The sequence below is a fragment of the Ranitomeya imitator genome, chromosome 5, assembly GCF_032444005.1.
Source record: "Ranitomeya imitator isolate aRanImi1 chromosome 5, aRanImi1.pri, whole genome shotgun sequence".
NCBI lineage: Eukaryota > Metazoa > Chordata > Amphibia > Anura > Dendrobatidae > Ranitomeya > Ranitomeya imitator.
Genome location: NC_091286.1, coordinates 12,717,145 through 12,841,811, shown reverse-complemented (window position 1 = coordinate 12,841,811; position 124,667 = coordinate 12,717,145). Strand labels below are relative to the sequence as shown.

At 47.0% G+C, this 124,667-nt stretch overlaps 1 protein-coding gene across 5 annotated transcripts; it reads left to right on the top strand.

The window, feature by feature from the left end:
* Positions 1-23,898: 23,898 nt before the first annotated feature.
* KCNK17 (potassium two pore domain channel subfamily K member 17) lies at positions 23,899-90,935 on the top strand. Of its 5 annotated transcripts, XR_011321884.1 has the most exons (8): positions 23,917-24,103; positions 26,334-26,612; positions 75,947-76,061; positions 78,545-78,711; positions 80,888-81,056; positions 81,567-81,871; positions 84,362-84,487; positions 89,635-90,935. XR_011321884.1 is itself a non-coding variant. In XM_069768314.1 (6 exons), exons 2-6 carry the CDS (start codon positions 26,397-26,399, stop codon positions 81,857-81,859), a joined length of 960 nt encoding a protein of 319 aa, XP_069624415.1. In that variant the 5' UTR covers positions 23,899-24,103; positions 26,334-26,396; the 3' UTR covers positions 81,860-86,542. The 5 variants fall into 5 exon arrangements, 1 of the variants encoding a protein (XP_069624415.1); XR_011321882.1 differs by having other exon boundaries at positions 23,899-24,103; positions 81,567-84,487; positions 90,677-90,935; XR_011321881.1 differs by having other exon boundaries at positions 23,899-24,103; positions 81,567-84,487.
* Positions 90,936-124,667: the final 33,732 nt, after the last annotated feature.

The window sequence follows — 124,667 nt, the reverse complement described above, 5'->3', positions numbered from 1 at the left end:
CGGGGGTCTCGCTCCTTCTCTATAGGTCTGTAGAGACCCATTAACTCATATAAACCTCGCGCCACCTGTGCGGGGCGGGTGGGAAGGGGTTAAACAGGAGCAGCCCCAGCTAAATGGAAAGGTAAAGCAATCTGCTGCCAGATAAGAGGGAGGCAAATATTCCTGCACGCCTGCCAATCCATCATGTCCGCAGCGCAATATTTGTCTCCTCGCACATTCACTGCAAGTATACTTCCTGCACCCAACGCCCCCGCACCATTAATAAGGTGACCCTAAGAGGGGGTGACGCCGGGCTACTCAGGTTCCCCGAAAAGAGGCAATGCCGGGGACTCAGGTACCCCAAGAGGAGACGACGCCGGGGGACTCAGGTACCCTGAAAGGAGGCAATGCCAAGGGATTCAGGTACCCCGAAAGGAGGCAATGCCGGGGGACTCAGGTACCCAGAGAGGAGGTGACGCCTGGTGACTCAGGTACCAGAGGAGGTGACGACAGGGGACTCAGGTACCCCAAGAGGAGGTGACGCCAGGGGACTCAGGTACCCCCAAAGGAGGCAATACCAGGGGACTCAGGTACCCAGAGAGGAGGTGATGCCAGGGGACTCAGGTACCCCGAGAGGAGGCGACGCCAGGGGACTCAGGTACCCAGAGAGGAGGCAACGCCTGGTGACTCAGGTACCCTGAAAGGAGGCAATGCCAAGTGACTCCAGTACCCCGAAAGGAGGCAATACCAGGGGACTCAGGTACCCAGAGAGGAGGTGACGCCTGGTGACTCAGGTACCCCAAGAGGAGGTGACGCCGGGCGACTCAAGTACCCTGAGAGGAGGCAACGCCTGGTGACTCCGGTACCCCCAAAGGAGGCAATGCCAGAGGACTCAGGTACCCAGAGAGGAGGTGATGCCAGGGGACTCAGGTACCCCAAGAGGAGGCGACGCCAGGGGACTCAGGTACCCAGAGAGGAGGCAACGCCTGGTGACTCAGGTACCCCAAGAGGAGGTGACGCCGGGCGACTCAGGCACCCTGAGAGGAGGCAACGCCTTGTGACTCAGGTACCCCAAGAGGAGGCGACGCCGAGTGACTCAGGTACCCAGAGAGGAGGCAACGCCTGGTGACTCAGGTACCCCAAGAGGAGGTGACGCCGGGCGACTCAGGCACCCTGAGAGGAGGCAACGCCTGGTGACTCAGGTACCCCAAGAGGAGGCGACGCCGAGTGACTCAGGTACCCTGAGAGGAGGCAACGCCTGGTGACTCAGGTACCCCAAGAGGAGGTGACGCCGGGCAACTCAGGTACCCCGAAAGGAGGCAATGGCAGGGGACATAGGTACCCCAAGGGGAGGTGACGCTGGGCGACTCAGGCACCACAAGAGGAGGCAACGCCATGTGACTCAGGTACCCTGAGAGGAGGCAATGCTTGGTGACTCATGTACCCCAAAAGGAGGCAATGCCGGGGGACTCAGGTACTCCGAGGGGAGGTGACGCCGGGCTACTCAGGCACCCCGAAAGGAGGCAACCTCGGGGGACTCAGGTACCACGAGAGGAGGCGATGCCATGTGACTCAGTTACCCTGAGAGGAGGCGATACTGTGCGACTCAGGTACCCCAACAGGAGGCGACACCTGGCTACTCAGGTACCCCGAGAGGAGACAACACCGGGCAACTCAGGTACTCGAGTGGAAGCGATGCCAGTGACTCAGGTAACCCAGAGGAAGTGACGCCGGATGACTCAGGTACCCCAAGAAGAGGCAACGCAGGGTGACTCAGGTACCCCGAAAGGAGGCAACCTTGGGGGGACTCAGGTACCACGAGAGGAGGCAATGCCATGTGACTCAGGTACCCCGAAAGGAGGCAACCTCGGGGGACTCAGGTACCACGAGAGGAGGCGACGCAGTGTGACTCAGGTACCCCAAAAGGAGGCAATGCCGGGGGACTCAGGTACCCCGAGAGGAGACGACACCGGGCAACTCAGGTCCTCGAGAGGAAGCGACGCCGGTGACTCAGGTACCCCAGAGGAGGTGACGCCAGATGACTCAGGTACCCCAAGAGGAGGCAACCTCGGGGGGACTCAGGTACCACGAGAGGAGGCGATGCCATGTGACTCAGGTACCCTGATAGGAGGCGATACTGTCCAACTCAGGTACCCCAACAGGAGGCGCCACCTGGCTACTCAGGTACTCCGAGAGGAAGCGACGCCTAGCGACTCAGGTACTCCGAGAGGAGGCGATGCCGGGCTACCTGGGTACCCGGACTGGAGGCGATGCCGGGCTACTAAGGTACCCCAAGAGGAGGCAACGCAGGGTGACTCAGGTACCCTGAGAGGAGGCGACCCTGGACGACTCAGGTACTCCGAGAGGAGGCGACGCTGGGCTACTCAGGTACCCCGACTGGAGGTGACGCGGGGCAACTCAGGTATCCCGACTGGAGGCTACGCCGTGCAACTCAGGAACCCCGAGAGGAGGCGCCACCGGGCGACTCCCTAAGAGAATGTAACGGCAGGCAACTCAGGTACCCCGAGAGGAGGCAACGCTGGGCAAGTCAGGTACCTCAAGAGGAGGTGATGTTGGGAGACTTAGGTACCCCACGAGGAGGCGACGCCAGCAGACTCAGATACCCCGAGAGGAAGCGACGACTAGACAAGACCTTCAGCTCACACATAGATCATCGAGAGCATCTGCAGAGCGGTGACATCACTGAGATGAGGAGCAGAACAGCGCTGGACACCGGAGAAGACAGCTTGGCAGTGTATTAATACCCTCACACTACATTACATGCACATATACACTGGGGCTTGTAGTGCAGCAGGGTTTACACAGTGTAACAGATAGGCAGGGACCACATAAAGTTTAACATAATATGTATTTATTCCAGAAAACATACATAAACAGGAAAATTATATCCTGCGGTTCGCAGCTGGGTTCTCCAAGAAGGCCGTGACCAACCGGTTGCCGTGGGTGACTGCTCCGCCGCATCTCTTGGAAGTCCCCGGCTCTGGCTTCACACAGGCCTGGGTGCACAGAACCTCCTGCTCTGCAGCTTGCAAAAGAAAACTGACCCACCCAAGACAACACTGAAAGAATAAATGGGAATCGTGGACATAGAGCCACTCCCAAAACCTGGAGTGGAGGGAGAGATTCGCCCCACTACCAAACCTGAAAATCCCTCCAAAAAAAGCCCATGTTGGATTTTCCTAAAATCTGACTTGGTCAACTACTTCGACCAATACCACACTCACTTTTACTCTGCCTTGTAATCACAGGTGATTTGCTGTAGTCACAATGCACTCCAGCGGGTTCCGTATGGAATCTGCATTTACTTGCACCTTCTTCGCTCGATGTTCCACCGTGAAACTAAAGTTTTGCAGCGACAGGAACCATCTGGTGACCCGAGCATTCTTCTTCTTGGCATTCCTCATCTAGACCAAGGGTGAATGATCTGTCACCAAACGAAACGGTCGACCAAGCAAATGATAGCGCAGGGACTCCAAGGCCCACTTAATGGCCATGCTCCCCACATCTCCACTACACTTTAATTTTTCTCGGCAGGGGTGAGTTTCCTACTCAAGTAGGTGACTGGATGTTCTTCTCTGCTCACCTCCTGTGACAGGACCACTCTTAGACCTACCTCCAAGGTGTCAGTTTGTATGATAAAGTCTTTCTTGAAATTGCGGCTGGTGAGTACAGGCTGTCGGCACAACACCAACTTCATAGATTGGAACGCTTACCCCAAGGGGGTTCCACGAACCATGACCAACTTCTTTTCCTTTAAGAGATCGGTCATTGGTACCGATCTCCCGGCAAAACTAGGTATGAACCGTCGGTAATACCCAATGATGCTGAGGAACGCTCTCACCTATTTAGTAGTAAGAGGCTGAGGCCAGTTCTGAATGGCCTTGATCTTGTTTATTTTGGGTTTCATAACCCCAAGGCCGATCACGTACCCCAAGCAGAGGCGTATCTAGGGTTTCTGGCACCCGGGGCAAGAATACATTTTGGCGCTCCCCCCCACCCCCCAGGACATATGCAATTTGCACACTCAGTCATGTACCGACGAGCTCCTCTCCCTAATGCTCTCAATAGTCAGTGAAAAACTGAGAGAAGCAGAAGAGAAGCTCGTTGTCACAGGACCAAAAGTATGAAAATTGCATATGAGTGAAGTGTCCATGTGACGACTACTGGAACCTGCAGAGCTGAATCCTGACATCGCAGCTTCTGAATTCTCACAACGCATGCACTGCACACTTTTAGGATTCTCCCTTGCCGGTGGACAGTCATGTCAGCACAAGCATGTGATTTGTATACTTCTGACCACATTACAACTAGACTCTCTCAGTTCATTTTCATTGACTGAGACCACACATATCTAGTCAGCACGTGACCGCACGTATGTTAATCGCCAGCACGAGAGAATCCTGACAGTGTGCAGGGCGCACTGTGAGAAGTCAGAAGTCTGCAGTCACAAAGAATGACTGCAGACTCATTACAAACCTGGACATCCCCTTTAATGCTCCTAACATAAATAAAAACATGAAAATTAGTCAGTATCACAAATAACATTTACATCCAGGTACCTTATAGATGACGTCGCCTCTGGAGTCATTCTCACTCCCCGTACTCTGTCCACATACATTTTTCACATCGCTACTCATACTGTGTCCACATACATTCCCCCGTCGCTCCTCATACTGTCTGCACCCATGCCCCATACTATTTCCTCAGATATGCCCCCCATTCCCCAGTACTGTTTCCTCATACATGCCCCTAATTCCCCAGTACTGTTTCCTCATATATGCCCACTATTTTCCTCTACCCCACCCCATCATTGCTCTCTTCAACACCTCGATCTTTGCATTCTCCACCACCACTATTATTGCTTTCTCCCCCACCACCTCATAATTTCCCATTTCACAACCTCCATCATTTCCTCCTTCCCCAGCACTCCCATCATTGCCCATTCCACCACCTCCATCATTTCGTCCTTTGCCTTTTTCACCATATCCATCATTTTCTCTTCCCCCACCATTGCCTTTTCCACCACCATCATCATTGTCCTTTCCGCCGCCATCACCATACTTGCCCATTCCACCACCTCCATCATTTTCTCCCACTCCAAATTCATCAGTGTGCTTTCCACCACCACTATCCTTGTCCATTCTAACATCTCCATCATTTCTTCCTCCTCATTATTGCCCTTTCCACCACCTCCATGATTTCCTCCTCCCCCACCATCCCCCACCATCATTGCATTCTCTCCCCACCACCATCTTTGCCCATTCCAATTTCCACCTCCATCATTGCCTCCCCTGTTATGGACCTGGTGGTTAGGAGCACCCGGAACGACCTGATGGTTAAACTCACACAGGACAAGCTCTGGGAAGTGGGAGCTCTGCTGACCGCAACCCCTAATCCTATCACACAACTAGAAATAGCCGTGGAGCGTACCTAACACGACCTAGACGCCTCTTCACAGCCTAAGAGCTAACTAGCCCTAAAGATAGAAAATAAAGCCTACCTTGCCTCAGAGAAATTCCCCAAAGGAAAAGGCAGCCCCCCACATATATTGACTGTGAGTTAAGATGAAGTCACAAACACAGAAATGAAACAGGTTTTTAGCAAAGGGAGGCCAGACTTACTAAACAGACTGAGGATAGGAAAGGTATCATGCGGTCAGCACAAAACCCTACAAAAAGACCACGCAGAGTGTGCAAAAAGACCTCCGCACCGACTCACGGTGCGGAGGTGCCACTCTGCATCCCAGAGCTTCCAGCTAGCAGGGCAAGATCATGATAGCCAGCTGGACAAGGAAACAATGAACAAATAAATAACTAGCAGGGACTTAGCTTCTGCTGGAGTAGACAGGTCACCAGAAAGATCCAAGAGCGAACTGAACCAGTACAAGAACATTGACAGCTGGCATGGAGTAACGATCTGAGTGGAGTTAAATAGAACAGCCAGCCAAAGGATAAACCACGTCACCTGTGTAAGGAACCTCAGAAGCAGCAGCTTCACTCACAGCCACCATAGGGAGTCCATGTACAGAACTCGCCGAAGTACCATTCATGACCACAGGAGGGAGTTCGATAACAGAATTCACAACACTCCCTCCACCCCCATCATTGCCCATTCCACCACCTCCATCATTTCCTTCCCCCCACCCCCATCATTGCCCATTCCACCTCCATCATTGCCACCTCCAACATTGCCCATTCCACCACATCCATCATTTCCTCCTCCCCCTCATCCCAAATATTGCCCTCTCCCCGTCAGCCCCATCATTGCCCTCACCTCTCCTCCCCGTACACACACACAAAACCATTTACGTCTCTGCACATTCACCCGCAGCGCTACGCATGCACGCACACACAACACACACACACACACACACAGCACCTCTCACCTATATACACACACGCACAACACACACACAGCACCTCTCACCTCTCTTTACACACACACAATTTACTACTGACCGTTACCCCTGGCCCCTCCCTATCCTGGCTGCAGGTTCCATATAGCCGATGGACCCCCCAATCAGCCCACTAAATATTAAACATTATCTGATTCTAAGTTGGGTAGGTGTCTTCAGCTCCATTACCCGGCCGGTCCCCGCGGTCTGGAGCTGGAGCACACTTACCACCGTCCAGCAACACCGCAACGCAGCAGCCTGTGCTACACTTGCCCTGCTGTGTCTGTGAAGAGTGACGTCACTGCAGCTGGCGCTTCACTGATGCGGAAGTGCCAGCGGCAGTCAGCGGCGCCTCAGCGGTCGTCAGGGCTGAAGGGATCACAGATTCACAACAGGCAAGCCAAGGGTACTAGCGACAGCGTCGGCATAGCCGCGGCGTCGCTGTACACTTTGGAATTCGACGACGATGACACGCAGCACTTTGATAGCCGGTTCAGAGAACGGGATTATCTCAGGCTGTGGGGGCGGCAGAATGCCGCCGACTAGGAGCCTCCTTGGACCGCCGCATCATCAGGCGGCCTGCTGGCGCCCCCCTGTCGGCTGCACTCGGGGCACATGTCCTGGCTGCCTTCCCTCCTTGGATACACCTCTGACACAAAGTGGGTAGAAAAAAAAGAACAAAAACAGACTTCAAAAAAAGGCGCAAAGAAATTATTACTTTATTGGGTGCAAGCAAAGAAAGGTACAAAACACACAAAAACCAGATACAAAGACAAGGCTGACTCGGGGCCAATGCTTTCATTTCAGTTTATGTTTGTTTGATAGTGGCCAGAGCAAATACAGTGGGGCAAAAAAGTATTTAGTCAGTCAGCAATAGTGCAAGTTCCACCACTTAAAAAGATGAGAGGCGTCTGTAATTTACATCATAGGTAGACCTCAACTATGGGAGACAAACTGAGAAAAAAAAATCCAGAAAATCACATTGTCTGTTTTTTTATCATTTTATTTGCATATTATGGTGGAAAATAAGTATTTGGTCAGAAACAAAATTTCATCTCAATACTTTGTAATATATCCTTTGTTGGCAATGACAGAGGTCAAACGTTTTCTGTAAGTCTTCACAAGGTTGCCACACACTGTTGTTGGTATGTTGGCCCATTCCTCCATGCAGATCTCCTCTAGAGCAGTGATGTTTTTGGCTTTTCGCTTGGCAACACGGACTTTCAACTCCCTCCAAAGGTTTTCTATAGGGTTGAGATCTGGAGACTGGCTAGGCCACTCCAGGACCTTGAAATGCTTCTTACGAAGCCACTCCTTTGTTGCCCTGGCGGTGTGCTTTGGATCATTGTCACGTTGAAAGACCCAGCCACGTTTCATCTTCAATGCCCTTGCTGATGGAAGGAGGTTTGCACTCAAAATCTCACGATACATGGCCCCATTCATTCTTTCATGTACCCGGATCAGTCGTCCTGGCCCCTTTGCAGAGAAACAGCCCCAAAGCATGATGTTTCCACCACCATGCTTTACAGTAGGTATGGTGTTTGATGGATGCAACTCAGTATTCTTTTTCCTCCAAACACGACAAGTTGTGTTTCTACCAAACAGTTCCAGTTTGGTTTCATCAGACCATAGGACATTCTCCCAAAACTCCTCTGGATCATCCAAATGCTCTCTAGCAAACTTCAGACGGGCCCGGACATGTACTGGCTTAAGCAGTGGGACACGTCTGGCACTGCAGGATCTGAGTCCATGGTGGCGTAGTGTGTTACTTATGGTAGGCCTTGTTACATTGGTCTCAGCTCTCTGCAGTTCATTCACTAGGTCCCCCCGCGTGGTTCTGGGATTTTTGCTCACCGTTCTTGTGATCATTCTGACCCCACGGGGTGGGATTTTGCGTGGAGCCCCAGATCGAGGGAGATTATCAGTGGTCTTTTATGTCTTCCATTTTCTAATTATTGCTCCCACTGTTGATTTATTCACTCCAAGCTGGTTGGCTATTGCAGATTCAGTCTTCCCAGCCTGGTGCAGGGCTACAATTTTGTTTCTGGTGTCCTTTGACAGCTCTTTGGTCTTCACCATAGTGGAGTTTGGAGTCAGACTGTTTGAGGGTGTGCACAGGTGTATTTTTATACTGATAACAAGTTTAAACAGGTGCCATTACTACAGGTAATGAGTGGAGGAAAGAGGAGACTCTTAAAGAAGAAGTTACAGGTCTGTGAGAGCCAGAAATCTTGATTGTTTGTTTCTGACCAAATACTTATTTTCCACCATAATATGCAAATAAAATGATAAAAAAACAGACAATGTGATTTTCTGAATTTTTTTTTCTCAGTTTGTCTCCCATAGTTGAGGTCTACCTATGATGTAAATTACAGACGCCTCTCATCTTTTTAAGTGGTGGAACTTGCACTATTGCTGACTGACTAAATACTTATTTGCCCCACTGTATGTAAACCTGCACATTACATGTATCCTGGCAGGTGTGCTGGCCTTATTGTTATAGTATTTCTCATACACATCAAAGCTTCATTGCCAGAAAATAGCATGAAAATATTGTGGCTGCCATATGTTCGCACAAGGGGTAACTCACATAATACATATTTATTCAGCTAGTAGATCATTTATTGTGAACGTATACAGCTCTGGCAAAAATTAAGAGCCCACCACATCAAAACCCTGTCATGGCCGCCCAATCTCCAGACCTGAACCCCACTGAAAACCTCTGGAATGTAATCAGGAGGACGATGGATAGTCACAGGATAGTCACAAGCCATCAGACAAAGAACGGCTGACATTATTGTACCACGAGTGGCATAAGGTCATCCAGGAGCCGCGTGAGAGACTGGAGGAAAGCTGCCAAGACGCAGGAAAGCTGGGATTAACAATCATGGTTATTCCATAAAATATTGATTTCTGAACTCTTCTGGAGGTAAAACATCAGTATTGTTGTTTCTGAATGATTATGAACTTGTTTTCTTTGCATTATTTGAGGTCTGAAAGCACTGTTTTTTTTTTTATTTTAACCACTTCTCCTTTTCATTAAAAAAATACAAAATTTGTTGTTTGGAAATTCGGAGACGTCAGTAGTTTATAGAATAAAATAACAATTTACATTTTACTCAAAAATATACATATAAAGAGAAAAATCAGACAAACTGAACATTTTGCAGTGGTCTCTTAATTTTTGCCAGAGCTGTCTATTAGGATATCTAATATGCAGGTTACTCCCCCTAGTGGTGGCTGCAGACAGGATGTTATCATGTATCTCTGTATACAGGGAGCTCCCCCTAGTGGTGGCTGCAGACAGGATCTTATCATGTATCTCTGTATACAGGGAGCTCCCCCTAGTGGTGACTGCAGACAGGATCTTATCATGTATCTCTGTATACAGGGAGCTCCCCCTAGTGGTGACTGCAGACAGGATCTTATCATGTATCTCTGTATACAGGGAGCTCCCCCTAGTGGTGACTGCAGACAGGATCTTATCATGTATCTCTGTATACAGGGAGCTCCCCCTAGTGGTGACTGCAGACAGGATCTTATCATGTATCTCTGTATACAGGGAGCTCCCCCTAGTGGTGACTGCAGACAGGATCTTATCATGTATCTCTGTATACAGGGAGCTCCCCCTAGTGGTGACTGCAGACAGGATCTTATCATGTATCTCTGTATACAGGGAGCTCCCCCTAGTGGTGACTGCAGACAGGATCTTATCATGTATCTCTGTATACAGGGAGCTCCCCCTAGTGGTGACTGCAGACAGGATCTTATCATGTATCTCTGTATACAGGGAGCTCCCCCTAGTGGTGACTGCAGACCGGATCTTATCATGTATCTCTGTATACAGGGAGCTCCCCCTAGTGGTGGCTGGAGTCAGGATCTTATCATGTATCTCTGTATACAGGGAGCTCCCCCTAGTGGTGACTGCAGACAGGATCTTATCATGTATCTCTGTATACAGGGAGCTCCCCCTAGTGGTGACTGCAGACAGGATCTTATCATGTATCTCTGTATACAGGAGCTCCCCCTAGTGGTGGCTGCAGATAGGATCTTATCATGTATCTCTGTATACAGGGAGCTCCCACTAGTGGTGGCTGCAGACAGGATCTTATCATGTATCTCTGTATACAGGGAGCTCCCCCTAGTGGTGGCTGCAGACAGGATCTTATCATGTATCTCTATATACAGGGAGCTCCTCCTAGTGGTGGCTGCAGACAGGATCTTATCATTTATCTCTGCATACAGGGAGCTCCCACTAGTGGTGGCTGCAGACAGAATCTTATCATGTATCTCTGTATACAGGGAGCTCCCCCTAGGGGTGGCTGCAGACAGGATCTTATCATGTATCTCTGTATACAGGGAGCTCCCCCTAGTGGTGGCTGCAGACAGGATATTATCATGTATCTCTATATACAGGTAGCTCCCCCTAGTGGTGGCTGAAGACAGAATCTTATCATGTATCTCTGTATACAGGAGCTCCCCCTAGTGGTGGCTGCAGATAGGATCTTATCATGTATCTCTGTATACAGGGAGCTCCCCCTAGTGGTGGCTGCAGACAGAATCTTATCATGTATCTCTGTATACAGGAGCTCCCCCTAGTGGTGACTGCAGACAGGATCTTATCATGTATCTCTGTATACAGGGAGCTCCCCCTAGTGGTGGCTGTAGACAGGATCTTATCATGTATCTCTGTATACAGGGAGCTCCCCCTAGTGGTGACAGCAGACAGGATCTTATCATGTATCTCTGTATACAGGGATCTCCCCCTAGTGGTGGATGCAGGCAGAATCTTATCATGTATCTCTGTATACAGGGAGCTCCCCCTAGTGATAGCTGCAGACAGGATCTTATCATGTATCTCTGTATACAGGGAGCTCCCCCTAGTGGTGACTGCAGACAGGATCTTATCATGTATCTCTGTATACAGGGAGCTCCCCCTAGTGGTGCCTGCAGACAGGATCTTATCATGTATCTCTGTATACAGGGAGCTCCCCCTAGTGGTGACTGCAGACAGAATCTTATCATGTATCTCTGTATACAGGGAGCTCCCCCTAGTGGTGGCTGCAGACAGGATCTTATCATGTATCTCTGTATACAGGGAGCTCTCCCTAGTGGTGACTGCAGACAGGATCTTATCATGTATCTCTGTGTACAGGGAGCTCCCCCTAGTGGTGGCTGCAGACAGAATCTTATCATGTATCTCTGTGTACAGGGAGCTCTCCCTAGTGGTGACTGCAGACAGGATCTTATCATGTATCTCTGTGTACAGGGAGCTCCCCCTAGTGGTGGCTGCAGACAGGATCTTATCATGTATCTCTGTATACAGGGAGCTCTCCCTAGTGGTGACTGCAGACAGGATCTTATCATGTATCTCTGTATACAGGGACCTCCCCCTAGTGGTGACTGCAGACAGGATCTTATCATGTATCTCTGTATACAGGGAGCTCCCCCTAGTGGTGGCTGCAGACAGGATCCTATTATGTATCTCTGTATACAGGGAGCTCCCCCTAGTGGTGACTGCAGACAGAATCTTATCATGTATCTCTGTATACAGGGAGCTCCCCCTAGTGGTGACTGCAGACAGAATCTTATCATGTTTCTCTGTATACAGGGAGCTCCCCCTAGTGGTGGCTGCAGACAGGATCTTATCATGTATCTCTGTATACAGGGAGCTCTCCCTAGTGGTGACTGCAGACAGGATCTTATCATGTATCTCTGTATACAGGGAGCTCCCCCTAGTGGTGGCTGCAGACAGGATCTTATTATGTATCTCTGTATACAGGGAGCTCCCCCTAGTGGTGACTGCAGACAGAATCTTATCATGTATCTCTGTATACAGGGAGCTCCCCCTAGTGGTGACTGCAGACAGGATCTTATCATGTATCTCTGTGTACAGGGAGCTCCCCCTAGTGGTGGCTGCAGACAGAATCTTATCATGTATCTCCGTATACAGGGAGCTCCCCCTAGTGGTGGCTGCAGACAGGATCTTATCATGTATCTCTGTATACAGGGAGCTCCCCCTAGTGGTGGCTGCAGACAGGATCTTATCATGTATCTCTGTATACAGGGAGCTCCCCCTAGTGGTGGCTGAAGACAGAATCTTATCATGTATCTCTGTATACAGGGAGCTCCCCCTAGTGGTGGCTGCAGACAGGATCTTATCATGTATCTCTGTATACAGGGAGCTCCCCCTAGTGGTGGCTGCAGACAGAATCTTATCATGTATCTCTGTATACAGGGAGCTCCCCCTAGTGGTGACTGCAGACAGGATCTTATCATGTATCTCTGTATACAGGGAGCTCCCCCTAGTGGTGGCTGAAGACAGAATCTTATCATGTATCTCTGTATACAGGAGCTCCCCCTAGTGGTGACTGCAGACAGGATCTTATCATGTATCTCTGTATACAGGGAGCTCCCCCTAGTGGTGACTGCAGACAGGATCTTATCATGTATCTCTGTATACAGGGAGCTCCCCTAGTGGTGGCTGCAGACAGGATCTTATCATGTATCTCTGTATACAGGGAGCTCCCCCTAGTGGTGGCTGAAGACAGAATCTTATCATGTATCTCTGTATACAGGAGCTCCCCCTAGTGTAGTGTAGGTGAGTGTAATGTTTTTTTTTTTAAATCTTTCCTGATGGGTCTATGCATACCAGGATCGGAATGGGGTCAATTATAAAAGAAATAGGATGGGACAAATCATACCAGGAACAGGATTGGGCCATTTACACCAGAAAAAGGATGGGGCCAATCATACCAGGATAGGGATGTGGGAGCTATGTGTATCAGAATGGGGATTAGGGGACCATATATACCAGGATAGGGGATAGTACAGTACAGAAATGACCATAATTTTGCTTCAATTTTTTTTCCTAATTTCCTCCTCTAAAACCTAGGTGCGTCTTATGGTTCGAAAAATACGTTATGTATGTCTGTATGGTGACTAGTAGCCTAAGAGAATGAAGCAATTGTCAACAGCTGCAAGATTCTGTGATTAACATATACGAATCAAAGGATACGGCTGCCCATTGCACGTGCTAAGATATATGGGAAAACTGAATATGTGAATTTTTAGCATCATTACTGACATATAAAATAAACTGGTAAAATGAAGGTTTAGCATATAAATTCACCAATCTGTGTGCGCCCACTAGAAATGAGCAAACCAAATAGATGGAAATCAAGTTTGAGACATTAAAGGGAACCTGTCACCCCCCAAAAATCGAAGATGAGCTAAGCCCACCGGCATCAGGGGCTTATGTACAGTATTCTGTAATGCAATCTGTAATGCTGTAGATAAGCCCCCGATGGATCCTGAAAGATGAGAAATAAAGGTTATATTATACTCACCCACGGGAGGACCCGGTTCGGTTCTGGTCCTATGGGCATCACGGTCCAGTCCGGGGCCTCCCGTCTTCTTATGATGACGTCCTCTTCTTGTCTTCACGCCACGGGTCCTGCGCAGGTGTCCTTTATCTCCCTGTTGAGGGTGCCGGAGCCGCGTGCAAGATTACAAGAAGAGGACGTCATCGTAAGAAGATGGGAGGCCCCGGACCGCACCGCGACGCCCATCGGATCGGACCGCCCCTGGGTGAGTATAATCTAACCTCTTTTTCTCATCTTTCATGATACATCGGGGGCTTATCTACAGCATTACAGAATGGATTACAGAATGCTGGAGATAAGCCCCTGATGCCGGTGGCCTTAGCTCACCTTCGATTTTGGGGGTGACAGGTTCCCTTTAATGAATTTGAAAAATTTGTGATTCAGTTTGTATGAATTGTCAAAAAAAGTCTGATGCCTTTGTACACATTGCAGAATGTGGAACATCTCCTGAAAAAATGAATCAAGTGAAACAGGTTTTTTGAATCGAGCACTCGTAATAAATACAAAAGAGCAAATGATAAACAAGAATTTAAAACAAAAAACAATGGAAGGGAAAACAGAAAAACCTATTTCTCCCTGTGACCCTGGTATTGGACCCTTTACGTTACATTAGTGGAAACACATTGCGACTCCTGTGGTAAAGCACAAATGAGAATCACCTGTGATTAATTGTCGGTGCCCATGTGACATAAATTTGCCAAGCATAGAACTGTCAAGAACCTCCCTGGACGTGGTAGAAAGAGGAAAATTGACAAGAGATGTCTTCAAAGGTTGATGCGAATGGTGCAAAAAAACACCACATCAAACATCCAAAGACCTGAAGGCCAACCGGGAATAATCTGGGGTTATGGTTTTCAACAAGTACCATATGCCACACACTAAACCAAGCAGAGCTTTATGGGCAAAGGCCAAGGAAGAAACCATTGCTGAAGAAAATACATAAAAAGTAACAAGTGATCTTTGCCATAGAGTATCTTGACAAGCCACAATACCTCTGGGAAAATGTTCTGTGGACAGATGAAACAAAAATGGAGCTTTTTGACAATGCAACGCAACAGTTTGCTTAAAGATGGCGCAATGAAGCTTCTAAGGAAAAGAACACCCTACCAACAGTGAAGCATGGTGGAGGATCCATAATGTTGTGGGGTTGTTTTGCTGTGTCTCATACTGTAGGCCTTGAAGGTATCACAGGAATTATGGAATCAGAGAATTGTTAAGAGATTTTAGAGCGAAATGTCCTACCCAGTGTAAGAAAACTTGGTTTAGGTTGAAGATCATGGTTCTTCAAAAAAGACAATGACCCAAGCACACATCCAAAAGTACACAGGAATGGTTAAAAAAGAAAAAAATAGGCTGTTAAAATGGCCACCACGAGTCCTGATCTCAATCCCAGGGAAAATCTTTGGGGTGAACTGAAATCTGCTATTGGGAAAAAAAAAGCCTGCAAAAATTCACTGAACAAACTGCAAAGGACGAGTGGGAGAAAATACCAGCGGAGTAGTGCAAGAAACTTACAGGGGCGTACAAGAAACGTCTGGAGGTTGTTATCAACGCCAAAGGGTGTGCACCCAAGTATTAATTAGCGGCGCCTTTATTGCTGCACATGCTTTTTATCCTGTTTTTTCTTTGAAATTGCAACATGTAAGTTTAAAAACAATGCAAACTGTATCTTCAGAGAGGAAGAGGACTAGAACTCTAGTGCCACCTATAGGAAGCAGCACTCATAAAAGTCAATGTCGACCCTTTAACGAGCCTTGTCACATGACTTAGGATAAAAGCTAAACCAGAATCTCAATTTGCAGACACTGATTCGGGGTACTGCCCCTCGTCAGTGCAAAGTGTGAGATCTGGTTTGGCTGTGTGAGAGGTGTCAAGGGTTAACGTTTCTGTGTGCGGAGAGTGAGATGTTAAGCATGCCGAGATGAGGAGACTTTTAAGCCGCAATGCTCCTCTGGGAAATATGCAAATTGTATCTTCAGAGAGGAAGAGGACTAGAACTCTAGTGCCACCGATTGGAAGTAGCAATCCTAACAGTCAATGTCGACCCTTTAACGAGCCTTGTCACATGACTAGAGTTCTAATCCTCTTCCTCTCTGAAGAGACAATTCGCATATTTCCCAGAGGAGCATTGCGGCTTAAAAGTCTCCTCATCTCAGCACGCTTAACATGTCACTCTCCACAAGGAGAAACGTTACTCTTTGGATCCTTGAAAAGCATTGTTTTATTGTATTACTTTGGACCACTAATTAAAATGCTGAGGATATAACTCTGGTGCATTTCCATTTATTTCTGATGATATTGTACAGTCTATGAACAAAATGAAGAGCTGCCAATAACGATGAGCAGGACTGTGTGTGTTTCTCCGGTTCACATTGACATTACTGTGGCTGTGGTTGTGTTGAGGGGGGTTGGATACAGATTTAGGGAACCTGAGGGGGTTACGTGTTTTTTCAGGGCAATTTGAGATTTTGCAGTAATGTGATCTGTGGCAAATCGAATTTTAGCTAAAAACTGTTTGAACCTGGTAAATTTGAACTTCAAAAGTTTCAATCATCTGTAGTTGTTACAATTTGATGGAATCTTCAAAAAACCATATACACGAACGTAGGACAAGAGGCTATATCAGTGAGTACAGGAGAGGAGACGGCTCCTTGGGTTACACGTCAGCTCTTTGTGGTTTTACTTCCGCTGCAAAAACTTAAATATCGCTCAACTGAAAACCGACATCTTGCAGATCCCACGCTGCCACTTCTCCATCAGCGAGCACAAATCTACTGCGGAACCCAGACCTCAATTCAAGAATGAAACCTTCTGCAGAGACAGAAAAAATACGTAAGAGACAACATACAGTATATTGTATATATTCTATTACATTCATTCACTTTGCATTTTTATAACTGATAAAAACACACCATATATACTCGCGTATAAGCCGACCCCAGTATAAGCCGAGGCACCAAATTTTGCCACGAAAAACTGGGTAAACGTATTGACTCGAGTATAAGCCGGGTATGCATTGTCCCCTCATCCCTGTGCTTGTATGCATGGCTCCCCATCCCTGTCCTTGCATGCATGGCTCCCAGTCCCTGTCCTTGTATGCATGGCTCCCCATCCCTGTCCTTGTATGCATTGTCCCCTCATCCCTGTCCTTGTATGCATGGCTCCCCATTCCTGCATGCATGGCTCCCAGTCCCCGTCCTTGTATGCATGGCTCCCTATCCCTGTATGCATGGCTCCCCATTCCTGTATGCATGGCTCCCTATTCCTGTATGCATGGCTCCCCATTCCTGTATGCATGGCTCCCAGTCCCTGTCCTTGTGTGCATGGCTCTCCATCCCTGTCCTTGTATGCATGGCTCCCCATTCCTGTATTCATGGCTCCCTATTCCTGTATGCATGGCTCCCCATTCCTGTATGCATGGCTCCCCATCCCTGTCCTTGTATGCATGGCTCCCTATCCCTGTATGCATGGCTCCCCATTCCTGTATGAATGGCTCCCCATTCCTGTATGCATGGCTCCCAGTCCCTGTCCTTGTGTGCATGGCTCCCCATCCCTGTCCTTGTATGCATGGCTCCCCATTCCTGTATGCATTGCTCCCAGTTCCTGTCCTTGTATGCATGGCTCCCCATTCCTGTTTGCATGGCTCCCAGTCCCTGTCCTTGTATGCATGGCTCCCCATTCCTGTTTGCATGGCTCCCAGTCCCGGTCCTTGTATGCATGGCTCCCCATTCCTGTCCTTGTATGCATGGCTCCCAGTCCCTGTCCTTGTATGCATGGCTCCCCATTCCTGTATGCATGGCTCCCAGTCCCTGTCCTTGTATGCATGGCTCCCCATCCCTGTATGCATGGCTCCCAGTCCCTGTCCTTGTGTGCATGGCTCCCCATCCCTGTCCTTGTATGCATGGCTCCCCATTCCTGTATGCATTGCTCCCAGTTCCTGTCCTTGTATGCATGGCTCCCCATTCCTGTTTGCATGGCTCCCAGTCCCTGTCCTTGTATGCATGGCTCCCCATTCCTGTTTGCATGGCTCCCAGTCCCGGTCCTTGTATGCATGGCTCCCCATTCCTGTCCTTGTATGCATGGCTCCCAGTCCCTGTCCTTGTATGCATGGCTCCCCATTCCTGTATGCATGGCTCCCCATCCCTGTCCTTGTATGCATGGCTCCCCATTCCTGTATGCATGGCTCCCCATTCCTGTATGCATGGCTCCCAGTCCCTGTCCTTGTATGCATGGCTCCCCATTCCTGTATGCATGGCTCCCAGTCCCTGTCCTTGTATGCATGGCTCCCCATTCCTGTATGCATGGCTCCCCATTCCTGTATGCATGGCTCCCCATTCCTGTCCTTATATGCATGGCTCCCTATCCCTGTCCTTGTATGCACGGCTCCCCATTCCTGTATGCATGACTCCCGGTCCCCATCCTTGCATGCATGGCTCCTTACCCCTGATCCTTGCATGCATGGCTCCTATTAAAAAAAAAATTTAAAAATCCTACTTACCTCCCCTGCGCGCGCTTGCTGCATCTCGTTCCGGTGCCAGCAGCTCCTGCGGTTGAGCGATCATGTGTCCTCGCTCATTAAGGTAATGAATATTCACTTCTCTCCATGAATATGGACGTGGAGAGGGGTGAATATTCATTACCTTAATGAGTGGGGACACATACCAGCCCGCCAGCTGCTGGAAGCCGGTGGCTTTGGCTGTAATGTGTGCGCTATAAGAGAAATGAATATTGACTGTCTGCCAGTGCAGTTTATATTCATTTCTTTTTAGCAGCAGGCACAGGCTTTAGCTGCAGCCGCCGGCTCCTACCTCTGTAGCCGCTGCTCCAACGCTCCCCCGCCGTCTTTCTGGGACAATGACTCGTGTATAAGCTGAGGGGGGCGTTTTCAGCACAAACAAATGTGATGAAAAACTCAGCTTATACATGAATATATACCAGGCTCGGACTGGCCCACCGGAGAACCGGAGGATTCTCCGGTGGGCCCAGGCACTGACACCTGCTGTGTGGGCCCCCACTGCTCCAGGGCCCTCCCACCCTCCCTCGTTGAAGACGATACTCACCCTGCTCCAGCGATGGCTGGTCTCGGCGTCTGCAGCTCAGCTCCTCCTGCTTGAGCGGTCACGTGGTACCGCTCATTAAGGTCATGAATATGCGCATATTCATGACCTTAATTAGCGGTATCACATGACCGCTCAAGCAGGAAGAAGGTGCTGCGCCAGAAGTCGGGACAGAGCCTGGAGCCATGTCGACGCGGCCGCGCGATGTATGGGGCTAGAACAGGTGAGTCTGAGGGACAGGGGCGGGGCGTCCTCCAGTGCAGCGCTGATAGCAGCAGGAGACCTCCTGTGCTGTGGAGAGAGGCTGAGGAGCGGCGCAATGGTGGGGGCTCTGTACACAGGAGTACTCCATGGGGCTGATCTGAGGGTTGTGGGGGCACAGATAAGCGGATGTTCCTACATGGGGGCTGTACAGAGAGCAGGGTGACTTTTGAATGTGGGGGAGGGGGTGCTGTCACATGGGGGTCTGTGGGGAAGGAGGGGGTGCTCTCACGTGGGGGTCTTTGGGGAAGGAGGGGGTGCTGTCACGTGGGGGTCTGTGGGGACGGAGGGGGTGCTGTCACGTGGGGGTCTGTGGGGAGGGAGGGGGTGCTGTCATGTGGGGGTCTTTGGGGAAAGAGGGGGTGCTGTCACGTGGGGGTCAGTGGGGAAGGAGGGGGTGCTGTCACACACATGGGGGGTCTGTGGGGAAGGAGGGGGTGCTGTCACACACATGGGGGAAGGAGGACATAAGCCGGCGCGCCATGCAAGATGGGAGTGGGGGGGGTGAAGAGATAAGCCATGCATACAGGGGGGGATAAGATCCATGCATCCAGGGGGGGGGGGAATTACGAGCCATGCATTCAGGGGGGGAATATGAGCCAAGCATAGAGGGGGGAATATGAGCCATGCATTCAGGGGGGGGGAATATGAGCCATGCATTCTGGGGGGGGGGGATATGAGTCATGCATACAGGAGGGGGATATGAGCCATGCATACAGGACGGGGGGTCATTATACAGTATTGAGCATCATGTGGGATCATTATACAGTATGGAGAACTGTGTGTGGCCGTTATACAGTATTGAGCATCATGTGTGGCCATTATACAGTATTGAGCATCATGTGTGGCCATTATAAAGTATTGAGCATCATGTGTGGCCGCTATACAGTATGGAGCATCATGTGTGGCCAATGGACATTATACAGTATGGAGCATCATGTGTGGCCGTTATACAGTATGGAGCATCATGTGTGGCCGTTATACAGTATGGAGCATCATGTGTGGCCGTTATACAGTATGGAGCGCTATGTGTGGCCATTACACAGTATGGAGCATCATGTGCCGTGATTATACAGAATGGAGTATCATGTGTGGCCGTTATACAGTATGGAGCATCATGTGCGGTCATTATACAGAATGGAGCATCATTTGTGGCCATTATACAGTATTGAGCATCATGTGTGGCCATTATAAAGTATTGAGCATCATGTGTGGCCGCTATACAGTATGGAGCATCATGTGGGGTCATTATACAGTATTGAGCATCATGTGTGGCCATTATACAGTATTGAGCATCATGTGTGGCCATTATAAAGTATTGAGCATCATGTGTGGCCGCTATACAGTATGGAGCATCATGTGTGGCCAATGGACATTATACAGTATGGAGCATCATGTGTGGCCGTTATACAGTATGGAGCATCATGTGTGGCCGTTATACAGTATGGAGCACTATGTGTGGCCATTATACAGTATGGAGCGCTATGTGTGGCCATTACACAGTATGGAGCATCATGTGCCGTGATTATACAGAATGGAGTATCATGTGTGGCCGTTATACAGTATGGAGCATCATGTGCGGTCATTATACAGTATGGAGCATCATTTGTGGCCATTATACAGTATTGAGCATCATGTGGGATCATTATACAATATGGAGAACTGTGTGTGGCCGTTATACAGTATAGAGCACTATGTGTGGCCATTATACAGTATGGAGCACTATGTGTGGCCATTATACAGTACATTATGGAGCATGATGTGTGGCTATTATTCAGTATTGAGCATCATGTGTGGCCATTATACAGTATTGAGCATTATGTGTGGCTATTATGTGTGGCCATATTTTTTTTTGTTTATAATTATTGTATATAAAACAGTGTGATCAGCAGTGCTAAATGGCTGTGGTTGGGACGTGGATATGGGTGTGACTAGTTGTGAAATGGGTGTGGTCAGAGGCGTGGCCTAAAATTTGCCGCGACGCACTACGCGCACCGCAAACTTTATACCTCCTTCCCTTCTTCAACAGTTGGGAGGTATGGTACCACATTTGCCAGATCACGGCAAGTGCCGCAAATCCCATAGGGAATGAATGAGGTTGAACGCAGTGGTGCTGTAAGTGATCCGGTACGCGGCAGATGCAGAAAAACTGCCCGATCTACTGCAAAAGGCGACTTTCACATCAGCGATTCTTGCCAAAGTCACTGCCGATAGTGTCATACTCACCAAAGGGGGAGGCAGCACTAAAAGTGCCTAGGGCAGCAGAAACTCTAAATACAGCCCTTGGGGGCTACATTATATTCTGTGGGGGGACTGCATTATACTCAAGGTACTACATTATATTATGGGGGGCTACATCATACTATATGAGGGGTTACAGTATACTCTATGGGGGGCTGCATTATATACTGTTGTGGGGCTGCATTATTCTCTCGGGACTACATTATATTATGGGGGGCTACATCATACTATATGAGGGGGCTACAGTATACTCTATGGGGGGCTGCATTATATTCTGTGGTGGAACTGCATTCTCTCAGGGGACTACATTATATTCTGTGGTGGGTGGCATTATACTATATGAGGGGGGCTGCATTATACCATATGGGGGTGCTACATTATATTCTATGGTGGGGACTGTGTCATACCTGAAGGGGTTGTATTATATTTTGTGGGGTGCTGCATTATATTCTATGAGAGGGGACCGCATTATATTTTATGAGGGGGCTACATTATATTCTGTGAGGGGGCTACCACAACCCTTGCTACATTATTAAGACGTGAACTACCTTATATTATACCCTGATATTGGCGCTTTTTACCACACAATTGGTGGTCTTGTATCTATTTCTATGTAGCTACATAGTGGGCCCCAAGAATGATTTTCTCTGGTGGGCCCAAGGTGCTCCAGTCCGACGCTGATATATACGGTAATACAAGCACTTGTATTTTTTAAAGCGTCTTACTTTTCTGCATGTTTTCCGAAGGGGACACATTAGTGTCTTGTGCTCAGTGCAGACCCTGACTTATAATTGATCTTATGAGCTGGACCGCGGCTGGTAAATGAGCTAATCAGACTTTTATCAAGACACCATTTTACCTTCTAAGAACAAAAAAGAGACACATAATGAAAATAATTAGATCAGTCAACAAAAACTTTTATGCTATGTTGATGGTTTCCAGACAGCAACTGAAGAGTTTTCTTTACCTTTTACACCTGCCTTAAAAATGTACACTTTAATCTACAGAATGGGAGGAATAGAACTAAGCAACAGCACGTGTGAAAAATACTTGGAAATACTATTACATCACAGACTGCCTCATCTGGAATACTGTGTCCAGTTCTGAGCATCAAATTTAAAAAAAGACATTGAAAAAACTGGAGCAAGTTCAGAGAAGAGCTACCAGGGGTGTGAGCGGACTGCAAAGTATGTCCTACGAGGAACGGTTAAAGGATCTGGGAATATTTAGCTTGAAAAAAAGAAGACTGAGAGGAGACTTAATAGCTGTCTACAAATATCTGAGGGGCTGTCACAGTGTAGAAGGATCATCATTATTCTCATTTGCACATGAAAACACGAGAAGCAATGGGAGGAAACTGAAAGGGAGAAGATACAGATTAGAGATTAGAGAAACCTTTTTGACAGTGAGGAAGATCAATGAGTGGAACAGGCGGCCACGAGAGGTGGCTGGTGAGTTCTCCTTCAATGGAAGCCTTCACACAGAGGCTGGACAGACATCTGTCTGAGATGGTTTAGTGACTCTCTTCCTACTCCAACATTTTAGGATTTGAAAACCAATTATAACAAATATTAATGAATATTGCAGATTAGGAGCAGACACAGACAGAAGAAGCTCCTGTGCAAAAACAGAACATGGAACCTTTGCATTCCTTTGGTTCATCACAATACACAATTCCACCTGATTAGGAGATGATTGTGGCCCCATTACCTCTTGGGCCCCTATTCGGATGCCCAGGTTGCCCCATGCAATGTCCGCCCCTGTGGATGTGAGCACCAAATGTCAGCTGCTGAAAAAAGTCAATGTGAGGAAAATGGGAGGAAAACACTGTGCTGGGACACAATATGGGGGTGTCTGGGGTAGGTAATGTATGGGGTAGGATACCTGGCGGGGTATTGGTGTTTTCTGGCCACAGGAGCTTACACTCCTTTTTGGCGTGAAGGAATCCAATGCAGCAATAGGAGGTAACGTGAGAATAACTGCACAATATGAGGACACTCACCCTACACAATCCCACAAAGATCGGCCATTACTCATCAGCGGAGATTTGCCGAAAACTCCGGGTCATGAAGTTGTACAACACAAAGAAGAATTCCTGACTTTACTGATAAATATCACCGAAACCACAACTCCCATCTACAGCAACATCACTAATGGCTATACAAGAAAATAACTACAGGCATCACTTTCTGTTCAGATACTACTGCGCCCATCATTGTGTCATTACCATTTTGTAACTACTGCACCCATCGTCTTCTACAAAGGGAATACTTTACCCCTTATTCTTCATAACTACAACACTATCTCAGCCATCCTCTATACATAATACTACAACACCTATCATTCTGCACATTTAACACATTCTGTGTCATACTACTACACCCATCATTCTATACGGGGCCACCATTGCTGATGGACACAAACCTCATCACTGTCTATAAATCTATTACTACCCCCAGTACAGTGCTACTTCTGCACAGATACTACTACACCCATCATCTGACCGCCTGGAGAGCTGCCATCAGACTCAGGGCGGAGGAGTCTCACACTGATACATTGTAGCAGAACGGAGTCTCAATATTTACAGAAAGCCGGAAACCATGTTAACCCCTGGGCTCCTGGTGCCAGTCCTGGACTAGGACCGGTTCTGGGCACTTTCCCCTCAGACTCCTCCCTTTTCCTTCCTCTGTGAGATCCTGATCCCCCACCCTCAGCCCTGGACTCGGAGCTGGAGGACGCAGGAGAAACGCAACGGCCGCGGCTCGGTGTGTATGCGGCGCAGGCTCCGGTACCGGTGGCGGGCTGTGTATTGGGGGGGTTCGGTATATACGGGGAAGCTTCTATTGTAGGCTGTATGTTGGAAGCAGTCACCTGTAGATTGGTCAGTCTGTGTGTTAGGGGCAGTCTCTCTATTAGGAGCAGTCTCTCTATTAGGAGCAGTCTCTCTATACCAGGAGTAGTCTCTATTAGGAGCAGTCTCTCTATACCAGGAGCAGTCTCTATTAGGAGCAGTCTCTCTATACCAGGAGCAGTCTCTCTATTAGGAGCAGTCTCTCTATACCAGGAGTAGTCTCTATTAGGAGCAGTCTCTCTATACCAGGAGCAGTCTCTCTATTAGGAGCAGTCTCTCTATACCAGGAGTAGTCTCTATTAGGAGCAGTCTCTCTATTAGGAGCAGTCTCTCTATTAGGAGCAGTCTCTCTATTAGGAGCAGTCTCTCTATACCAGGAGCAGTCTCTCTATTAGGAGCAGTCTCTCTATTAGGAGCAGTCTCTCTATTAGGAGCAGTCTCTATTAGGAGCAGTCTCTCTATTAGGAGCAGTCTCTCTATTAGGAGCAGTCTCTCTATACCAGGAGCAGTCTCTCTATTAGGAGCAGTCTCTCTATTAGGAGCAGTCTCTCCATTAGGAGCAGTCTCTGTATACAAGGAGCAGTCTCTCTATACCAGGAGCAGTCTCTCTATTAGGAGCAGTCTCTCTATTAGGAGCAGTCTCTCTATTAGGAGCAGTCTCTATTAGGAGCAGTCTCTCCATTAGGAGCAGTCTTTCTATTAGGAGCAGTCTCTCTATTAGGAGCAGTCTCTCTATACCAGGAGCAGTCTCTCTATTAGGAGCAGTCTCTCTATTAGGAGCAGTCTCTCCATTAGGAGCAGTCTCTCTATTAGGAGCAGTCTCTCTATTAGGAGCAGTCTCTCCATTAGGAGCAGTCTCTCTATTAGGAGCAGTCTCTCCATTAGGAGCAGTCTCTCTATTAGGAGCAGTCTCTCTATTAGGAGCAGTCTTTCTATTAGGAGCAGTCTCTCTATTAGGAGCAGTCTCTCTATTAGGAGCAGTCTCTCCATTAGGAGCAGTCTCTCCATTAGGAGCAGTCTCTCTATTAGGAGCAGTCTCTCCATTAGGAGCAGTCTCTCTATTAGGAGCAGTCTTTCTATTAGGAGCAGTCTCTCTATTAGGAGCAGTCTCTCTATTAGGAGCACTCATTTATAGTAGAAGCCTCTCTATATTAGGACCAATGTCTACATGAGTAGCAGTTTATAAAGTTTATTCTCTATGTTGGTTCATTGTATATTATGGTCATTCTCTGTATTAGGAACAATGTCTGAAAATTAGGATTAGTCTGTCTATACTAGAAGCAAGCTCTGTATATTAGGACTAGTTTCTGTATATTAGGACTAGTCTCTGTATATTAGGACTAGTCTCTGTATATTAGGACTAGTCTCTGTATATTAGGACTAGTTTCTGTATATTAGGACCAGTCTATGTATATTAGGACTAGTTTCTGTATATTAGGACTAGTCTCTGTATATTAGGTCTAGTCTCTGTATATTAGGACTAGTTTCTGTATATTAGGACCAGTCTATGTATATTAGGACTAGTCTCTGTATATTAGGACTAGTCTCTGTATATTAGGACTAGTCTCTGTATATTACAACTAGTGTCTGTATATTAGTACTAGTGTCTGTATATTGGGACTAGTTTCTGTATATTACAACTAGTGTCTGTATATTAGTACTAGTGTCTGTATATTGGGACTAGTTTCTGTATATTAGGACTAGTGCCTGTATATTAGGACTACTGTGTGTATATTAGGACTAGTGTCTGTATGTTAAGACTAGTCTCTATATTAGGACTAGATTCTGTATATTAGGACTAGTGTATGTATATTAGGACTAGTGTCTGTATATTAGGACTAGTGCCTGTATATTAGGACTAGTGTCTGTATATTAGGACTAGTGCCTGTATATTAGGACTAGTGTCTGTATATTAGGACTAGTGCCTGTATATTAGGACTAGTGCCTGTATATTAGGACTAGTGCCTGTATATTAGAACTAGTGTCTGTATATTAGTGTCAGTCTATATATTAGGAGCAGTTTCTGTATCTTGGGGTCAGTCTCTATGTTACGGTCAGTCTCTGTATATTAGAGCGAGTCTCTTCATTAGGGTCCGTGTATAATTGGAGAGGTCTCTCTAAATTTGGAGCTTTCTCTGTATTAGGAGCAGTCTCTTTATTAGGCGGAGACCATGGAGTTTCTGCCCATGCAGTGACCTAGGACAATCATGTCTTGCCGCAATGAGCCGAGCCGCTGCCAGGTGCCCGTCACCCTGTTCCTGCTGGTGGTCTACGTCTGTTACCTGCTGCTGGGGGCCACCATCTTCTGGGCCCTGGAGAGTGAAGCTGAGAAGGACCTGACCCACAACTTCCAGCTGGAGAAGTGGGAGCTGCTGAAGAACCACACGTGTATGGACGACCGGACCCTGGAGATGTTCAGCGCAGTAAGTGTGACCCGGCCAGGGGGGAGATGTCAGCTGTATACAGGGGTCACATGTCAGCTGTATACAAGGGTCGCATGTCAGCTGTATACAAGGGTCGCATGTCAGCTGTATACAGGGGTCACATGTCAGCTGTATACAAGGGTCGCATGTCAGCTGTATACAAGGGTTGCATGTCAGCTGTATACAGGGGTCACATGTCAGCTGTATACAAGGGGGTCACATGTCAGCTGTATACAGGGGTCACATGTCAGCTGTATACAAGGGTCACATGTCAGCTGTATACAGGGGTCACATGTCATCTGTATACACGTTTAGTTATATACAGAAGTCAAATACCAGCTTATACACGGGTCAGACATCAGCTGTATACGGGGGTCAGACATAAGCTGCATACAAAGGTCAGACATCAGCTGTATACAGAGGTCAGACATAAGCTGTATTCAGAGGTCAGACATCAGCTGTATACAGAGGTCAGACATCAGCTGTATAGAGAGGCCAGAAATCAGCTGTATACAGAGGTCAGACATCAGCTGTATACAGAGGTTAAGCAATGGACATTATAACTATCATTTCTTGCCCTGCAGAATGTACACAGCTCCACTGCTGGTGGATGGATGGTGGTGCTCCTGTGCACTGCTTGTCCTCTTTACTTCTATGATCTGTGTTAAGTGACAGATGCAGTGAGATCAGAGGAAAGTCATCATAAGACATAGTAACGACAGCTGCAGCTCCACCACAAACACACACCGTTCTCCCTGGAAGACACAAGGCGCTCGTACTGCTGCTCTGCACCACCACATCTTCTGCCCGAGGTCTTCTTACTCCTTGGACTTAGATTCTTTCTACTGTTTCCCCTCCATGGTTGTAGCCCCAGTAGTCTTTACTCCCAGATGTATCGTACACATTGTCTCCACCACCTGTAGCTCCAGCATTGGTCATCATTGGTCTTTCCATTTCTACATCACTAATTTCCTTCATCTTCACTCTTGAGTCAGTCACAATCTTAAGATGCACATGCTCCTTATATCGCTGCTATAATACTCCAGCTACGCATACAAGTGAGTACTCTGAATGGCAGAGCGTTCTTGTGTTTCCAGAGATAAGAGAGAGTCTATTCCAGACCTCTGTCTTCTCCAAACATAACTGGTTTCTCCAGACTCCTCTGTTTTCCTCCAGACTCTTCTGTTCTCCTCCAGACTCCCGTGTTCTCCTCCAGACTCCCCTGTTCTCCTCCAGACTCATCAGTTCTCCTCCAGACTACTCTGTTCTCCTCCAGACTCCCCTGTTCTCCAGACTCGTCTGTTCTCCTCCAGACTCCTCAGTTCTCCTCCAGACTCCTCAGTTCTCCTCCAGACTCCTCAGTTCTCCTCTAGACTCCTCAGTTCTCCTCCAGACTCCCCTGTTCTCCTCTAGACTCCTCAGATCTCCTCCAGACTTCTCAGTTCTCCTCCAGACTCTTCTGTTCTCGTCCAGACTCCTCAGTTCTCCTCCAGACTCCTCAGTTCTCCTCCAGACTACTCTGTTCTCCTCCAGGCTCTCCTGTTCTCCTTTAGACTCCTCAGTTCTCCTCCAGACTCCTCAGTTCTCCTCCAGACTCCCTGTTCTCCTCCAGACTCCTCAGTTCTCCTCCAGACTCCCTTGTTCTCCTCCAGACTCCCCTGTTCTCCTCCAGACTCCTCAGTTCTCCTCCAGACTCTTCAGTTCTCCTCCAGACTCCCCTGTTCTCCTCCAGACTCCCCTGTTCTCCTCCAGACTCCTCAGTTCTCCTCCAGACTCCCCTGTTCTCCTCCAGACTCCTCAGTTCTCCTCCAGACTCCCCTGTTCTCCTCCAGACTCCTCAGTTCTCCTCCAGACTCCCCTGTTCTCCTCCAGACTCCTCTGTTTTCCTCCAGACTCTTCTGTTCTCCTCCAGACTCCCATGTTCTCCTCCAGACTCCCCTGTTCTCCTCCAGACTCATCAGTTCTCCTCCAGACTCCCCTGTTCTCCTCCAGACTCATCAGTTCTCCTCCAGACTACTCTGTTCTCCTCCAGACTCCCCTGTTCTCCTCCAGACTCGTCTGTTCTCCTCCAGACTCCTCAGTTCTCCTCTAGACTCCTCAGTTCTCCTCCAGACTCACCTGTTCTCCTCTAGACTCCTCAGATCTCCTCCAGACTTCTCAGTTCTCCTCCAGACTCTTCTGTTCTCGTCCAGACTCCTCAGTTCTCCTCCAGACTCCTCAGTTCTCCTCCAGACTACTCTGTTCTCCTCCAGACTCTCCTGTTCTCCTTTAGACTCCTCAGTTCTCCTCCAGACTCCTCAGTTCTCCTCCAGACTCCCTGTTCTCCTCCAGACTCCTCAGTTCTCCTCCAGACTCCTCAGTTCTCCTCCAGACTCCCCTGTTCTCTTCCACACTCCCCTGTTCTCCTCCAGACTCCCCTGTTCTCCTCCAGACTCCTCAGTTCTCCTCCAGACTCCCCTGTTCTCCTCCAGACTCCTCAGTTCTCATCCAGACTCCTCAGTTCTCTTCCAGACTCCTCAGTTCTCCTCCAGACTCCCCTGTTCTCCTCCAGACTCATCAGTTCTCCTCCAGACTCCTCTGTTCTCCTCCAGACTCCCCTGTTCTCCAGAATCCTCTGTCCTCCTCCAGACTCCCCTGTTCTCCTCCAGACTCCTCAGTTATCCTCCAAACTCCCCTGTTCTCCTCCAGACTCCCCTGTTCTCCTTCAGACTCCTCTGTTCTCCTCCAGACTCCCCTGTTCTCCTCCAGACTCCTCAGTTCTCCTCTACACTCCTCAGTTCTCCTCCAGACTCCTCAGTTCTCATCCAGACTCCTCAGTTCTCCTCCAGACTCCTCAGTTCTCCTCCAGACTCCCCTGTTCTCCTCCAGACTCCCCTGTTCTCCTCCAGACTCCTCAGTTCTCCTCCAGACTCCTCAGTTCTCCTCCAGACTCCCCTGTTCTCCTCCAGACTACTCTGTTCTCCTCCAGACTCCCCTGTTCTCCTCCAGATTCCCCTGTTCTCCTCCAGATTCCCCTGTTCTCCTCCAGACTCGTCTGTTCTCCTCCAGACTCCTCAGTTCTCCTCCAGACTCCCCTGTTCTCCTCCAGACTCCCCTGTTCTCCTCCAGACTCCTCAGTTCTCCTCCAGACTCATCAGTTCTCCTCCAGAGTCTCCTGTTCTCCTCCAGACTCCTCAGTTCTCCTCCAGACTCCCCTGTTCTCCTCCAGACTCCTCAGTACTCCTCCAGACTCTTCAGTTCTCCTCCAGACTCCCCTGTTCTCCTCCAGACTCCTCAGTTCTCCTCCAGACTCCCCTGTTCTCCTCCAGACTCCTCTGTCCTCCTCCAGACTCCTCAGTTCTCCTCCAGACTCCTCAGTTCTTCTCCAGACTCCCCTGTTCTCCTCCAGACTCCCCTGTTCTCCTCCAGATTCCTCAGTTCTCCTCCAGACTCCCCTGTTCTCCTCCAGACTCCTCAGTTCTCCTCCAGACTCCTCAGTTTTCCTCCAGAATCCCCTGTTCTCCTCCAGACTCCTCAGTTCTCCTCCAGACTCCCCTGTTCTCCTCCAGACTCCTCAGTTCTCCTCCAGACTCCTCTGTCCTCCTCCAGACTCCCCTGTTCTCCTCCAGACTCCTCAGTTCTCCTCCAGACTCCCCTGTTCTCCTCCAGACTCCTCAGTTCTCCTCCAGACTCCTCAGTTCTCCTCCAGACTCCCCTATTCTCCTCCAGACTCATCAGTTCTCCTCCAGACTCCCCTGTTCTCCTCCAGACTCCTCAGTTCTCCTCCAGACTCCTCAGTTCTCCTCCAGACTCCTCAGTTCTCCTCCAGACTCCCCTGTTCTCCTCCAGACTCCTCAGTTCTCCTCCAGACTCCTCAGTTCTCCTCCAGACTCCTCAGTTCTCCTCCAGACTCCCCTGTTCTCCTCCAGACTCCTCAGTTCTCCTCCAGACTCCTCAGTTCTCCTCCAGACTCCCCTGTTCTCCTTCAGACTCCTCAGTTCTCCTCCAGACTCGTCAGTTCTCCTCCAGACTCCCCTGTTCTCCTCCAGACTCCCCTGTTCTCCTCCAGACTCCTCAGTTCTCCTCCAGACTCCCCTGTTCTCCTCCAGACTCCTCAGTTCTCCTCCAGACTCCTCAGTTCTCCTCCAGACTCCTCAGTTCTCCTCCAGACTCCCCTGTTCTCCTACAGACTCCTCAGTTCTCCTCCAGACTCCTCAGTTCTCCTCCAGACTCCCCTGTTCTCCTCCAGACTCCTCAGTTCTCCTCCAGACTCCTCAGTTCTCCTCCAGACTCCCCTGTTCTCCTCCAGACTCCTCAGTTCTCCTCCAGAATCTTCAGATCTCCTCCAGACTCCCCTGTTCTCCTCCAGACTCCTCAGTTCTCCTCCAGACTCCTCTGTTCTCCTCCAGACTCCTCTGTCCTCCTCCAGACTCCTCAGTTCTCCTCCAGACTCCCCTGTTCTCCTCCAGACTCCTCAGTTCTCCTCCAGACTCTTCAGTTCTCCTCCAGACTCCCTTGTTCTCCTCCAGACTCCCCTGTTCTCCTCCAGACTCCTCAGTTCTCCTCCAGACTCCCCTGTTCTCCTCCAGACTCCTCAGTTCTCCTCCAGACTCCTCAGTTCTCCTCTAGACTCCTCAGTTCTCCTCCAGACTCCCCTGTTCTCCTACAGACTCCTCAGTTCTCCTCCAGACTCCTCAGTTCTCCTCCAGACTCCCCTGTTCTCCTCCAGACTCCTCAGTTCTCCTCCAGACTCCTCAGTTCTCCTCCAGACTCCCCTGTTCTCCTCCAGACTCCTCAGTTCTCCTCCAGACTCTTCAGTTCTCCTCCAGACTCCCCTGTTCTCCTCCAGACTCCTCAGTTCTCCTCCAGACTCCCCTGTTCTCCTTCAGACTCCTCTGTCCTCCTCCAGACTCCTCAGTTCTCCTCCAGACTCCCCTGTTCTCCTCCAGACTCCTCAGTTCTCCTCCAGACTCTTCAGTTCTCCTCCAGACTCCCCTGTTCTCCTCCAGACTCCCCTGTTCTCCTCCAGACTCCTCAGTTCTCCTCCAGACTCCCCTGTTCTCCTCCAGACTCCTCAGTTCTCCTCCAGACTCCTCAGTTCTCCTCCAGACTCCTCAGTTCTCCTCCAGACTCCCCTGTTCTCCTACAGACTCCTCAGTTCTCCTCCAGACCCCTCAGTTCTCCTCCAGACTCCCCTGTTCTCCTCCAGACTCCTCAGTTCTCCTCCAGACTCCTCAGTTCTCCTCCAGACTCCCCTGTCCTCCAGACTCCTCAGTTCTCCTCCAGACTCTTCAGTTCTCCTCCAGACTCCCCTGTTCTCCTCCAGACTCCTCAGTTCTCCTCCAGACTCCCCTGTTCTCCTCCAGACTCCTCTGTCCTTCTACAGACTCCTCAGTTCTCCTCCAGACTCTTCAGTTCTCCTCCAGACTCCTCAGTTCTCCTCCAGACTCCCCTGTTCTCCTCCAGACTCCTCAGTTCTCCTCCAGACTCTTCAGTTCTCCTCCAGACTCCCCTGTTCTCCTCCAGACTCCCCTGTTCTCCAGACTCCTTAGTTCTCCTCCAGACTCCCCTGTTCTCCTCCAGACTCCTCAGTTCTCCTCCAGATTCCTCAGTTCTCCTCCAGACTCCTCAGTTCTCCTCCAGACTCCCCTGTTCTCCTCCAGACTCCTCAGTTCTCCTCCAGACTCCTCAGTTCTCCTCCAGACTCCCCTGTTCTCCTCCAGACTCCTCAGTTCTCCTCCAGACTCTTCAGTTCTCCTCCAGACTCCCCTATTCTCCTCCAGACTCCTCAGTTCTCCTCCAGACTTCCCTGTTCTCCTCCAGACTCCTCTGTCCTCCTCCAGACTCCTCAGTTCTCCTCCAGACTCTTCAGTTCTCCTCCAGACTCCTCAGTTCTCCTCCAGACTCCCCTGTTCTCCTCCAGACTCCCCTGTTCTCCTCCAGACTCCTCTGTCCTCCTCCAGACTCCTCAGTTCTCTTCCAGACTCCTCAGTTCTCCTCCAGACTCCCCTGTTCTCCTCCAGACTCCTCAGTTCTCCTCCAGACTTCCCTGTTCTCCTCCAGACTCCTCAGTTCTCCTCCAGACTCCCCTGTTCCCCTCCAGACCCCTCAGTTTTCCTCCAGAATCCCCTGTTCTCCGCCAGACTCCTCAGTTCTCCTCCAGACTCCCCTGTTCTCCTCCAGACTCCTCAGTTCTCCTCCAGACTCCTCTGTCCTCCTCCAGACTCCCCTGTTCTCCTCCAGACTCCTCAGTTCTCCTCCAGACTCCCCTGTTCTCCTCCAGACTCCTCAGTTCTCCTCCAGACTCCCATGTTCTCCTCCAGACTCCTCAGTTCTCCTCCAGGTTCCCCTGTTCTCCTCCAGACTCCTCAGTTCTCCTCCAGACTCCTCAGTTCTTCTCCAGACTCCTCAGTTCTCCTCCAGACTCCCCTGTTCTCCTCCAGACTCCCCTGTTCTCCTCCAGACTCTCCTGTTCTTCTCCAGACTCCCCTGTTCTCCTCCAGACTTCTTCGTTCTCCTCCAGACTCCCCTGTTCTCCTCCAGACTCCCCTGTTCTCCTCCAGACTCCTCAGTTCTTCTCCAGACTCCTCAGTTCTCCTCCAGACTCCCCTGTTCTCCTCCAGACTCCTCTGTCCTCCTCCAGACTCCTCAGTTCTCCTCCAGACTCTTCAGTTCTCCTCCAGACTCCTCAGTTCTCCTCCAGACTCCCCTGTTCTCCTCCAGACTCCCCTGTTCTCCTCCAGACTCCTCTGTCCTCCTCCAGACTCCTCAGTTCTCTTCCAGACTCCTCAGTTCTCCTCCAGACTCCCCTGTTCTCCTCCAGACTCCTCAGTTCTCCTCCAGACTTCCCTGTTCTCCTCCAGACTCCTCAGTTCTCCTCCAGACTCCCCTGTTCCCCTCCAGACCCCTCAGTTTTCCTCCAGAATCCCCTCTTCTCCGCCAGACTCCTCAGTTCTCCTCCAGACTCCCCTGTTCTCCTCCAGACTCCTCAGTTCTCCTCCAGACTCCTCTGTCCTCCTCCAGACTCCCCTGTTCTCCTCCAGACTCCCCTGTTCTCCTCCAGACTCCTCAGTTCTCCTCCAGACTCCCCTGTTCTCCTCCAGACTCCTCAGTTCTCCTCCAGACTCCCATGTTCTCCTCCAGACTCCTCAGTTCTCCTCCCGGTTCCCCTGTTCTCCTCCAGACTCCTCAGTTCTCCTCCAGACTCCTCAGTTCTTCTCCAGTCTCCTCAGTTCTCCTCCAGACTGCCCTGTTCTCCTCCAGACTCTCTTGTTCTCCTCCAGACTCCCCTGTTCTCCTCCAGACTCTCCTGTTCTTCTCCAGACTCCCCTGTTCTCCTCCAGACTTCTCAGTTCTTCTCCAGACTCCTCCGTTCTCCTCCAGACTTCCCTGTTCTCCTCCAGACTCTCCTGTTCTCCTCCAGACTCCCCTGTTCTCCTCCAGACTCCCCTGTTCTCCTCCAGACTCCTCAGTTCTTCTCCAGACTCCTCAGTTCTCCTCCAGACTCCCCTGTTCTCCTCCAGACTCCCCTGTTCTCCTCCAGACTCCTCAGTCCTCCAGACTCCCCTGTTCTCCTCCAGACACCCCTGTTCTTCTCCAGACTCCCCTGTTCTCCTCCAGACTCCTCAGTTCTCCTCCAGACTTCCCTGTTCTCCTCCAGACTCCTCAGTTCTCCTCCAGACTCCCCTGTTCCCCTCCAGACCCCTCAGTTTTCCTCCAGAATCCCCTGTTCTCCGCCAGACTCCTCAGTTCTCCTCCAGACTCCCCTGTTCTCCTCCAGACTCCTCAGTTCTCCGCCAGACTCCTCTGTCCTCCTCCAGACTCCCCTGTTCTCCTCCAGACTCCTCAGTTCTCCGCCAGACTCCTCTGTCCTCCTCCAGACTCCTCTGTCCTCCTCCAGACTCCTCAGTTCTCCTCCAGACTCCCCTGTTCCCCTCCAGACCCCTCAGTTTTCCTCCAGAATCCCCTGTTCTCCGCCAGACTCCTCAGTTCTCCTCCAGACTCCCCTGTTCTCCTCCAGACTCCTCAGTTCTCCTCCAGACTCCTCTGTCCTCCTCCAGACTCCCCTGTTCTCCTCCAGACTCCTCAGTTCTCCTCCAGACTCCCCTGTTCTCCTCCAGACTCCTCAGTTCTCCTCCAGACTCCCATGTTCTCCTCCAGACTCCTCAGTTCTCCTCCAGGTTCCCCTGTTCTCCTCCAGACTCCTCAGTTCTCCTCCAGACTCCTCAGTTCTTCTCCAGACTCCTCAGTTCTCCTCCAGACTCCCCTGTTCTCCTCCAGACTCCCCTGTTCTCCTCCAGACTCTCCTGTTCTTCTCCAGACTCCCCTGTTCTCCTCCAGACTTCTTCGTTCTCCTCCAGACTCCCCTGTTCTCCTCCAGACTCCCCTGTTCTCCTCCAGACTCCTCAGTTCTTCTCCAGACTCCTCAGTTCTCCTCCAGACTCCCCTGTTCTCCTCCAGACTCCTCTGTCCTCCTCCAGACTCCTCAGTTCTCCTCCAGACTCTTCAGTTCTCCTCCAGACTCCTCAGTTCTCCTCCAGACTCCCCTGTTCTCCTCCAGACTCCCCTGTTCTCCTCCAGACTCCTCTGTCCTCCTCCAGACTCCTCAGTTCTCTTCCAGACTCCTCAGTTCTCCTCCAGACTCCCCTGTTCTCCTCCAGACTCCTCAGTTCTCCTCCAGACTTCCCTGTTCTCCTCCAGACTCCTCAGTTCTCCTCCAGACTCCCCTGTTCCCCTCCAGACCCCTCAGTTTTCCTCCAGAATCCCCTCTTCTCCGCCAGACTCCTCAGTTCTCCTCCAGACTCCCCTGTTCTCCTCCAGACTCCTCTGTCCTCCTCCAGACTCCTCAGTTCTCCTCCAGACTCTTCAGTTCTCCTCCAGACTCCTCAGTTCTCCTCCAGACTCCCCTGTTCTCCTCCAGACTCCCCTGTTCTCCTCCAGACTCCTCTGTCCTCCTCCAGACTCCTCAGTTCTCTTCCAGACTCCTCAGTTCTCCTCCAGACTCCCCTGTTCTCCTCCAGACTCCTCAGTTCTCCTCCAGACTTCCCTGTTCTCCTCCAGACTCCTCAGTTCTCCTCCAGACTCCCCTGTTCCCCTCCAGACCCCTCAGTTTTCCTCCAGAATCCCCTCTTCTCCGCCAGACTCCTCAGTTCTCCTCCAGACTCCCCTGTTCTCCTCCAGACTCCTCAGTTCTCCTCCAGACTCCTCTGTCCTCCTCCAGACTCCCCTGTTCTCCTCCAGACTCCCCTGTTCTCCTCCAGACTCCTCAGTTCTCCTCCAGACTCCCCTGTTCTCCTCCAGACTCCTCAGTTCTCCTCCAGACTCCCATGTTCTCCTCCAGACTCCTCAGTTCTCCTCCCGGTTCCCCTGTTCTCCTCCAGACTCCTCAGTTCTCCTCCAGACTCCTCAGTTCTTCTCCAGTCTCCTCAGTTCTCCTCCAGACTGCCCTGTTCTCCTCCAGACTCTCTTGTTCTCCTCCAGACTCCCCTGTTCTCCTCCAGACTCTCCTGTTCTTCTCCAGACTCCCCTGTTCTCCTCCAGACTTCTCAGTTCTTCTCCAGACTCCTCCGTTCTCCTCCAGACTTCCCTGTTCTCCTCCAGACTCTCCTGTTCTCCTCCAGACTCCCCTGTTCTCCTCCAGACTCCCCTGTTCTCCTCCAGACTCCTCAGTTCTTCTCCAGACTCCTCAGTTCTCCTCCAGACTCCCCTGTTCTCCTCCAGACTCCCCTGTTCTCCTCCAGACTCCTCAGTCCTCCAGACTCCCCTGTTCTCCTCCAGACACCCCTGTTCTTCTCCAGACTCCCCTGTTCTCCTCCAGACTCCTCAGTTCTCCTCCAGACTTCCCTGTTCTCCTCCAGACTCCTCAGTTCTCCTCCAGACTCCCCTGTTCCCCTCCAGACCCCTCAGTTTTCCTCCAGAATCCCCTGTTCTCCGCCAGACTCCTCAGTTCTCCTCCAGACTCCCCTGTTCTCCTCCAGACTCCTCAGTTCTCCGCCAGACTCCTCTGTCCTCCTCCAGACTCCCCTGTTCTCCTCCAGACTCCTCAGTTCTCCGCCAGACTCCTCTGTCCTCCTCCAGACTCCTCTGTCCTCCTCCAGACTCCTCAGTTCTCCTCCAGACTCCCCTGTTCCCCTCCAGACCCCTCAGTTTTCCTCCAGAATCCCCTGTTCTCCGCCAGACTCCTCAGTTCTCCTCCAGACTCCCCTGTTCTCCTCCAGACTCCTCAGTTCTCCTCCAGACTCCTCTGTCCTCCTCCAGACTCCCCTGTTCTCCTCCAGACTCCTCAGTTCTCCTCCAGACTCCCCTGTTCTCCTCCAGACTCCTCAGTTCTCCTCCAGACTCCCATGTTCTCCTCCAGACTCCTCAGTTCTCCTCCAGGTTCCCCTGTTCTCCTCCAGACTCCTCAGTTCTCCTCCAGACTCCTCAGTTCTTCTCCAGACTCCTCAGTTCTCCTCCAGACTCCCCTGTTCTCCTCCAGACTCCCCTGTTCTCCTCCAGACTCTCCTGTTCTTCTCCAGACTCCCCTGTTCTCCTCCAGACTTCTTCGTTCTCCTCCAGACTCCCCTGTTCTCCTCCAGACTCCCCTGTTCTCCTCCAGACTCCTCAGTTCTTCTCCAGACTCCTCAGTTCTCCTCCAGACTCCCCTGTTCTCCTCCAGACTCCTCTGTCCTCCTCCAGACTCCTCAGTTCTCCTCCAGACTCTTCAGTTCTCCTCCAGACTCCTCAGTTCTCCTCCAGACTCCCCTGTTCTCCTCCAGACTCCCCTGTTCTCCTCCAGACTCCTCTGTCCTCCTCCAGACTCCTCAGTTCTCTTCCAGACTCCTCAGTTCTCCTCCAGACTCCCCTGTTCTCCTCCAGACTCCTCAGTTCTCCTCCAGACTTCCCTGTTCTCCTCCAGACTCCTCAGTTCTCCTCCAGACTCCCCTGTTCCCCTCCAGACCCCTCAGTTTTCCTCCAGAATCCCCTCTTCTCCGCCAGACTCCTCAGTTCTCCTCCAGACTCCCCTGTTCTCCTCCAGACTCCTCAGTTCTCCTCCAGACTACTCTGTCCTCCTCCAGACTCCCCTGTTCTCCTCCAGACTCCCCTGTTCTCCTCCAGACTCCTCAGTTCTCCTCCAGACTCCCCTGTTCTCCTCCAGACTCCTCAGTTCTCCTCCAGACTCCCATGTTCTCCTCCAGACTCCTCAGTTCTCCTCCCGGTTCCCCTGTTCTCCTCCAGACTCCTCAGTTCTCCTCCAGACTCCTCAGTTCTTCTCCAGTCTCCTCAGTTCTCCTCCAGACTGCCCTGTTCTCCTCCAGACTCTCTTGTTCTCCTCCAGACTCCCCTGTTCTCCTCCAGACTCTCCTGTTCTTCTCCAGACTCCCCTGTTCTCCTCCAGACTTCTCAGTTCTTCTCCAGACTCCTCCGTTCTCCTCCAGACTTCCCTGTTCTCCTCCAGACTCTCCTGTTCTCCTCCAGACTCCCCTGTTCTCCTCCAGACTCCCATGTTCTCCTCCAGACTCCTCAGTTCTTCTCCAGACTCCTCAGTTCTCCTCCAGACTTCCCTGTTCTCCTCCAGACTCTCCTGTTCTCCTCCAGACTCCCCTGTTCTCCTCCAGACTCCCATGTTCTCCTCTAGACTCCTCAGTTCTCCTCCAGGTTCCCCTGTTCTCCTCCAGACTCCTCAGTTCTCCTCCAGACTCCTCAGTTCTTCTCCAGACTCCTCAGTTCTCCTCCAGACTCCCCTGTTCTCCTCCAGACTCTCCTGTTCTCCTCCAGACTCCCCAGTTCTCCTCCAGACTCTCCTGTTCTTCTCCAGACTCCCCTGTTCTCCTCCAGACTTCTTAGTTCTCCTCCAGACTCCCCTGTTCTCCTGCAGACTCCCCTGTTCTCCTCCAGACTCCTCAGTTCTTCTCCAGACTCCTCAGCTCTCCTCCAGACTCCCCTGTTCTCCTCCAGACTCCCCTGTTCTCCTCCAGACTCCTCAGTCCTCCAGACTCCCCTGTTCTCCTCCAGACACCCCTGTTCTTCTCCAGACTCCCCTGTTCTCCTCCAGACTCCTCAGTTCTCCTCCAGACTTCCCTGTTCTCCTCCAGACTCCTCAGTTCTCCTCCAGACTCCCCTGTTCCCCTCCAGACCCCTCAGTTTTCCTCCAGAATCCCCTGTTCTCCGCCAGACTCCTCAGTTCTCCTCCAGACTCCCCTGTTCTCCTCCAGACTCCTCAGTTCTCCGCCAGACTCCTCTGTCCTCCTCCAGACTCCCCTGTTCTCCTCCAGACTCCTCAGTTCTCCTCCAGACTCCCCTGTTCTCCTCCAGACTCCTCAGTTCTCCTCCAGACTCCCATGTTCTCCTCCAGACTCCTCAGTTCTCCTCCAGGTTCCCCTGTTCTCCTCCAGACTCCTCAGTTCTCCTCCAGACTCTTCAGTTCTCCTCCAGACTTCTCAGTTCTCCTCCAGACTCCCCTGTTCTCCTCCAGACTCCCCTGTTCTCCTCCAGACTCCCCTGTTCTCCTCCAGACTCCTCTGTCCTCCTCCAGACTCCTCAGTTCTCTTCCAGACTCCTCAGTTCTCCTCCAGACTCCCCTGTTCTCCTCCAGACTCCTCAGTTCTCCTCCAGACTTCCCTGTTCTCCTCCAGACTCCTCAGTTCTCCTCCAGACTCCCCTGTTCCCCTCCAGACCCCTCAGTTTTCCTCCAGAATCCCCTGTTCTCCGCCAGACTCCTCAGTTCTCCTCCAGACTCCTCTGTCCTCCTCCAGACTCCCCTGTTCTCCTCCAGACTCCTCAATTCTCCTCCAGACTCCCCTGTTCTCCTCCAGACTCCTCAGTTCTCATCCAGACTCCCATGTTCTCCTCCAGACTCCTCAGTTCTCCTCCAGGTTCCCCTGTTCTCCTCCAGACTCCTCAGTTCTCCTCCAGACTCCTCAGTTCTTCTCCAGACTCCTCAGTTCTCCTCCAGACTCCCCTGTTCTCCTCCAGACTCCCCTGTTCTCCTCCAGACTCTCCTGTTCTTCTCCAGACTCCCCTGTTCTCCTCCAGACTTCTTCGTTCTCCTCCAGACTCCCCTGTTCTCCTCCAGACTCCCCTGTTCTCCTCCAGACTCCTCAGTTCTTCTCCAGACTCCTCAGTTCTCCTCCAGACTCCCCTGTTCTCCTCCAGACTCCTCTGTCCTCCTCCAGACTCCTCAGTTCTCCTCCAGACTCTTCAGTTCTCCTCCAGACTCCTCAGTTCTCCTCCAGACTCCCCTGTTCTCCTCCAGACTCCCCTGTTCTCCTCCAGACTCCTCTGTCCTCCTCCAGACTCCTCAGTTCTCTTCCAGACTCCTCAGTTCTCCTCCAGACTCCCCTGTTCTCATCCAGACTCCTCAGTTCTCCTCCAGACTTCCCTGTTCTCCTCCAGACTCCTCAGTTCTCCTCCAGACTCCCCTGTTCCCCTCCAGACCCCTCAGTTTTCCTCCAGAATCCCCTGTTCTCCGCCAGACTCCTCAGTTCTCCTCCAGACTCCCCTGTTCTCCTCCAGACTCCTCAGTTCTCCTCCAGACTCCTCTGTCCTCCTCCAGACTCCCCTGTTCTCCTCCAGACTCCCCTGTTCTCCTCCAGACTCCTCAGTTCTCCTCCAGACTCCCCTGTTCTCCTCCAGACTCCTCAGTTCTCCTCCAGACTCCCATGTTCTCCTCCAGACTCCTCAGTTCTCCTCCAGGTTCCCCTGTTCTTCTCCAGACTCCTCAGTTCTCCTCCAGACTCCTCAGTTCTTCTCCAGACTCCTCAGTTCTCCTCCAGACTGCCCTGTTCTCCTCCAGACTCTCTTGTTCTCCTCCAGACGCCCCTGTTCTCCTCCAGACTCTCCTGTTCTTCTCCAGACTCCCCTGTTCTCCTCCAGACTTCTCAGTTCTTCTCCAGACTCCTCAGTTCTCCTCCAGACTTCCCTGTTCTCCTCCAGACTCTCCTGTTCTCCTCCAGACTCCCCTATTCTCCTCCAGACTCCCATGTTCTCCTCCAGACTCCTCAGTTCTTCTCCAGACTCCTCAGTTCTCCTCCAGACTTCCCTGTTCTCCTCCAGACTCTCCTGTTCTCCTCCAGACTCCCCTGTTCTCCTCCAGACTCCCATGTTCTCCTCCAGACTCCTCAGTTCTCCTCCAGGTTCCCCTGTTCTCCTCCAGACTCCTCAGTTCTCCTCCAGACTCCTCAGTTCTTCTCCAGACTCCTCAGTTCTCCTCCAGACTCCCCTGTTCTCCTCCAGACTCTCCTGTTCTCCTCCAGACTCCCCTGTTCTCCTCCAGACTCTCCTGTTCTTCTCCAGACTCCCCTGTTCTCCTCCAGACTTCTTAGTTCTCCTCCAGACTCCCCTGTTCTCCTCCAGACTCCCCTGTTCTCCTCCAGACTCCTCAGTTCTTCTCCAGACTCCTCAGTTCTCCTCCAGACTCCCCTGTTCTCCTCCAGACTCCCCTGTTCTCCTCCAGACTCCTCAGTCCTCCAGACTCCCCTGATCTTCTCCAGACACCCCTGTTCTTCTCCAGACTCCCCTGTTCTCCTCCAGACTCCTCAGTTCTCCTCCAGACTCCCCTGTTCTCCTCCAGACTCCTCAGTTATCCTCCAGACTCCTCTGTCCTCCTCCAGACTCCCCTGTTCTCCTCCAGACTCCCCTGTTCTCCTCCAGACTCCTCAGTTCTCCTCCAGACTCCTCAGTTCTCCTCCAGACTCCCATGTTCTCCTCCAGATTTCTCAGTTCTCCTCCACGTTCCCCTGTTCTCCTCCAGACTCCTCAGTTCTCCTCCAGACTCCTCAGTTCTTCTCCAGACTCCTCAGTTCTCCTCCAGACTCCCCTGTTCTCCTCCAGACTCTTCTGTTCTCCTCCAGACTCCCCTGTTCTCCTCCAGTCTCTCCTGTTCTTCTCCAGACTCCCCTGTTCTCCTCCAGACTTCTCAGTTCTCCTCCAGACTCCCCTGTTCTCCTCCAGACTCCCCTGTTCTTCTCCAGACTCCTCAGTTCTCCTCCAGACTCCCCTGTTCTCCTCCAGACTCTCCTGTTCTTCTCCAGACTCCCCTGTTCTCCTCAAGACTCCTCAGTCCTCCAGACTCCCCTGTTCTCCTCCAGACTCCCCTGTTCTTATCCAGACTCCCCTGTTCTCCTCCAGACTCCTCTGTTCTCCTCCAGACTCCCCTATTCTCCTCCAGACTCCTCAGTTCTCCTCCAGACTCCTCAGTCCTCCAGACTCCCCTGTTCTCCGCCAGACTCCTCAGTTCTCCTCCAGACTCCCCTGTTCTCCTCCAGACTCCTCAGTTCTCCTCCAGACTCCTCTGTCCTCCTCCAGACTCCTCAGTTCTCCTCCAGACTCCCCTGTTCTCCTCCAGACTCCTCAGTTCTCCTCCAGACTCCCATGTTCTCCTCCAGACTCCTCAGTTCTCCTCCAGGTTCCCCAATTCTCCTCCAGACTCCTCAGTTCTCCTCCAGACTCCTCAGTTCTTCTCCAGACTCCTCAGTTCTCCTCCAGACTCCCCTGTTCTCCTCCAGACTCTCTTGTTCTCCTCCAGACTCCCTTGTTCTCCTCCAGACTCTCCTGTTCTTCTCCAGACTCCCCTGTTCTCCTCCAGACTTCTTAGTTCTCCTCCAGACTCCCCTGTTCTCCTCCAGACTCCCCTGTTCTCCTCCAGACTCCTCAGTTCTTCTCCAGACTCCTCAGTTCTCCTCCAGACTCTCCTGTTCTCCTCCAGACTCTCCTGTTCTCCTCCAGACTCCCCTGTTCTCCTCCAGACTCCCATGTTCTCCTCCAGACTCCTCAGTTCTCCTCCAGGTTCCCCTCTTCTCCTCCAGACTCCTCAGTTCTCCTCCAGACTCCTCAGTTCTCCTCCAGACTCCTCAGTTCTCCTCCAGACTCCTCAGTTCTTCTCCAGACTCCTCAGTTCTCCTCCAGACTCCCCTGTTCTCCTCCAGACTCTCCTATTCTCCTCCAGACTCCCCTGTTCTCCTCCAGACTCTCCTGTTCTTCTCCAGACTCCCCTGTTCTCCTCCAGACTTCTTAGTTCTCCTCCATACTCCCCTGTTCTCCTCCAGACTCCTCAGTTCTTCTCCAGACACCTCAGTTCTCCTCCAGACTCCCCTGTTCTCCTCCAGACTCCCCTGTTCTCCTCCAGACTCCTCAGTCCTCCAGACTCCCCTGTTCTCCTCCAGACACCCCTGTTCTTCTCCAGACTCCCCTGTTCTCCTCCAGACTCCTCAGTTCTCCTCCAGACTCCCCTGTTCTCCTCCAGACTCCTCAGTTCTCCTCCAGACTCCTCTGTCCTCCTCCAGACTCCCCTGTTCTCCTCCAGACTCCCCTGTTCTCCTCCAGACTTCTTAGTTCTCCTCCAGACTCCCCTGTTCTCCTCCAGACTCCTCAGTTCTTCTCCAGACTCCTCAGTTCTCCTCCAGACTCCCCTGTTCTCCTCCAGACTCCCCTGTTCTCCTCCAGACTCCTCAGTCCTCCAGACTCCCCTGTTCTCCTCCAGACACCCCTGTTCTTCTCCAGACTCCCCTGTTCTCCTCCAGACTCCTCAGTTCTCCTCCAGACTCCCCTGTTCTCCTCCAGACTCCTCAGTTCTCCTCCAGACTCCTCTGTCCTCCTCCAGACTCCCCTGTTCTCCTCCAGACTCCCCTGTTCTCCTCCAGACTCCTCAGTTCTCCTCCAGACTCCTCAGTTCTCCTCCAGACTCCTCAGTTCTCCTCCAGACTCCCATGTTCTCCTTCAGACTCCTCAGTTCTCCTCCAGGTTCCCCTGTTCTCCTCCAGACTCCTCAGTTCTCCTCCAGACTCCCCAGTTCTTCTCCAGACTCCTCAGTTCTCCTCCAGACTCCCCTGTTCTCCTCCAGACTCTCCTGTTCTCCTCCAGACTCCCCTGTTCTCCTCCAGACTCTCCTGTTCTTCTCCAGACTCCCCTGTTCTCCTCCAGACTTCTCAGTTCTCCTCCAGACTCCCCTGTTCTCCTCCAGACTCCCCTGTTCTTCTCCAGACTCCTCAGTTCTCCTCCAGACTCCCCTGTTCTCCTCCAGACTCTCCTGTTCTTCTCCAGACTCCCCTGTTCTCCTCCAGACTCCCCTGTTCTCCTCCAGACTCCTCAATTCTCCTCCAGACTCCTCAGTTCTCCTCCAGACTCCCCGGTTCTCCTCCAGACTCCTCAGTTCTCCTCCAGACTCTTCAGTTCTCCTCCAGACTCCCTTGTTCTCCTCCAGACTCCTCAGTTCTCCTCCAGACTCCCCTGTTCTCCTCCAGACTCCTCTGTCCTCCTCCAGACTCCTCAGTTCTCCTCCAGACTCTTCAGTTCTCCTCCAGACTCCTCAGTTCTCCTCCAGACTCCCCTGTTCTCCTCCAGACTCCCCTGTTCTCCTCCAGACTCCTCTGTCCTCCTCCAGACTCCTCAGTTCTCCTCCAGACTCCTCTGTCTTCCTCCAGACTCCCCTGTTCTCCTCCAGACTCCCCTGTTCTCCTCCAGACTCCTCAGTTCTCCTCCAGATTCCCCTGTTCTCCTCCAGACTCCCCAGTTCTTCTCCAGACTCCTCAGTACTCCTCCAGACTCCCATGTTCTCCTCCAGACTCCTCAGTTCTCCTCCAGGTTCCCCTGTTCTCCTCCAGACTCCTCAGTTCTCCTCCAGACTCCCCAGTTCTTCTCCAGACTCCTCAGTTCTCCTCCAGACTCCCCTGTTCTCCTCCAGACTCTCCTGTTCTCCTCCAGACTCCCCTGTTCTCCTCCAGACTCTCCTGTTCTTCTCCAGACTCCCCTGTTCTCCTCCAGACTTCTCAGTTCTCCTCCAGACTCCCCTGTTCTCCTCCAGACTCCCCTGTTCTTCTCCAGACTCCTCAGTTCTCCTCCAGACTCCCCTGTTCTCCTCCAGACTCCTCAGTTCTCCTCCAGACTCCTCAGTCCTCAAAACTCCCCTGTTCTCATCCAGACTCCCCTGTTCTCCTCCAGACTCCTCTGTTCTCCTCCAGACTCCCCTGTTCTCCTCCAGACTCCTCAGTTCTCCTCCAGACTCCTCAGTCCTCCAGACTCCCCTGTTCTCCTCCAGACTCCTCTGTCCTCCTCCTCCAGATTCCTCTCCACATATCCACATCATCCTTGTCATTATCTATCTGGTCCCACGGCTTCACTGACTTTAATCTGATGTGAATACTTTAAATGGAGGCTGCTGCCCCACCAAAGCTAATGTGCCCCCTATATAGGTGTATGGGGGCTCAGCCCCCATGATGCCTGTCATGTAGATTTTAGTTGTTTAGTTGACAGAAAAAAAAATATCTGATATGCAAATGTGAAGTCTTTCTGTCCACAGTTACTTCCCCTCAATTTGCATACGGAGCTCTTTGTCATTTGATGACAGCGCACACTGACACTGCAGGAGCCCAGGCGCTTGTCTCTTACGCAGTGTCAGTGTGCGCTCATTGGCTTCTGTCTGTAGCTCTCGGTACTGTGCTGCAGACAGGAGCCGGTGATCTCTGACATTGCGCTCAGTCTGTGGTATCGCTGAGGAGGTGCGGAGCCGCCCACTAGATCAGGCAGCCGCTCACCCCAGAAATGTCTGCCAAGATATGACAAAGTGCTCAGTATGTAACTGAGGGGGCACTGAGCTCCTGGCCCCTCCACAGGCGCACCAAAGCCCCCTCACAGATCATTTTCTGTGACAATTAACCACTAAAAGCAACACAAGCAGGACATTTATAGGGGCCGAGTCCCCCACATAATTGTTTAAGTGGTTTAATTAGCATTGTGGAGTGACAGCCCCCCGATAAGCAGCAATGATGTCTGTGATGTGAAGGAATCATAACTTGTCAGTGACTGTTGTGGAGTCTAAAGCAATAGGCTGAAATTATTTCAGCTCAACGTTAATATTAACATAAGAATCATAATTATATTATTATTTTATCACTTAATATTGAGCAGAATGAAGCATGTTAACATCCCCCTATATACCACACTAGCTGAAGAGCCCAGCGTTGCCTGGGCATAGTAAATATCTGTGGTTAGTTATAGCACTTCACGTCTCTTATTTTCCCATCACGCCTCTCATTTTCCCAATCACATCTTTCATTTTCTCCCTCACTCCTCTCATTTTCCCCTCACGCCTCTCATTTTCCCCGTCACTCCTCTCATTTTCTCCCTCACTCCTCTCATTCCCCCATAACACTTGTCATTTCGACCTCACATCTGTCATTTTCCGATCACTCCACTATTTTCCCTCACTCCTCTCATTTTGCACTCACACCTTTTCATTTTCACCTCACACCCCTCATTTTCACCTCAGTATATACATGTTTGTCATCTCCCTAATATATAGTATACACCTGTATGTCATCTCCTCCTGAATATAATATATACCTGTGTGTCATCTCTCCTGTATATAGTATATACCTGTGTGTCATCTCCTCCTGTGTATAGTATATACCTGTGTGTTATCTCCTCCTGTTTATAGTATATACCTGTGTGTCATCTCCTCTTGTATATAGTATATACCTGTCATCTGCTCCTGTATATAGTATATACCTGTGTCATCTCCCCTGTATATAGTATATATGTGTGTGTCATCTCCCATGTATATAGTAAATACCTGTATGTCATCTCCTCCTATATATAGTATATACCTGTATTTCATCTCCTCCTGTATATAGTATATGCCTGTGTGTCATCTGCTCCTGTATATAGTATATACCTGTCATCTGCTCCTGTATATAGTATATACCTGTGTGTTATCTCCTCCTATATATAGTATATACCTGTGTGTTATCTCCTCCTGTTTATAGTATATACCTGTGTGTCATCTCCTCTTGTATATAGTATATACCTGTCATCTGCTCCTGTATATAGTATATACCTGTGTCATCTCCCCTGTATATAGTATATATGTGTGTGTCATCTCCCATGTATATAGTAAATACCTGTATGTCATCTCCTCCTATATATAGTATATACCTGTATTTCATCTCCTCCTGTATATAGTATATGCCTGTGTGTCATCTGCTCCTGTATATAGTATATACCTGTGTGTCATCTCCTCCTGTATATAATATATACTTGTATGTCTTCTCCTCCTGTATAAAGTATATACCTGTATGTCATCTCTTCCTGTATATAGTATATATGTGTATGTCATCTCCCCTGTATATAGTATATACCTGTATGTCATCTCCTCCTGTATATAGTATATACCTGTAAGTCATCTCCTCCTGTATATAGTATATATCTGTGTGTAATCCCCTCCTGTATATAGTATATACCTGTGTGTCATCTCCTCCTGTATATAGTATGTACTTGCATGTCATCTCCTCCTGTATCTATAATATAACGCTGGGAACGTCACTCTGTCCAACGCCTTTATAGACTGCGCAGGCGCGACGCTCCTAGCGTTACATTATAGAGTGTCAGGAAAAAAAACTGCCGGGAGCAGGGGGTCGGGAGCAGGGGGACACCGTGCACATATTTGCACCCTGATTATGCTGTGGCATGACAGACAGGGGGTGCAGGATGGAAGCAGCACATGACAGAACGGGGGCGCAGGATGGGAGCAGCACATGACAGAATGGGGGCGCAGGATGGGAGCAGCAAATGACAGAACGGGGGCGCAGGATGGGAGCAGCACATGACAGATCGGGGGCGCAGGATGGGAGCAGCACATGACAGATCGGGGGTGTAGGATGGAAGCAGCACATGACAGAACGGGGGCGCAGGATGGGAGCAGCACATGACAGAACGGGGGAACAGGATGGGAGCAGCACATGACAGAACAGGGGCACAGGATGGGAGCAGCAAATGACAGAATATGGGCGCAGGATGGGAGCAGCAAATGACAGAATGGAGGCGCAGGATGGGAGCAGCACATGACAGGATGGGGGCGCAGGATGGAAGCAGCACATGACAGAACGGGGGCGCAGGATGGGAGCAGCACATGACTGAATGGGGGCACAGGATGGGAGCAGCACATGACAGAACGGGGGCGCAGGATGGGAGCAGCAAATGACAGAATATGGGCGCAGGATGGGAGCAGCAAATGACAGAATGGAGGCGCAGGATGGGAGCAGCACATGACAGGATGGGGGCGCAGGATGGAGCAGCACCTGACAGGATGGGGACGCAGGATGGAGCAGCACATGACAGGATGGAAACCATATACCAATATAAATGCTCGCCACCCGGGCGTAGAACGGGTTCAATAGCTAGTATATATATACATGAATGTCATCTTCTCCTGTATCTATATACATAATTGTCTAAGGGTCACTTCTGTCTGTCTGTCTGTCCTTCTGTCACGGTTATTCATTCGCTGATTGGTCTCGGCAGCTGCCTGTCATGGCTGCCGCGACCAATCAGCAACAGGCACAGTCCGATTAGTCCCTCCCCTACTCCCCTGCACTCACTGCCCGGCGCCCGATTCGTAATCCCCTCCACTCACCGCTCACACAGGGTTAATGGCAGCGGTAACGGCCCGCGGTGTAACGCACTCCGTTACCGCTGCTATTAACCCTGTGTGTCCCCAACTATTTACTATTGATGCTGCCTATGCAGCATCAATAGTAAAAATATGTCATGTTAAAAAAAAACAAAAAAAAAACCTGCTATAGTCATCCTCCGCCGCCTTTCCCGCTCCTCTGGATGCTCCCGGGACCGCTCCATTGCAAGCGGCAGCTTCCGGTGAGGTCCCGTCCCTGGGAGCGGAAGCTGGCGCTTGCAATGGAGCGGTCCCGGGATCGTGGAGAGGAGCGAGAAAGGCAGCGGTTGGTGAGTATAGCAGGACTTCCAACGGGCCTTCGGAAGGTGAGTATATGTTTATTTGTTTTTTAAGTCTCTATACTACGTGGCTCTGTGCTGGGCAATATACTATGTGGCTGGACATTATACTACGCGGCTGAACAATATACTCCGTGGCTGGGCAATATACTACGTGACTGGGCAATATACTACGTGACTGTGCAATATGCTACGTGGCTGGGCAATATACTACGTGGCTGGGCAATATACTACGTCACTGGGCAATATACTACGTGACTTGGCAATATACTACGTCACTGGGCAATATACTACGTGACTTGGCAATATACTACGTGACTGGGCAATATACTATGTCGCTGGGCAATATACTACGTGGCTCTGCTATATACTACGTGACTGGGCAATATACTACGTGGCTGGGCAATATACTACGTGACTGGGCAATATACTACGTGGCTGGGCAATATACTACGTGGCTCTGCTATATACTACGTGACTGGGCAATATACTACGTGGCTGGGCAATATACTACGTCACTGGGCAATATACTACGTCACTGGGCAATATACTACGTCACTGGGCAATATACTACGTCACTGGGCAATATACTACATGGCTCTGCTATATACTACGTGACTGGGCAATATACTACGTGGCTGGGCAATATACTACGTCACTGGGCAATATACTACGTCACTGGGCAATATACTACGTCACTGGGCAATATACTACGTCACTGGGCAATATACTATGTCACTGGGCAATATACTACGTGGCTCTGCTATATACTACGTGACTGGGCAATATACTACGTGGCTGGGCAATATACTACGTCACTGGGCAATATACTACGTCACTGGGCAATATACTACATCACTGGGCAATATAGTACGTGGCTCTGTGCTGTATACTACGTCACTGGGCAATATACTACGTCACTGGGCAATATACTACGTCACTGGGCAATATACTACGTGGCTCTGCTATATACTATGTGGCTAAGCAATATACTACGTGACTGGGCAATATACTATGTGGCTGCGCAATATACTACGTGGCTCTGCTATATACTATGTGGCTTGGCAATATACTACGTAGCTGGGCAATATACAACGTCGCTGTACAATATACTACGTGGACATGCATATTCTAGAATACCCGATGCGTTAGAATCGGGCCACCATCTAGTATTGTATATACCTGTATATAGTATATAGTATATACCTGTATGTCATCTCCTCCTGTATATAGTATATACCTGTGTGTCATCTGCTCCTGTATATAGTATATACCTGTGTGTCATCTCCTCCTGTATATAGTATATACCTGTGTGTCATCTCCTCCTGTATATAGTATGTACCTGCATGTCATCTCCTCCTGTATATAGTATATACCTGTATGTCATCTCCTCCTGTATATAGTATATACCTGTGTGTCATCTCCCCTGTATATAGTATATACCTGTAAGTCATCTCCTCCTGTATATAGTATGTACCTGTATGTCATCTCCCCTGTATATCGTATGTACCTGTCTGTCATCTCCTCCTGTATATAGTATGTACCTGTAAGTCATCTCCCCCTGTATATAGTATATACCTGTAAGTCATCTCCTCCTGTATATAGTATATACCTGTAAGTCATCTCCTCCTGTATATAGTATGTACCTGTATGTCATCTAACCTGTATATAGTATGTACCTGTATGTTATCTCCTCCTGTATATAGTATATACCTGTGAGTCATCTCGTTCTGTATATAGTATATACCTGTAAGTCATCTCCTCCTGCATATAGTATGTACCTGTGTGTCATATTCTCCTGTATATAGTATACTAGATGGTGGCCCTATTCTAATGCATCGGGTATTCTAGAATATGTATGTATATAGCAGCCACATAGTATATAGCACAGGCCACGACATATTGTAGAATACCCGATACCCGAGATACCTGTGTGTCATCTCCTCCTGCATATAGTATGTATCTTTGTGTCATCTCCCCTGTATATAGTATATACCTGTGTGTCATCTCCTCCTGTATATAGTATATATATCTGTGTGTCATCTCCCCTGTATATAGTATATATGTGTGTCATCTCTCCTGTATATAGTATATACCTGTGTGTCATCTCCTCCTGTATATAGTATATATCTGTGTCATCTGCTCCTGTATATAGTATATACCTGTGTGTCATCTCCCCTGTATATAGTATATATTTGTGTGTCATCTCCCCTGTATATAGTATATATCTGTGTGTCATCTCCTCCTTTATATAGTATATACCTGTGTCATCTATTCTGTATATAGTATATATGTGTGTGTGTCATCTCTCCTGTATATAGTATATAACTGTATGTCATCTCCTCCTGTATATAGTATATACCTGTATGTTATCTCCCCTGTATATAGTATATACCTGTGTCATCTCCTCCTGTATATAGTATATACCTGTATGTCATCTCCTCCTGTATATAGTATATACCTGTATGTCATCTCCTCCTGTATATAGTATATACCTGTGTGTCATCTCCCCTATATATAGTATATATCTGTGTGTCATCTCCTCCTGTATATAGTATATATCTGTATGTCATCTCCTCCTGTATTAGACCTCGTTCACACCTTATTTGGTCAGTATTTTTACCTCAGTATTTGTAAGCTAAATTGGCAGCCTGATAAATCCCCGGCCAACAGGAAGCCCTCCCCCTGGCAGTATATATTAGCTCACACATACACATAATAGACAGGTCATGTGACTGACAGCTGCCGTATTTCCTATATGGTACATTTGTTGCTCTTGTAGTTTGTCTGCTTATTAATCAGATTTTTATTTTTGAAGGATAATACCAGACTTGTGTGTGTTTTAGAGCGAGTTTCATGTGTCAAGTTGTGTGTGTTGAGTTGCGTGTGGCAACAAGCATGTAGCGACTTTTGTGAAATGAGTTTTGTGTGGCGACATGCGTGTAGCAATTTTTTGTGTGTTGAGTTGCATGTGACAGGTTAGTGTAGCAAGTTGTGTGCAGCAAATTTTGCGCATGGCGAGTTTTGCACGTGGCGGGTATTATGTGTGGTGCGTTTTGAATAGGTGCAAGTTTTGTGTGAGGCAACTTTTGTGCATGTTGCAATTTTTCCGCGTGTCGCGAGTTTTCCATGAGCCGAGTTTTGCATGTGGCGAGTTTTCCATGAGCCGAGTTTTGCATGTGGCGAGTTTTGCATGAGCCGAGTTTTGCATGTGGCGAGTTTTGCGTGTGGTGAGTTTTCCATGAGCCTAGTTTTGCATGTGGCGAGTTTTGCATGAGCCGAGTTTTGCATGTGGCAAGTTTTGCGTGTGGCGAGTTATCCATGAGCCTAGTTTTGCGCGTGGCGAGTTTTGAGCGGTGACTTTTGTGTTTCGACTTTTATGTGGTGAGGTTGGTGTATGTGTGGTGAAATGTGTGCTGAGGGTGGTATATGTGTTCAAGCACGTGGTAGTGTGTGGCACATTTTGTGTGTGTGTTCATATCCCCGTGTGTGGTGAGTATCCCATGTCGGGGCCCCACCTTAGCAACTGTACGGTATATACTCTTTGGAGCCATCGCTCTCACTCTTTAAGTCCCCCTTGTTCACATCTGGCAGCTGTCAATTTGCCTCCAACACTTTTCCTTTCACTTTTTCCCCATTATGTAGATAGGGGCAAAATTGTTTGGTGCGTGGGGTTAAAATTTTGCCTCACAACATAGCCTATGATGCTCTCGGGGTCCTGACGTGTGACTGGGCAAAATTTTGTGGCTGTAGCTGCAACGGTGCAGATGCCAATCCCGGACATACACACATACATACTGTACATATACACATACATACATATACACATACATACATATATATATATATATACACATGCATACATATATATACACATACATACATATATATACACACACACACACATTCAGCTTTATATATTAGATGAGCCAACAGACAGCCCCCTATATACAGTATGAGCCCCACATAGCCTCCATATATACATTGTTAGCACCCACATTGTCATATACAGTACAGACCAAAACTTTGGACACACCTTCTCATTTAAAGATTTTTCTGTATTTTCATGACTATGAAAATTGTACATTCACACTGAAGGCATCAAAACTATGAATTAACACATGTGGAATTATATACTTAACAAAAAAGTGTGAAACAACTGAAAATATGTCTTATATTCTAGGTTCTTCAAAGTATCCACCTTTTGCTTTGATGACTGCTTTGCACACTCTTAGCATTCTCTTGATGATCTTCAAGAGGTAGTCACCGGGAATGGTTTTCACTTCACAGGTGTGCCCTGTCAGGTTTAATAAGTGGGATTTCTTGCCTCATAAATGGGGTAGGGACCATCAGTTGTGTTGAGCAGAAGTCTGGTTGATACACAGCTGATGGTCCTACAGTATAGACTGTTAGAATTTGTATTATGGCAAGAAAAAAGCAGCTAAGCTAAGAAAAACGAGTGGCCATCATTACTTTAAGAAATGAAGGTCAGTCAGTCCGAAAAATTAGGAAAACTCTGAAAGTGTCCCCAAGTGCAGTGGCAAAAACCATCAAGCGCTACAAAGAAACTGGCTCACATGAGGACCGCCCCAGGAAAGGAAGACCAAGAGTCACCTCTGCTTCTGAGGATAAGTTTATCCGAGTCACCAGCCTCAGAAATCGCAGGTTAACAGCAGCTCAGATTAGAGAACAGGTCAATGCCACACAGAGTTCTAGCAGCAGACACAACTCTACAACAACTGTTAAGAGGAGACTTTGTGCAGCAGGTCTTCATGGTAAAATAGCTGCTAGGAAACCACTGCTAAGGACAGGCAACAAGCAGAAGAGACTTGTTTGGGCTAAAGAACACAAGGAATGGACATTAGACCAGTGGAAATCTGTGCTTTGGTCTGATGAGTCCAAATTTGAGATCTTTGGTTCCAACCACCGTGTCTTTGTGCGATGCAGAAAAGGTGAACGGATGGACTCTACATGCCTGGTTCCCACTGTGAAGCATGGAGGAGGAGGTGTGATGTGTGGGGGGGGCTTTGCTGGTGACACAGTTGGGGATTTATTCAAAATTGAAGGCATACTGAATCAGCATGGCTACCACAGCATCTTGCAGTGGCATGCTATTCCATTCAGTTTGCGTTTAGTTGGACCATCATAAATTTTTCAACAGGACAATGGCCCCAAACACATCTCCAGGCTGTGTAAGGGCTATTTGACCAAGAAGGAGAGTGATGGGGTGCTACACCAGATGACCTGGCCTCCACAGTCACCAGACCTGAACCCAATCGAGATGGTTTGGGGTGAGCTGGACCGCAGAGTGAAGGCAAAAGGGCCAACAAGTGCTAAGCATCATGGGAACTCCTTCAAGATTGTTGGAAGACCATTCCCGGTGACTACCTCTTGAAGCTCATCAAGAGAATGCCAAGAGTGTGCAAAGCAGTCATGAAAGCAAAAGGAGGCTACTTTGAAGAACCTAGAATATAAGACATATTTTCAGTTGTTTCACACTTTTTTGTTAAGTATATAATTCCACATGTGTTAATTCATAGTTTTGATGCCTTCAGTGTGAATGTACAATTTTCATAGTCATGAAAAGACAGAAAAATCTTTAAATGAGGTGTGTCCAAACTTTTGGTCTGTACTGTATACAGTGTGAGCCCCACATAGCCTCTTATATAGAATATGAGACCCCACATAGCTTCCTATATACAGTATGAGCCCCACGTAGCCTCCATATATACATTGCGAGCACCCACATTGTCATATATACTGTGTGAGCCCCACATAGCCTCCTATATACAGTATGAGCCCTCACATGGCCTCTTATATATAGTATGAGACCCCACGTAGCCTCCATATATACATTGTGAGCCCCACATAACCTCCTATATACAATATGAGCCCCCACATAGCCTCCTATGTATAGTATGAGACCCCACATATCCTCTTATATATAGTATGAGCCCCACATAGCCTCCTATATACAGTATGAGACCCCACATAGCCTCTTATATACAGTATGACCCCCAAATAGCCCCTTACATATAGTATGAGACCCCACATATCCTCTTATATATAGTATGAGACCCCACATAGCCTCCTATATATAGTGTGAGCCCCCACATAGCCTCTTATATATAACATGAGCCCCCACATAGCTTCCTATATACAGTATGAGCCCCATGTAGCCTCCATATATAGTATGAGCCCCCACATAGCCTCTTATATATAGTATGAGCCCCCACATAGCCTTCTATTTATAGTATGAGACCCCGCATATCCTCTTATATGTAGTATGAGCCCCCACATAGCTTCCTATATACAGTATGAGCCGCCACATAGCCTCATATATAGTATGAGCCCCCACATAGCCTCCTATATACAGTATGAGCCCCATGTAGCCTCCTATATACAGTATGAGCCTCATGTAGCCTCCATATAAAGTATGAGCCCCCACGTAGCCTCTATATATACACATTGTGAGCCCCACATAGCCTCCTATATACACACAAATATCTCATAAACATGAAGAAAACAACAACAGATACTCAACTCGCTCCCGCTCCCTTGTCGCTCTGCTCTTGTCTCTCAGACTCAACAGCTGCACAATCGAATGATGTCATCGCGTTTGCTGTCGCACACACTGATTGGTGGAATATGGAGCCGGTAGCCCCATCCTCCTTCATTGATGTCTGCGTCCTATGGATGCAGATAGCGGTGACAGCAGGTGGCGGCAGCAGATGGACGGCGGGCGGGGGAAGACTTGGAGCGGCTCTTTCAGCCCTTTGGCTGTCTTGGTCAGGGGGTCAGACAGGAACAGCCAGGGGGCCGGATGTGGCCCGAGGGCTGCAGATACTCCAGGTCTGCTAAGATGAAATGTGGAGATTTCAGCTTTAGGGGCTATTGTACCCACCCTCTCCCCAAAAACAGAATTACATTAAAGGGGTTGTCCACCACTAGGACAACCCCTTCTTGATCAAAATGTTTGGCCCCCATAAAATAATAAAGCTTATACTCACCTCCCGTGCCGGCGGTGTTCCCACAGTGTCAGCACTCGCGGTCCCGGGGCTCGGCAGCGGTTGTGGTGCCCAATCAGCGCTGGCGTCACTCTCTTCGCCTTCAGATTGAACATGAAGAGGAAGTCCGGGCCGCCGCCGCTGCTCGGTCACTTCCTCTTCCTGCTCAATTTGACAGGAGGCGGAGACAATGACGCCAGTGATGATTGGGCGCCGGCGTCAAGTGTCACCTCAACAACACAAGAGACCAGGGAGACGGAGTGCAGACACCGCGGGAACGGCAGCGGCACAGGAGGTGCGTATAGGCTTTATTATTTTATAGGGGCCAAGCGCGGGGTATGAGAAGGAGTTTTCCAAGTAGTGGACAACTGCTTCAATTTTTAAAAAAATAAAGAGCTTTATACTCTCAGCTAATCTACCGTCCTCAGTGTAGGAGCGAGCGGTGATCCTATAGCGCGGGCTCCGGCACTGCTCCACCGCGGCACAGACGGTGCAGGTCAAACACAAAATGCTCTAATACAATGATATAAAAAATGATTAAATAGCAAAGTCCTGGATAATATCTTGTGAGTTTGGAAGCACAAATTAAGTTCAAATGATATCACAGCGGCACTGACCTGAAAACATGATAATGAAATCAAATTATAACTATAAAACCATAAAAAAATACCCAAAGTACAAAGAGGAATCAAACATCTTTCAAGACGCAGAAAAAACTTCCTGTGTGACCTTTGTAAATAGGAACTGATCTGAGAACAGTGAAAATAATAGCAGGGGGCGTAAAAAGAAAGTAATGCAGTTATATTCTTGTACATAAGAGCAGTATTATAGTAGTTATATTCTTGTACATAGGGGACAGTATTATAGTAGTTATATTCTTGTACATAGGGGCAGTATTATAATAGTTATATTCTTGAACATAGGGGCAGTATTATAGTAGTTATATTCTTGTACATAAGAGCAGTATTATAGTAGTTATATTCTTGTACATAGGAGCAGTATTATAGTAGTTATATTCTTGTACATAGGAGCAGTATTATAGTAGTTATATTCTTGTACATAGGAGCAGTATTATAATAGTTATATTCTTGTACATAGGGGCAGTATTATAGTAGTTATTTTCTTGTACATAAGAGCAGTATTATAGTAGTTATATTCTTGTACATAGGAGCAGTATTATAGTAGTTATATTCTTGCACATAGGAGCAGTATTATAGTAGTTATATTCTTGTACATAGGAGCAGTATTATAGTAGTTATATTCTTGTACATAGGTGTCAGTATTTTAGTAGTTATATTCTTGTACATAGGGTAAGTATTATAGTAGTTATATTCTTGTACATAGGGGCAGTATTATAGTAGTTATATTCTTGTACATAGGTGTCAGTATTTTAGTAGTTATATTCTTGTACATAGGGTAAGTATTATAGTAGTTATATTCTTGTACATAGGGGCAGTATTATAGTAGTTATATTCTTGTACATAGGGGCAGTATTATAGTAGTTATATTCTTGTACATAGGAGCAGTATTATAGAACTTATATTCTTGTACATAGGGGCAGTGTTATAGTAGTTATATTCTTGTATATAGGGGCAGTATTATAGTAGTTATATTCTTGTACATAGGTGTCAGTATTTTAGTAGCTATATTCTTGTACATAGGGTAAGTATTATAGTAGTTATATTCTTGTACATAGGGGCAGTATTATAGTAGTTATATTCTTGTACATAGGTGTCAGTATTTTAGTAGTTATATTCTTGTACATAGGGTAAGTATTATAGTAGTTATATTCTTGTACATAGGGGCAGTATTATAGTAGTTATATTCTTGTACATAGGGGCAGTATTATAGTAGTTATATTCTTGTATATAGGAGCAGTATTATAGTAGTTATATTCTTGTACATAGGTGTCAGTATTTTAGTAGTTATATTCTTGTACATAGGGTAAGTATTATAGTAGTTATATTCTTGTACATAGGGGCAGTATTATAGTAGTTATATTCTTGTACATAGGGGCAGTATTATAGTAGTTATATTCTTGTACATAGGAGCAGTATTATAGAACTTATATTCTTGTACATAGGGGCAGTGTTATAGTAGTTATATTCTTGTATATAGGGGCAGTATTATAGTAGTTATATTCTTGTACATAGGAGCAGTATTATAGTAGTTATATTCTTGTATATAGGGGCAGTATTATAGTAGTTATATTCTTGTACATAGAGGCAGTATTATAGTAGTTTTATTCTTGTACATAGGGGGCAGTATTATAGTAGTTATATTCTTGTACATAGGAGCAGTATTATAGTAGTTTTATTCTTGTACATAGGGGGCAGTATTATAGTAGTTATATTCTTGTACATAGGAGCAGTATTATAGTAGTTATATTCTTGTACATAGGTGTCAGTATTTTAGTAGTTATATTCTTGTACATAGGGTAAGTATTATAGTAGTTATATTCTTGTACATAGGGGCAGTATTATAGTAGTTATATTCTTGTACATAGGTGTCAGTATTTTAGTAGTTATATTCTTGTACATAGGGTAAGTATTATAGTAGTTATATTCTTGTACATAGGGGCAGTATTATAGTAGTTATATTCTTGTACATAGGGGCAGTATTATAGTAGTTATATTCTTGTACATAGGAGCAGTATTATAGAACTTATATTCTTGTACATAGGGGCAGTGTTATAGTAGTTATATTCTTGTATATAGGGGCAGTATTATAGTAGTTATATTCTTGTACATAGGTGTCAGTATTTTAGTAGCTATATTCTTGTACATAGGGTAAGTATTATAGTAGTTATATTCTTGTACATAGGGGCAGTATTATAGTAGTTATATTCTTGTACATAGGTGTCAGTATTTTAGTAGTTATATTCTTGTACATAGGGTAAGTATTATAGTAGTTATATTCTTGTACATAGGGGCAGTATTATAGTAGTTATATTCTTGTACATAGGGGCAGTATTATAGTAGTTATATTCTTGTATATAGGAGCAGTATTATAGTAGTTATATTCTTGTACATAGGTGTCAGTATTTTAGTAGTTATATTCTTGTACATAGGGTAAGTATTATAGTAGTTATATTCTTGTACATAGGGGCAGTATTATAGTAGTTATATTCTTGTACATAGGGGCAGTATTATAGTAGTTATATTCTTGTACATAGGAGCAGTATTATAGAACTTATATTCTTGTACATAGGGGCAGTGTTATAGTAGTTATATTCTTGTATATAGGGGCAGTATTATAGTAGTTATATTCTTGTACATAGGAGCAGTATTATAGTAGTTATATTCTTGTATATAGGGGCAGTATTATAGTAGTTATATTCTTGTACATAGAGGCAGTATTATAGTAGTTTTATTCTTGTACATAGGGGGCAGTATTATAGTAGTTATATTCTTGTACATAGGAGCAGTATTATAGTAGTTATATTCTTGTACATAGGGGCAGTATTATAGTAGTTATATTCTCGTACATAGGGGCAGTATTATAGTAGTTATATTCTTGTACATAGGGGGCAGTATTATAGTAGTTATATTCTTGTACATAGGAGCAGTATTATAGTAGTTATATTCTTGTACATAAGGGCAGTATTATAGTAGTTATATTCTTGTACATAGGGGCAGTATTATAGTAGTTATATTCTTGTACATAGGAGCAGTAATATAGTAGTTATTGTTGTGAATTCTGCTCTTGGGCTCCCTCCGGTGGTTATGAGTGGTAGTGCTGCGGTAGTTGGATCGCAGCATTTATCAGGTGTATCCATTTTTTGCAATTTGGGCTGGGCTATTTAGTCCTGCTTTATCCTTTAGTTAGTGCCAGTTGTCCATTGTTTTTGGAGGATTCACATCCATACTTGGTCTCTCCTGGTCTGCTGTTCATTTCTTCAAAGATAAGTTCTGGCTTTGTTTTTGCTGTCCACCTGCTGTGGACCTTATAGTTCAGTGCATTTTCTTGTTTTGTTTTGTCCAGCTTTGTCTGTGTAGGATTTTTTGCAGCCAAGCTGTGTCTCTGGAGATGCAGATATACCCCCCATGTCTTTAGTCAGATGTGGTGTTTTGTATTTTCTGCGGTGGATATTTTCTAGTGTTTTAATACTGACCGCATAGTACTCTGTCCTTTTCTTTCTTTTTAGCTAGTATGGCCTCCTATGCTAAATCCTGATTTCATGTCTGCGTATGTTATTTCCCTCTCCTTTCACAGTCAATATTTGTGGGGCGTCATTGGCTTGAGGGGGCCAAGCACATATTGTGGTCCTGACCGATCATAAGAATCTGATTTACCTCGAGTCTGCCAAGCGGCTGAATCCTAGACAGGCTCGATGGTCCCTGTTTTTCTCCCGTTTTGATTTTGTGGTCTCGTATCTTCCGGGTTCTAAGAATGTTAAGGCGGATGCCCTCTTTAGGATATTTTTTCCTGATTCCCCAGGGGTCCTTGAGCCGGTCGGTGTTCTGAAGGAAGGGGTGATTCTTTCTGCCATCTCCCCTGATTTACGACGGGTTCTTCAGGAATTTCAGGCTAATAAACCTGACCGCTGTCCTGTGGGGAAACTGTTTGTTCCTGATAAATGGATTAGTAGTGATTTCTGAGGTTCATTGTTCTGTGTTGGCTGGCCATCCTGGGATTTTTGGTACCAGAGATTTGGTTGGTAGGTCCTTTTGGTGGCCTTCTTTGTCACGTGATGTGCGGTCTTTTGTGCAGTCCTGTGGGATTTGTGCGCGGGCTAAGCCTTGCTGTTCCCGTGCTAGTGGGTTGCTTCTGCCATTGCCGGTCCCTGAGAGGCCTTAGACGCATATTTCTATGGATTTTATTTCTGATCTTCCGGTTTCCCAGAAGATGTCTGTTATCTGGGTTGTTTGTGACCGGTTCTCTAAAATGGTCCATCTGGTACCTTTGCCTAAGTTGCCTTCCTCTTCTGATTTGGTTCCGTTGTTTTTTCAGCATGTGGTTCATTTGCATGGCATTCCGGAGAATATTGTGTCCGACAGAGGTTCCCAGTTTGTTTCTAGATTTTGGCGGGCCTTTTGTGCTAGGCTGGGCATTGATTTGTCTTTTTCTTCCGCATTTCATCCTCAGACAAATGGCCAGACAGAGCGAACTAATCAGACTTTGGAAACTTATTTGAGATGCTTTGTGTCTGCTGATCAGGATGATTGGGTGGCGTTCTTGCCATTGGCCGAGTTTGCCCTTAATAATCGGGCTTGTTCTGCTGCCTTGGTTTCGCCTTTTTTTGTAATTTTGGTTTTCATCCTCGTTTTTCTTCAGGGCAGGTTGAGCCTTCTGATTGTCCTGGTGTGGATTCTGTGGTTGACAGGTTGCAGCAGATTTGGGCTCATGTGGTGGACAATTTGGTGTTGTCTCAGGAGGAGGCTCAACGTTTTGCTAACCGTCGTCGGTGTGTTGGTCCCCGGCTTCGGGTTGGGGATTTGGTCTGGTTCTCCTCTCGTCATGTTCCTATGAAGGTTTTTTCCCCTAAGTTCAAGCCTCGGTTTATTGGTCCTTATAGGATTTCTGAGATTATCAATCCGGTGTCTTTTCGTTTGGCCCTTCCAGCCTCTTTTTCCATCCATAATGTTTTCCATAGATCTTTGCTGCGGAGATATGTGGTGCCCGTTGTTCCCTCTGTTGATCCTCCTGCCCCGGTGTTGATTGATGGGGAGTTGGAGTATGTGGTTGAGAAGATTTTGGATTCTCGTTTTTCGAGGCGGAAGCTTCAGTATCTGGTCAAATGGAAGGGTTATGGCCAGGAGGATAATTCTTGGGTTGTTGCCTCCGATGTTCATGCTGACGATTTGGTTCGTGCCTTTCATTTGGCTCGTCCTGATCGGCCTGGGGGCTCTGGTGAGGGTTTGGTGACCCCTCCTCAAGGGGGGGGTACTGTTGTGAATTCTGCTCTTGGGCTCCATCCGGTGGTAATGAGTGGTAGTGCTGCGGTAGTTGGATCGCAGCATTTATGAGGTGTATCCATTTTTTGCAATTTGGGCTGGGCTATTTAAGTCCTGCTTTATCCTTTAGTCAGTGCCAGTTGTCCATTGTTTTTTGAGGATTCACATCCATACTTGGTCTCTCCTGGTCTGCTGTTCATTTCTTCAAAGATAAGTTCTGGCCTTGTTTTTGCTGTCCACCTGCTGTGGACCTTATAGTCTGTGCATTTTCTTGTTTTGATTTGTCCAGCTTTGTCTGTGTAGGATTTTTTGCAGCCTAGCTGTGTCTCTGGAGATGCAGATATACCCTCCATGTCTTTAGTCAGATGTGGTGTTTTGTATTTTCTGTGGTGGATATTTTCTAGTGTTTTAATACTGACCGCATAGTACTCTGTCCTTTTCTTTCTTTTTAGCTAGTATGGCCTCCTATGCATAATCCTGATTTCATGTCTGCGTATGTTATTTCTCTCTCCTCTCACAGTCAATATTTGTGGGTGGCTGTCTATCCTTTGGGGATTTTCTCAGAGGCAAGATAGTTTTCCCGTTTCTGTCTTTAGGGGTAGTTAGTTCTTAGGCTGTGTCGAGAGGTCTAGGGAGTGTTAGGTACATCCCACGGCTACTTCTAGTTGCACTGCTAGTTGAGGGTTTGCGGTCAGTAAAGGTACCACCTTCTCCAGAGTACGTCTTATGCTGCTCCTAGGCCACCAGATCATAACAAGTTATATTCTTGTACATGGGGGCAGTATTATAGTAGTTATATTCTTGTACATAGGGGACAGTATTATAGTAGTTATATTCTTGTACATAGGAGCAGTATTATAGTAGTTAGATTCTTGTACATAGGAGCAGTATTATAGTAGTTATATTCTTGTACATAGGGGGCAGTATTATAGTAGTTATATTCCTGTACATAGAAGCAGTATTATAGTAGTTATATTCTTGTACATAGGAGCAGTATTATAGTAGTTATATTCTTGTACATAAGAGCAGTATTATAGTAGTTATATTCTTGTACATAGGGGCAGTATTATAGTAGTTATATTCTTGTATATAGGAGCAGTATTATAGTAGTTATATTCTTGTACATAGGAGCAGTATTATAGTAGTTATAGTCTTGTACATAGGAGCAGTATTATAGTAGTTATATTCTTGTACATAGGGGGCAGTATTATAGTAGTTATATTCTTGTACATAGGGGGACAGTATTATAGTAGTTATATTATTGTACATAGGAGCAGTATTATAGTAGTTATATTCTTGTACATAGAGGCAGTATTATAGTAGTTATATTCTTGTACATAGGGGCAGTATTATAGTAGTTATATTCTTGTACATAGGAGCAGTATTATAGTAGTTATATTCTTGTACATAGGGGGCAGTATTATAGTAGTTATATTCATCTACATAGGAGCAGTATTATAGTAGTTATATTCTTGTACATAGGGGCAGTATTATAGTAGTTATATTCTTGTACATAGTGGCAGTATTATAGTAGTTATATTCTTGTACATAAGAGCAGTATTATAGTAGTTATATTCTTGTACATAAGAGCAGTATTATAGTAGTTATATTCTTGTACATAGGGGCAGTATTATAGTAGTTATATTCTTGTATATAGGAGCAGTATTATAGTAGTTATATTCTTGTACATAGGAGCAGTATTATAGTAGTTATAGTCTTGTACATAGGAGCAGTATTATAGTAGTTATATTCTTGTACATAGGGGGCAGTATTATAGTAGTTATATTCTTGTACATAGGGGGACAGTATTATAGTAGTTATATTATTGTACATAGGAGCAGTATTATAGTAGTTATATTCTTGTACATAGAGGCAGTATTATAGTAGTTATATTCTTGTACATAGGGGCAGTATTATAGTAGTTATATTCTTGTACATAGGAGCAGTATTATAGTAGTTATATTCTTGTACATAGGGGGCAGTATTATAGTAGTTATATTCATCTACATAGGAGCAGTATTATAGTAGTTATATTCTTGTACATAGGGGGCAGTATTATAGTAGTTATATTCTTGTACATAGGGGCAGTATTATAGTAGTTTTTCTTGTTTCCAGTTTTATAGTTGTCCTGTGAATGTAGTTATTTCCGACTTTCACACAGTCCTTCACCGAAAACTTCTAGGAATAAGCCTTTGTAGCATTTCCCATCATTAATCACATTTTCACATCTCATCTCATTTCCTTGCATAAAACAGGAAAAGAAGCTGATTAAGAGGCTTTTTCCTGAGGAAAGTGTTGGGTTCCAGGTGATCTGGTGCACTGGGTGTGAGACAGATTAGTAAGTGAACTCGGGGGACACTAGATATGTGGAGTTGCTGTTTGGAGACTTGCTGGGTTATTTGCTCATAGATGGATCTCTCTATCTCTGCGGTGGATTCTCGGGCTGCTGCTGCTGTTTGTTTAGATTTGACTTTTTGCTCTTTTCTTGGATTCCCTCCTTAGATTTTCTCATTGCTGACAGTGAGCAGCAGCTGCTACTTCTCCCATCTCAGTGTCAGGCTGCCGTCACACTATCAGTATTTGGTCAGTATTTTACATCAGTATTTGTAGCCAAAACCAGGAGTGGGTGATAATACAGAAGTGGTGCATATGTTTCTATTATACTTTTCCTCTAATTGTTCCACTCCTGGTTTTGGCTACAAATACTGATGTAAAATACTGACCAAATACGGATAGTGTGACGGCAGCCTTATTTGTAGGATCTGAGTGACAGAGAACGAGAACGTACAGAGTAACGTGAACCCCAACGTTCTACAACAGTTTAACAAGTTACATTCACTTAATTTAAATCTTATTCATTTTCTAATTTTTTATTTACCATTTCTCCACTCTAGTCACATCCAGAGCTGCATTTCCATTTCTGCCGCTTTTGGCTAACAAAATTCTGTGCATTATGAGAACACAAGTACCGTAAACGGCTAAGTGAGAACATGACTATGTGCTGGTGGATAGACACATTTGAATCAAGCTGAATTATGAATGCTGCTCTTGAAGTATCAGTGAAAAAGCTCCCTTAAAGAAAAAACTTAACTTTTACAACATTTTACAGGTTAATGTTGTTATTCGCAATTAGAAAAAAAAAAGATTTCTGATTTCTTTCAGAGATGCTCTTAGAAAATGTCTGGAATTCCAGTTTTCTACTATAAGTGCTCACTTTTTGATGATATTCTAATTCAGTGAGAAGCCCTTGTATTAGATTATGTACATGTTTTTTTTGCTCCCGATTTTGCTTCTGTTCTTGCTGTGACTCTTTTACTCTTTTCGTTAATGTTTAGAGCGCAACAATGTAACACTGATTATACTGATGTAATATACTGACCGTGTGAACGTGGCCTAACACAATAACTGAACCAGTGTAAATGCACAACCCGTGACTTAGTGTCCAGTAATCTTGACACTTATTTGCTTTATTGATCTTGTCCTGTTCCTTATATAAAGACTGAAAATCCAGTCACCACCAAACCTGCATTCATCATTTCAGCTCTGGTTGTGGATGACGTTTCCTTTTTTTTTCTTGCATTGCTGTATTTGGTGCCAAATTCTTCTAAATAGCACGCACGGGTTGATGCATTTTGCACACAATAAGGGAGCTCTTTTTTTTGTCCTTTACCTTTCTTTTGTTAATTTATCAGCAAGAACTCACACAATTCTTTAAAATCCCGCATGCGAGTCTTCAATTGTGCAGAAATAAAACCAGGCAGATATTGTCCTCCGCAGGTACCGGAGCAAATCTGCTTAAAGAAATTGCAACGTTTCGATGATAAATTAGGCTGAAACATTTGCAGAAAGAAATACTGCACCCCGTAATGGCGAATACAAAAAAAACAGACAAAACCAAGTAAAAGTTTACAAAAGAAAGGCACAAACTAAATAACCTACAAAGATAAAAGGAGACAATGATGAATCGAGACCGTGGCATTGAGCACAGCTCTGGATGTGACTGGAGCATAACTTATATCATTTACTCTGAGATGTAAATGATTGAGGTGTGACCTGTGGAATTCTCATTTGATTATGTAAACGTGTTATACAATGTAACAATACGAGTCCTGTGCACTGGGAAGTGACTGATACAATGTTTATTTCTTTATAAACAATACAAATCATTGATACAATGTTATTATGTCACATGGTTGCATCACTCCTGGACCATTCCACACTATGGAAGTTTTCTCTAACTTTATTTGACCCTGAGATTTAATCTTGACCTATTGACATATTGCTATATCACCCATCATACAGTCCGACTATGTGGATGTTGCCCTCCATTGCTGCTGTTTTCACTTTACAGCTTGATATTCAATGTGATTCTTTACATTAATAAAGTCATTTATTTTGTGAGACATTTGCTGCACCTTTTTTATTTGTTGTATCTCGGGTGTAGCTAGCACTCTTACTTTTTAGTAATGGCTACATTGGTGTTATAATACAGAGAATAGTGGTTATACTCTGGGACAGATTGGACAGTATTATCGTAGGTTTTGTGGTTTGCAGTATTGTCCTGTGAATGTAGTTATTATTGGCCAGGAACGGCCAGGAATAAACAATTGTAGCATTTCCTGTCTTTAATCACAATTTCCACTTCTGCTCGAAAATGTTACATAAAAAAGGAAAAGAAGTTGATTAAGAGGCTTTTTCCTGCGGAATATTTTGGATTACAGGTGAAACAGACATTGTAGCGAGTCTTGTGTTATCCCCATTAGTAACTTGTGCTCCATTACTGACAATGGCGCCCAGTGCACATCTTGTCTCATGTATGCAATCCTTCTCCAGCGGTGGCAACAATGACAAAGTCATTAGAGGTAGGTGGAAGGTCCTTAGAAATGATTTCCGGGAATTAGGCCAAGAGCTTAAGGCAAAGATCTTGAGGACAGTATTTTCTGAGCTACCACATGCCACAATGGAGACGCAGCGGGGGATTAGGCAAGTGAAGGACTGGCTGAGGAATTGGTGAAGGAAGTGTCTGGGATTCTGGAGATCTGGGCCGACTTCTCTGTTGGTTTCAGGCTGCACCTGAATGGGGAGGAGGCCGCTGTGCTGGGGGAAAGACTGGAGAAGGGGTTTGCTTATATGCAAAATTGTCCTTCAAAATCACTAAAGTAGGCAAATCCCCGGGCTCTGATGGCGGCCACCCCCGATTACTGCAGGAATGAAGTATAGTGATAGACAGACTGATATTTCTAATATTCCCTGATTCCCCCGTTACAGGGTCTGCACCACAGGGCGGGTGCAGAGCAAATGTGAAGCCAATATTGAAAAAGGGGACAAAATCTGAAAGAAGAAATAATCATGTCATGATTAAGGGAGCTTAGTCTCCAGAAACGCGTTGAGATTCTTACCCATATGGTTCGTGCTGAAGTCTGTATCCTCTATGCTTAAAGTTTGTGAATGAAGAAAACTCTTTTTTACGGATTCAGTGAAGCTGGACATTATCTTCTTTTTTTGGACAAAATCTGAGCCTGGAAATTATTGGCCTGTAAGTTCAACCTCGACTGTTGGTAAAATCCTCGAGGGTTTCCTAAGAGATGCCATCATAATAATAACCTCATGACCCAACATCAGTATGGTTTATGAGCGAACGGTCCTGTCAGACTCATCTGATCGGCTTCCACAGGGGTCAGTATTGGGCCCTCTTCTTTTTAACATATTTATTCATGACCCTGTAGGAGACATGCAGAATAGAATCACAACATTTGCAGATGACACTAAACTCTGCAGGGAAATCAACACAGAGGAGGATAATTTAATATTACAGAGGGATTAATGTAAGTTGGAGGCTTGGACTGAGAAACGGCACTTTAAGTATCAAGGAGATAAATGTAAGGTAATGCAGAGGAAACAAAATGTATAATTTTGAACTAAATTGTAAAACACTGGGTAAATTTGTCACTGAAAAATGCGTAACTGGATGGATGGATGGACGGCAAACTCCACTTTAGTGATCAGTGTCAGGCAAATAAAATAATGGGATTCATGAGAAGAGGCCATGATGCTGATGACAAGAATCAAGTTTTGCCTCTATACAAGTCACTAGTGAGGTCAGTCACACTTATACACTTTCTATTGTACTTAGCCCATGTGTATCAGGAGGACAGAGCTGAGCTCGAGCCAGTGCAGAGAAAACGACCGAGGATATTAAGGGACTGGAGAGGATGAGATTTCAGATTGGGGAAAACTGAAGGAAATTTATTGCAATGTACAAATATATAAAGTGATAGCACAGAGATCTTTGTAATAATCTCTTTACACCGAGGCTGCCGACAGTGACAATAGGCATCCTCTACCTCTAGAGGAAAGAAAGGTCTAATCATAATCACAAAAGTTCATTCATTACTGTAAGAGCAGTAAAACTATTGATTCTTTACTGTAAACGCAGCGAGACTATGGATTCTGTACTGTAATAACATTGAGACTATGGATTCTTTACTGTAAGAGCAGTGAGATTATGGATTCTTTACTGTAAGAGCAGTGAGATTATGGATTCTTTACTGTAAGAGCAGTGAGACTATGTATTCTTTACTGTAAGAGCAGTGAGACTATGGATTCTTTACTGTAAGAGCAGTGAGATTATGGATTCTTTACACTAATAGCAGTGAGTAAACATATAACCCAGACCCATTACCTCACACTTGGGATGGGTAACACTCTACTCAATCTATAAACATACCGACCAACTATGCAATTATTAAACCGCGCGCTGAATCAAAGAAGTGTTGTTTCTTTTTTGTTTAAAAAAGTAATAGCTTTATTAATACAAACATTATCCATATAATTAAAAATGGGGTCTGGCAAGGATTAGCGTGCCATGTGGCTGTAAGCAGGGAGCACTACGCATTCGGGTAATATGTGTTGATTAGTTTCTACAGCTTTATTATTGTGTTTTTGGGCCAATTCATGTAATCAGCAACGTTGGAGGGCACGAGCCTCGCTGAGCTGATATATTGGTCATTGAAATCTGCATATTTTCGTGTGGGTTTGAGTTGCACAGACACAGCTGTGGTCTTATGATTCACTTTTGGGAGGACATTTGTGTTAGAATAACTATCGATGTACCGGGTCTGCGTATTGTGATGCATACAGTGCGCATCATCTAGTGAGCATTTTATTGTTCTTCAGATCAAGGTCATAGGATTGTTTACATCAAAATGTCAGCATTTTTTATATTTTTAGATTAGGATGCAGTTTTTTTGGACATTTCATGGATTACTTCTGGGTACCAGCAATTTTTTGATAGCAATTAACAAACATAAAGATTAATAATTAAATATTGTGTAAACAATCTAAGATAGTTGATCGGATATAAGAAGTGAGATATTTTCTCAGCAACAACCAAATGCTTTGCAACTTTTCTTTTTGGAGTGTTAGGCTACATTCACACTAGCATCGTGCACTGCACGTCGCAATGCGTCGTTTAGGAGAAAAAACGCATCCTGTAAAATTGCTTGCAGGATGCGTTTTTTCTCCATTGACTTACATTAGCGACGCATTGCGACGCTTTGCCACACTCTTGCGACGGTTGCATCGTGTTGTGGCAGACCTTCGGCAGCAAAAAACGCTTTACTGTAAGATCAGTGAGGCTATGGATTCTTTACTGTAAGAGCAGCGAGACTATGGATTCTTTACTGTAAGAGCAATCACACTATTGATTTTTTATTGCCAGAGCAGTGAGACTATGGATTCTTTACAGTAAGAGCAGTGAGACTATGGATTCTTTACTGTATGAGCAGTGAGACTGTGGATTCTTTACTATAAGAGCAATCACAGTACGGATTCTTTACTGAAAGAGCAGTGAGACTATGGCTTCTTTACTGTAAGAGCAGTGATACTATGGATTCTTTACTGTAAGAGCAGTTAGACTCTGGATTCTTTACTGTATGAGCAGTGAGACTATGGATCCTTTACTATAAGAGCAATCACACTACGGATTCTTTACTGAAAGAGCAGTGAGACTATGGATTCTTTACTGTAAGAGCAGTGAGACTATGGATTCTTTACAGTAAGAGCAATCAGACTATTGATTTTTTATTGTCAGAGCAGTGAGACTAAGGATTTTTTTACAGTATGAGCAGTGAGACTATGGATTCTTTACTGTAAGAGCAGTGAGACTATGGATCCTTTACTATAACTGCAATCACACTATGGATTCTTTACTGAAAGAGCAGTGAGACTATGGCTTCTTTACTGTAAGAGCAGTGATACTATGGATTATTTACTGTAAGAGCAGTGATACTATGGATTCTTTACTGTAAGAGCAGTTAGACTCTGGATTCTTTACTGTATGAGCAGTGAGACTATGGATCCTTTACTATAAGAGCAATCACACTATGGATTTTTTACTGAAAGATCAGTGAGACTATGGCTTCTTTACTGTAAGAGCAGTGATACTATGGATTCTTTACTGTAAGAGCAGTGATACTATGGATTCTTTACTGTAAGAGCAGTGAGACGATGGATTATTTCCTGTAAGAGCAGTGAGACTATGGATTCTTTACTGTATGAGCAGTGAGACTATGGATTCTTTCCTGTAAGAGCAGTGAGGCTATGGATTCTTTACTGTAAGAGCAGTGAGACTATGGATTCTTTACTGAAGAGCAGTGAGGCTATGGATTCTTTACTGTAAGAGCAGTGAGACTATGGCTTATTTACTGTAGGAGCAATCACACTATTGATTTTTTATTGTCAGAGCAGGGAGACTGTGGATTCTTTACAGTAAGAGCAGTGAGACTATGGATTCTTTACTGTAAGAGCAGTGAGAATATGGATTCTGTACTGTAATAACATTGAGACTATGGATTCTTTACTGTAAGAGCAGTGAGACTATGGATTCTTTACTGTACGAGCAGTGAGACTATGGATTCTTTACTGTACGAGCAGTGAGACTATGGATTTATTACTGTAAGATCAGTGAGACTATGGATTCTTTACTGTAAGAGCAGTGAGACTATGGATTCTTTACTGTAAGCGCAGCGAGACTATGGATTCTTTACTGTAAGCGCAGTGGAACTATGGATTCTTTACTGTAAGCACAGCGAGACTATGGATTCTTTACTGTATGAGCAGTGAGACTATGGATTCTTTACTGTAAGAGCAGTGAGACTATGGATTCTTTACTGTAAAAGCAGTGAGACTATGGATTCTGTACTGTAATAACATTGAGACTATGGATTCTTTACTGAATGAGCAGTGAGACTATGGCTTCTTTACTGTAAGAGCAGTGAGGCTATGAATTCTTTCCTGTGAGAGCAGCGAGGCTATGGATTCTTTACTGTAAGAGCAGTAAGACTATGGATTCTTTACTGTATGAGCAATTGGACTATGGATTTTTTACTGTAAGAGCAGTGAGGCTATGGATTCCTTACTGTAAGAGCAATGAGACTATGGATTCTTTACTGTAAGAGCAGTTAGACTATGGATTCTTTACTGTATGAGCAGTGAGACTATGAATTCTTTCCTGTAAGAGCAGTGAGACTATGGATTCTTTACTGTATGAGCAGTGAGACTATGAATTCTTTACTGTAAGAGCAGTGAGACTATGGATTCTTTACTGTAAGAGCAATCACACTATTGATTTTTTATTGTCAGAGCAGTGTGACTATGGATTCTTTACAATAAGAGCAGTGAGACTATGGATCCTTTACTGTAAGAGCAAACACTATGGATTATTTACTGTATGAGCAGTGAGACTATGGATTCTTTACTGTAAGAACAGTGAAACTATGGATTTTTTACTGTAAGAGCAGTGAGACTGTGGATGCTTTACTGTAAGAGCAGTCACACTATGGATTCTTTACTGTAAGAGCGGTGAGCCTATGGCTTCTTTACTGTAAGAGCAGTGATACTATGGATTCTTTACTGTAAGAGCAGTGAGACTATGGGTTCTTTCCTGTAAGAGCAGTGAGACTATGGATTCTTTACTGTATGAGCAGTGAGACTATAGATTCTTTCCTGTAAGAGCAATGAGGCTATGGATTCTTTACTGTAAGAGCAGTGAGACTATGGATTCTTTACTGTAAGAGCAGTGAGACTATGGATTCTTTACTGTAAGAGCAGTGAGGCTATGGATTCTTTACTGTAAGAGCAGTGAGGCAATGGATTCTTTACTGTAAGAGAAGTGAGGCTATGGATTCTTTACTGTAAGAGCAGTGAGGCTATGGATTCTTTACTGCAAGAGCAATGAGACTCCTGTGGATTCTTTACTGTAAGAGCAGTGAGGCTATGGATTCTTTACTGTAAGAACAGTGAGACTGTGGATTCTTTACTGTAAGAACAGTGAGACTATGGATTCTTTACTGTAAGAGCAGTGAGGTTATGGATTCTTTACTGTAAGAGCAGTGAGACTGTGGATTCTTTACTGAAAGAGCAGTGAGGCTATGGATTCTTTACTGTAAGAGCAGTGAGGTTATGGATTCTTTACTGTAAGAGCAGTGAGACTATGGATTCTTTACTGTAAGAGCAATGATACTATGTATTCTTTACTGTATGAGCAGTGAGGTTATGGATTATTTACTGTAAGAGCAGAGAAACTATGGATTGCTTACTGTAAGAGCAGTGAGACTATGGATTCTTTACTGTAAGAGCAGTGACGTTATGGATTCTTTACTGTAAGAGCAGTGAGACTATGGATTCTTTACTGTATGAGCAGTGAGAATATGGATTCTTTACTGTAAGAGCAGTGAGACTGTGGATTCTTTACTGTAAGAGAAGTGAGGTTTTGCTGAGGTGTATAATGAGGTTCTGCAGCACATGAGGTGTATTATGAAGTTCTGCAGCAGATGAGGTGTATTTTGAAGTTCTGCAGCAACTGAGGTGTATTATGAAGTTCTGCAGCAGCTGAGGTGTATTATAGGGTCCTGGAGCATCTAAGGTGCATTATGAGGTTCTGCAGCAGCTGAGGTGTATTCTGGGGTTCTGCAGCAGCTGAGGTGTATTATGAAGTTCTGCAGCAGCTGAGGTGTATTATGAAGTTCTGCAGCAGCTGAGGTGTATTATGAAGTTCTGCAGCAGCTGAGGTGTATTATGAAGTTTTGCAGCAGCTGAGATGTATTATGAAGTTTTGCAGCAGCTGATGTATATTCTGGGGTTCTGCAGCAGCTGAGGTGTATTATGAAGTTCTGCAGCAGCTGAGGTGTATTATGAAGTTCTGCAGCGTCTTGCTGTGATTTTGCGGGGTGTGATGAGGCTGGGCAGGGTTCCCCTGCAGGTGATGAGTGCTGCCTATACACAATGTCCATCTCTCTCTACCTGTCCGGCTGAGACCTCATTTTCAGCATTTATACAATGTTATTTACATTAGAGTCCTGTAATTATTGTGTCTCTTACATGGACGGTGTTTGCGCCTCCTACTGATGATATTTTGATACTTCGGATGTTCTTTTTGGGTCCTTACATTTAGTACAGTACTTTATCTTTCTTGCGACTACTGATGTTTCTTCCCTTTAAAATGCTGAAGAAAACATTCTGATAGTCTCATACATGGAGGACGGAACATTGCAGGTGTTCTCCCTGTATGGACCGTGTGCCGTCCTCCTCCTTCTCCTCTTCCTCCTCCTCCTCTTCCTCACTAGTTGTACAAACCTTGTACACATTTATACTGGACTCTGTCCTATAATCCGGCCCCGATTCATCATTGTGTTACTTGTTTCCATTTTTGTATCAAATTCTTAAAATGGCGAATGGGGGCTAATGTTGAATATTGCAAAAAATGTAAGATGCTTCTTTTCTTTTATCTTTTTTTAAGCAAAACGATAATCCCTTACAATGTCTCACATTAATCTTCAACTGTGCAAAATAAAATGAGACAGATTTTGTGCTTCGGAGTACAACTGCGTGAAAAATCCAGTGTAGGCAGCACGTCGTGAGATTCCAGCTTTACTGCGCATCTACACTGGAATATTATCGCGATCGAGTGATAATAACGATGGTTTCACAATAATCTTGGCCGCCAATCACCCGAACAAAACGTCCGATCATTGGATGAAAAGATCTTTTATGTAGCACAAAAAAAAAAATCATCGTTCTCGGCAGCACATCAACCTGTACTAGAAGGACTAGTGCTGCCGAGAAGAATGGCAGCTTCTCTAGTAGTGACCATTCCTTGCGCTCTGCCCACCATACACCCCACACGGACACATTTCACAAGTATCAGGGCAGGATATCTGTTTGCAGATTTATCTTGTTCCGGATTGTCTAGATTGGATGCAATAGTAGCAAACATTCAGCTCTGAGAAGTTATATCATTTTTTCAGCCACTGAATCTGACATTCACTGCACAATCAGAGAATCAGACTCATCAGACAATTAAGACATTTATCTTCATTGTCTCGTACCCAAAATACCCCAGCAATAACCACAGATGAGACAAATAAAACCGATCAACCATAAAGGCTCCAATAAACGAGAACGAAACGTCCCGATAAAGAAACTGCGGCCTGATGAGCAAACGAAAAACTCCTGCTCCGCGTTCACACATTACATCTCCTGACCAGAGAGCCCTTAACCCCTCGCTGCCATGAAAACTTCCTACAGCGCAAATGTTGTGATCTGTCCGGACTCAACACATCTCATAACAACATTCGGCATCGGTAAATAAAAGCTCATCATCTAATGAAATACACATATCATAAAGCTGCGGTAACCAGGAAAATCAGAGGAGGAAAATAATAAAAGGGTAATCTGAGAAAATAGGAATAATAGAATGGAAGCTGTTTATATAAGGAAAGAAAATGTCACTGGGGAAAAAATGTGCACTACATAATAATGCTAATACTGCCACTATGTGCAAGAATATAACTACTATAATACTGCCACAATGTGCAAGAATATAACTACTATAATACTGCCACTATGTGCAAGAATATAACTACTATAATACTGCCACTATGTACAAGAATATAACTACTATAATACTGCCCCTATGTACAAGAATATAACTACTATAATACTGCCCCTATGTACAAGAATATAACTACTATAATACTGCCCCTATGTACAAGAATATAACTACTATAATACTGCCCCTATGTACAAGAATATAACTACTATAATACTGCTCCTATGTACAAGAATATAACTACTATAATACTGCCCCTATGTACAAGAATATAACTACTATAATACTGCCCCCTATGTACAAGAATATAACTACTATAATACTGCCCCTATGTACAGGATTATAACTACTATAATACTGCCCCTATGTACAAGAATATAACTACTATAATACTGCTACTATGTACAAGAATATAACTACTATAATACTGCTCCTATGTACAAGAATATAACTACTATAATACTGCTCCTATGTACAAGAATATAACTACTATAATACTGCCCCTATTTACAAGAATATAACTACTATAATACTGCTCCTATGTACAAGAATATAACTACTATAATACTGTCCCCTATGTACAAGAATATAACTACTATAATACTGCTCCTATGTACAAGAATATAACTACTATAATACTGCTCTTATGTACAAGAATATAACTACTATAATACTGCTCCTATGTACAAGAATATAACTACTATAATACTGTCCCCTATGTACAAGAATATAACTACTATAATACTGCCCCTATGTACAAGAATATAACTACTATAATACTGCCCCTATGTACAAGAATATAACTACTATAATACTGCTCCTATGTACAAGAATATAACTAGTATAATACTGCCCCTATGTACAGGAATATAACTACTATAATACTGCTCCTATGTACAAGAATATAACTACTATAATACTGCTCCTATGTACAAGAATATAACTACTATAATACTGCTCCTTTGTACAAGAATATAACTACTATAATACTGCCCCCTATGTACAAGAATATAACTACTATAATACTGCCCCTATGTACAAGAATATAACTACTATAATACTGCCCCTATGTACAAGAATATAACTACTATAATACTGCCCCTATGTACAAGAATATAACTACTATAATACTGCCCCCTATGTACAAGAATATAACTACTATAATACTGCTCCTATGTACAAGAATATAACTACTATAATACTACCCCTATGTACAAGAATATAACTACTATAATACTGCCCCTATATACAAGAATATAACTACTATAATACTGCTCCTATATACAAGAATATAACTATTATAATACTGCCCCTATGTACAAGAACATAACTACTATAATACTGCTCCTATATACAAGAATATAACTACTATAATACTGCCCCCTATGTACAAGAATATAACTACTATAATACTGCCACTATATACAAGAATATAACTACTATAATACTGCTCCTATATACAAGAATATAACTACTATAATACTGCTCCTATGTACAAGAATAAAACTACTATAATACTGCCCCTATGTACAAGAATATAACTACTATAATACTGCTCCTATGTACAAGAATAAAACTACTATAATACTGCCCCTATGTACAAGAATATAACTACTATAATACTGCTCCTATGTACAGGAATATAACTACTATAATACTGCCCATATGTACAAGAATATAACTACTATAATACTGCTCCTAAGTACAAGAATATAACTACTATAATACTGCCCCCATGTACAAGAATATAACTACTATAATACTGCCCCTATATACAAGAATATAACTACTATAATACTGCCCCTATGTACAAGAATATAACTAACCTACTATATATCTCAGTTTATTATACAGGCGTATAAGCAGGGGTCGAACGTTCTCGGTAATGGCACCAGCCTGGAGACTTGGAGCTTTCCTGGATCCTTCTTCTTTTCTGTGACTGCTATAACAACTATCGGTGAGAATTCTGAGGTTTTTGTAAATCTTAGTTTGAGTTCTTATTGTTGGATCCTGTGTGTGTCATGTCCTGTATTGGGAGCACGTACACATGTAGCGGTCACTGTATAGCCATATGTGGCAGTTTTAGCTCAATATTTATTTTAAATGTTAAATTGTTTAAGCCGTAACTAAACTTTGTTATTAATTGTTCCCACTTAGTTGACACTTGAATTTCCGACAGATCATGGGCGTCTTGTTTTTGAGACCCCGACTGATCACAGTTGGTCTGATTGGTGGCGGACTCATGCAGGAGGGGAGGCCAGGAGACCAGGGCTGTGTCCTATGGTGGGGGCGTCTTCTCCTGTGAGTTGCTGCCTGCTTTCGATTGGTCATCATCATTAACAGAGAAGAAGTACACGCCCCCAGTGAAAACTGTCTGATAACGCCCACTTGGACCTAGCAAAAATTAACTAATTTCTTACAAAATCTCAACTATGGCAAAAGTTAAAAAAAAAAGTTATTTTCAGCTCTGCAGCCACTATTACATCCTGTGTCCAGTTAGTCATGAATCATTTTGTGAAAGGTCTTCCCTGAATTTTTTTTTTCATAAATCAAAAGTAAAGGAAAAATAAGAAACTATAATAAAGAGAGCCCCTGATTTTCCATTTGTTAATCACAGGTTGAACGCTGCTGACTGGCATTATCAATTCCTTGGATATCTTTTTGTATCCCTTTCCTGTTTTGTACAGTTCAACTACCTTTTCCCGTAGATCTATTGACAATTCTTTTGCTTTCCCCATGACTCACAATCCAGAAATGTCAGTGGCTGGATGAAAGATGCCAGAGTCTGTCTGGATCCCAGAAACTCACTCTTCTTTTATGCACACACTGATTACAAGCAAACAGGTCACAGGTGAGGATGTTCCCTTTAGTAGCCATTCACACCCATTGGTGTCAACTTCTGTGCATGTTATCGGCCAAAATCACCAGGGGATGTGAACGTTAGATCAGGGTCATTTGGATGTTTTGGGTTGTCCTTATGATTTATAAAGAGAAAACACAGTAGTCTGACAATAAATGCTTCACCCAACCACTAACCATGAGTGGAGAAAAGGTTTTGACGTTATTATTCATATTCACTGAAAAAACGGACAAGAAAGCAAAAAATTCTGTGGTTGTCGGTGCCATCCTGATTGAAGCGATAGCCCCGGCTGGGACTTCTGTTTTCTTTGCTTCTGATGCAGCCTCTCTATCCTTTTCTCAACTACTCAAGTGATTTTTGATAAAGACCCGGAATAGGGTCGAAACGTTACCTCGTTATCTCGTCACTTTTTTTCCCTGTGGTGTACTGTAAATAAATTTGAGCACGAGACTTTTTTGAGTGCGGCTGTTACATTTCTTTGTACCTGGTTTTATGGTGGCACAATTGCTGACTCTGCCATGGGAGCACTATGGCTAGGTTATCAGGTACAGGGACGAATCGTTATTATGTACAGTCGCTGGCTCTACTACAACGGCAATGTGACTGGAAATATTATGGGGTGCGGTGACTAAATCTGCTGTGGTATTTGGAGACTACGTTCTCCACATTCCCATTTTTGAAAGCAGAATTCACCGCATTGCTGCAGTTATCACATTGTCCACTAGATGGCAGTATTTCTCTGCCTGTCATCGATGCGGCAGGTTTTATTAGTATTAGTGGTGGTTTTACAGTTGCATCAACTCTAGATCAGACTGATACATGTGACCTGCACTGATACATTGTATTTACCAATAGAAGACAGAGAATGGCTCCTGGACACATTGTAACAAACCCTCAGCTGTGAGAAGTATTAGGTCAGCTGTGAGTGTTCAGCCTGTGGATGTAAACAAGTATTTCATTCATATGTTCCCTTATATAGCGCCATTAATTCCACAGCACTTTACAGACATTGTCATCACTGTCCCCATCGGGGCTCACAATCTACATTCTCTATGAGTCTTTGGAGTGTGGGAGAATTCAGAGGAAACTCACGGAACACGGAGAGAATATAGAGAACGGAACTGAACCCAGACAGCAAAGATTGTGAACATGACGAGGAACATAAAGCCTCTATTGGAACGCTGCAGAAAGATTTGTTTAAATGAATTTATATCAATATTTATATATTTATCGTGAAGCTTTCGTGCGCTGATCTGACATGGACTGATCCTGACAACAGCTGGTCGGGGGGTCCGGGTGTCGGCCCCACGCTGTGCTGCAGAGGGGTCCTCAGCCCCTGAACGCCCCTCACTCCTGTGCAGAGATGCAGCAGAGCTGAACTTGTAACATGAAGCGTCACGTCTGGTGGCACACGAGGACGGAGAATATGGAAGTTCTCTGTGATTCCGTATTCATATGTAAAGCGCCATGGAATAAATGGCGCTATAAAAATGTATAATAATAATAATAGTAATAAAAAATTCCTCCAGGGTGCGGATCCTGCAAATAATGTCCCCACTGTCGTCTCCTCTGTCCTGCAGGTTACGGGAACCTGAGCCCGAGCACGGTGGGCGGCCGCATCTTCTGCATCTTCTTTGCACTGTTCGGGATTCCACTAAACCTGATCCTCCTGAACCGCATCGGGCAGCGGATGCTGAGCCTGGTGCAGAGGTCCGCAGACGCGCTGGGGAGGAAAGTGGGCCGAAAGGTGAGAGGAGAACAGCAATGTGCTGCTCCCTGGTTACTAATGGGGCAATGTCACCTGTCTGGAGATAGAGGGGATTCCAGAGCTGCAGCATTTACCAAAGGGAGTCACTAGTGCTACAACATGGGCGTCAGCAGAGAGCGCCCTCTAGTGCTAGCATGTAATAAGAGGGGGAGCAACAGGTGGTGTTCTGCATTATCCAGCAGAATAGTGAGTGCAGCTCTGGAGTATAACACAGGATGTAACTCAGGATCAGTAATGTAATGTATATACACAGTGATTCCACCAGCAGAATAGTGAGTGCAGCTCTGGAGTATAATACAGGATGTAACTCAGGATCAGTAATGTAATGTATGTACACAGTGATTCCACCAGCAGAATAGTGAGTGCAGCTCTGGGGTATAATACAGGATATAACTGAGGATCAGTAATGTAATGTATGTACACCACGACTGCACCAGCAGAATAGTGAGTGCAGCTCTGGAGTATAATACAGGAGGTAACTCACGGTCAGTAATGTAATGTATGTACACAGTGACTGCACCAGCAGGATAGTGAGTGCAGCTCTGGGGTATAATACAGGATGTAACTCAGGATCAGTAATGTAATGTATGTACACAGTGACTGCACCAGCAGAATATTGAGTGCAGCTCTGGAGTATAATACAGGATGTAACTCAGGATCAGTAATGTAATGTATGTACACAGTGACTGCACCAGCAGAATAGTGAGTGCAGCTCTGGAGAATAATACAGGAGGTAACTCAGGATCAGTAATGTAATGTATGTACACAGTGACTGCACCAGCAGAATAGTGAGCGCAGCTCTAGGGTATAATACAGGATGTAACTCAGGATCTGTAATGTAATGTATGTACACAGTGACTGCACCAGCAGAATAGTGAGTGCAGCTCTGGAGAATAATACAGGAGGTAACTCAGGATCAGTAATGTAATGTATGTACACAGTGACTGCACCAGCAGAATAGTGAGTGCAGCTCTGGAGTATAATACAGGATGTAACTCAGGATCTGTAATGTAATGTATGTACACAGTGACTGCACCAGCAGGATAGTGAGCGCAGCTCTGGGGTATAATACAGGAGGTAACTCAGGATCAGTAATGTAATGTATGTACACAGTGACTGCACCAGCAGAATAGTGAGCGCAGCTCTGGGGTATAATACAGGAGGTAACTCAGGATCAGTAATGTAATGTATGTACACAGTGACTGCACTAGCAGAATAGTGAGTGCAGCTCTGGGGTATAATACAGGATGTAACTCAGGATCAGTAATGTAAGGTATGTACACAGTGGCTGCACCAGCAGAATAGTGAGTGCAGCTCTGGGTATGATACAGGATGTAACTCAGGAACAGTAATGTAATGTATGTACACAGTGACTGCTCCAGCAGAATAGTGAGTGCAGCTCTGGAGTATAATACAGGAGGTAACTCAGGATCAGTAATGTAATGTATGTACACAGTGACTGCACCAGCAGAATAGTGAGTGCAGCTCTGGGGTATAATACAGGAGGTAACTCAGGATCAGTAATGTAATGTATGTACACAGTGAGTGCACCAGCAGAATAGTGAGTGCAGCTCTGGAGTATAATACAGGATGTAACTCAGGATCAGTAATGTAATGCATGTACACAGTGACTGCACCAGCAGAATAGTGAGTGCAACTCTGGGTATGATACAGGATGTAACTCAGGAACAGTAATGTAATGTATGTACACAGTGACTGCTCCAGCAGAATAGTGAGTGCAGCTGTGGAATATAATACAGGATGTAACTCAGGATCAGTAATGTAATGTATGTACACAGTGACTGCACCAGCAGAATAGTGAGTGCAGCTCTGGGGTATAATACAGGAGGTAACTCAGGATCAGTAATGTAATGTATGTACACAGTGACTGCACCAGCAGAATAGTGAGTGCAGCTCTGGAGAATAATACTGATGGTAACTATGTGTGTTGAATGATCAGTCTGCCTGTAGCCTCCACTTGTTCGGGTTCCCCCTTCCATGCATTGAGCAGCCTGTAGTCACCGTTCTTGTGTATTTTGATGACCTCCTTACATTTTGAACCTGCTTTTATTAGACTTCCCTTTTCGGGGGATTCACCCCCCGTCGCCCCTGGAGCGATCTTCTGATTTCTCATTCCCTTTCCTTCTTCTTTCAGAAAGCGGTGACGTTCTTCTCCAGCTCTTGCGCGGTGGTGGTCGGTCTCCTTCTGTTCTTCTTGCTGCCACCAATCCTCTTCCGCGGGATGGAGGGCTGGACATATGAGGAGGGCTTCTACTACGCCTTCATCACCCTCAGCACTATCGGTTTTGGAGACTATGTCATCGGTGAGTCTGGAGGACCCGATCCAGATGTAGCAGTGGTCAATGTGTTGGGTTGTTCTCCGGTATTATTGTGCCATAAGCCGCAGTTCTGGAACCAAAGGGCGTCTCACTCACATGCCTCAATAATAGAGCCTCAGCCTGACTACTGTGAAAACAGCGCCACACCTGTGTACAGGCTGCCTGCGGTACTGCAGCTGAGCCTCATTTACTGCAGTGAAATTCACCTGTAATTCTTGTCTCCACCCCTGGAGTGTGGGGGCGCTGTCCTAATGTGGGAAGGACATCACAGGGGTGCGGTGTACGGGAAGTCAGGGTATAGTAAACTTTAGTGATTCCCTATGGCACCATTGCTAACAATGTGTTATGGAAGCAGTGATGCCGAGTCTCGGGAGCAGCGACGAGATCCTCTGCCCCCAGGACTTGTACACCTGGGAATAGCAATGATTATTTTTCTAAATGGACCCCAAATGTGAGCCCCCCATGACACTGATTGGTTCCCTGTTTGCTCCTCAGGTCGGAACCCTGAAATGAAGTATCCGAACTGGTACCGGAACCTGGTGTCTGTGTGGATCCTGTTCGGCATGGCGTGGCTCGCCCTCATCATCACCCTGAGTATAAACCTCCTGGAGAACTCCCGAGACTTCTGCGTCTGCTGCAGGAGGAAAGAGGGCGAAAAAAAGGAGCACGAACTCATCGATGTGACCCTGAACGGACGCCCCCCGACCCCGCTACAGGAGGACGCGGACTCCACCACCAGCAGCGGGAAGGCCCAGTCCCTGGACTTAGAGCAGAAACACTTGGAGTAACGGACAGAACAGGTCACTGCCCCCAGAGAACATGCAGCCCTGAAATACTCTGTGCTGCTGAGGACTAACCCTCCACTATGTAACGATCAGTCTGTGATCAGCACTCTCCTCTTCTGAAATACTCTGTGCTGCTGCCCTGCACCTTTCTATATGTAACTAGCAGTTTATGATCAGCACTCTCCTCTTCTGAAATACTCTGTGCTGCTGCCCTGCACCTTTCTATATGTAACTAGCAGTTTATGATCAGCACTCTCCTCTTCTGAAATACTCTGTGCTGCTGCCCTGCACCTCTCTTTATGTAACTATCAGTTTATGATCAGCACTCTCCTCTTCTGAAATACTCTATGCTGCTGCCCTGCACCTTTCTATATGTAACTAGCAGTTTGTGATCAGCACTCTCCTCTTCTGAAATACTCTGTGCTGCTGCCCTGCACCTTTCTATATGTAACTAGCAGTTTGTGATCAGCACTCTCCTTTCCTGAAATACTCTGTGCTGCTGCCCTGCACCTTTCTATATGTAACTAGCAGTTTATGATCAGCACTCTCCTCTTCTGAAATACTCTGTGCTGCTGCCCTGCACCTTTCTATATGTAACTAGCAGTTTATGATCAGCACTCTCCTCTTCTGAAATACTCTGTGCTGCTGCCCTGCACCTTTCTATATGTAACTAGCAGTTTGTGATCAGCACTCTCCTTTCCTGAAATACTCTGTGCTGCTGCCCTGCACCTTTCTATATGTAACTAGCAGTTTATGATCAGCACTCTCCTCTTCTGAAATACTCTGTGCTGCTGCCCTGCACCTTTCTATATGTAATTAGCAGTTGGTGATCAGCACTCTCCTTTGCTGACATACTTTGTGCTGCTGCCCTGCACCTTTCTATATGTAACTAGCAGTTTATGATCAGCACTCTCCTCTCCTGAAATACTCTGTGCTGCTGCCCTGCACCTTTCTATATGTAACTAGCAGTTTATGATCAGCACTCTCCTCTCCTGAAATACTCTGTGCTGCTGCCCTGCACCTTTCTATATGTAACTAGCAGTTTATGATCAGCACTCTCCTCTCCTGAAATACTCTGTGCTGCTGAGAGGACTGGCCATCCACTATGTAACTATCAGTTTGTGATATCGCTCAGGATCAGCACTCTCCTCTCCTGAAATACTCTGTACTGCTGCGCTTCACTTTGCGATATGTAACTAGCAGTTTGTGATCAGCACTCTCCTCTTCTGAAATACTCTGTGCTGCCATTCTGCTTTATTAGTAGTGTGACTCGTGTCTGTGACCTCCCCTCGGGATCAGCACATTGTTCTCATTCCTCTCCTTAAATACTCTGTGCTGCTGTTCAGCTTCTTTTTGGACTTCTCACCGGATCCCCGCTCCCCTCTCCTGAAATACAGTTTCCAGGTGAATCTCTGTGTCTTGGCCTCCAGTCACATCCAGAGCTGCAATCATAATCCTGCTGGCTAGCCCTAGCGCTGGCTGGTGACCTGTGGTCGGCCATAAGTCAGGGCCATTATCCGGCTTATTCTCCTGCTGTTGTCGGCCATCATGAACGTTCTCAGGACTGATTGACTGATGTTCGGACCTCTGCGGACATCACTGGTCCATCGCTGCATGTGCAGTGCTTCTACATATAGTATATACAGTATATACCCCGCCACAATGCCTGCACTAAGCTGGACTCCGCTTACATCCTCTGTGCTGCTGTATGATGATGATTCATGGGCTCCAAATCTGCAAAAAGTCGAAAATGAAGACAACTCTATTGATATTTCACCTTTAGAGGTGGGAATTCAAGTGGGACCCCCGAATGAGCCAAATACTGGGGAAACGCGGAGCATTGACGGTCGGCTCAGGCCGCGGTTCTGCAGATCCGTCCTCATCACAGTGGAAAATTCCACCTCCCGTCTATAACATGGCAATAACACGCCGCTCGCCATAATAACGGTCCGCGCCCCCAATCACAACACGACTCGGGGGGCAGCGAGCGGGCGGGAAAATAAAGCCGAGACCAGAACCGTCCATGGTAAACATTCCAGAGACGCCTCGTGTACGGCGGCGAGGAAACGGCATGGCGAAGACCTCCGCGCCCCTCACAGGGATGGACGGTTAACCCTCTCACTGCTGCATCACACTGGGCCTCTGGGAGGTTTTACCAGCATTTTTTATGATAAAATAGTGGTTTGCAGAAGTATTTCCCCCCTCGTCCATTGTTGCAGATTTGTCGCACTGATCTGTAAAGGAAAGGTCTAAACAGCGAACACCAATATGGAAACGCCATCCTTACGCTGAAAGGATACTAAGATCTATGTTTTTACACTCTTGTGCGTATTTTGGACTCAAACTTTTTACAGATGGGTTTCATTAAACATTTTCCACCATTTTGCTAAAAGTTTCAGTTTTTTGTTTCCCTGCACATTGCTAGCTGCGGAATGAGTTAACGGAGAATCGCTTAGCGAGCTCGTTCTGTCGGAAGAGTCTGAAACGGTTTTATCTATTTCACAGCTGATTCAACTTTGATGTGGTCTGTTGTCATGAAACAGCGCAGAAGAGATCAGAAGAAGCCATCTCTGAGGAGGAGCTCACTGAAGGATTCTTAGACGACTCGTCCTGCAATAGAGGACATAGCAGGTAAACTGTGCAGCATTTTTAATGGAAGCCTTTGGCAAAAATGATTTTTTAGCCCAAATAAATGCGTGTAAGTAAAATACAAAATAAATTTAAAAAGTTGTTTATATCCTTAAATCAGAGACCAGTAATTGTTGCCGCTAAGTATTCTCCATCATTATTGAGGAGGTTTCTCCTACTTTTCTCTGCGGAGTCATTCATAGTGACATATATGATGAATTTGCATGGCGGTCTTCACCTCGACCCGTCCAACCCCAAATACAACCACTTTGGTGGAGCGTTTTGGGTCTTCTGTAAAAACGCCAAAAGTTGCCAAATTTTGCAATTTCAAGTTGTGCAAACATTTTGCGACATTCCAAGGTTTTCATTTAAGAAATCTGGAGAAAACACTGATACATCGGGCCCTGTGTCTTTCCATTCTTCACCATTTTCCTGATCTCCACTTGTCAGTTTATAGAAACTTTTTTGTTTCCATTCAGAGAGTTATCCGGTATATATCTGTATATATCTATGTATACGCTGTATATATCTGTATATATCTGTATATACCCTGTATATAGCTGTAATATCTGTATTTATGTGTACATATCTGTATACACCCGCTCCTGCTCTGAGCTGTAGATACAATGTATCAGTCTACACATCTGTGAACTCCGGACTGATACATTGTAGCAAAGTGCCTGAGCAGCAGCTGCTGGGTTGAGCTCACAGAGCATTGTCTGCACTGATACATTGTATCCTCCTCTGGGCTGAGCGCAGGACGAGCTGTGCCGGATCGCTGCCTCTGAATGGAAACCAGTGTTCTATTCACTGACAGCAGAGATCTTGACCTGAGCCTGTGAAGCTCGAGTGTGTGAGCTGCAGACGATTCTCGGGCACAGAGCTGACACTTTCTTCCATGTTGCCCGGTGTAGATCCCCCTATGTGCGGACAGTGCCCGCCGCTCCTGGCGTTCGGATCCTCAGATGATAATAATAATAATCTGTCACGGGGCTACCGCAACAGAGAGGTTCCAGAGAACCGCAGCGCTCTGGGCCTCGTTCACACACAGTGAACAGAAGCTCTTCTCCTGTATTTTGACCTGGCTGCTTTGTGCCAGCAGTGCAGGAGTTAACCTTATTTGCTAAGTTCCTGTGAGCTGGGTCTCTCAGCTGAAGTGGATTTTGTAATCTCCTCCTCTATATAGACCCAGCCTTGACTACAGCTAGTGTCAGTGATCAGTTCTGCTGCCTGGCTTGGAGGTTGAAGGCGAGTGATATTTGGAGCTTGGAGGTTTATTACAGAGATTGGTGTCTGATGTTTTGGGTGCTTGTTAAACCTGTTTTCCTTCCTAGTTTATTCCTTCTCTTCCCTTCTCTGTGTTTCCTCTGTGGTTGTGTGAGCATTTGGTGAGTTTGAGACTTTTAGTTACCTTGTCTGTATACCCTGTTTATTGTTGTGTTTATACACTGGTGCAGTCCTCCTCCCTGGGGGGGAGAGGGGCCACTGATAGGGCCTGCACAGGAGACAGGGATACGCTGGCGGCTCGGGCCTCCTAACCATCATAGGTACCCCCGAGATAAGGGAAAGCCAGGGCCCCATTAACGTGGTAGGGACAGGTGCGGGTCCCAGTACGCCGTCCTGCCCCTTTAACGCCGCTTACGGCGTGACATAATCTTTATTTATATGGCACTGACATATTCCGCAGCGCTGTACAGTTTGCTTATACTGTTGGGTCCAGATGATGAAATTCAGAGGTGACATAAGAGCTGGCGACGGCTCTGACATCGGAGAACATTCCAGAAAAATGTTCTGTAATGGATGAGAGCACGAAGGAAAATTCCCACCAGCACCGAGGACACAACCACAGATGTGGGGTCACCTCATATACCGGCACAGAGGACACAACCACATATGTGGGGTCACCTCATATACCGGCACTGAGGACACAACCACAGATGTGGGGTCACCTCATATACCGGCACTGAGGACACAACCACAGATGTGGGGTCACCTCATATACCGGCACCGAGGACACAACCACAGATGTGAGGTCACCTCATATACCGGCACCGAGGACACAACCACAGATGTGAGGTCACCTCATATACCGGCACAGAGGACACAACCACATATGTGGGGTCACCTCATATACCGGCACTGAGGACACAACCACAGATGTGGGGTCACCTCATATACCGGCACTGAGGACACAACCACAGATGTGGGGTCACCTCATATACCGGCACCGAGGACACAACCACAGATGTGAGGTCACCTCATATACCGGCACCGAGGACACAACCACAGATGTGAGGTCACCTCATATACCGGCACCAAGGACACAACCACAGATGTGGGGTCACCTCATATACCGGCACCGAGGACACAACCACAGATGTGGGGTCACCTCATATACCGGCACCGAGGACACAACCACAGATGTGGGGTCACCTCATATACCGGCACCGAGGACACAACCACAGATGTGGGGTCACCTCATATACCGGCACCGAGGACACAACCACAGATGTGGGGTCACCTCATATACCGGCACTGAGGACACAACCACAGATGTGGGGTCACCTCATATACCGGCACCGAGGACACAACCACAGATGTGGGGTCACCTCATATATCGGCACCAAGGACACAACCACAGATGTGGGGTCACCTCATATACCGGCACAGAGGACACAACCACAGATGTGGGGTCACCTCATATACCGGCACCGAGGACACAACCACAGATGTGAGGTCACCTCATATACCGGCACCAAGGACACAACCACATATGTGGGGTCACCTCATATACCGGCACCGAGGACACAACCACAGATGTGGGGTCACCTCATATATCGGCACCAAGGACACAACCACAGATGTGGGGTCACCTCATATACCGGCACAGAGGACACAACCACAGATGTGGGGTCACCTCATATACCGGCACAGAGGACACAACCACAGATGTGGGGTCACCTCATATACCGGCACCAAGGACACAACCACAGATGTGGGGTCACCTCATATATCGGCACCAAGGACACAACCACAGATGTGGGGTCACCTCATATATCGGCACCAAGGACACAACCACAGATGTGGGGTCACCTCATATACCGGCACAGAGGACACAACCACAGATGTGGGGTCACCTCATATACCGGCACAGAGGACACAACCACAGATGTGGGGTCACCTCATATATCGGCACCGAGGACACAACCACAGATGTGGGGTCACCTCATATACCGGCACAGAGGACACAACCACAGATGTGGGGTCACCTCATATACCGGCACCAAGGACACAACCACAGATGTGGGGTCACCTCATATACCGGCACAGAGGACACAACCACAGATGTGGGGTCACCTCATATATCGGCACCAAGGACACAACCACAGATGTGGGGTCACCTCATATACCGGCACAGAGGACACAACCACAGATGTGGGGTCACCTCATATATCGGCACCGAGGACACAACCACAGATGTGGGGTCACCTCATATACCGGCACAGAGGACACAACCACAGATGTGGGGTCACCTCATATACCGGCACCGAGGACACAACCACAGATGTGGGGTCACCTCATATACCGGCACAGAGGACACAACCACAGATGTGGGGTCACCTCATATACCGGCACCGAGGACACAACCACAGATGTGAGGTCACCTCATATACCGGCACCGAGGACACAACCACAGATGTGAGGTCACCTCATATACCGGCACCAAGGACACAACCACATATGTGGGGTCACCTCATATACCGGCACCGAGGACACAACCACAGATGTGGGGTCACCTCATATATCGGCACCAAGGACACAACCACAGATGTGGGGTCACCTCATATACCGGCACAGAGGACACAACCACAGATGTGGGGTCACCTCATATACCGGCACCGAGGACACAACCACAGATGTGGGGTCACCTCATATACAGGCACCGAGGACACAACCACAGATGTGGGGTCACCTCATATACCGGCACCGAGGACACAACCACAGATGTGGGGTCACCTCATATACCGGCACAGAGGACACAACCACAGATGTGGGGTCACCTCATATACCGGCACCGAGGACACAACCACAGATGTGGGGTCACCTCATATACAGGCACCAAGGACACAACCACAGATGTGGGGTCACCTCATATACCGGCACCGAGGACACAACCACAGATGTGGGGTCACCTCATATACCGGCACCGAGGACACAACCACAGATGTGGGGTCACCTCATATACCGGCACCGAGGACACAACCACAGATGTGGGGTCACCTCATATACAGGCACCAAGGACACAACCACAGATGTGGGGTCACCTCATATACCGGCACCGAGGACACAGCCACAGATGTGGGGTCACCTCATATACCGGCACAGAGGACACAGCCACAGATGTGGGGTCACCTAATATATCGGCACCAAGGACACAACCACAGATGTGGGGTCACCTCATATACCGGCACCGAGGACACAGCCACAGATGTGGGGTCACCTCATATATCGGCACCAAGGACACAACCACAGATGTGGGGTCACCTCATATACCGGCACAGAGGACACAACCACAGATGTGGGGTCACCTCATATACCGGCACCGAGGACACAACCACAGATGTGGGGTCACCTCATATACCGGCACCGAGGACACAGCCACAGATGTGGGGTCACCTCATATACCGGCACCGAGGACACAACCACAGATGTGGGGTCACCTCATATACCGGCACCGAGGACACAACCACAGATGTGGGGTCACCTCATATACCGGCACCGAGGACACAGCCACAGATGTGGGGTCACCTCATATACCGGCACCGAGGACACAGCCACAGATGTGGGGTCACCTCATATACCGGCACCGAGGACACAACCACAGATGTGGGGTCACCTCATATACCGGCACCGAGGACACAACCACAGATGTGGGGTCACCTCATATACCGGCACCGAGGACACAACCACAGATGTGGGGTCACCTCATATACCGGCACCGAGGACACAACCACAGATGTGTTCGCTAGGTTTGTGGTACATTGTTATTGGTTTTTTGTTTTAAATGTTTCCGGCATCTGAATGAGGTGGTGAGGTTGGATACAATGTTGGTGTTTTGTTTCTGGTTCTGATATATTTTTCTGTTCTAGATTATGTCTGCTACAGTCGGCCATCAGGAGGACGGGACCTTTTGAAGTGATGTGGGGACGGTCAACTGTACTATGTGGGATTTCGTCCGGTCCCCCTCCTTTAGTTTCTTCGACTGTTCTAGGGTGGACTATTATACATATTATATATAATTTTTCTGAGATGTATATAGTTACTATATGGAGTTGTGCGATGCCTCGTATGGATATTTGGACTGATAAGTATAGAGCCCTGTACATTTCTATATTGAAGCTATTATGTAGTTGTAGGATATTTTCCCCTTAATTAAGTATCTGGAGTACTGTGTTCCATTTTTTGTGCCATGAGGGATGCTAGTAATTATCAGCCTTTCTTATTGCCCCTAATGTGGTTTATTGGTCACATGAGATATATGTACGGTTGGTCCCCTGGCGTGATATGAAGTGGGGAGTTGGTCCTGAGAGTGGGGCGCATATGTGTTTTTTGGATGCTGCCCTGATGAGACTTAAATAGCGGCCATGTAGTTCATGGTGTCTGTCTCCTTGGCAACCGCTTCTCAGCTCGTCAGACGCCGCTGGAGGTGGACGCATGACGCGATCTGGCGGGGGGGCGGTTCCTTACACGGTGACGTGTGTGGGGGCCGGTCCGGGCGGAGGTGCGCATGCGTCCCCTAGGTGTTGCGCGGCTGAGCTCCAGTTGGTTGCCGGGACTCCCAGGCAGTGACACGCTCTGGTTGGGTGTTGTTACCTACAAGGCGGGGATGCGCTTGCGCCGTTGCGCCGTGGGGCTTTGGAAGGTGGGCGTAACTCCATGCCAGTGACGTGCGAGGAGATATGGGAGGCTCTGGGCCTGTTGGGAACCCTCGGATTGGTCCGGGGTGATTTCCTGGTGCTGATGATTGGTGCTAACATGGAGCATATGGTAGTTTGGAGCCTATTGGCTCTCTTTTGTTTATGGGTAGCCATGTGGTTCTCAGGGGATTGGGTAAACGACTTAAGGTGGATCCTGATACCGGAAGTTAACTACTTATGACTCTTTATTTACTTCTGTATATCTATGTTACAGGGCTATATCGATCTGCCACACGGATTGCTGCTACAGATGGAGGGAAACTTTTAATATGTACATGTCTGATGTCTATTTTGTACTTTTTATTATATGTTAAATGTATTAAAGGGGCGGCTTGATGGTGATTGGTGCCCTGTGTGGCATACACACTATTTAAAGCCGCACCTGTGCACTGAATGTTATGCTTGACAAAGACCCTCTGGGTCGAAACGTTGCTGTTTGATGGCTCAATAAAACTCATTTGTTTGGACTTTACACCCGGATGGAGCGCTGTCTTTCTATTGCTTGAATCTTCTGTGGTCCTGGTGGGTTCCCTGGACCTGGACGGGCGCTCCAGACTGTGAGTGCTGTCGGCCATTTCTCTCTTTTATTACAACCACAGATGTGGGGTCACCTCATATACCGGCACCGAGGACACAACCACAGATGTGGGGTCACCTCATATACAGGCACCGAGGACACAACCACAGATGTGGGGTCACCTCATAGACCGGCACCGAGGACACAACCACAGATGTGGGGTCACCTCATATACCGGCACCGAGGACTCAACCACAGATGTGGGGTCACCTCATATACCGGCACCGAGGACACAACCACAGATGTGGGGTCACCTCATATACCGGCACCGAGGACACAGCCACAGATGTGGGGTCACCTCATATACCGGCACTGAGGATACAACCACAGATGTGGGGTCACCTCATATACCGGCACTAAGGACACAACCACAGATGTGGGGTCACCTCATATACCGGCACCGAGGACACAACCACAGATGTGGGGTCACCTCATATACCGGCACCGAGGACACAGCCACAGATGTGGGGTCACCTCATATACCGGCACCGAGGACACAGCCACAGATGTGGGGTCACCTCATATACCGGCACCGAGGACACAACCACAGATGTGGGGTCACCTCATATACCGGCACCGAGGACACAACCACAGATGTGGGGTCACCTCATATACCGGCACCGAGGACACAGCCACAGATGTGGGGTCACCTCATATACCGGCACCGAGGACACAGCCACAGATGTGGGGTCACCTCATATACCGGCACCGAGGACACAGCCACAGATGTGGGGTCACCTCATATACCGGCACCGAGGACACAGCCACAGATGTGGGGCCACCTCATATACCGGCACCGAGGACACAGCCACAGATGTGGGGTCACCTCATATACCGTCACCGAGGATACAACCACAGATGTGGGGTCACCTCATATACCGGCACCGAGGACACAGCCACAGATGTGGGGTCACCTCATATACCGGCACCGAGGACACAACCACAGATGTGGGGTCACCTCATATACCGGCACCGAGGACACAACCACAGATGTGGGGTCACCTCATATACCGGCACCGAGGACACAACCACAGATGTGGGGTCACCTCATATACCGGCACCGAGGACACAACCACAGATGTGGGGTCACCTCATATACCGGCACAGAGGACACAACCACAGATGTGGGGTCACCTCATATACCGGCACCAAGGACACAGCCACAGATGTGGGGTCACCTCATATACCGGCACCGAGGACACAACCACAGATGTGGGGTCACCTCATATACCGGCACCGAGGACACAACCACAGATGTGGGGTCACCTCATATACCGGCACCGAGGACACAGCCACAGATGTGGGGTCACCTCATATACCGGCACCGAGGACACAGCCACAGATGTGGGGTCACCTCATAGACCGGCACCGAGGACACAGCCACAGATGTGGGGTCACCTCATATTCCGGCACCGAGGACACAACCACAGATGTGGGGTCACCTCATATACCGGCACCGAGGACACAGCCACAGATGTGGGGTCACCTCATATACCGGCACCGAGGACACAGCCACAGATGTGGGGTCACCTCATATACCGTCAGACTGGGAAGAACAATGGAAAGGAACAGACGGCATCGGGAGGATGGGAGCAGGACTGAAATGGACGACAGCAGTGGCGCTTCTACTGGTCACTGTGACCAGTACTGGTTATACGGAGGTGTACTGGTTATATGGAGGTGTACTGGTTATACGGAGGTGTACTGGTTATAGGGAGGTGTACTGGTTATAGGGAGGTGTACTGGTTATAGGGAGGTGTACTGGTTATACTGGGGTGTACTGGTTATACGGAGGTGTACTGGTTATACGGAGGTGTACTGGTTATACGGAGGTGTACTGGTTATAGGGAGGTGTACTGGTTATAGGGAGGTGTACTGGTTATAGGGAGGTGTACTGGTTATCCTGGGGTGTACTGGTTATAGGGAGGTGTACTGGTTATATGGAGGTGTACTGGTTATACGGAGGTGTACTGGTTGTACTGGGGTGTACTGGTTATAGGGAGGTGTACTGGTTATAGGGAGGTGTACTGGTTATCCTGGGGTGTACTGGTTATAGGGAGGTGTACTGGTTATACTGGGGTGTACTGGTTATACTGGGGTGTACTGGTTATACTGGGGTGTACTGGTTATAGGGAGGTGTACTGGTTATCCTGGGGTGTACTGGTTATAGGGAGGTGTACTGGTTATCCTGGGGTGTACTGGTTATAGGGATGTGTACTGGTTATACTGGGGTGTACTGGTTATACTGGGGTGTACTAGTTATAGGGATGTGTACTGGTTATACTGGGGTGTACTGGTTATACGGAGGTGTACTGGTTATACGGAGGTGTACTGGTTATACTGGGGTGTACTGGTTATACGGAGGTGTACTGGTTATACGGAGGTGTACTGGTTATACGGAGGTGTACTGGTTATACTGGGGTGTACTGGTTATACGGAGGTGTACTGGTTATACGGAGGTGTACTGGTTATACTGGGGTGTACTGGTTATACGGAGGTGTACTGGTTATACGGAGGTGTACTGGTTATACGGAGGTGTACTGGTTATACTGGGGTGTACTGGTTATACGGAGGTGTACTGGTTATACGGAGGTGTACTGGTTATACTGGGGTGTACTGGTTATACGGAGGTGTACTGGTTATACGGAGGTGTACTGGTTATACTGGGGTGTACTGGTTATACGGAGGTGTACTGGTTATACGGAGGTGTACTGGTTATACGGAGGTGTACTGGTTATACGGAGGTGTACTGGTTATACTGGGGTGTACTGGTTATACGGAGGTGTACTGGTTATACTGGGGTGTACTGGTTATACGGAGGTGTACTGGTTATACGGAGGTGTACTGGTTATACTGGGGTGTACTGGTTATACGGAGGTGTACTGGTTATACGGAGGTGTACTGGTTATACGGAGGTGTACTGGTTATACTGGGGTGTACTGGTTATACGGAGGTGTACTGGTTATCCTGGGGTGTACTGGTTATACGGAGGTGTACTGGTTATACGGAGGTGTACTGGTTATACTGGGGTGTACTGGTTATACGGAGGTGTACTGGTTATACGGAGGTGTACTGGTTATACGGAGGTGTACTGGTTATACGGAGGTGTACTGGTTATACTGGGGTGTACTGGTTATACGGAGGTGTACTGGTTATATGGGAATCAATCGTCCTCCTCTTCTTTGTGACGTCCTCGGTGGTTAGTGCCCGATGTGTGAGGGGTGATGTCCTAAGCACACAAGAAACAGAAGCCACCAAAAATGTCCGCACACCACCAGAGTAATATGTAAAAAATACAAAAGCTTTATTGGTAACATCATTTAAAAACATTTAAAACCATGTACAACACCCTCCGTACATACATAGTTATAATTGTGCCCACTGCGTGCCGCAAAAAATACCATACAATAATGGACCGTATGCACAGCCGTACATAAATCCTAAATACAATATCAAGATAATATTAAACAAGCTGTATAATATACCAGCATAGCATGCACAGTTCAAAATAATGAAAGCCTGATAGCAAAATCCGCCCCATCATAATACATGGCCCCCCGCACACTGTCCCTATAAATCCAGGGAGTATAAAGTGGAATAATACCCTAGACAAGAGAGCAAGTGTCTCCAAAATGAATCAACATACCCAGTAAGGTCGTGAGCAACGGAAAATGCAGAGGCACAAAGGTATGCGCTTGAGAGGCACCAAGGAGCAAAGGCTCAGCTATGAGGCTAGGCTACCGCAGGGCAGTAATGACCGGAGGGAAAGCCCAACGCGTGTCGCTGTTCAAAGACAGCTTCGTCAGGGGAAGTGGCTGTACCATATCCAATGAGGCTTTTAAATACCTGATAATTGACTGACTTGCCTGATCCGATCTGTAGCTGGCCGGAAATGGAGACCGGAAGACCGGAAATGATGCAAAGAAGGGCAAAGAATAGGTACGTACTGAGTATAGAGTAGCGCATGCGCCGGCAAGAAGGTCAGGCAGCACAGAAGGTATCGAGGAGCTGCATTGCAAATGAATGAATACGGCGCAAGCGCAGCTCCCGGGAGCAGAGATGGTGACAGTTCTGAACACACAACTGTCAGCATATGCGGAGCAAGCCGATAATGGGCGCAGGGAAGGACCTACATCGGAAATAAAGGGCTTACGGGAACAAGAAAACGCCAAATGAGACTTGGTATGATAGTGAGATATGACCTAAGGGGAAGAATTGTAATATTGAGGCAGAGAAATACATACAAATATGCTACAACAAAATATAGTTACAAATAATACATACAGATAACATTGCTATACCATCAACCAATACATACAGCGGCGGCTGATAGGGATAAGGGCAAGACTCTAACCACGGTGGCAGCCCACTACCTGACTCATTATGCTGGGAGTTACGCCAACACGAGGGTGATTGGTTTGGAACACCTTAGGACCTCTGGTAGGGGTGGTTCACTACACAAGAAACTGTTGCAGGTAGAGTCCCGTTGGATTTACCTGCTCCACTCCGTTACACCCTATGGGATTAATGAAGATCTCCTCTTTACAGGTTTTCTTGGATGATCTTCCTTCCCTCTTTGAATAACAGCTTTACACTTCGTTGGGTGGTGCATATAACCCAGTGATCTGTGTATAGCTGGAGAATCGTACTGGCTGGTGAACTAGGTTATGGAGACTCTTGATCATTATCTTTAACTTTGGAAGAAGGGTTATTATGGACTATCAACAAGGCATCTTATGGGATCTTTCCTTTTCTGATTTGGATGAAGCCTTTCTGCATATGGAGTCTGGAGTACATATGGACTTTTATTGAATATACGGCGGAAATACAGATATGGATGTGCACCCATATTGATCTATGAATTTTCTGTGATACTATATTGTTGGACTCTATGCTTTTATAGTGTTGTTTTACTATTCTTATATACCAAGAACTGAATCCCGGTTTAATTTTTTGATCCAAATGTATATATATAGTTATTTCAGTAACATTGTTTAATGGCATACCCATTTATCCACATAAGTATTCTTGTCTATCCGCTATTTATGCATTTATTGGTTGATGGTATAGCAATGTTATCTGTATGTATTATTTGTAACTATATTTTGTTGTAGCATATTTGTATGTATTTCTCTGCCTCAATATTACAATTCTTCCCCTTAGGTCATATCTCACTATCATACCAAGTCTCATTTGGCGTTTTGTTGTGAATTCTGTGGCAGAGCTCCCTCCTGTGGTCACAAGTGGTACTTCGGCTGGTTCTCTCTGTGAGCTTCCGTTGGTGGAGGAAAGTGGTACTGCGGCTTCTGAGTTTCTTTCCTCAGGTGATGTGGTGAAGTCGTTAGGTGCTGCTCTATTTAACTCCACCTAGTGCTTTGATCCTGGCCTCCAGTCAATGTTCTAGTATTGGACCTGTTTCCTCCTGGATCGTTCCTGTGGCCTGCTGCTCTGCATAGCTAAGTTCCTCTTTGCTATTTGTTTGCTGTTTTTTTCTGTCCAGCTTGTCAATTTGTTTTTTACTGCTTGCTGGAAGCTCTGGGACGCAGAGGGTGTACCTCCGTGCCGTTAGTTCGGTACGGAGGGTCTTTTTGCCCCCTTTGCGTGGTTTTTGTAGGGTTTTGTGTTGACCGCAAAGTTACCTTTCCTATCCCCGCTCTGTTCAGAAAGTTGGGCCTCACTTTGCTAAATCTATTTCATCTCTACGTTTGTCTTTTCATCTTAACTCACAGTCATTATATGTGGGGGCTGCCTTTTCCTTTGGGGTATTTCTCTGAGGCAAGGTAGGCTTATTTTCTATCTTCAGGCTAGTTAGTTTCTCAGGCCGTGCCGAGTTGCATAGGGAGCGTTAGGCGCAATCCACGGCTGCCTGTAGTGTGGTTGGAGAGGATTAGGGATTGCGGTCTGCAGAGTTCCCACGTCTCAGAGCTCGTTCTATTATTTTGGGTTATTGTCAGATCACTGTATGTGCTCTGACCTCTATGTCCATTGTGGTACTGAATTACCTTTCATAACAGTACTGGAGGCCCAAAGTACTAATGATTCCCAATAGAGGGATAAAAGAAGTTCTGAGACCATTTTTTTTTTCTCTGCACTGTGTTTTGCCTTTTTTTTCCCCTAGACATTTGGGTGGTTCAGGACACAGGTATAGCAATGGACATTAAAGGTCTGTCTTCATGTGTGGATCAGCTCACGGCAAGAGTACAAAGTATTCAAGACTTTGTGGTTCAGAATTCTATGTTAGAACCGAGAATTCCTATTCCTGATTTGTTTTTTGGAGATAGAACTAAATTTCTGAATTTCAAAAATAATTGTAAACTGTTTCTGGCTTTGAAACCTCGCTCCTCTGGTGACCCAGTTCAACAGGTTAGGATCGTTATTTCTTTTTTGCGTGGCGACCCTCAGGACTGGGCATTTTCTCTTGCGTCAGGAGATCCTGCATTAAGTAATATCGATGCATTTTTCCTGGCTCTCGGATTGCTGTACGATGAACCTAATTCAGTGGATCAGGCAGAGAAAAATTTGCTGGCTCTGTGTCAGGGTCAGGATGAAATAGAGATTTATTGTCAGAAATTTAGAAAGTGGTCCGTACTCACTCAGTGGAATGAAGGAGCGCTCGCAGCTATATTCAGAAATGGTCTCTCTGAAGCCCTTAACGATGTCATGGTGGGATTTCCTATGCCTGCTGGTCTGAATGAGTCTATGTCTTTGGCCATTCAGATCGGTCGAAGCTTGCGCGAGCGTAAATCTGTGCACCATTTGGCGGTATTACCTGAGCTTAAACCTGAGCCTATGCAGTGCGATAGGACTTTGACCAGAGTTGAACGGCAAGAACACAGACGTCTGAATGGGCTGTGTTTTTACTGTGGTGATTCCACTCATGCTATCTCCGATTGTCCTAAGCGCACTAAGCGGTTCGCTAGGTCTGCCACCATTGGTACGGTACAGTCAAAATTTCTTCTGTCTGTTACCTTGATCTGCTCTTTGTCATCGTATTCTGTCATCGCATTTGTGGACTCAGGCGCTGCTCTGAATTTGATGGACTTGGAGTATGGTAGGCGTTGTGGGTTTTTCTTGGAGCCCTTGCAGTGTCCTATTCCATTGAGAGGAATTGATGCCACGCCTTTGGCCAAGAATAAGCCTCAGTACTGGACCCAGCTGGCCATGTGCATGGCTCCTGCACATCAGGAAGTTATTCACTTTCTGGTGTTGCATAATTTGCATGATGTGGTCGTGTTGGGGTTGCCATGGCTACAAGTCCATAATCCAGTATTAGATTGGAAATCTATGTCTGTGTCCAGCTGGGGTTGTCAGGGGGTACATGGTGATGTTCCATTTCTGACTATTTCGTCATCCACCCCTTCTGAGGTTCCTGAGTTCTTGTCTGATTACCGGGATGTATTTGATGAGCCCAAGTCCGATACCCTACCTCCGCATAGGGATTGTGATTGTGCTATCGATTTGATTCCTGGTAGTAAATTCCCAAAAGGTCGACTGTTTAATTTATCTGTGCCTGAGCACGCCGCTATGCGGAGTTATGTGAAGGAGTCTTTGGAGAAGGGGCATATTCGCCCGTCATCGTCGCCATTAGGAGCAGGGTTCTTTTTTGTAGCCAAGAAGGATGGTTCACTGAGACCTTGTATAGATTTCAGTACCCCTTGCCATTGTTATCTGATTTGTTTGCTCGGATTAAGGGGGCTAGTTGGTTCACCAAGATAGATCTTCGTGGTGCATATAATCTTGTGCGTATTAAGTGAGGCGATGAATGGAAAACTGCATTTAATACGCCCGAGGGCCATTTTGAGTACCTGGTTATGCCATTCGGACTTGCCAATGCTCCATCAGTGTTTCAGTCCTTTATGCATGACATCTTCCGAGAGTACCTGGATAAATTCCTGATTGTATACTTGGATGACATTTTGATCTTCTCGGATGATTGGGAGTCTCATGTGAAGCAGGTCAGAACGGTGTTTCAGGTCCTGCGTGCTAATTCTTTGTTTGTGAAGGGATCAAAGTGTCTCTTTGGTGTTCGGAAGGTTTCATTTTTGGGGTTCATCTTTTCCCCTTCTACTATCGAGATGGACCCTGTTAAGGTCCAAGCCATCCATGATTGGACTCAGCCGACATCTCTGAGAAGTCTGCAAAAGTTCCTGGGCTTTGCTAATTTTTATCGTCGCTTCATCTGCAATTTTTCTAGTATTGCTAAACCATTGACCGATTTGACCAAGAAGGGTGCTGATGTGGTCAATTGGTCTTCTGCTGCTGTGGAAGCTTTTCAAGAGTTGAAGCGTTGTTTTTCTTCTGCCCCTGTGTTGTGTCAACCAGATGTTTCTCTTCCGTTCCAGGTCGAGGTTGATGCTTCTGAGATTGGAGCAGGGGCTGTTTTGTCGCAGAGAAGTTCTGATTGCTCGGTGATGAAACCATGCGCCTTCTTTTCCAGGAAGTTTTCACCTGCTGAGCGAAATTATGATGTGGGCAATCGAGAGTTGCTGGCCATGAAGTGGGCATTCGAGGAGTGGCGGCATTGGCTTGAAGGAGCTAAGCATCGCGTGGTGGTCTTGACTGATCATAAGAACTTGACTTATCTCGAGTCCGCCAAGCGGTTGAATCCTAGACAAGCTCGTTGGTCGTTGTTTTTTGCCCGTTTTGACTTTGTGATTTCATACCTTCCGGGCTCTAAAAATGTGAAGGCGGATGCTCTGTCTAGGAGTTTTGTGCCCGACTCTCCGGGTGTATCTGAGCCGGCGGGTATCCTCAAAGAGGGAGTAATTGTGTCTGCCATCTCCCCTGATTTGCGGCGGGTGCTGCAAAAATTTCAGGCTAATAAACCTGATCGTTGCCCAGCGGAGAAACTGTTTGTCCCTGATAGGTGGACGAATAAAGTTATCTCTGAGGTTCATCCTTAAAGTTATTTTTAAGGTCATCCTGGAATCTTTGGTACCAGAGAGTTAGTGGCTAGATCCTTTTGGTGGCCATCTCTGTCGCGGGATGTGCGTTCTTTTGTGCAGTCCTGTGGGATTTGTGCTTGGGCTAAGCCCTGCTGTTCTCGTGCCAGTGGGTTGCTTTTGCCCTTGCCGGTCCCGAAGAGGCCTTGGACACATATCTCTATGGATTTTATTTCAGATCTTCCCGTCTCTCAAAAGATGTCAGTCATTTGGGTGGTCTGTGATCGCTTCTCTAAGATGGTCCATTTGGTACCCTTGTCTAAATTGCCTTCCTCCTCTGATTTGGTGCCATTGTTTTTCCAGCATGTGGTTCGTTTACATGGCATTCCAGAGAATATCGTTTCTGACAGAGGTTCCCAGTTTGTTTCGAGGTTTTGGCGAGCCTTTTGTGGTAGGATGGGCATTGACTTGTCTTTTTCCTCGGCTTTCCATCCTCAGACTAATGGCCAGACCGAACGAACCAATCAGACCTTGGAAACATATCTGAGATGCTTTGTTTCTGCTGATCAGGATGACTGGGTGTCCTTTTTGCCTTTGGCTGAGTTCGCCCTTAATAATCGGGCCAGCTCGGCTACCTTGGTTTCACCGTTTTTCTGCAACTCTGGGTTCCATCCTCGTTTCTCTTCAGGGCAGGTTGAGTCTTCGGACTGTCCTGGTGTGGATACTGTGGTGGACAGGTTGCAGCAGATTTGGACTCATGTAGTGGACAATTTGACCTTGTCCCAGGAGAAGGCTCAACGTTTCGCTAATCGCAGACGCTGTGTGGGTCCCCGACTTCGGGTTGGGGACTTGGTTTGGTTATCTTCTCGTCATATTCCTATGAAGGTTTCCTCTCCTAAGTTTAAACCTCGTTTTATTGGTCCGTATAGGATTTCTGAGGTTCTTAATCCTGTGTCTTTTCATCTGACCCTTCCAGATTCTTTTTCCATACATAACGTATTCCATAGGTCATTGTTGCGGAGATACGTGGCACCTATGGTTCCATCTGTTGATTCTCCTGCCCCGGTTTTGGTGGAGGGGGAGTTGGAGTATATTGTGGAGAAGATTTTGGATTCTCGTGTTTCAAGGCGGAAACTTCAGTATCTGGTTAAGTGGAAGGGTTATGCTCAGGAAGATAATTCCTGGGTCTTTGCCTCTGATGTCCATGCTCCCGATCTTGTTTGTGCCTTTCATATGGCTCATCCTGGTCGTCCTGGGAGCTCTGGTGAGGGTTCGGTGACCCCTCCTCAAGGGGGGGGGTACTGTTGTGAATTCTGTGGCAGAGCTCCCTCCTGTGGTCACAAGTGGTACTTCGGCCGGTTCTCTCTGTGAGCGTCCGTTGGTGGAGGAAAGTGGTACTGCGGCTTCTGAGTTTCCTTCCTCAGGTGATGTGGTGAAGTCGTTAGGTGCTGCTCTATTTAACTCCACCTAGTGCTTTGATCCTGGCCTCCAGTCAATGTTCTAGTATTGGACCTGTTTCCTCCTGGATCGTTCCTGTGGCCTGCTGCTCTGCATAGCTAAGTTCCTCTTTGCTATTTGTTTGCTGTTTTTTTTCTGTCCAGCTTGTCAATTTGTTTTTTACTGCTTGCTGGAAGCTCTGGGACGCAGAGGGTGTACCTCCGTGCCATTAGTTCGGTACGGAGGGTCTTTTTGCCCCCTTTGCGTGGTTTTTGTAGGGTTTTGTGTTGACCGCAAAGTTACGTTTCCTATCCTCGCTCTGTTCAGAAAGTTGGGCCTCACTTTGCTAAATCTATTTAATCTCTACGTTTGTCTTTTCATCTTAACTCACAGTCATTATATGTGGGGGCTGCCTTTTCCTTTGGGGTATTTCTCTGAGGCAAGGTAGGCTTATTTTCTGTCTTCAGGCTAGCTAGTTTCTCAGGCCGTGCCGAGTTGCATAGGGAGCGTTAGGCGCAATCCACGGCTGCCTCTAGTGTGGTTGGAGAGGATTAGGGATTGTGGTCAACAGAGTTCCCACGTCTCAGAGCTCGTTCTTGTTTTTTGGGTTATTACCAGGTCACTGTATGTGCGCTGACCTCTATGTCCATTGTGGTACTGAATTACCTTTCATAACAGCGTTTTCTTGTTCCCGTTAGCCCTTTATTTCCGATGTAGGTCCTTCCCTGCGCCCATTATCGGCTTGCTCCGCATATGCTGACAGTTGTGTGTTCAGAACTGTCACCATCTCTGCTCCCGGGAGCTGCGCTTGCGCGGTATTCATTCATTTGCAATCCAGCTCCTCGATACCTTCTGTGCTGCCTGACCTTCTTGCCGGCGCATGTGCTACTCTATACTCAGTACGTACCTATTCTTTGCCCTTGTTTGCAGCATTTCCGGTCTTCCGGTCTCCATTTCCGGCCAGCTACAGATCGGATCAGGCAAGTCAGTCAATTATCAGGTATTTAAAAGCCTCATTGGATATGGTACAGCCACTTCCCCTGACGAAGCTGTCTTTGAACAGCGACACGCGTTGGGCTTTCCCTCCGGTCATTACTGCCCTGCGGTAGCCTAGCCTCATAGCTGAGCCTTTGCTCCTTGGTGCCTCTCAAGCGCATACCTTTGTGCCTCTGCATTTTCCGTTGCTCACGACCTTACTGGGTATGTTGATTCATTTTGGAGACACTTGCTCTCTTGTCTAGGGTATTATTCCACTTTATACTCCCTGGATTTATAGGGACAGTGTGCGGGGGGCCATGTATTATGATGGGGCGGCTTTTGCTATCAGGCTTTCATTATTTTAAACTGTGCATGCTATGCTGGTATATTATACAGCTTGTTTAATATTATCTTGATATTGTATTTAGGATTTATGTACGGCTGTGCATACGGTCCATTATTGTATGGTATTTTTTGCGGCACGCAGTGGGCACAATTATAACTATGTATGTACGGAGGGTGTTGTACATGGTTTTAAATGTTTTTAAATGATGTTACCAATAAAGCTTTTGTATTTTTTACATATTACTCTGGTGGTGTGCGGACATTTTTGGTGGCTTCTGTTTCTTGTGTGCTTATGACTTTGTATATCAGCCATCAGTTTTGCACCCCCTTGACTTATCTAGTTTATTTGTGTAGTGCGCTAGCTATTTTTTGTATATGAGGGGTGATGTCCGGCGCAGCCAATCACAGGTCACAGGTTCATGATATACACAGATTATGTTATCCTGTAATCATTAACCCTTGCTACATCAGTGCTTTTACATAACGGCGGCCTGGAGTATTTGGCCTCTTTCCCTACTGGTTTAGGACCAATGGGGGCCAGCGTTGGGCACCGGTCTCTCATTAATGTCCGAGCGCTGCAAACAGCTGAGAGATAAGAGGTGTCACACTGTCCCGCCAAACCGCAGACACATGACGCAAGAGGGGCTCCGGGCCAGGACGGTCACCGGGTCACCTCCCATCACTGCAGTCCATCTCCTCTATGGGCTGTGTACTGGATGCCATCCACTGCTGCCTGCAATCAGCCCTGCACTTAAAGGGACACTACACCTGCTGATTATGTTTTGCACATACCATGGAAGTCAATACAATCTGTTGCTTTAAGGTACCGTCACACATAACGATATCGTTAACGATATCGTTGCAACGTCACGCTTTTTGTGACGTAGCAACGATCCCGCTAACGATTTCGTTCTGTGTGACAGCGACCAATGATCAGGCCGCTGCTGGGAGATCGTTGGTCGCTGGGAATGATCAGGACCTTTTTTTGGTCGTTGATCACCCGCTGTCATCGCTGGATCGGCGTGCGTGACGCTGATCCAGCGATGTGTTCACTTGTAACCAGGGTAAATATCGGGTTACTAAGCGCAGGGCCGCGCTTAGTAACGCGATATTTACCCTGGTTACCATTGTAAAAGTTAAAAAAAACAAAAACCAGTACATACTCACATTGCGATGTCTGTCACGTTCCCCGGCGTCCACTGTGTCATCGCCGGCCGTAAAGCAGAGCACAGTGGTGACGTCACTGCTGTGCTCTGCTTTACGGCCGGCACTGACACAGTCAGTGCAGGGAAGCTCTCGGCAGCAGCGCGTGCATTAGCAGCGCTCTTGCCGAAAGCAGTTTTAACCCTGTGGACGCCGGCGGGGGACGTGACAGACATCAGAATGTGAGTATGTAGTGTTTTTTTTTTAAACTTTTACAATGGTAACCAGGGTAAATATCGGGTTACTAAGCGTGGCCCTGCACTTAGTAACCAGATGTTTACCCTGGTTACCCGGGGACTTCGGCATCGTTGAAGACGGTTTCAACGATGCCGAAGTCGTTCCCCTGATCGTTGGTCGCTGGAGAGAGCTGTCTGTGTGACCAGCGACCACACAACGACTTACCAACGGCCAGGTTGTTGTCTTTTTTTTTATTTTTTATATAGCGCTAACATATTCAGCAGCGCTTTACAGACATTATCATCGCTGTCCCAAATGGGGCTCACAATCTAAATTCCCTATCAGTATGTCTTTGGAATGTGGGAGGAAACCGGAGTGCCCGGAGGAAACCCACGCAAACACGGAGAGAACTCTTTGCAGATGTTGTCCTTGGTGGGATTTGAACCCAGGACTCCAGCGCTGCAAGGCTTCAGTGCTAACCACTGCGCCACCGTGCTGCCCGTATCGCTGGTCGTGATCGTTGGTAAGTCGTTTAGTGTAAAGGCACCTTTAGGGTTGGTTTGGAGATTTGGGCTTCAGGTCTAATAAGAAATAAGTGATAGCAAAACATATACCCAGTGCCACAGATTCGGGGTCTCCTATGCTGCTGCCCATAGTTGTCACCATTACAGTGCTGGCATGTTAGTGATACAACTGCAGAAACCATCCTCATATCTCTGAAAGGTAGAAAAGAGGGACACATAGTGCAGCAGTATTCTCCTAGTGAAGCCTCATTGTGTCCTCACTCATGGCCATTCATAGTGCCCCCAATGCACACAGTATGATGACCCCACAGTCCCTACACGGTATGATGTCCCCACATCCCCCACACACAGTATGATGTCCCCACATCCCCTACACACAGTATGATGACCCCACAGCCCCTACACACAGTATATCCCCACAGCCCCCAATACACACAGTATGATGTCCCCCCCACATCCCCTACACACAGTATGATGTCCCCACAGCCCCTACACACAGTATGATGACCCCACAGCCCCTACACACAGTATATCCCCACAGCCCCCAATACACACAGTATGATGTCCCCCCCACATCCCCTACACACAGTATGATGTCCCCACAGCCCCTACACGTAGTATGATGACCCCACAGTCCCTACATGGTATGATGTCCCCACATCCCCTACAAACAGTATGATGTCCCCACATCGCCTACACACAGTATGATATCCCCACAGCCCCCAATACACACAGTATGATGACCCCACAGTCCCTACACGGTATGATGTCCCCACATCCCCCACACACAGTATGATGTCCCCACATCCCCCACACACAGTATGTCCCCACATCCCCTACACACAGTATGATGTCCCCACATCCCCTACACACAGTATGATGACCCCACAGCCCCTACACACAGTATGATAACCCCACAGCCCCTACACACACAGTATGATGACCCCACAGCCCCTACACACAGTATGATGACCCCACAGCCCCTACACACAGTATGATGTCCCCACAGCCCCTACACACAGTATGATGCCCCTACACACAGTATGAAGACCCCACAGCCCCTACACAAAGTATGATGACCGCACAGCCCCTACACAGAGTATGATGTCCCCACATCCCCTACACACAGTATGATGTCCCTACAGCCCCTACACACAGTATGATGTCCCCACAGCCCCTACACACAGTATGATGTCCCCACATCCCCTACACACAGTATGATGACCCCACAGCCCCTACACACAGTATGCTGACCCCACAGCCCCCAATGCGCACAAGGTATGATGACCCCACAGCCCCTACACACAGAATTATGACACCACAGCTCCCAATGTACACATTGTATGATGACCCCACAGCCCCTACACACAGTATGATGACCCCACAGCCCATATACACAGTATGATGACCCAACAGCCCCCTATGCATGGTGTGATGACCCCACAGCTTCTCCATCACACACAAATTGATGCCCCTATGGTCCCCGAAACACAGTATGATGTCCCCACAGCCACCTAAACAGTATGATGTCCCACAGCCCCTATACACAGCATGATGACCCCACAGACCACTACGCATGGTATGTCTCCACAGCCCCCTATACACAGTATGATGTCCCCACCACCCCCAACTCACGGTATGATGATCCCACAGCCCCTAAACACAGTATGATGACCCCACAGCCCCTACACACAGTATGATGACCCCACATCCCCTACACACAGTATGATGTCCCCACATCCCCTACACACAGTATGATGTCCCCACATCCCCTACACACAGTATGATGTCCCCACATCCCCTACACACAGTATGATGTCCCCACAGCCCCTACACAGAGTATGATGACCCCACATCGCCTACACACAGTATGATGACCCCACAGCTCCTACACACAGTATGATGACCCCACAGCCCCTACACACAGTATGATGACCCCACAGCCCCCAATGCGCACAAGGTATGATGACCCCACAGCCCCTACACACAGAATGATGACCCCACAGTCCCCAATGCACACATTTTATGATGTCCCCAAAGCCCCTACACACAGTATAATGTCCCCACAGCCCCTACACACAGTATGATGACCCCACAGCCCCTACACACAGTATGATGACCCAACAACTTCTCCCTCACACAGTTTGATGCCCCTATGGTCCTTGAAACACAGTATGATGTCCCCACAGCCACCTACACACAGTATGATGACCCCACAGCCCCTATACACAGTATGATGACCCCACAGACCCAGAGGCGTAGCTAGAGCTTTTGCCACCCGGGGCTGTTCCCGAGTTTGGCGCCCCCCCCCCCATCCCCCCCCCCAGCTCAATACACACAAAGGTTACCAAAAATGGTTTTCCTGTTTTGTAGAACTTAAACTGGGCCTAATGGTGTCACCCCCACATGCCACACCTGTGACTTAATACCACCACACCATGACCAGGCCACATAGTGACCGAATAATACTACATACAAGGGACAAATACCACCGCACCATTTCCAGACCACATATTACCACCACATAGTGACTGAATACTACAATACTGATCAGTAATAAAAAAAAAACCACAATACTATCACCATAAGTGCCAGTATTCACAGGAGATCTGTACTTAGTATGCAGTGTCTGTGTAGAGGTAATACAGAGATCACTGGTGACATTATACACAGGACCTCTATATAGTATACAGTGTATAGTGTCAGTGTATAGGTAACACTGACTCACCAGTGACATCTCTAGGTGAAGTCCTTCATCTTTTATCCAGCACAGACCGCCATCATTCCTTCCAGCCAGGACTCGTTTCTGCAGGAAATAACACAGTTATCTCGAGCTCCGCTTGCAGAACACATTACTTAATTTTTCACAACTTCTACATTACACCACATGAAGAAAAAAAGGTGATATAGTGTCACTCTGCACAGTAACAGGACCGCCCCCCCCATTTAAAACAGTATACTCAAAAAATAAAATAAATACATCACTGCAGTAACAATATCCCTTAATTATCCCCTATGGTAATAATATTCCCCACCCTGGCCCCGTTTATCTCATTCCTGGCTCCAGCCATATGTTGTCGTATCCTGCCCTCATGAGTATCCATTCTACCCCATATGATCTCCCCATCCTGCCCCACCAGCCTCCATCGTATCCATCCTGCCCCATGATCCAATCCTGCCCCGTGTCTCCAATCATGCCCCGTATCTACATTCTGCCCATGCCTCAAGTCCTGCCCCCAGTGTGTCCAGCATATTACCCCCATGTTGTCCAGCAATCTGCCCCAGTGTGTCCAGCATATTACCCCCATGTTGTCCAGCAATCTGCCCCAGTGTGTCCAGCATATTACCCCCATGTTGTCCAGCAATCTGCCCCAGTGTGTCCAGCATATTACCCCCAGTGTGTCCAGCAATCTGCCCCAGTATGTCCAGCATATTACCCCCAGTGTGTCCAGCAATCTGCCCTCAGTGTGTCCAGCAATCTGCCCCAGTGTCCAGCCTTTCCCCAGTGTGTCCAGCAGTCTGCCCCAGTGTGTCCAGCATATTACCCCCAGTGTCCAACATTGCCCCAGTGTGTCCAGTATATTACCCCCAGTGTGTCCAGCAATCTGCCCCAGTGTCCAGCATTGCCCCAGTGTGTCCAGAAGTCTGCCCCAGGGTCTCCAGCATTGCCTCAATGTGTCCAGAAATCTGCCCCAGGGTCTCCAGTATTGCCCCAGTGTGTCCAGCAATCTGCCCCAGGGTCTCCAGTATTGCCCCAGTGTGTCCAGCATTCTGCCCCATAGTCTCCTGTACTGCCCCAGTGTGTCCAGCATTCTGCCCCATGGTCTCCAGTATTGCCCCAGTGTGTCCAGCAATCTGCCCCATGGTCTCCTGTATTGCCCCAGTGTGTCCAGCATTCTGCCCCATGGTCTCCAGTATTGCCCCGGTGTGTCCAGCAATCTGCCCCATGGTCTCCAGTATTGCCCCAGTATGTCCAGAAGTCTGCCCCAGGGTCTCCAGCATTGCCTCAATGTGTCCTGAGATCTGCCCCATGGTCTCCAGTATTCAGAGTGTCCAGCATTCTGCCCCATAGTCTCCTGTACTGCCCCAGTGTGTCCAGCATTCTGCCCCATGGTCTCCAGTATTGCCCCAGTGTGTCCAGCATTCTGCCCCATGGTCTCCAGTATTGCCCCAGTGTGTCCAGCATTCTGCCCCATGGTCTCCAGTATTGCCCCAGTGTGTCCAGCATTCTGCCCCATGGTCTCCAGTATTGCCCCAGTGTGTCCAGCAATCTGCCCCATAGTCTCCTGTATTGCCCCAGTGTGTCCAGCAATCTGCCCCATGGTCTCCTGTATTGCCCCAGTGTGTCCAGCAATCTGCCCCATGGTCTCCTGTATTGCCCCAGTGTGTCCAGCAATCTGCCCCATAGTCTCCTGTATTGCCCCAGTGTGTCCAGCAATCTGCCCCATGGTCTCCTGTATTGCCCCAGTGTGTCCAGCATTCTGCCCCATGGTCTCCAGCATTGCCCCAGCCCCAGACAGTCAGAAATAAAGAAAAAAAAAAAAAGTAAAATCCTCACCTCTCCCGTTCCCAGCGCAGGTCCGGTGCAGTCAGCGTCTCTCCGGCTCTGCGACGCTCAGGACCAGAGGCGTAGCTAGAGCTTTTGCCGCCCGGGGCTGTTCCCGAGTTTGGCGCCCCACCCCCATCCCCCCCCCCAGCTCAATACACACAAAGGTTACCAAAAATGGTTTTCCTGTTTTGTAGAACTTAAACTGGGCCTAATGGTGTCACCCCCACATGCCACACCTGTGACTTAATACCACCACACCATGACCAGGCCACATAGTGACCGAATAATACTACATACAAGGGACAAATACCACCGCACCATTTCCAGACCACATATTACCACCACATAGTGACTGAATACTACAATACTGATCAGTAATAAAAAAAAAACCACAATACTATCACCATAAGTGCCAGTATTCACAGGAGATCTGTACTTAGTATGCAGTGTCTGTGTAGAGGTAATACAGAGATCACTGGTGACATTATACACAGGACCTCTATATAGTATACAGTGTATAGTGTCAGTGTATAGGTAACACTGACTCACCAGTGACGTCTCTAGGTGAAGTCCTTCATCTTTCATCCAGCACAGACCGCCTTCATTCCTTCCAGCCAGGACTCGTTTCTGCAGGAAATAACACAGTTATCTCGAGCTCCGCTTGCAGAACACATTACTTAATTTTTCACAACTTCTACATTACACCACATGAAGAAAAAAAGGTGATATAGTGTCACTCTGCACAGTAACAGGACCGCCCCCCATTTAAAACAGTATACTCAAAAAATAAAATAAATACATCACTGCAGTAACAATATCCCTTAATTATCCCCTATGGTAATAATATTCCCCACCCTGGCCCCGTTTATCTCATTCCTGGCTCCAGCCATATGTTGTCGTATCCTGCCCTCATGAGTATCCATTCTACCCCATATGATCTCCCCATCCTGCCCCACCAGCCTCCATCGTATCCGTCCTGCCCCATGATCCAATCCTGCCCCGTGTCTCCAATCATGCCCCGTATCTACATTCTGCCCATGCCTCAAGTCCTGCCCCCAGTGTGTCCAGCATATTACCCCCATGTTGTCCAGCAATCTGCCCCAGTGTGTCCAGCATATTACCCCCATGTTGTCCAGCAATCTGCCCCAGTGTGTCCAGCATATTACCCCCATGTTGTCCAGCAATCTGCCCCAGTGTGTCCAGCATATTACCCCCAGTGTGTCCAGCAATCTGCCCCAGTATGTCCAGCATATTACCCCCAGTGTGTCCAGCAATCTGCCCTCAGTGTGTCCAGCAATCTGCCCCAGTGTCCAGCCTTTCCCCAGTGTGTCCAGCAGTCTGCCCCAGTGTGTCCAGCATATTACCCCCAGTGTCCAGCATTGCCCCAGTGTGTCCAGTATATTACCCCCAGTGTGTCCAGCAATCTGCCCCAGTGTCCAGCATTGCCCCAGTGTGTCCAGAAGTCTGCCCCAGGGTCTCCAGCATTGCCTCAATGTGTCCAGAAATCTGCCCCAGGGTCTCCAGTATTGCCCCAGTGTGTCCAGCAATCTGCCCCAGGGTCTCCAGTATTGCCCCAGTGTGTCCAGCATTCTGCCCCATAGTCTCCTGTACTGCCCCAGTGTGTCCAGCATTCTGCCCCATGGTCTCCAGTATTGCCCCAGTGTGTCCAGCAATCTGCCCCATGGTCTCCTGTATTGCCCCAGTGTGTCCAGCATTCTGCCCCATGGTCTCCAGTATTGCCCCGGTGTGTCCAGCAATCTGCCCCATGGTCTCCAGTATTGCCCCAGTATGTCCAGAAGTCTGCCCCAGGGTCTCCAGCATTGCCTCAATGTGTCCTGAGATCTGCCCCATGGTCTCCAGTATTCAGAGTGTCCAGCATTCTGCCCCATAGTCTCCTGTACTGCCCCAGTGTGTCCAGCATTCTGCCCCATGGTCTCCAGTATTGCCCCAGTGTGTCCAGCATTCTGCCCCATGGTCTCCAGTATTGCCCCAGTGTGTCCAGCATTCTGCCCCATGGTCTCCAGTATTGCCCCAGTGTGTCCAGCATTCTGCCCCATGGTCTCCAGTATTGCCCCAGTGTGTCCAGCAATCTGCCCCATAGTCTCCTGTATTGCCCCAGTGTGTCCAGCAATCTGCCCCATGGTCTCCTGTATTGCCCCAGTGTGTCCAGCAATCTGCCCCATGGTCTCCTGTATTGCCCCAGTGTGTCCAGCAATCTGCCCCATAGTCTCCTGTATTGCCCCAGTGTGTCCAGCAATCTGCCCCATGGTCTCCTGTATTGCCCCAGTGTGTCCAGCATTCTGCCCCATGGTCTCCAGCATTGCCCCAGCCCCAGACAGTCAGAAATAAAGAAAAAAAAAAAAAAGTAAAATCCTCACCTCTCCCGTTCCCAGCGCAGGTCCGGTGCAGTCAGCGTCTCTCCGGCTCTGCGACGCTCAGGACCAAAGGCGTAGCTAGAGCTTTTGCCGCCCGGGGCTGATCCCGAGTTTGGCGCCCCCCCCCCCCATCCCCCCCCAGCTCAATACACACAAAGGTTACCAAAAATGGTTTTCCTGTTTTGTAGAACTTAAACTGGGCCTAATGGTGTCACCCCCACATGCCACACCTGTGACTTAATACCACCACACCATGACCAGGCCACATAGTGACCGAATAATACTACATACAAGGGACAAATACCACCGCACCATTTCCAGACCACATATTACCACCACATAGTGACTGAATACTACAATACTGATCAGTAATAAAAAAAAACCACAATACTATCACCATAAGTGCCAGTATTCACAGGAGATCTGTACTTAGTATGCAGTGTCTGTGTAGAGGTAATACAGAGATCACTGGTGACATTATACACAGGACCTCTATATAGTATACAGTGTATAGTGTCAGTGTATAGGTAACACTGACTCACCAGTGACGTCTCTAGGTGAAGTCCTTCATCTTTCATCCAGCACAGACCGCCATCATTCCTTCCAGCCAGGACTCGTTTCTGCAGGAAATAACACAGTTATCTCGAGCTCCGCTTGCAGAACACATTACTTAATTTTTCACAACTTCTACATTACACCACATGAAGAAAAAAAGGTGATATAGTGTCACTCTGCACAGTAACAGGACCGCCCCCCCATTTAAAACAGTATACTCAAAAAATAAAATAAATACATCACTGCAGTAACAATATCCCTTAATTATCCCCTATGGTAATAATATTCCCCACCCTGGCCCCGTTTATCTCATTCCTGGCTCCAGCCATATGTTGTCGTATCCTGCCCTCATGAGTATCCATTCTACCCCATATGATCTCCCCATCCTGCCCCACCAGCCTCCATCGTATCCGTCCTGCCCCATGATCCAATCCTGCCCCGTGTCTCCAATCATGCCCCGTATCTACATTCTGCCCATGCCTCAAGTCCTGCCCCCAGTGTGTCCAGCATATTACCCCCATGTTGTCCAGCAATCTGCCCCAGTGTGTCCAGCATATTACCCCCATGTTGTCCAGCAATCTGCCCCAGTGTGTCCAGTATATTACCCCCATGTTGTCCAGCAATCTGCCCCAGTGTGTCCAGCATATTACCCCCAGTGTGTCCAGCAATCTGCCCCAGTATGTCCAGCATATTACCCCCAGTGTGTCCAGCAATCTGCCCTCAGTGTGTCCAGCAATCTGCCCCAGTGTCCAGCCTTTCCCCAGTGTGTCCAGCAGTCTGCCCCAGTGTGTCCAGCATATTACCCCCAGTGTCCAGCATTGCCCCAGTGTGTCCAGTATATTACCCCCAGTGTGTCCAGCAATCTGCCCCAGTGTCCAGCATTGCCCCAGTGTGTCCAGAAGTCTGCCCCAGGGTCTCCAGCATTGCCTCAATGTGTCCAGAAATCTGCCCCAGGGTCTCCAGTATTGCCCCAGTGTGTCCAGCAATCTGCCCCAGGGTCTCCAGTATTGCCCCAGTGTGTCCAGCATTCTGCCCCATAGTCTCCTGTACTGCCCCAGTGTGTCCAGCATTCTGCCCCATGGTCTCCAGTATTGCCCCAGTGTGTCCAGCAATCTGCCCCATGGTCTCCTGTATTGCCCCAGTGTGTCCAGCATTCTGCCCCATGGTCTCCAGTATTGCCCCGGTGTGTCCAGCAATCTGCCCCATGGTCTCCAGTATTGCCCCAGTATGTCCAGCAGTCTGCCCCAGGGTCTCCAGCATTGCCTCAATGTGTCCTGAGATCTGCCCCATGGTCTCCAGTATTCAGAGTGTCCAGCATTCTGCCCCATAGTCTCCTGTACTGCCCCAGTGTGTCCAGCATTCTGCCCCATGGTCTCCAGTATTGCCCCAGTGTGTCCAGCATTCTGCCCCATGGTCTCCAGTATTGCCCCAGTGTGTCCAGCATTCTGCCCCATGGTCTCCAGTATTGCCCCAGTGTGTCCAGCATTCTGCCCCATGGTCTCCAGTATTGCCCCAGTGTGTCCAGCAATCTGCCCCATAGTCTCCTGTATTGCCCCAGTGTGTCCAGCAATCTGCCCCATGGTCTCCTGTATTGCCCCAGTGTGTCCAGCAATCTGCCCCATGGTCTCCTGTATTGCCCCAGTGTGTCCAGCAATCTGCCCCATGGTCTCCTGTATTGCCCCAGTGTGTCCAGCAATCTGCCCCATAGTCTCCTGTATTGCCCCAGTGTGTCCAGCAATCTGCCCCATGGTCTCCTGTATTGCCCCAGTGTGTCCAGCATTCTGCCCCATGGTCTCCTGTATTGCCCCAGTGTGTCCAGCAATCTGCCCCATGGTCTCCAGTATTGCCCCAGTGTGTCCAGCATTGCCCCATCCCCAGACAGTCAGAAATAAATAAAAAAAAAAAAAAGTAAAATCCTCACCTCTCCCGTTCCCAGCGCAGGTCCGGTGCAGTCAGCGTCTCTCCGGCTCTGCGACGCTCAGGACAGAGAGGCAGAGCGGCGCGCACAGTAGTGACGTCATCGCACCCTCTGCTCTGAGACGTCGCAGAGTCAGAGGACGCTGCAGCTGCCGGCGCCGCAGGAACCAGGAGAGGTGAGTATAGAGCGGGGGGCGGGGTCCGGTGGTGGGGGGAGCTGGCCCTGGTCGTGGCGGCGGACGGCGCCGCCCGAAGATTTAAAGGGGCGTCTTTTTTTTTTTTTTATCTTCTTCTCCTGCAGCGCCGGCCGCCCCCAGCATTGTGCCGCCCGGGGCGGACCGCACCCCCCTTCCTACGCCACTGTTTCTGTGTTCGGGTGGGTGGGAAGTCATGTGGTTTTGTACCAGCGACCTCCATCGCTGTTCTCCACAGTTTATCATGGCCGATCCCCCCCACCCTGGTGGTTCCCCATGGAATCCTAAGGCTTTTGGGTTCCTGTCACTTTTGACAGCAGGAATGGCGCTGCGGAAAACCTGGTTGGAAAACTAATGGACCCCGATGTGTGTCCATGGGATCCGTGGTGTGACCTCACAATCCTCGCCATCAATCCTGCGCCATTTTATTTCCAGGTTTGCCGTAAATGATTCCACATGCCGCCGACGCCGCAGCTTGGTATTTCCACGTCTCGCATCATTTTTTTTTGTTTGGACGCTTTATTTATGATTCAGAAAACTCCAGCGCACAAAATATAATCGGGACGCAGCAGCGCAGTGACCGCGGACCCTCTCTGCAGCCCATCCCCCGTTATTAATCGTCTCTGGCAATCGCCGTACTCCCGCTAAATAATGGCATTACTCTGAGCGTGATTCATCAGAGCGCGGTGTGGAGCTGTGTATACAGACATCCTAGGAGAAGTGAAGATTTGTCCCGGCCACATTAAATATTTACTCTTCCGCAGATTTTGGCGCGGCCCCGCTGACGGCTAATAGTTGCTGGGTCAGCAGCTTAAGGACACGGCGTGGGAAATGAAAAATGGCCAAAATCAGTGCTGATGTGCAAGATTACACCCCCAACTATCCTGTCGGTCTTTACTAAAGTTCTGGCATTCTATTCATGAATCAGGTGGCTTAGGATGAACAAATGAGACGTCCCACTCGTGGATTTTTAGACGAGCCCATGATCACCAACATGCTCTGTCCCCCATGGTGTCGCTCATGTGTCAGTTTATATTGCAGTGATAACATTATATTCATGAAGCAGGAGGCTCAGGATTAACACAGTAACAGATCCTAACCAAAGACCTGCTAATATCATCCAATGCTTTCCCTTTTCGTTTTCCCTATGGCATTGAACGCATGTTATTCCATACCGTACTACTGGCATTTTATTCATGAACCAGGAGGCTCAGGATGGACAGTGCAAGAAATCATTCATCACCAAACTGTAAAAAAGTTCTGTGGAATTGTGAAATAATAGTGAGAAATTGTGAAATGAAAATAAATACTGTATGTCATAATGCCAGAATTTCCAACAAGGAGGATTGAATCTTTTGAATTTCCAATTTTCAAGCTTCAGCAAAGTTTTCTAAATAATGAGATTCACCGAAAGCTGTAACTATTCCAAATGCTCTGGAAAGACGTGTAACACCCTGAGGTCTCCTAGGACTGCATCCCACTCATTGCAAACTCTCTAGCACGAACACCAAAGCATTAAAGGGAATGTGTCCTCACGTGTGACCTATGTAAAGTATTACTATGAGCACACAGGTTACATGTGACATACATGCATGTGGATACTATTTGTTACAATATATGCACTAACAGAGCGCTGATTCTATGATATTGATCTGACATGTGGGGCATTATACCTACATGAACTGATACGTTTATATTTCTATGTGTCTGTTATTTGGAAATAATATTGATACAAACATAAGGACAGCTATTTATCTGATATTTATCCCTCTACCCCCAGGTGTCTGCAATAACCAATGTTCTATCCATCTTTGCATGAAATAATATATGGTAAATAATTCCGATTCTGGTTAGTAGCCCAGATACAAGACTGTATATATCATATTGAGAGATAATAGTTCTCGGCAGCCCTGGAACTACTTCATTTCGCCAGTGACCTCATTTGTGAACCTTATTCTCTTTTTTAAATTTATTCACAATAAAAGTTTGTAATTTTATTGAACTTTTTGAAGCTTCTTTTTCTCCAGTTTTGTAATAATGGAGTGGCCTATGAACACATGTAGATCTGGTACTATTTAGATATTGCACACAGTATAACCACACACAGTCTACAGTCATAGACGAAAGTGTTGGCACCCTTGAAATTGCTCCAGATCTCCCAGAAAATTATTCTAATTACACTGGATGAAGCATTTCATTGCGAAACGCGCGTCGGGTCTGGTGGGTTCCTAGATACCTTTACTGCGGATAACGTTACCTTTAGTTTTTTTTTTTTATTAATATTTGATATATCTTAGTATTACAAACAAATTCCTGGAGCAGAACAATATTGTATCATACAATTAGGTTCTGTAGAAGGACGTAGATCTGGGGATTTATTATGATGGAATATAGGCTGAACTGGATGGACAAATGTCTTTTTTCGGCCTTACTAACTATGTTACTATGTTACTATGTTACATTTAATGGAATATCTTTCCTACTCTAATACCAGTAACACAGATGTGAGTTGCAGTTATTTATACTGTTTCTGTAGCAATAGACTGTGACAATTGTATACAGTTCGTTATATAGTTTATTATTGAATTTCTTATGCTGTCATCACAGTAAGACATGCTGCTGCTTAGATGTCTTGAGCTATCACATATATATGTTAGATTATTGTTTGCATACATGAGATCTGTAACATACCGGTATTTCTTACTGAGCAGTATATTGTATTATACTCACCTTTTCTCTGTATCTGTACTGCAGTGTTTTACACATTTCTATGTTTTTATTTTATTTTAAATAATGAATATCAATAAAGGATAAAAAGGATACTTTTTATCCTTTTCTAAAATCCTTAATTCTAGGTGTTGAATTCCGCATGTTTTGTTATACACATGTTTAATCCTTTGTATGTATTGGAACAACATAAAAAAAAATAACAAAAAAGGCAATTTAGACATTTCACACAAAATCCCCTAAATGGGCCGGACAAAATTGTTGACACATTTCCAAAATTGAGGGTAAACAACTTTGTCTCAAGCATGTGATGCTCGTTCAAACTCCCCTGTGGCAAGTAACAGGGGCAGGTAATATGAAAATCACACGGAAACCAGATAAAAAGGGAAGAAATTTAATCAATCTTTGCATTGCGTGTCTGTGTGTGCCACACTAAGCATGGAGAACACAAAGAGGATAACAGAACAGTCCAAGGACTTGAGAACCAAAATTGTTCAAAGTCCATCTCCAACATAATCAAGAAGTTTACAACTCATGGCGCTGTAGCTAATCTCCTTGGACTTGGACAGCAGAGAAAAATTGATAAAAGGTTGCAACGCATAGTAGTCCGGATGGGGGATAAGCAGCTTGGGTTGGTTTTGCGCCAGACATAGCGTTTACCTTGGTGGTCAAAAAAGTTAATTTTGGTCTTCCTCAATACATTTGGGGGGTCTCCCACATGTCTTTTGGCAAACTCAAGACGAGCCGTACCATTTTTGTGTGTAAATTAAGGATTTTTTTTCTGCCCACTCTTCCATAAAGGCCAGTGTTCGGCTTATTGTGGTTGTATGGACAGATACTCCAGTCTCTGCTTGGGAACTCTTCAGCTCCTTTAGGGTCACCTTTGGTCTCTGTGCTGCCTCTCTTATTAATGCCTTATGGCCCGGGCTGAGTTTTGGTGGGCGACACTCTATTGACAGGTTTGTTGTGGTACCATGTTCTTTCCATTTGTTGATAATGGTTTTGATTGCGCTCCGGGGATCATCAAAGATTGAGAGATTTTTTTCCCACCACACCCAACCTTGACCTGTACTTCTTGGAGATCTCCTTGATCTTTGTGGTGTTGTTTGAAGATCTCCTTGACCTTCATGGTCTTTGGAGATCTCCTTGATCTTCATGGTGTTGTTTGGAGACCTCCTTGGTCTTTGTGGTGTTGTTTGGAGATCTCCTTGGTCTTCGTGGTGTTGTTTGGAGATCTCCTTGGTTTTCGTGGTGTTGTTTGGAGATCTCCTTGATCTTCATGGTGTTGTTTGGAGACCTCCTTGATCTTTGTGGTGTTGCTTGGAGATCTCCTTGGTCTTCGTGGTGTTGTTTGGAGATCTCCTTGGTTTTCGTGGTGTTGTTTGGAGATCTCCTTGGTCTTCGTGGTGGTGTTTGGAGCTCTCCTTGGTCTTCGTGGTGGTGGTTGGAGATCTCCTTCGTCTTCGTGGTGTTGTTTGGAGATCTCCTTGATCTTCGTGGTGTTGTTTGGAGATCTCCTTGGTCTTCGTGGTATTGTTTGGAGATCTCCTTGGTCTTCGTGGTGGTGTTTGGAGATCTCCTTGGTCTTCGTGGTGGTGGTTGGAGATCGCCTTGATCTTTGTGGTGTTGTTTGGAGATCTCCTTGGTCTTCGTGGTGTTGTTTGGAGATCTCCTTGGTCTTCGTGGTGTTGGTTGGAGATCTCCTTGATCTTCGTGGTGTTGTTTGGAGATCTCCTTGATCTTTGTGGTGTTGTTTGGAGATCTCCTTGGTCTTCGTGGTGGTGTTTGGAGATCTCCTTGGTCTTCGTGGTGGTGGTTGGAGATCTCCTTGATCTTCGTGGTGTTGTTTGGAGATCTCCTTGATCTTTGTGGTGTTGTTTGGAGATCTCCTTGGTCTTTGTGGTGTTGTTTGGAGATCTCATTGGTCTTCATGGTGTTGCAGCCTCTGTGGCCTTTCAGAAAAGGTAAAGTGTGTATACTGATAGACATGTGACACTTACATTGCACACAGAGGATGTTCTGTCACTAAGTATGGGACTTATGAAGGGAATATTTACACAATAGTTATTATGTAACTAACAAAATAGGTAAAATGGGGTGGAAACTTTCACAAGTGACTGTATATATACAACAGCTCTGCTGTATACACACAGTACAGTGGGGGAAATAAGTATTTGATCCCTTGCTGATTTTGTAAGTTTGCCCACTGACAAAGACATGAACAGTCTATAATTTGAAGGGTAAGTTCATTTTAACATTGAGAGATAGAATATCAAAAATAAAATCCAGAAAATCACATTGTATAAATTATATACATTTCTGACGTCAGCGTCATGGGAAAATTTCACTGACATCTGTATATCTACCTATTCTATGTGTATTCACTGTATGTAATCCATCTCTTCTATCCTGTCGGCTCCTGCAGTGATTTTACAGAACATGGCAGATGAATTGCCGGCTTTTCTTCTATCTATCTATGTAATATAAATACTGTATATATATGTGTGTGTCACTGACATCTCTATATCTATGTATTCTATGCATATATTCTATTCTATTCTTACCTGTCACTGCACATGAATTGCCGGCTTTTCCAAGGAGATCGGTGTGTAAAAATCAGACAGCTTATTCGGTAAGTGCTATAAGTTGCTGAATAAGCAGGGACCCCATCAAATTCACTCATCTCTACTTATAAGGACCTTTGATCTCCCGGCTGTCCCACTGGGAGACACTTGTGCAGCTGCACAGTTCTCTCAGTTATCAGGAATGGCAGAGCAGATTTGTACAGGGTCACAGACAGCAAACAGAGATCTTGAAACTACAAAGGAACTCAAACGTAAAGTCTATGAGAAAGTTCTAAAACTTCATTTACAGAAAATAAATGTTACAGACAACGAGAAACGTCTTTAATGAAGTAAAATCATGTTCAGCTAAATGCCACATCAGTATTATAGGTGATGCCTGGCAGGTGTGGCCCCCAGGAGGGGCCCCGTCATATAATCGGCTTTGGGGACCAGGATTGTATCTTAGGCAAAGTTTATTGTTTTTCAACCAGAAAAAAACAGATAAGTTTTCATCCACGTTGTCATCCACATGCCGCCCTGGAATCATCAGTTGTGTGTAAAACATTCATGTGAACTAACACATAGACTTGCATTTGTTGTGCGCCGCCGCGTCCTACTCTTCGTGCACACGGACCGATCCGACACTCGTCTGAGCCATTAATAACAGTGTTCCCCAGAAGGGACAATCACCAGTGGTCAGAAGTTAGGGGTTATAGTCACATATGTCATCAGCGGGGGGACTTTATTCTGATTTTTGATAGGACCCCCTGTTCTGAGCTGACCATTTGCTGCTATGTATCTGATTGTTTCATTATTAGTTACCTGTGTCATGGACGCAGGAATAAAACCGCACTCGTCATTAGACTGCGGCATCCATGAGCGTCCTACATCATGTAAATCATAAAGAATAATGTCATCTCTCAGCTAATCACACAGAAAGCAGCAGAAAACCAGAGCAGCAGGTCATGTACAGAGGATCCCAGGACACCATTGGTCCACGCCGCTATCAGCCGAAATGATCATCATTAACAGCCGAACACAAACATTCCGTAACCCGGAACATCTCACAGTCCCGGCTTCTCACGGCTCAGATCAATATCACTTGGGAAGTTGGGAGAACATTTACACTGGAAATCAAAACAACACAGGACGTTCACACAATCCTGAAAATCCATAGGAAGTATTATATTACAGCCTATATTATACTCCAGAGCAGCGCTCACTATTCTGCTGGTGCAGTCACTGTGTACATACATTACATTACTGATCCTAAGTTACCTCCTGTATGACACTCCAGAGCTGCACTCACTATTCTGCTGGTGCAGTCACTGTGTACATACATTACATTACTGATCCTGAGTTACATCCTGTATTATACCCCAGAGCTGCACTCACTATTCTGCTGGTGCAGTCACTGTGTACAGACATTACATTACTGATCCTGAGTTACCTCCTGTATTATACTCCAGAGCTGCACTCACTATTCTGCTGGTGCAGTCACTGTGTACATACATTACATTACTGATCCCGAGTTACCTCCTGTATTATACCCCAGAGCTGCACTCACTATTCTGCTGGTGCAGTCACTGTGTACAGACATTACATTACTGATCCTGAGCTACATCCTGTATTATACCCCAGAGCTGCACTCACTATTCTGCTGGTGCAGTCACTGTGTACAGACATTACATTACTGATCCTGAGTTACCTCCTGTATTATACTCCAGAGCTGCACTCACTATTCTGCTGATGCAGTCACTGTGTACAGACATTACATTACTGATCCTGAGTTACCTCCTGTATTATACTCCAGAGCTGCACTCACTATTCTGCTGGTGCAGTCACTGTGTACATACATTACATTACTGATCCTGAGTTACCTCCTGTATTATACTCCAGAGCTGCACTCTCTATTCTGCTGGTGCAGTCACTGTGTACATACATTACATTACTGATCCTGAGTTACCTCCTGTATTATACTCCAGAGCTGCACTCACTATTCTGCTGGTGCAGTCACTGTGTACATACATTATATTACTGATCCTGAGTTACTACATACATTACATTACTGATCCTGAGTTACATCCTGTATTATACTCCAGAGCTGCACTCACTATTCTGCTGGTGCAGTCACTGTGTACATAAATTACATTACTGATCCTGAGTTACATCCTGTATTATACCCGAGAGCTGCACTCACTATTCTGCTGGTGCAGTCACTGTGCACATACATTACATTACTGATCCTGAGTTACATCCTGTATTATACTCCAGAGCTGCACTCACTATTCTGCTGGTGCAGTCACTGTGTACACACATTACATTACTGATACTGAGTTACATCCTGTATTGTACACCAGAGCTGCACTCACTATTCTGCTGGTGCAGTCACTGTGTACATACATTACATTACTGATCCTGAGTTACATCCTGTATTATACCCCAGAGCTGCACTCACTATTCTGCTGGTGCAGTCACTGTGTACATACATTACATTACTGATCCTGAGTTACATCCTGTATTATACTCCAGAGCTGCACTCACTATTCTGCTGGTGCAGTCACTGTGTACATACATTACATTACTGATCCTGAGTTACATCCTGTATTATACTCCAGAGCTGCACTCTCTATTCTGCTGGTGCAGTCACTGTGTACATACATTACATTACTGATCCTGAGTTACCTCCTGTATTATACTCCAGAGCTGCACTCACTATTCTGCTGGTGCAATCACTGTGTACATACATTACATTACTAATCCTGAGTTACATCCTGTATTATACTCCAGAGCTGCACTCACTATTCTGCTGGTGCAGTCACTGTGTACATACATTACATTACTAATCCTGAGTTACATCCTGTATTATACTCCAGAGCTGCACTCACTATTCTGCTGGTGCAGTCACTGTGTACATACATTACATTACTGATCCTGAGTTACATCCTGTATTATACTCCAGAGCTGCACTCACTATTCTGCTGGTGCAGTCACTGTGTACATACATTACATTACTGATCCTGAGTTACATCCTGTATTATACTCCAGAGCTGCACTCTCTATTCTGCTGGTGCAGTCACTGTGTACATACATTACATTACTGATCCTGAGTTACCTCCTGTATTATACTCCAGAGCTGCACTCACTATTCTGCTGGTGCAATCACTGTGTACATACATTACATTACTAATCCTGAGTTACATCCTGTATTATACTCCAGAGCTGCACTCACTATTCTGCTGGTGCAGTCACTGTGTACATACATTACATTACTGATCCTGAGTTACCTCCTGTATTATACCCCAGAGATGAACTCGCTATTCTGCTGGTGCAGTCACTGTGTACATACATTACATTACTGATCCTGAGTTACCTCCTGTATTATACTCCAGAGCTGCACTCACTATTCTGCTGGTGCAATCACTGTGTACATACATTACATTACTAATCCTGAGTTACATCCTGTATTATACTCCAGAGCTGCACTCACTATTCTGCTGGTGCAATCACTGTGTACATACATTACATTACTAATCCTGAGTTACATCCTGTATTATACTCCAGAGCTGCACTCTCTATTCTGCTGGTGCAGTCACTGTGTACATACATTACATTACTGATCCTGAGTTACCTCCTGTATTATACTCCAGAGCTGCACTCACTATTCTGCTGGTGCAATCACTGTGTACATACATTACATTACTAATCCTGAGTTACATCCTGTATTATACTCCAGAGCTGCACTCACTATTCTGCTGGTGCAGTCACTGTGTACATACATTACATTACTAATCCTGAGTTACATCCTGTATTATACTCCAGAGCTGCACTCACTATTCTGCTGGTGCAGTCACTGTGTACATACATTACATTACTAATCCTGAGTTACATCCTGTATTATACTCCAGAGCTGCACTCACTATTCTGCTGGTGCAGTCACTGTGTACATACATTACATTACTGATCCTGAGTTACATCCTGTATTATACCCCAGAGCTGCACTCACTATTCTGCTGGTGCAGTCACTGTGTACATACATTACATTACTGATCCTGAGTTACATCCTGTATTATACCCCAGAGCTGCACTCACTATTCTGCTGGTGCAGTCACTGTGTACATACATTACATTACTGATCCTGTACTGATCTTTCTGGTTCGATCACCAAAGAAAATAATAACCACAAACTATACAAATATATACAAGACTAAACTATCCACCACCCCACACTCAAGCCCACCATTCCTAACCCCCCGCACTGACCTGAGAGCTGGTCCTGTGTCTCATGCCTCAGTCCATTTCCAACATCCATAGGCCAGATCAGGCAGTGCCAGTTTTTCCTCCAACCACCCCAGTGTCCCATAAGGTACCGTCACACATAGCGACGCTGCAGCGATACCGACAACGATCCGGATCGCTGCAGCGTCGCTGTTTGGTCGCTGGAGAGCTGTCACACAGACCGCTCTCCAGCGACCAACGATCCCGAGGTCCCCGGTAACCAGGGTAAACATCGGGTAACTAAGCGCAGGGCCGCGCTTAGTAACCCGATGTTTATCCTGGTTACCATCCTAAAAAGTAAAAAAACAAACGCTACATACTTACCTTCCGCTGTCTGTCCTCGGCGCTCTGCTTCTCTGGTCTGGCTGTGAGCGCCGGGCAGCCAGAAAGCAGAGCGGTGACGTCACCGCTCTGCTTTCCGGCTGACCGACGCTCACAGCCAGAGCAGGAGGAGTGCAGAGCACAGCGCTGGAGGACAGACGGCTGTAGGTAAGTATGTAGTGTTTGTTTTTTTACTTTTAGGATGGTAACCAGGGTAAACATCGGGTTACTAAGCGCGGCCCTGCGCTTAGTTACCCGATGTTTACCCTGGTTACCAGCAAAGACATCGCTGAATCGGTGTCACACACGCCGATTCAGCGATGTCTGCAGGGAGTCCAGCGACGAAATAAAGTTCTGGACTTTCTTCCCCGACCAGCGATATCACAGCAGGATCCTGATCGCTGCTGCCTGTCACACTGGACGATATCGCTAGCGAGGACGCTGCAACGTCACGGATCACTAGCGATATCGTCTAGTGTGACAGTACCTATAGACCCACAAGATAATCCCACCTCCCCCCTTTTCCCATCACCCAATCTAACACCTACACCCAAATCTTTATCCCTCTATGCAATATATAACAATATATAAAGCAGCACACA

Excerpts from the sequence above, each read along its gene's own strand:
- KCNK17 (XM_069768314.1), top strand. The coding sequence starts at position 26,397 with ATGTCTTGCCGCAATGAGCCGAGCCGCTGCCAGGTGCCCGTCACCCTG. Across the intron at positions 76,062-78,544 it reads GACTGCTATAACAACTATCG|GTTACGGGAACCTGAGCCCG; the intron begins GTGAGAATTCTG and ends TCTGTCCTGCAG. Across the intron at positions 81,057-81,566 it reads TTTTGGAGACTATGTCATCG|GTCGGAACCCTGAAATGAAG; the intron begins GTGAGTCTGGAG and ends TTTGCTCCTCAG.